This window comes from Lissotriton vulgaris, chromosome 1_1 (genome assembly GCF_964263255.1).
Source record: "Lissotriton vulgaris chromosome 1_1, aLisVul1.2, whole genome shotgun sequence".
Lineage (NCBI taxonomy): Eukaryota > Metazoa > Chordata > Amphibia > Caudata > Salamandridae > Lissotriton > Lissotriton vulgaris.
In genome coordinates this window covers 54403427-54546102 of record NC_141685.1, presented here as the reverse complement: position 1 = coordinate 54546102, position 142676 = coordinate 54403427, and the positions used below count along the sequence as shown (strand labels likewise).

The window sequence follows — 142676 nt, the reverse complement described above, 5'->3', positions numbered from 1 at the left end:
ATACACACACACAAGCGCCCATGCACGCACGCACATACATACATACAGAGACACCCCCCCTGACACATACACACACGCGCGCACACACACACACACACACGTGCACCGAGGCCCCCACCTCCCTCCCTCCCCCCCCCCCCGCCGTCACCGTCGCACGCATACATACACACACGAGCATACACGCACGCACACACACACACAAGTGCACCAAGCCCCCCCCAGCCTTTTTTTGAACTTACCTGGCCAATGTCGGGGACTCTGCTCAGCACGCGGCGCCCAACCTCCAGCTGGCGCGGCCCCGGGGCTCCACACCGCTCACAGGAGCCCCGGGCCGCGAGACGCAACGACTCCGTCTGCCTCCTCTTCCGGTCTGAACGTGGCCCCGCCCCCGTCACAGGCGACCGTGCCTGACTTCCGGGGCGGCCGCGGCGGCATTCCGGGGGCATACTCAATTCTATATTTAAAGTGCCTCCTACTGTGTAATGTGACAGGCGGCCTGAAATTATGTTTTGCGAGACGTTTTTATGATGTAAACTTTTAAAAGATCTCTTTGAAAGAAGAATTTGCAGACTAAACAAAACGACGGCATTGGAGACAAACAGGAAATGTACCCGAATTTTACAAACAAAAGACGAAGTATGGAACGAAATAGTGACAAGGAAATAAAACAGTCTCTCACAAAAGTATGCAGAAAACGGTGAGACCTATTAAATGAGTGCAGAGTGAGTGCAGAGTTGTAATGCAGAGTAGTGAGTAGTGAGTGCAGAGTGGTAATGCAGAGTAGTGAGTGCAGAGTAGTGAGTGCAGAGTAGTGAGTGCTGAGTGCAGAGTAGTGAGTGCAGAGTAGTGAGTGCAGAGTAGTGAGTGCAGAGCAGTGAGTGCAGAGCAGTGAGTGCAGAGTGCAGAGTGCAGAGTAGTGAGTGCAGAGTAGTGAGTGCAGAGTAGTGAGTGCAGAGTAGTGAGTGCAGAGTAGTGAGTGCAGAGTGCAGAGTGCTGAGTGCAGTGTAGTGAGTGCAGTGTAGTGAGTGCAGTGTAGTGAGTGCAGAGTAGTGAGTGCAGAGTAGTGAGTGCAGAGTGCAGTGTAGTGAGTGCAGTGTAGTGAGTGCAGAGTAGTGAGTGCAGAGTAGTGAGTGCAGAGTAGTGAGTGCAGAGTGCAGAGTAGTGAGTGCAGAGTAGTGAGTGCAGAGTAGTGAGTGCAGAGTAGTGAGTGCAGAGTGGTAATGCAGAGTGGTAATGCAGAGTGGTAATGCAGAGTAGTGAGTGCAGAGTGGTAATGCAGAGTAGTGAGTGCAGAGTAGTGAGTGCAGAGTAGTGAGTGCAGAGTAGTGAGTGCAGAGTGGTAATGCAGAGTAGTGAGTAGTGAGTGCAGAGTAGTGAGTGCAGAGTAGTGAGTGCAGAGTAGTGAGTGCAGAGTAGTGAGTGCAGAGTGAGTGCAAAATAGTGAGTGCAGAGTGGTAATGCAGAGTAGTGAGTGCAGAGTGGTAATGCAGAGTAGTGAGTGCAGAGTGGTAATGCAGAGTAGTGAGTGCAGAGAAGTGAGTGCAGAGTAGTGAGTGCAGAGTAGTGAGTGCAGAGTAGTGAGTGCAGAGTAGTGAGTGCAGAGTGCAGAGTAGTGAGTGCTGAGTGCAGAGTAGTGAGTGCTGAGTGCAGAGTAGTGAGTGCAGAGTAGTGAGTGCAGAGTAGTGAGTGCAGAGTAGTGAGTGCAAAGTAGTGAGTGCAGAGTAGTGAGTGCAGAGTGGTAATGCAGAGTGGTAATGCAGAGTAGTGAGTGCAGAGTGGTAATGCAGATTAGTGAGTGCAGAGTAGTGAGTGCAGAGTAGTGAGTGCAGAGTGAGTGCAGAGTGGTAATGCAGAGTAGTGAGTAGTGAGTGCAGAGTAGTGAGTGCAGAGTAGTGAGTGCAGAGTAGTGAGTGCAGAGTAGTGAGTGCAGAGTAGTGAGTGCAGAGTAGTGAGTGCAGAGTAGTGAGTGCAGAGTGGTAATGCAGAGTGGTAATGCAGAGTAGTGAGTGCAGAGTAGTGAGTGCAGAGTAGTGAGTGCAGAGTAGTGAGTGCAGAGTAGTGAGTGCAGAGTGGTAATGCAGAGTAGTGAGTAGTGAGTGCAGAGTAGTGAGTGCAGAGTAGTGAGTGCAGAGTAGTGAGTGCAGAGTAGTGAGTGCAGAGTAGTGAGTGCAGAGTAGTGAGTGCAGAGTAGTGAGTGCAGAGTAGTGAGTGCAGAGTAGTGAGTGCAGAGTGAGTGCAGAGTGGTAATGCAGAGTAGTGAGTGCAGAGTGGTAATGCAGAGTAGTGAGTGCAGAGTGGTAATGCAGAGTAGTGAGTGCAGAGTAGTGAGTGCAGAGTAGTGAGTGCAGAGTAGTGAGTGCAGAGTAGTGAGTGCAGAGTGCAGAGTAGTGAGTGCAGAGTGCAGAGTAGTGAGTGCTGAGTGCAGAGTAGTGAGTGCAGAGTGAGTGCAGAGTGGTAATGCAGAGTAGTGAGTGCAGAGTGGTAATGCAGAGTAGTGAGTGCAGAGTGGTAATGCAGAGTAGTGAGTGCAGAGTGGTAATGCAGAGTAGTGAGTGCAGAGTGGTAATGCAGAGTAGTGAGTGCAGAGAAGTGAGTGCAGAGTAGTGAGTGCAGAGTAGTGAGTGCAGAGTGGTAATGCAGAGTAGTGAGTAGTGAGTGCAGAGTAGTGAGTGCAGAGTAGTGAGTGCAGAGTAGTGAGTGCAGAGTCGTGAGTGCTGAGTGCAGTGTAGTGAGTGCAGAGTAGTAAGTGCAGAGTAGTGAGTGCAGAGTAGTGAGTGCAGAGTGGTAATGCAGAGTAGTGAGTGCAGAGTGGTAATGCAGAGTAGTGAGTGCAGAGTGGTAATGCAGAGAAGTGAGTGCAGAGAAGTGAGTGCAGAGTCGTGAGTGCAGAGTCGTGAGTGCAGAGTCGTGAGTGCAGAGTAGTGAGTGCAGAGTAGTGAGTGCAGAGTAGTGAGTGCAGAGTAGTGAGTGCAGAGTAGTGAGTGCAGAGTGCAGAGTAGTGAGTGCTGAGTGCAGAGTAGTGAGTGCAGAGTGAGTGCAGAGTGGTAATGCAGAGTAGTGAGTGCAGAGTGGTAATGCAGAGTAGTGAGTGCAGAGTGGTAATGCAGAGTAGTGAGTGCAGAGTGGTAATGCAGAGTAGTGAGTGCAGAGTGGTAATGCAGAGTAGTGAGTGCAGAGTAGTGAGTGCAGAGTAGTGAGTGCAGAGTAGTGAGTGCAGAGTAGTGAGTGCAGAGTAGTGAGTGCAGAGTGCAGAGTAGTGAGTGCTGAGTGCAGAGTAGTGAGTGCAGAGTAGTGAGTGCAGAGTAGTGAGTGCAGAGTAGTGAGTGCAGAGTGGTAATGCAGAGTAGTGAGTAGTGAGTGCAGAGTAGTGAGTGCAGAGTAGTGAGTGCAGAGTAGTGTTAGACGGACCGGGAGGGTCGGCCGAGATTACGGGGAGAGGTCTCCAGGGAGAGCCGTCTCCAACGACTGTACAGATAAGCAACTTCCCCCCCACAGACGGACACCACACAAGATTGAAGGTTAACGAGACTTTATATGCAATTCTTAGGTTACGTTGATATAGTACAAGGAGGTCTGGACTCAGGGGTCCCCTCGGTTCTGATCTCTGGATGAGGAAAAGGGTAGCGGGACAGTCTTAGTTACCAATGAGTTCAATAGCTCTCAATCCTCGAGCTTGGCGTGGTTGCTGATCGGGCCGTGGAGGAGCCAAGCAGGTCCCGAGATGGATGAAGGATGGTCGACGGGCCGTGGAGAAGCCAAGCAGATCCCGAGATGGATGAAGGATGGTCGACGGGCCGTGGAGAAGCCAAGCAGGTCCCGATGCAGATGACGGTTACAACGGTCCGCGGCCTCGCCAGCAGATCCGGACGACAGTGAAGGATGAAGGTTACGACGGCTGTGGCAGCGCCAACAGGCAGGACGATGGTGCACAGGACAGAGCTACGGCAGCGCCAGTAGTCCGTCCAGGATGAGTTCTTCTTTCGTCTCTCGACTCCAAGATACAACTGCCTTCCTGCTCTGGAGCTGCCCCAGTTATAGGGCTGGCGTGCTTTGATGTTCGGACCCTCGCACTTGGAGGTCGGAAGGTCCGGGATGAGGGAGTCCAGACACCCAGCAGGGGGGTGGAGCCAGCGCCCGGGGAGGCGATGGGCGAGCGGCACTAGGCGGGGGAGAGCCATCGGCACCTCTTTCTCCCATTGACTTGCCAAGTAGTCCGCTCACCTCCTGGGTGGAGGGTGGTGCCGGAATGTCTGAGGCCGGGCTAGGCCCAGGGTTGAGGTCGATCGGGGGCCAGGTGGCCTCGTGGCGAAGTGTCCAAGATGGCGGCCCGGGCTGGGCGCATGGGCCGGCAGTGAATCGGACCCACGAGGTTGTCATGCTCGAGGGCAAGGGTCCCTGAGGGGACGTAGGACGTGTAATGGGGGTGTGTGGTGCTTGCGTGACTGGGCTCGGGCCTGGTCGAGCCGGGGGAGAGCGGCCCGTCATGTGGCCTGTCCAACATGCGTCCCCCCCAGCTGAAGGCGGGGAGAGTTACCCATCCTCTTGGGGACTCTCTTCGTCGAGGCGGAAAAACCGGGACAGGCCATCCGCGTTGGCGTGGTCGGACCCAGGCCGGTGTTCAACTGTGAAGTCCATCCCTTGCAAGGAGATGGACCAGCGTAGCAATTTTGGGTTCTCCCCCCGCATGTGCATCAACCACTGCAGGGGTCGGTGGTCAGTCTGCACCCGGAAGTGGGTGCCAAAAAGGTAGGGCCGGAGCTTCTTGAGGGCCCATACCACAGCGAAGGCTTCCCTCTCTATGGTGCTCCAGCGTTGTTCCCGTGGTAGGAGTCTCCGGCTGATGAAGGCCACCGGTTGATCAAGGCCTTCGGTGTTCACCTGGGACAGGACCGCCCCAATGCCCTGGTCGGAGGCGTCCGTCTGGACGACGAACTCCCGGCTGTAGTCTGGGGCCTGGAGCACAGGAGCGGAACACATGGCGGCCTTAAGTTGTTCGAAGGCCGCTTGACACTCTGGGGTCCAATTCACCTTCCTGGGCTGATTTTTTGACGTGAGTTCGGTGAGAGGCCCCACGATGGTACCATAGTCCTTCACGAACCTTCGGTAGTAGCCCGTGAGGCCCAGGAAGGCTCGCACCTCAGTTTGAGTGATAGGGGGTTGCCAGTTCTGGATGGCGGCAATTTTCAGTTGTAGAGGGGCCACTAGACCGCTTCCCACCTGGTGTCCGAGGTAGGTCACTGACCCTTGTCCAATTTGACATTTGCTGGCCTTGATCGTGAGGCCAGCTCGCTGAAGGGCTTGCAACACTGCTTGGAGGTGGTGGAGGTGCTCGGTCCAGTGGTGGCTGTATACAGCGATGTCGTCCAGGTAGGCGGCGCTGAACTCTTCGAGCCCCGCCAAGACCTGATTGACGAGCCGTTGGAAAGTCGCTGGGGCATTTTTCATGCCGAAGGGCATGACCGTGAAATGATAGTGGCCATCGGGGGTGGAGAAGGCAGAACGTTCTTGTGCTCGGGGTGTGAGGCCGATCTGCCAATAGCCTGCCGTTAGATCGAAGATGCTGAGGTAGCGGGCAGCGCCCATTCGGTCGACCAGTTCATCTGCCCGGGGGATGGGGTGTGCGTCCGTTCTGGTGACTTCATTCAGGCCCCGGTAGTCGACACAGAACCGGAGTTCGGGTGTGGTTCCGGGGGCGGCTGCTTTGGGGACCAGTACGACCGGGCTGGCCCATGGACTGTCGGAGGGCTCGATGACCCCGAGCGTGAGCATCTTAGTTACTTCCGCCTGGATGCAGGCCCGTACCCGATCAGGTACGCGGTAGGCCCGGTGGCGGACAGGAGGGCTGTCTCCGGTGTCCACATCGTGCACACACCAGGAAGTGACACCTGGGGTGAGGGAGAACAGGCTGGCAAATCGTGATAGGAGGGCTTGGCACTCTTGGCGTTGTTCCTGGGTGAGGGTCTCCGCGAGTCGGACCCCATCCACGGAGCCGTCTTGCTCCTGGGTCCGCAAGAGGTCAGGGAGAGGCTCGGAGTCGTCTTCAACCCCGTTGTCTGTGGCCATCAAGAGGCTAAGTTCTGTTCGTGCAAAGTGGGGTTTCAGTCTGTTGGTGTGGAGGACTCGGAGCGGATTCCGGGCGGACTCCATGTCGATCAGATAGGTGGCAGGACCCTTGCGCTCGATTACCTTGAAGGGTCCCGTCCATTTGTCTTGGAGAGCGCACGGTTCTGTGGGGGACATTACCCAGACCTGTTGCCCCGGCTCGAATTCAATAGATGAGGCGTTCTGGTCATACCATTTCTTCATGTCCTCTTGACTGGCCTCTAGGTTGGCTTTTGCTAGGTCTCTGAACCGCTGGGACTGGTTGCGGAGGGTGAGGAGGTACCGGAAGACATCTGGAGGACTCTTGGCCGGAGGCATCTCCCAGCCTTCTTTGATCAGGCTGAGTGGCCCCCGTACTGGGTGCCCATAGAGCAGCTCGAATGGGCTGAAGCCTAGGGACTTCTGTGGGACCTCCCGGTAGGCGAAGAGGAGGCACGGCAGCAGCACGTCCCACTGGCGACGGAGGGGTTCTTCCAATCCCCCGATCATCCCTTTTAGCGTGCGATTGAACCGCTCAACAAGTCCGTTTCCTTGGGGGTGATAGGGGGTCGTGAAGCGGTAGGTGACCCCACACTGTTGCCAGAGGGACTTCATATATTTGGAGATAAAGTTCGTGCCTCTGTCACTGACGACTTCTCGGGGGAACCCCACACGGGAGAAGATCCCCATCAGGGCCCTGCCGACCACTGGGGCTGTGACGGTTCGGAGAGGAATAGCCTCAGGGTAGCGGGTGGCGTGGTCCACTAGTACTAGGATGAAGCGATGGCCTTGTCTTGTACGTGGGTCTAGGGGTCCCACAATGTCTATTCCGACCCTCTCAAATGGGGTCGTGACCACGGGAAAGGGTTGCAGGGGGGCCTTTAATTTGCGGCCGCTCTTCCCACTGGCTTGGCACGTGGGGCAAGATCGGCAATGCTGGTGCACATCGTTTCTCATTTTCGGCCAGAAGAAGTGGGTCACTAGGCGGCTGTAGGTTTTATCTTGTCCCAGGTGCCCTGCCAGGGGGACATCGTGGGCCAGATTTAGCAGGAAGTCTCTAAAGCGGAGTGGCACCACTAGTACTCGGTTGGCCCCCAGCTCGGCGATTCGTTGCTCGCTGTACAATAGGTCATTGTCCCAGTAGACCCAATGAGTTCCGGAGGTATCCCCTGCGCTTTGGGCGAGCGCTTGTTGTCGGAGTCCCTCAAGGGAGGGACAGGTCTTCTGCTCCTGACGAAATTGTTCTTGTGTGGGCCCCCCTTCTTGAGCCCACTGGTCGAGATTAGCAAGGTCGGAAGGTTGAGCAGGTTCGGGGGGGATGCTCTGGTCGGGGGTCTCGGCGGGGGCGACCGGAGGCGGAGGCGCCGGCCATTCTGGTTCTTCCGGGTGATGGTTGGCACGGGCGGCCATGGACCGGGTGGTGACGCACGCCCAGTCTGGGACGCCCAACATCCCCAAGTGTTCTTTTCGCTCCACGGCTGCCCACGGGGAGCTTTCCAGGTCATTTCCGAGGAGGCAGTCCACGGGGGCGTCGTCTCGGACCGTTACTTTCAACATGCCGGAGACCCCTCCCCACTCAAAGGGGACGCAGGCCATCCGACACAGACTCTCCGAGTTGTCGGCTGATCGCACAGGGCAGAGAATGTTCGGTAGATATTGTTCTGGGGTCACCAGATGACAGCGGACGGCTGTCACACTGGCCCCGGTGTCCCGAAGGGCTTCGGCCCGTTGTCCATTGATGCTCACCCACTGGCTGTACTTCTGGGTGTTAGCGGGTAGGGGGACCCGCGGAACCATGTCTCTTCCCCCTAAGCACGCGAGAGTCATGGCGGCTGGCTCCCACTCTTGATACTCTTGCTCGTCTGTCTCTTGTTCCTCGGAGATCTGTTCTTCCCCTAGTGCCGCGGCGGCCACCTGGCGGGGTCTTGGACTCTGATACTGCGGGCAGCTTGGGTCGTTTGCATAGTGGCCGACTCGTTGGCATCGGTGACATGTAACATTGGCTCTGTATCCCGGTCGCGCCGGGGTGCTGCCCCGGTTGGCCGGGGGGGTGGTGCTGGTAGTGGGGGCGGCCGGAGTGTTGTCTCTTCCTCGTCCTTGGCCCCCTCCTCCTCCTCTGGATCGGTGGTGACCATTGTTGTTCCTGTTCTGCTCGTAGGACCCATTCCGGCCCACTCGGGTGATCTCCCACCGGTCAGCTTCAGCTGCGAGCTGCCGGGGGTCGGTTAACTTGCTGTCGAGGAGGTGTTGGCGTAGTTCAATGAAGCAATTGTTGGACAGATGTTCCCATACCATCAGATTGAACAACTGCTCGTAGGTCGTGACGTTGTTCCCTCTGATCCAGCCTTCGAAGGCTCGGCTGAAGTACGTTACATAGTCCACCCAAGTTGTACCTGGAATGCGTGTGCAGTCTCGGAACCTCTGACGGTACATCTCGGGCGTGAGGCCATAGCGAGTGAGGAGGGCCGCTTTCATATGGTCGTAGGAGGTCATCTGGTGGTCTGGGAGCTGTAACAGAGTATCGCGGCCCTCATTGAGGAATTTGCCCCATAGGCCGGCCCCCCAGTCGGCTCTATCGATCCGGTGCGCAGTCATCGCGATTTCATATGCCTTAAACCATTGCTGGATGTCGTCTTCTCGAAAATATTCTCGGACCACATCCTTGGGGATGTGCACTTTTTTGTCCGTGGTCCCTGGGGTGGACGGTCTGTCGGACACCCCTAACTCTTGATTCTGTTTGCGCAGGTTGATCTCGGCTAGGTTCCGCTCGTGCTCGTACGTTAGTCTTTTTTCCTCGAGCTCCCTTTGCCTCTGTTTCTCTTCTCTTTCTTCTCGGAGGCGAAGGTGCTCTAAGTTTATTTTTTGCTCGGCCAATTTGAGTTCTATGTCCATCTTAAGTCGGGCCATTTCGAGTTCGTGTAGTCGGGCTTTTTCTCTTTCTTGGATCTCGTCTTGCGAGAGACCCGTTCTTTGCTCTTCAGGGGCCGTGTTGGTCTTTTTCGCGGTGCTTTGCTCAGGGGCTTCGACATCCCCGGTCTCTGCCCAAGATTCTAGGGCATGCTTAAAATCGTCCTTGGTACTTAGTCCGGTGGTAGCGATACCTAGTTCGATGCAGAACTGCTTTAGTTCACGATGGCTGTATTCCTCTAGTTTTTCCATTTGGAACTTCTCAGTTGATCCGCTCTCTTTAGTCGACATTGTTGTTCGTTGTGGGGTGAGCTACTCTCTGTACGTTATGCGGTGATTCGGATCGCGCCGCTGGCCACCAATGTTAGACGGACCGGGAGGGTCGGCCGAGATTACGGGGAGAGGTCTCCAGGGAGAGCCGTCTCCAACGACTGTACAGATAAGCAACTTCCCCCCCACAGACGGACACCACACAAGATTGAAGGTTAACGAGACTTTATATGCAATTCTTAGGTTACGTTGATATAGTACAAGGAGGTCTGGACTCAGGGGTCCCCTCGGTTCTGATCTCTGGATGAGGAAAAGGGTAGCGGGACAGTCTTAGTTACCAATGAGTTCAATAGCTCTCAATCCTCGAGCTTGGCGTGGTTGCTGATCGGGCCGTGGAGGAGCCAAGCAGGTCCCGAGATGGATGAAGGATGGTCGACGGGCCGTGGAGAAGCCAAGCAGATCCCGAGATGGATGAAGGATGGTCGACGGGCCGTGGAGAAGCCAAGCAGGTCCCGATGCAGATGACGGTTACAACGGTCCGCGGCCTCGCCAGCAGATCCGGACGACAGTGAAGGATGAAGGTTACGACGGCTGTGGCAGCGCCAACAGGCAGGACGATGGTGCACAGGACAGAGCTACGGCAGCGCCAGTAGTCCGTCCAGGATGAGTTCTTCTTTCGTCTCTCGACTCCAAGATACAACTGCCTTCCTGCTCTGGAGCTGCCCCAGTTATAGGGCTGGCGTGCTTTGATGTTCGGACCCTCGCACTTGGAGGTCGGAAGGTCCGGGATGAGGGAGTCCAGACACCCAGCAGGGGGGTGGAGCCAGCGCCCGGGGAGGCGATGGGCGAGCGGCACTAGGCGGGGGAGAGCCATCGGCACCTCTTTCTCCCATTGACTTGCCAAGTAGTCCGCTCACCTCCTGGGTGGAGGGTGGTGCCGGAATGTCTGAGGCCGGGCTAGGCCCAGGGTTGAGGTCGATCGGGGGCCAGGTGGCCTCGTGGCGAAGTGTCCAAGATGGCGGCCCGGGCTGGGCGCATGGGCCGGCAGTGAATCGGACCCACGAGGTTGTCATGCTCGAGGGCAAGGGTCCCTGAGGGGACGTAGGACGTGTAATGGGGGTGTGTGGTGCTTGCGTGACTGGGCTCGGGCCTGGTCGAGCCGGGGGAGAGCGGCCCGTCATGTGGCCTGTCCAACAAGTAGTGAGTGCAGAGTAGTGAGTGCAAAGTAGTGAGTGCAGAGTAGTGAGTAGTGAGTGCAGAGTAGTGAGTGCAGAGTAGTGAGTAGTGAGTGCAGAGTAGTGAGTGCAGAGTAGTGAGTAGTGAGTGTGCAGAGTAGTGAGTGCAGAGAGAGTGTGCAGAGTAGTGAGTGCAGAGTAGTGAGTGCAGAGTAGTGAGTGCAGAGTAGTGAGTGCAGAGTAGTGAGTGCAGAGTAGTGAGTGCAGAGTAGTGAGTGCAGAGTGCAGAGTAGTGAGTGCAGAGTAGTGAGTGCAGAGTAGTGAGTGCAGAGTAGTGAGTGCAGAGTGGTAATGCAGAGTGGTAATGCAGAGTAGTGAGTGCAGTGGTAATGCAGAGTAGTGAGTGCAGAGTAGTGAGTGCAGAGTAGTGAGTGCAGAGTAGTGAGTGCAGAGTAGTGAGTGCAGAGTGGTAATGCAGAGTAGTGAGTTGTGAGTGCAGAGTAGTGAGTGCAGAGTAGTGAGTGCAGAGTAGTGAGTGCAGAGTAGTGAGCGCAGAGTAGTGAGCGCAGAGTAGTGAGCGCAGAGTAGTGAGTGCTGAGTAGTGAGTGCAGAGTAGTGAGTGCAAAGTAGTGAGTGCAGAGTAGTGAGTGCAGAGTAGTGAGTGCAGTGTAGTGAGTGCAGTGTAGTGAGTGCAGAGTAGTGAGTGCAGAGTAGTGAGTGCAGAGTAGTGAGTGCAGAGTAGTGAGTGCAGAGTAGTGAGTGCAGAGTAGTGAGTGCAGAGTAGTGAGTGCAGAGTGGTAATGCAGAGTGGTAATGCAGAATAGTGAGTGCAGAGTGGTAATGCAGAGTAGTGAGTGCAGAGTAGTGAGTGCAGAGTAGTGAGTGCAGAGTGGTAATGCAGAGTAGTGAGTGCAGAGTAGTGAGTGCAGAGTAGTGAGTGCAGAGTGGTAATGCAGAGTGGTAATGCAGAGTGGTAATGCAGAATAGTGAGTGCAGAGTGGTAATGCAGAGTAGTGAGTGCAGAGTAGTGAGTGCAGAGTAGTGAGTGCAGAGTGGTAATGCAGAGTAGTGAGTAGTGAGTGCAGAGTAGTGAGTGCAGAGTAGTGAGTGCAGAGTAGTGAGTGCAGAGTAGTGAGTGCAGAGTAGTGAGTGCAGAGTAGTGAGTGCAGAGTGCTGAGTGCAGTGTAGTGAGTGCAGTGTAGTGAGTGCAGAGTAGTGAGTGCAGAGTAGTGAGTGCAGAGTGGTAATGCAGAGTGGTAATGCAGAATAGTGAGTGCAGAGTGGTAATGCAGAGTAGTGAGTGCAGAGTAGTGAGTGCAGAGTAGTGAGTGCAGAGTAGTGAGTGCAGAGTATGAGTGCAGAGTAGTGAGTGCAGAGTGGTAATGCAGAGTGGTAATGCAGAGTGGTAATGCAGAATAGTGAGTGCAGAGTGGTAATGCAGAGTAGTGAGTGCAGAGTAGTGAGTGCAGAGTAGTGAGTGCAGAGTGGTAATGCAGAGTAGTGAGTAGTGAGTGCAGAGTAGTGAGTGCAGAGTAGTGAGTGCAGAGTAGTGAGTGCAGAGTAGTGAGTGCAGAGTGCTGAGTGCAGTGTAGTGAGTGCAGTGTAGTGAGTGCAGTGTAGTGAGTGCAGAGTAGTGAGTGCAGAGTAGTGAGTGCAGAGTAGTGAGTGCAGAGTAGTGAGTGCAGAGTAGTGAGTGCAGAGTAGTGAGTGCAGATTGGTAATGCAGAGTAGTGAGTGCAGAGTGGTAATGCAGAGTAGTGAGTGCAGAGTGGCAATGCAGAGTAGTGAGTGCAGAGTGGTAATGCAGAGTAGTGAGTGCAGAGAAGTGAGTGCAGAGAAGTGAGTGCAGAGAAGTGAGTGCAGAGAAGTGAGTGCAGAGTAGTGAGTGCAGAGTAGTGAGTGCAGAGTAGTGAGTGCAGAGTAGTGAGTGCAGAGTAGTGAGTGAAGAGTGCAGAGTAGTGAGTGCTGAGTGCAGAGTAGTGAGTGCAGAGTAGTGAATGCAGAGTAGTGAGTGCAGAGTAGTGAGTGCAGAGTGGTAATGCAGAGTAGTGAGTAGTGAGTGCAGAGTAGTGAGTGCAGAGTAGTGAGTGCAGAGTAGTGAGTGCAGAGTAGTGAGTGCAGAGTAGTGAGTGCAAAGTAGTGAGTAGTGAGTGCAGAGTAGTGAGTAGTGAGTGCAGAGTAGTGAGTGCAGAGTAGTGAGTAGTGAGTGCAGAGTAGTGAGTGCAGAGTAGTGAGTAGTGAGTGTGCAGAGTAGTGAGTGTGCAGAGTAGTGAGTGCAGAGAGAGTGTGCAGAGTTGTGAGTGCAGAGTAGTGAGTGCAGAGTAGTGAGTGCAGAGTAGTGAGTGCAGAGTAGTGAGTGCAGAGTGCAGAGTAGTGAGTGCAGAGTGCAGAGTAGAGAGTGCAGAGTAGAGAGTGCAGAGTAGTGAGTGCAGAGTAGTGAGTGCAGAGTAGTGAGTGCAGAGTAGTGAGTGCAGAGTAGTGAGTGCAGAGTAGTGAGTGCTGAGTGCAGAGTAGTGAGTTCTGAGTGCAGAGTAGTGAGTGCAGAGTAGTGAGTGCAGAGTAGTGAGTGCAGAGTAGTGAGTGCAGGGTGCTGAGTGCAGTGTAGTGAGTGCAGTGTAGTGAGTGCAGTGTAGTGAGTGCAGAGTAGTGAGTGCAGAGTAGTGAGTGCAGAGTGGTAATGCAGAGTGGTAATGCAGAATAGTGAGTGCAGAGTGGTAATGCAGAGTAGTGAGTGCAGAGTAGTGAGTGCAGAGTAGTGAGTGCAGAGTAGTGAGTGCAGAGTGGTAATGCAGAGTGGTAATGCAGAGTGGTAATGCAGAATAGTGAGTGCAGAGTGGTAATGCAGAGTAGTGAGTGCAGAGTAGTGAGTGCAGAGTAGTGAGTGCAGAGTGGTAATGCAGAGTAGTGAGTAGTGAGTGCAGAGTAGTGAGTAGTGAGTGCAGAGTAGTGAGTGCAGAGTAGTGAGTGCAGAGTAGTGAGTGCAGAGTGCTGAGTGCAGTGTAGTGAGTGCAGTGTAGTGAGTGCAGTGTAGTGAGTGCAGTGTAGTGAGTGCAGAGTAGTGAGTGCAGAGTAGTGAGTGCAGAGTAGTGAGTGCAGAGTAGTGAGTGCAGAGTAGTGAGTGCAGAGTAGTGAGTGCAGAGTGGTAATGCAGAGTGGTAATGCAGAGTGGTAATGCAGAATAGTGAGTGCAGAGTGGTAATGCAGAGTAGTGAGTGCAGAGTAGTGAGTGCAGAGTAGTGAGTGCAGAGTAGTGAGTGCAGAGTGGTAATGCAGAGTAGTGAGTGCAGAGTGGCAATGCAGAGTAGTGAGTGCAGAGTGGTAATGCAGAGTAGTGAGTGCAGAGAAGTGAGTGCAGAGAAGTGAGTGCAGAGAAGTGAGTGCAGAGTAGTGAGTGCAGAGTAGTGAGTGCAGAGTAGTGAGTGCAGAGTAGTGAGTGCAGAGTAGTGAGTGAAGAGTGCAGAGTAGTGAGTGCTGAGTGCAGAGTAGTGAGTGCAGAGTAGTGAATGCAGAGTAGTGAGTGCAGAGTGGTAATGCAGACTAGTGAGTAGTGAGTGCAGAGTAGTGAGTGCAGAGTAGTGAGTGCAGAGTAGTGAGTGCAGAGTAGTGAGTGCAGAGTAGTGAGTGCAAAGTAGTGAGTAGTGAGTGCAGAGTAGTGAGTAGTGAGTGCAGAGTAGTGAGTGCAGAGTAGTGAGTAGTGAGTGCAGAGTAGTGAGTGCAGAGTAGTGAGTAGTGAGTGTGCAGAGTAGTGAGTGCAGAGAGAGTGTGCAGAGTAGTGAGTGCAGAGTAGTGAGTGCAGAGTAGTGAGTGCAGAGTAGTGAGTGCAGAGTGCAGAGTAGTGAGTGCAGAGTGCAGAGTAGTGAGTGCAGAGTGCAGAGTAGTGAGTGCAGAGTAGTGAGTGCAGAGTAGTGAGTGCAGAGTAGTGAGTGCAGAGTAGTGAGTGCAGAGTAGTGAGTGCTGAGTGCAGAGTAGTGAGTGCTGAGTGCAGAGTAGTGAGTGCTGAGTGCAGAGTAGTGAGTGCAGAGTAGTGAGTGCAGAGTAGTGAGTGCAGAGTAGTGAGTGCAGAGTAGTGAGTGCAGAGTAGTGAGTGCAGAGTGCTGAGTGCAGTGTAGTGAGTGCAGTGTAGTGAGTGCAGTGTAGTGAGTGCAGAGTAGTGAGTGCAGAGTAGTGAGTGCAGAGTAGTGAGTGCAGAGTAGTGAGTGCAGAGTAGTGAGTAGTGAGTGCTGAGTGCAAAGTAGTGAGTAGTGAGTGCAGAGTAGTGAGTGCAGAGTAGTGAGTAGTGAGTGCAGAGTAGTGAGTGCAGAGTAGTGAGTAGTGAGTGCAGAGTAGTGAGTGCAGAGTAGTGAGTAGTGAGTGTGCAGCGTAGTGAGTGCAGAGAGAGTGTGCAGAGTAGTGAGTGCAGAGAGAGTGTGCAGAGTAGTGAGTGCAGAGTAGTGAGTAGTGAGTGCAGAGTAGTGAGTAGTGAGTGCAGAGTAGTGAGTAGTGAGTGCAGAGTAGTGAGTAGTGAGTGCAGAGTAGTGAGTGCAGAGTAGTGAGTAGTGAGTGCAGACTAGTGAGTAGTGAGTAGTGAGTGTGCAGAGTAGTGAGTGCAGAGAGAGTGTGCAGAGTAGTGAGTGCAGAGTAGTGAGTAGTGAGTGCAGAGTAGTGAGTAGTGAGTGCAGAGTAGTGAGTAGTGAGTGCAGAGTAGTGAGTAGTGAGTGCAGAGTAGTGAGTGCAGAGTAATGAGTAGTGAGTGTGCAGAGTAGTGAGTGCAGAGAGAGTGTGCAGAGTAGTGAGTGCAGAGTAGTGAGTGCAGAGAGAGTGTGCAGAGTAGTGAGTGTAGAGTAGTGAGTAGTGAGTGTAGAGTAGTGAGTAGTGAGTGCAGAGTAGTGAGTAGTGAGTGCAGAGTAGTGAGTAGTGAGTGCAGAGTAGTGAGTGCAGAGTAATGAGTAGTGAGTGTGCAGAGTAGTGAGTGCAGAGAGAGTGTGCAGAGTAGTGAGTGCAGAGTAGTGAGTGCATAGTGAGTGCAGAGTGGTAATGCAGAGTAGTGAGTGCAGAGTGGTAATGCAGAGTAGTGAGTAGTGAGTGTGCAGAGTAGTGAGTACAGAGAGAGTGTGCAGAGTGAGTGTGCAGAGTGAGTGTGCAGAGTAGTGAGTAGTGAGTGTGCAGAGTAGTGAGTGCAGAGAGAGTGTGCAGAGTAGTGAGTGCAGAGTAGTGAGTAGTGAGTGCAGAGTAGTGAGTAGTGAGTGCAGAGTAGTGAGTAGTGAGTGTGCAGAGTAGTGAGTGCAGAGTGGTAATGCAGAGTAGTGAGTAGTGAGTGTGCAGAGTAGTGAGTACAGAGAGAGTGTGCAGAGTGAGTGTGCAGAGTGAGTGTGCAGAGTAGTGAGTAGTGAGTGTGCAGAGTAGTGAGTGCAGAGTGAGTGTGCAGAGCAGTGAGTGCAGAGTGAGTGTGCAGAGCAGTGAGTGCAGAGTGAGTGTGCAGAGCAGTGAGTGCAGAGTAGTGAGTAGTGAGTGTGCAGAGCAGTGAGTGCAGAGAGAGTGTGCAGAGTAGTGAGTGCAGAGAGAGTGTGCAGAGTAGTGAGTGCAGAGTAGTGAGTAGTGAGTGCAGAGTAGTGAGTAGTGAGTGCAGAGTAGTGAGTAGTGAGTGCAGAGTAGTGAGTGCAGAGTAGTGAGTAGTGAGTGCAGAGTAGTGAGTGCAGAGTAATGAGTAGTGAGTGTGCAGAGTAGTGAGTGCAGAGAGAGTGTGCAGAGTAGTGAGTGCAGAGTAGTGAGTGCATAGTGAGTGCAGAGTGGTAATGCAGAGTAGTGAGTGCAGAGTGGTAATGCAGAGTAGTGAGTAGTGAGTGCAGAGTAGTGAGTAGTGAGTGTGCAGAGTAGTGAGTACAGAGAGAGTGTGCAGAGTGAGTGTGCAGAGTAGTGAGTAGTGAGTGTGCAGAGTAGTGAGTGCAGAGAGAGTGTGCAGAGTAGTGAGTGCAGAGTAGTGAGTAGTGAGTGCAGAGTAGTGAGTGCAGAGTAGTGAGTCGTGAGTGCAGAGTAGTGAGTAGTGAGTGTGCAGAGTAGTGAGTGCAGAGTGAGTGTGCAGAGTAGTGAGTGCAGAGTGAGTGTGCAGAGCAGTGAGTGCAGAGTGAGTGTGCAGAGCAGTGAGTGCAGAGTGAGTGTGCAGAGCAGTGAGTGCAGAGTAGTGAGTAGTGAGTGTGCAGAGTAGTGAGTGCAGAGAGAGTGTGCAGAGTAGTGAGTGCAGAGAGAGTGTGCAGAGTAGTGAGTGCAGAGTAGTGAGTAGTGAGTGCAGAGTAGTGAGTAGTGAGTGCAGAGTAGTGAGTAGTGAGTGCAGAGTAGTGAGTAGTGAGTGCAGAGTAGTGAGTGCAGAGTAATGAGTAGTGAGTGTGCAGAGTAGTGAGTGCAGAGAGAGTGTGCAGAGTAGTGAGTGCAGAGTAGTGAGTGCATAGTGAGTGCAGAGTGGTAATGCAGAGTAGTGAGTGCAGAGTGGTAATGCAGAGTAGTGAGTAGTGAGTGCAGAGTAGTGAGTAGTGAGTAGTGAGTGTGCAGAGTAGTGAGTACAGAGAGAGTGTGCAGAGTGAGTGTGCAGAGTAGTGAGTAGTGAGTGTGCAGAGTAGTGAGTGCAGAGAGAGTGTGCAGAGTAGTGAGTGCAGAGTAGTGAGTAGTGAGTGCAGAGTAGTGAGTAGTGAGTGCAGAGTAGTGAGTGCAGAGTAGTGAGTGTGCAGAGTAGTGAGTACAGAGAGAGTGTGCAGAGTGAGTGTGCAGAGTAGTGAGTAGTGAGTGTGCAGAGTAGTGAGTGCAGAGAGAGTGTGCAGAGTAGTGAGTGCAGAGTAGTGAGTAGTGAGTGCAGAGTAGTGAGTAGTGAGTGCAGAGTAGTGAGTAGTGAGTGCAGAGTAGTGAGTAGTGAGTGCAGAGTAGTGAGTAGTGAGTGTGCAGAGTAGTGAGTGCAGAGTGAGTGTGCAGAGTAGTGAGTGCAGAGTGAGTGTGCAGAGCAGTGAGTGCAGAGTGAGTGTGCAGAGCAGTGAGTGCAGAGTGAGTGTGCAGAGCAGTGAGTGCAGAGTGAGTGTGCAGAGCATTGTGTGCTGTTGAGTGCAGAGTGCTGTGTATTGGCAATGTTAATGACAATGCCATTTATTTTTGATTTAAAGAAAAAAAAATGTCATGAGCAATGCCAATAGCTCTACCTTTAATGATGCCGAGACCATTGCATTGCAAATGCTTGTTAATGATGCTTTTGGTCACTTGATTGGATAATGCGTTATAGGTGGTAACGCAAGTTAGTGGTGTCTCTCCGGGTTCATTTGTTTTATCTTCCAGTAGAGCGTCTCTGGGTTGATTTCTCGCTCTCTTCTGACATTTGTTTACAATCTTCGTTGGATAGCCCCGCTGCTTCAATTTTTTTGTGAGGTCCTCTGCTTGGTTCTTATAGTCTGCTAGTTCACTGCAGTTTCTCTGAAGACGGAGGTATTGTCCGTAGGGAAGGTTTTCCCTGAGTGGGCGGGGATGGAAACTCTCATATCTCAAGAGGTTATTTTTTGCTGTGGGCTTAAAGTGGGTTCTTGTTGTCAGATGCTCCTCTTCCCTACTGATCTCAATGTCCAGAAAGACGATTTTGTCCTTGTTATGACAGTGTGTGAACCGTAGGTGTGGGTCACGTGTGTTTATCCATGTTATGAACTCAGCAAGTATTTCTGGTGATCCCTGCCAGATTGCTAGGACATCATCAATATACCTGCGCCAAAACTTAATGTGAGTAGCGTAACGAGTGTTGGCTGATAAGATATTTTTTTTCTCAAAATCATAAACATATATGTCCTGCTACACTGGGGGCAAAAACACTCCCCATGGAAGTGCCTCCTATTTGTAGGAATAATGATCCTTCATACTCGAAGACGTTTCTTTTCAGCGCAAGTGTGGCACATTCTAGTATGAATTTCCTTGGTGCTTTGTGTTCCCACACAGCTTCCTCCAAAGTTGTTTTAAGTACTGTAATGGTGGCATCTTGTGGTATGCTTGTATAGAGACTCTCTATGTCAAAGCTTACAAGGATGGTATCTGTCTCCATTTTGATTTCTTTCAAAAGAACAAGGAGGCTTTTTGTATCTTTCAGGTATGTTGGAGTGCCTTGCACTATTGTTTTCAGGAAGAAATCACAGAACCTGGATAGTGGTTCCAGTAGCGAGCCTATCCCCGAGACTATTGGTCTGCCAGGGGGGGGGGGGATTTTTGCCTTTATGCATTTTGTAGGAAAAAAATGGCCAGCAAGGGATTTTGTTTTTTCTAAGATCTTTACAGCACCGTTAGGACTTGTTATTTAATCACAGTACCTAAGCAAGAATTCAATCCGTGGCTGTTAAATTCAATTACAATAAGCATAGGATGATACCACACTAACATCACGATAGAGCATGAATGATCAATAAAACAAGGAACCAGGGATTATTGTCTGAAAGTTATTATTAAACTTCAAGGCAAAAAATATAAATTTCTGTACAAAAACAATGAATAATCATAAAACACAGGGTGCATACATGGATATATAATAAGGATATTCAAGGCCTTGGTTGCTTTTCCTTGGACATATCCAAATTGAAGTCCAGTGTTAGACGGACCGGGAGGGTCGGCCGAGATTACGGGGAGAGGTCTCCAGGGAGAGCCGTCTCCAACGACTGTACAGATAAGTAACTTCCCCCCCACAGACGGACACCACACAAGGTTGAAGGTTAACGAGACTTTATATGCAATTCTTAGGTTACGATAGTATGATACAAGGAGGTCTGGACTCCGGGGTCCCCTCGGTTCTGATCTCTTTGAGGAAAAGGGTAGCGGGACAGTCTTAATTACCAATGAGGTCGAAATAGCTCACAATCCTCGAGCTCGGCGTTCTTAGATGGTCGGGCCGTGGAGGAGCCAAGCAGGTCCCGAGGTAGATGAAGGGCGACGGTCCGCGGCGGAGCCTGCAGGTCCCGGTGAAAGATGACGGTTACAACGGTCCGCGGCCACGCCAGCAGATCCGGACGACGATGAAGGATGAAGGTTACGACGACTGTGGCAGCGCCAACAGGCAGGACGATGGTGCACAGGACAGAGCTACGGCAGCGCCAGTAGTCCGTCCAGGATGAGTTCCTCTTTACGTCTCTCGACTCCAAGATACAACTGCCTTCCTGCTCTGGAGCTGCCCCAGTTATAGGGCTGACGTGCTTTGATGTCCGGACCCTCGCACTTGGAGGTCGGGGGGTCCGGGATGAGGGAGTCCAGACACCCAGCAGGGGGGTGGAGCCAGCGCCCGGGGAGGCGATGGGCGAGCGGCACTGGGCGGGGGAGAGCCATCGGCACCTCTTTCTCCCATTGACTTGCCAAGTAGCCCGCTCACCTCCTGGGTGGAGGGTGGTGCCGGAATGTCTGAGGCCGGGCTAGGCCCAGGGTTGAGGTCGATCAGGGGCCAGGCGGCCTCGTGGCGAAGTGTCCAAGATGGCGGCCCGGGCTGGGCGCATGGGCCGGCAGTGGATCGGACCCACGAGGTTATCATGTTCGAGGGCAGGGGTCCCTGAGGGGACGTAGGACGTGCAATGGTGGTGTGTGGTGCTTGCGTGACTGGGCTCGGGCCTGGTCGAGCCGGGGGAGAGCGGCCCGTCATGTGGCCTGTCCAACATGCGTCCCCCCCAGCTGAAGGCGGGGAGAGTTACCCATCCTCTTGGGGACTCTCTTCGTCGAGGCGGAAGAACCGGGACAGGCCATCCGCGTTGGCGTGGTCGGACCCAGGCCGGTGTTCGACTGTGAAGTCCATACCTTGCAAGGAGATGGACCAGCGTAGCAATTTTGGGTTCTCCCCCCGCATGTGCATCAACCACTGCAGAGGTCGGTGGTCAGTCTGCACCCGAAAGTGGGTGCCAAAAAGGTAGGGCCGGAGCTTCTTGAGGGCCCATACCACAGCGAAGGCTTCCCTCTCTATGGTGCTCCAGCGTTGTTCCCGTGGTAGGAGTCTCCGGCTGATGAAGGCCACCGGTTGATCAAGGCCTTCGGTGTTCACTTGGGACAGGACCGCCCCAATGCCCTGGTCGGAGGCGTCCGTCTGGACGACGAACTCCCGGCTGTAGTCTGGGGCCTGGAGCACAGGAGCGGAACACATGGCGGCCTTTAATTGTTCGAATGCCGCTTGACACTCTGGGGTCCAGTTCACCTTCTTGGGCTGATTTTTTGACGTGAGTTCGGTGAGGGGCCCCACGATGGTACCATAGTCTTTCACGAACCTTCGGTAGTAGCCCGTGAGGCCCAGGAAGGCTCGCACCTCAGTTTGAGTGATAGGGGGTTGCCAGTTCTGGATGGCGGCAATTTTCAGCTGTAGAGGGGCCACTAGGCCGCTTCCCACCTGGTGTCCGAGGTAGGTCACTGACCCTTGTCCAATTTGGCATTTGCTAGCCTTGATCGTAAGGCCAGCTCGCTGAAGGGCTTGCAGCACTGCCTGGAGGTGGTGGAGGTGCTCGGTCCACTGGTGGCTGTACACAGCGATGTCGTCCAGGTAGGCGGCGCTGAACTCTTCGAGCCCCGCCAGGACCTGATTGACGAGCCGTTGGAAAGTCGCTGGGGCATTCTTCATGCCGAAGGGCATGACCGTAAAATGATAGTGGCCATCGGGGGTGGAGAAGGCAGAACGTTCTTGTGCTCGGGGTGTGAGGCCGATCTGCCAATACCCTGCCGTCAGGTCGAAGATGCTGAGGTAGCGGGCAGCGCCCATTCGGTCGACCAGTTCATCTGCCCGGGGGATGGGGTGTGCGTCCGTTCTGGTGACCTCATTCAGGCCCCGGTAGTCGACACAGAACCGGAGTTCCGGTGTGGTTCCGGGGGCGGCTGCTTTGGGGACCAGTACGACCGGGCTGGCCCATGGACTGTCTGAGGGCTCGATGACCCCGAGCGTGAGCATCTTAGCCACTTCCGCCTGGATGCAGGCCCGTACCCGATCAGGTACGCGGTAGGCCCGGTGGCGGATAGGAGGGCTGTCTCCGGTGTCCACATCGTGCACACACCAGGAAGTGACACCTGGGGTGAGGGAGAACAGACTGGCGAACCGTGATAGGAGGGCTTGGCACTCTTGGCGTTGTTCTCTGGTGAGGGTCTCCGAGAGTCGGACCCCGTCCACGGAGCCGTCTTGCTCCTGGGTCCGCAAGAGGTCAGGGAGAGGCTCGGAGTCGTCTTCAACCCCATTGTCTGTGGCCATCAGTAGGCTGAGTTCTGTTCGTGCAAAGTGGGGCTTCAGTCTGTTGGTGTGGAGGACTCGGAGTGGATTCCGGGAGGACTCCATATCGATCAGATAGGTGGCAGGACCTTTGCGCTCGATTACCTTGAAGGGTCCCGTCCATTTGTCTTGGAGAGCGCACGGCTCTGTGGGGGACATTACCCAGACCTGTTGCCCCGGCTCGAATTCGATGGATGAGGCGTTCTGGTCATACCATTTTTTCATGTCCTCTTGACTGGCCTCTAGGTTGGCTTTTGCTAGGTCTCTGAACCGCCGGGACTGGTTGCGGAGGGTGAGGAGGTACCGGAAGACATCTGGAGGGTTCTTTGCCGGAGGCATCTCCCAGCCTTCTTTGATCAGGCTGAGCGGCCCCCGCACTGGGTGCCCATAGAGCAGTTCGAAGGGGCTGAAGCCTAAGGATTTCTGTGGGACCTCCCGGTAGGCGAAGAGGAGGCACGGCAGCAGCACATCCCACTGGCGACGGAGGGGCTCTTCCAATCCCCCGATCATCCCTTTTAGCGTGCGATTGAACCGCTCAACAAGTCCGTTTCCTTGGGGGTGATAGGGGGTCGTGAAGCGGTAGGTGACCCCACACTGTTGCCAGAGGGACTTCATATATTTAGAAATAAAGTTCGTGCCTCTGTCACTGACGACTTCTCGGGGGAACCCCACCCGGGAGAAGATCCCCATCAGGGCCCGGCCGACCACTGGGGCTGTCACGGTCCGGAGAGGAATAGCCTCAGGGTAGCGGGTGGCGTGGTCCACTAGTACCAGGATGAAGCGATGGCCTTGTCTTGTACGCGGGTCCAGGGGTCCCACAATGTCTATCCCGACCCTCTCAAATGGGGTCGTGACTACTGGAAAGGGTTGCAGGGGGGCCTTTAATTTGCGGCCGCTCTTCCCACTGGCTTGGCACGTGGGGCAAGATCGGCAATGCTGGTGCACATCGTTTCTCATTTTGGGCCAGAAGAAGTGGGTCACTAGGCGGCTGTAGGTTTTATCTTGTCCCAGGTGCCCTGCCAGGGGGACATCGTGGGCCAGATTTAGCAGGAAGTCTCTAAAGCGGAGGGGCACCACTAGTACTCGGTTGGCCCCCAGCTCGGCGATTCGTTGCTCGCTGTATAATAGATCATTGTCCCAGTAGACCCAATGAGTTCCGGAGGTGTCCCCTGCGCTTTGGGCGAGCGCTTGTTGTCGGAGTCCCTCAAGGGAGGGGCAGGTCTTCTGTTCCTGACGAAATTGTTCTTGTGTGGGTCCCCCTTCTTGAGCCCACTGGTCAAGATTAGCGAGGTCGGAAGGTTGAGCAAGTTCGAGGGGGGTGCCATGGTCGGGGGTCTCGGCGGGGGCGACCGGAGGCGGTGGCGCCGGCCATTCTGGTTCTTCCGGGTGATGGTTGGCACGGGCGGCCATGGACCGGGTGGTGACACACGCCCAGTCTGGGACGCCCAACATCCCCAAGTGTTCTTTTCGCTCCACGGCTGCCCACGGGGAGCTTTCCAGATCATTTCCGAGAAGGCAGTCCACGGGGGCGTCGTCTCGGACCGTTACCTTCAACATGCCGGAGACCCCTCCCCATTCAAAGGGGACGCAGGCCATCCGACACAGACTCTCCGAGTTGTCGGCTGATCGCACAGGGCAGAGAATGTTCGGTAGATATTGTTCTGGGGTCACCAGATGGCAGCGGACGGCTGTCACACTGGCCCCGGTGTCTCGAAGGGCTTCGGCCCGTTGTCCATTGATGCTCACCCATTGGCTGTACTTCTGGGTGTTAGCGGGTAGGGGGACCCGCGGGACCATGTCTCTTCCCCCTAAGCACGCGAGAGTCATGGCGGCTGGCTCCCACTCTTGATACTCTTGCTCGTCTGTTTCTTGTTCCTCGGAGATCTGTTCCTCCCCTAGTGCCGCGGCGGCCACATGGCGGGGTTTTGGACTCTGATACTGCGGGCAGCTTGGGTCGTTTGCATAGTGGCCGACTCGTTGGCATCGGTGACATGTAACATTGGCTCTGTACCCCGGTCGCGCCGGGGTGCTGCCCCGGTTGGCCGGGGGGGTGGTGCTGGTAGTGGGGGCGGCCGGAGTGTTGTCTCTTCCTCGTCCTTGGCCCCCTCCTCCTCCTCTGGGTCGGTGGTGACCATTGTTGTTCCTGTTCTGCTCGTAGGACCCATTCCGGCCCACTCTGGTGATTTCCCACCGGTCAGCTTCGGCTGCGAGCTGCCGGGGATCGGTTAACTTGCTGTCGAGGAGATGTTGGCGCAGTTCAATGAAGCAATTGTTGGACAGGTGCTCCCATACCATCAGATTGAACAGCTGCTCGTAGGTCGTGACGTTGTTCCCTCTGATCCAGCCTTCGAAGGCTCGGCTAAAGTACGTTACATAGTCCACCCAAGTTGTACCTGGAATGCGTGTGCAGTCTCGGAACCTCTGGCGGTACATCTCGGGCGTGAGGCCATAGCGGGTGAGGAGGGCCGCTTTCATATGGTCGTAGGAGGTCATCTGGTGGTCTGGGAGCTGTAACAGAGTATCGCGGCCCTCATTGAGGAATTTGCCCCATAAGCCGGCTCCCCAGTCGGCTCTATCGATCCGGTGCGCAGTCATCGCGATTTCATAGGCCTTAAACCATTGCTGGATGTCGTCTTCTCGAAAATATTCTCGGACCACATCCTTGGGGATGTGCACTTTTTTCTCCGTGGTCCCTGGGGTGGACGGTCTGTCGGGCACCCCTAACTCTTTATTTTGTTTGCGCAGGTTGATCTCGGCTAGGTTCCGTTCGTGCTCGTACGTTAGTCTTTTTTCCTCGAGCTCCCTTTGCCTCTGTTTCTCCTCTCTTTCTTCTCGGAGGCGAAGGTGCTCTAAGTTTATTTTTTGCTCGGCCAATTTGAGTTCTATGTCCATCTTGAGTCGGGCCATTTCGAGTTCGTGTAGTCGGGCTTTTTCTCTTTCTTGGATCTCGTCTTGCGAGAGACTGGTTCTTTGGCCCTCAGGGGCCGTGTTGGTATTTTTCGCGGTGCTTTGCTCAGGGGCTTCGACATCCCCGGTCTCTGCCCAAGATTCTAGGGCATGCTTGAAATCATCTTTGGTGCTTAGTCCGGTGGTAGCGATACCTAGTTCGATGCAGAACTGCTTTAGTTCACGATGGCTGTATTCCTCTAGTTTTTCCATTTGAAACTTCTCAGTTGATCCGCTCTCTTTAGTCGACATTGTTGTTCGTTGTGGGGTGAGCTACTCTCTGTACGTTATGCGGTGATTCGGATCGCGCCGCTGGCCACCAATGTTAGACGGACCGGGAGGGTCGGCCGAGATTACGGGGAGAGGTCTCCAGGGAGAGCCGTCTCCAACGACTGTACAGATAAGTAACTTCCCCCCCACAGACGGACACCACACAAGGTTGAAGGTTAACGAGACTTTATATGCAATTCTTAGGTTACGATAGTATGATACAAGGAGGTCTGGACTCCGGGGTCCCCTCGGTTCTGATCTCTTTGAGGAAAAGGGTAGCGGGACAGTCTTAATTACCAATGAGGTCGAAATAGCTCACAATCCTCGAGCTCGGCGTTCTTAGATGGTCGGGCCGTGGAGGAGCCAAGCAGGTCCCGAGGTAGATGAAGGGCGACGGTCCGCGGCGGAGCCTGCAGGTCCCGGTGAAAGATGACGGTTACAACGGTCCGCGGCCACGCCAGCAGATCCGGACGACGATGAAGGATGAAGGTTACGACGACTGTGGCAGCGCCAACAGGCAGGACGATGGTGCACAGGACAGAGCTACGGCAGCGCCAGTAGTCCGTCCAGGATGAGTTCCTCTTTACGTCTCTCGACTCCAAGATACAACTGCCTTCCTGCTCTGGAGCTGCCCCAGTTATAGGGCTGACGTGCTTTGATGTCCGGACCCTCGCACTTGGAGGTCGGGGGGTCCGGGATGAGGGAGTCCAGACACCCAGCAGGGGGGTGGAGCCAGCGCCCGGGGAGGCGATGGGCGAGCGGCACTGGGCGGGGGAGAGCCATCGGCACCTCTTTCTCCCATTGACTTGCCAAGTAGCCCGCTCACCTCCTGGGTGGAGGGTGGTGCCGGAATGTCTGAGGCCGGGCTAGGCCCAGGGTTGAGGTCGATCAGGGGCCAGGCGGCCTCGTGGCGAAGTGTCCAAGATGGCGGCCCGGGCTGGGCGCATGGGCCGGCAGTGGATCGGACCCACGAGGTTATCATGTTCGAGGGCAGGGGTCCCTGAGGGGACGTAGGACGTGCAATGGTGGTGTGTGGTGCTTGCGTGACTGGGCTCGGGCCTGGTCGAGCCGGGGGAGAGCGGCCCGTCATGTGGCCTGTCCAACATCCAGACTGCTGCGTCACAGTAGTTGATTGGTTATAACCCAAAGTCAGAAGAAAATCAAAAGATGACTTTGGGACAAACTAGGCAGAATTGGACTGAACAGGTCGACGTTTCGGTCTTATTGTGGTTATTTTTAAGACCATCATCATCACAATTTAGGCACAGTAGTAGATGGAATCTGACAGATAGTCCACTTTCAATTGAAGATCAGCTGTCACAGAATATGAGTTGGGATTGACAGCTGATCTTCAATTGAAAGTGGACTATCTGTCAGATTCCATCTACTACTGCGCCTAAATTGTGGCAAGAGGGTCATCAATTGTATATACCACTTTGTAGTCCTGATGATGGTCTTAAAAATAACCACAATAAGACCGAAACGTCGACCTGTTCAGTCCAATTCTGCCTAGTTTGTCCCAAAGTCATCTTTTGATTTTCTTCTGACTTTGGGTTATAACCAATCAACTACTGTGACGCAGCAGTCTGGACTTCAATTTGGATATGTCCAAGGAAAAGCAACCAAGGCCTTGAATATCCTTATTATATATCCATGTATGAACCCTGTGTTTTATGATTATTCATTGTTTTTGTACAGAAATTTATATTTTTTGCCTTGAAGTTTAATAATAACTTTCAGACAATAATCCCTGGTTCCTTGTTTTATTGATCATTCATGCTCTATCGTGATGTTAGTGTGGTAACATCCTATGCTTATTGTAATTGAATTTAACAGCCACGGATTGAATTCTTGCTTAGGTACTGTGATTAAATAACAAGTCCTAACGGTGCTGTAAAGATCTTAGAAAAAACAAAATCCCTTGCTGGCCATTTTTTTCCTACAAACCTTGCCCAAGCCCGCAAGGGTATATTGGGTTGCTCACCCTTTTGTATATTTTATGCATTTTGGGCACTATATAGAAGTATGGGATTTTGCCTTCCGTTTTGCTTAGGTAATCAGCTTCCTGTTTCGATATCTTGCCAGCAGCCTCAGCTGTCTCCACGAGTTGTATGATTTCAATTCCCAAATCTCCAGTGGGATCGGATAGGAGAAGTTGGTAGTTCCTGATGTCTCCTAGTAGTCTTCTACATTCAGTATTGTAATTAACCTTGTCCATTATTACAAGGCCTCCGCCCTTGTCCACAGGTTTGATTATGATGGTGCTGTCTGATTTGAGATCCGCTATGGCATTGTTTTCTGCTCTACTATTGTTCTGGTATTGTTTGGTAACTGTCATTGATTCAATCTCGTTGAACACCGCTTGTTCGAAGGTGTTGATTTCGACAGGGATAGTATGAGGCGGTGGTACAAATGTGGACTTAATTCTAAGTCCGGTTTCGTTGGTGATTTCATCGGATTGGTCAGTGTCATATTTTTCAAAAAATGCCTTCAATTTGAGTTTCCTAAAGAAGGATGCCAGTTCGCAGTGTAATTTGAATTTGTCCAGATTTGCTGTGGGCACGAAGCCTAGTCCTTTGTTGAGAACCTTGGTTTCTGTCTCAGGGAGGGTTCTAGACGATAGGTTGGTTACTAGCTCTTCGCATTGCTTGGACCTGCTTTGCTCTGTCCAGCTTTGCTCCTGGTGTAGCTGCCCACTGGCTCTTCCTCCTCCCTTTGGACACTGTTCCCCTGTTTTTTTTGTCCTCTTCCGCGCCTGCTTCTGTTGGGAAAAGGAGGGCGGAATTGGTTCTGTGGGTAAGGATATTGTTGGAATGGTGGTTGCCATTGTGAGAAGTTGGCCTGGTATATAATGCTCACTAATTCTTAGTGATCACTTTGTACCATGCCAAGCAACCCTTATGATGATGGTTGTAATTCAACCTTGTAGACCAGTTATCCTAGTGGTAACGTGGACAAAGCAGTCTTAGGCTAAACTCTGAAAGGCATGTGAAGCCAGCTGTTATACCATACACAACCCCCTTGAATACCAAATGAAAGGGACACCACACAGATATATATTGAAAATATATATTGATTTATTAACTATAAAATCCCCTGGACTCTTTATGAGCACAGAAGCACAAGCGTTAAATCACAAGACAGTTTAAAATACACAAAAGTTGCACAATATGGATGAGCCCTAGGGGCCACCTAAACCATATACTAAGAAAGTGGTATAGGAGATACCAATAGGAAAGGGAACAGGCCTAGGGCCTTGGGAATCGCTGGAGCTATTCGAGACTAGCAGTGACTAAGTCGGGAGAGGCCCACGGGACTCGGGTGCAGTGTTCAAAGTGCACGCACTTTCCAATGCAAAGTCTATGGTGCGTAAAAAGTACAAAGTTAGAAAGTTAGGAACCTTCCGAATGACCTACGGAGCTGAAACTTAAAACACAGGCCCATGGGATGTGTACCAGTGCAGGAGCACCGGCGGAGCTGAGTTACCTCACCCACAGGAAGCGGGGGCACAGGGTCGAAGTAGTGTCGGGTTTCGTCACGCTGGTCGATGGTGCTTGGAGCTGAAGATGCTGCAGGCGGCTCGATGTGAAGAGTTCCAGTGGATCCAAGGGTGGATCTGAAGATGTGAAGACCTGAAAGCAGAGGGGACAGTGTTCAAAGTCACTAGCCAGTGACTACCGTGGAACCAGATTGGAACCAGGCGATGTCGGGTGCAAACAGGCGTTGTCGGGTAGCTTCTTCCTGCAGCCACGTGGATACCCGGGGTCGAGGACGTCCAGGAGTCGGTCACGAGCTGTCCCACGTAGGCTTCTCGCTGTTGGCGGTGTCGGCACCTTGATCGGAGCAAACAGGCCTTGGCAAATGCAAGCCACGCAGAAGTGGAAAGATGCTTAACACTCGGACCAGCAAGGTCAGAGCGGGTGCTCCTTTTTACAGGAGCTTGGGTAGGTCTGGAGCAACCAGACCTGCTGTGTAAATCGTCGGTTTCGTCGCCAAGATGGCCGCTGACCACGTGGCTAGTGGCCGGGATGGCGCGTCGAGTGGCACAATGCAAAAGGGCCCCACGCAGATCGTGGAGATGCTGGAGGGCTGATCTTCGGTGCAAGGGCTGCTCGGTGGTGGGGGTTCTCAGTCCCCAAAGCACAACGTCGAGGATGCCTCAGAAGCTGCGCAGTCAGCTTTTCGAGTGTCTTCCAAGAGGTCCGGTCCCACGTCACTCGGTGCCTCCACGGGTCCCTTCTTTGCAGGGACTGTGTATCGGGCTCTGAGAGGTCTGAGAGTCTGGTTCTTGTCGGGCTCTGGGCTCGGGCTCCGGCGGGAGGCGGCGGCAAAGCAGACGTCGAGTTGCTGGTTGGTACCTGTGTTCACAGGGTGGCCACTCCTAGGCCACAAGGGAGATTCTCTTCAGTCTTCTGTGCAGCAGAATGTCGAAGTCCAGTCTTCTTCTTCGTGTAAAGTTGATTCAGGATGATCTGCTGTGCAATGGCACTGCTCCCACTCTTATTCCAATCTGAGGGGTGGATCACCTACTAGGTCCCTCCTCTGGGAGGAACCAGGAAGGGGGGCGGTTACACCCCCTTTCCTTTGTCCAGTTCCGCGCCAAGCCGGGGTCTGGAAAGTCCCAGGACCGGTTTGGACTGGCCTATGCACGGGGACACCTTGTGTGCCCCGGGCATGTCTGATTCTATTCAGCCCTGTCCTACCCAATACACAAAACCCTGTCTGGGGTGGTGCTCGCACCTCCCAAGGCAGGAAACCCTTTGTCCAGGCCACCATCTGCCGAGTTTCGGTCAGCAGCAGGAGGCAAGACTCGTGTCTGTGGTGGCAGCATCCATTTTGTGATGCTGAGGCTCTGTTTAACTTTAACCGGGGTTAAGGCTACACACATGTCGTGTCCCTCTAGAAGGGTGGAATGCTATCCCCGTCGCCAGAACTGGCGAGGGGATAGTATTCCAATTCGTATGACACCTTACTCGACATGTTTTGATAAAGCCAAACCAAAGATAGCATTTAACCGCGAGGATTATAATGCACTTAAGAGTATATGGTATGGCAATATCCCGGAACAGCTTAGGGAGTGGTTCCCGACAGCTGCAGACAGGCTCAGCTCATGCTAGAGCACCATCTCACATGTAACCATGCACTCTGCCGCCAGGATTGCAGGGGCCTTCCATAGGAATGGCTTACAGGTTAACATGTGTCCAGTTTAAGGTTAGATATAGGGATACTATATCTAAGTAAGAGGTGATTACACCAACTTACCCCAGCTGAGTGATCAGCCAGTTGTGTCAAATCTGGAGGCCAGGCCAGGGGTGGCACAAGACGTGCTGCAGCCCCTGGTAGGCCTTGGATGCACCTATGCCCTGGGTACCTAGGGTACACTGTTACAGGGGCCTATAAGGTGAACCAGTTCCAATTATGTTATGCACCTAGGGTACATGGAGTCCATTTTAAGGAGAGAGCAATCAGCCTGGGGCCCTGAATAGCAGGATCCCAGGCCAACTATGTCAAAAACCAGCTAAACACCAGGCAAAAAGTTTGGGGGTAACCATAGTCAGATATCCACCTTCCTACATAACCCCCCCCCCAAACGAAAGGAGATAAGGCTATCCTTGACCAGGTAAGCCTATATTGCCTAAGTGGCCATATAATGAAGTACCAGCTCTGGCTTGGTAACCCCCTGTTTCATGGTCCACTAAGCAATCCCTCACCCTAAGGGTATCTGAGGGTCTCCACCATAGGGAATCTCTACCTGTGGTGTGTCTTTGCAAAGTCAAAGGCTGGTGTTGGGATGGAGTACTGAAGTGAGTCTCCTCTGTAGGGCTCAGCTTCCTCCAATCACTCTCCACCATGTGTGCCTTTCTTTCTTTGACTGAGTTGCACTGTGCTCTCAGGGTCAACCTCTGGCTACCTAAAGCTGGAGGCTGAGTCCCTCTGTTTGGCTTACTGGAGGGACAGTTCAGGTTTGGGCCCTTAGGGTCCCAGGTTTGGCTGTGCCCAACAATATCCATCTGGGGGAGGTCCCTAACTACTTTCAAGGGGGATCCCTCAGGAGTTTTTAAAGTTTGCACCTCACTAGGGCTACTAGTTTCGGTGCCCCTAATCTGTTGATGGGGGTGCTTTATTTGACAGGGGGCCCTTTGGGTCTCACTGTCCTTCTTGTCCTCTGCAGCCCTGGGCTGAGTAAGGCAAGGTAGAGAGGGGCAGGTTACCTGCTCCAGACTGGGTCCCACCTGAGAAGGGTCCACTGCCCTCAGAGGCTCTGTTAGGCCAGGCCTAACAACCTTTGGGACAGTTCCTTCATCAGGGGTAAGATCAGTTCCCTGAGGAGGCTGATCCTTTCCTAAAGTCTGGTGGGAGGGAGATTTCTCTTCCTCCTCAATGCTCTCTGTTTGGGTGGAGTGATCCATCATTTCAGGCTTCACTACCCATGTATCAGTTTGAGTTTGGGCTGTGGCCATCACAGCCCCACCAACCTTTTCAGGAGGAGACTCAGTTTGGGTATGGGCTTTTACTAGTACAGCCCTGCTACTCTTTCCAGGAGGGAAGTTATCTAAAGATGGGGCTGAGGTTTGCTCAGCCCTCCCAACCTTTTCAGGAAGGACATCTTGAATTGGGGCTGTAGTCATTACAGCCCCACTAACCTGTCCATGGAGATTTACCATTCTAGAATGGGTTTGCTGTTCAACCTCAGCCCAGGCTGAGATTTCCAAATCATTACCCAGTAGGCAATCTACAGGCAAGTTTGCTGACACTGCCACTCTCTTTGGGCCAGTGACACCTCCCCAGCTAAGATTGACTACTGCCATGGGATGATTGGTTTCTATGCCATCAATGTTTGTCACCTGATATCTGGCATCAGGTAAAAGTTGCCTTGAGGGGACTAGACATTCAGCCACCATGGTGATGCTAGCCCCTGTGTCTCTGAAGGCCTCAACTTTCAAGCCATTGATGAGGGGCTCCTGTCTATACTTGCTCAAAGTGTTTGGGCAAGCAGTGAAATTGGCAAACCCCATGCCAGTCTCATAGACAAGAGTATCTGTGTTAGGGGACCTGGATAGGCCAGAGTCCACCTGTCATCCAAAAGTAAACCCACCCAAATTCTTGGGGGTGCTCCCACCACCTGGGGGACCACTGCTAACAGTGACAGGAGGTGTTGGAGCCTTACCTGGATGTATATTCTCTTTATTGCCATTCTTGGGACAACAGCTATCTGTTTTGTAATGCCCAACCTGTTTACAGGTATGACAATAAGGCTTTTTCTGGGTTGTAGAAGTGTCTTGGGACCCACCCCCATTCTTGGAGTTTTGGGGCCCTGGGGAAGTCTTTTCCTTACTTTTATCCCCACCCTTCTCTTGAGGCTTGGTAGTCTCTTTCTTTTGGTCACCACCCTGGTTCTTAGGCCTGATCCTGGTTCTGACCCATTTGTCTGCCCTCCTACCCAATTCTTGTGGGGAGGTCAGATCAGAGTCAACCAGGTGCTGATGTAGAAGCTGATTTTGACAATTACTTAAGATTTGCTCTCTCGTAATTAAATTATACAATCCTGTATAGTCAGTAACCTTACTTCCCAGCAACCAGCCCTCCAGAGCCTTAGTGGCACACTCAACAAATTCAGACCAGTCCTGAGTCTGTGTCTTCTGGGTATCTCTGAACATTAACCTTTACTGTTCAGTGGTTAAGCCTAACCCATCAATCAGAGCACTCTTCAGGACCATGTAGTTTCTAGAATCCCCATCACTAACTGTGAGGAGTCTGTCTCTGCCTCTACCTTCAAAGGAGAGCCACAAGATTGCTGCCCACTGCTCCTGAGGGATCTGCTGTACCATGCAGGCTCTCTCAAGTGCAGTCATCCATTTGTGGATATCATCCCCAGCTTTGTAGGGGGGCACAATCTTACTCAGGTTTCTTGTATCAAAGGACCTGTCTTTATCCTTCTGGATATTGCTGCCACCAGTGGATCCTAATCCACTCTCTCTAGGCTGTCTTGCTCTAGCAAGTTTCTCTTGGGCCAGGGCAATTTCTAACTCTTGTCTCTGGACTCTCAATTCAGCCTCTCTAATTTGAGATTCTCTCAATTTGGCCTCATGTTCCCTTCTCTGAGGGCTAGTCATCTCCCTTCTTGAGTGACCATGAGAGCCTCTAGAGACATGGGAGGTATTGGATTCACCTGAGTGATTCCTCCTCCTCCTATGCCCCTGGTTAAGTCCATTTGGGTGGCTGGGCAAGGTCAGCCTTGCTTCAGTCCCAAACACACTTAAGTTAGCCTGGTTCAGTCTACTGACCAGCACCTGACTATTTCTGTCATCATCTGACTCACTGCTTTCCACCTCCTCCTCTTCCTCTTCCTCTTCCTCCTCATCTACCTGAGGAGCTCCAGTGGTGGAGGCTTCCTCATCTACCAGGATGATAGGACCAGGGGTGTCTACAGTGTCATCCTCTGAAGGATGGCCTCCTTCAGCATTCCCTGTGGGGTTTGCCTTAGAGGGCTTTAGAGTCTCAGACTGGTCTAAGAGCTCTCTTAGGTGGTCTGTAGTAGGGGAAGGCCCTGTCTTCAGACCCCTTAAGACACAAAGCTGTCTTAATTCCTTAAAGGAAAAAATAGCAAATTTGGATGGTGCCCTTGGAGGGTCACTCTCAACAGGAGTAAGTCCACTGGACCCCTCTGCTCCAGACATTGCTCTAGTGTGGGTGGATGTGTTGCAATCTACCTACACTGGTGTTTACCTACTAAACCTATCTAGTAGTTGTAGCTAGGGTGTGCTACTCCCTTTGCTCTACAACAACTAAGTTCAGTAGAACTTAAGTATACTAGTCTTGTTTTTATATGTACCTAGCAGGTACCTGTATGATCTTTCAAATGATAATCTCAAAGATTGTAATGGTAAAACAACAGCAAGCTCAGATCCCAATCCGCTGCTCACCAATGTGAGAAGTTGGCCTGATATATAATGCTCACTAATTCTTAGTGATCACTTTGTATCATGCCAAGCAACCCTTATGATGATGGTTGTAATTCAACCTTGTAGACCAGTTATCCTAGTGGTAACGTGGACAAAGCAGTCTTAGGCTAAACTCTGAAAGGCATGTGAAGCCAGCTGTTATACCATACACAACCCCCTTGAATACCAAATGAAAGGGACACCACACAGATATATATTGAAAATATATATTGATTTATTAACTATAAAATCCCCTGGACTCTTTATGAGCACAGAAGCACAAGCGTTAAATCACAAGACAGTTTAAAATACACAAAAGTTGCACAATATGGATGAGCCCTAGGGGCCACCTAAACCATATACTAAGAAAGTGGTATAAGAGATACCAATAGGAAAGTGAAGAGGCCTAGGGCCTTGGGAATCGCTGGAGCTATTCGAGACTGGCAATGACTAAGTCGGGAAAGGCCCACGGGACTCGGGTGCAGTGTTCAAAGTGCACGCACTTCTCAATACAAAGTCTATGGTGCGTAAAAAGCACAAAGTTAGAAAGTTAGGAACCTTCCGAGTGACCTACGGAGTTGAAACTTAAAACACAGGCCCTTGAGATGTGTACCGATGCAGGAGCACTGGCGGAGCTGAGTTACCTCACCCACAGGAAGCGGGTGCACAGGGTCGAAGTAGTGTCGGGTTTCGTCACGCCGGTCGATGGTGCTTGCAGCTGAAGATGCTGCAGGCGGCTCGATGAGAAGAGTTCCGGTGGATCCAAGGGTGGATCTGAAGATGTGAAGACCTGAAAGCAGAGGGGACAACGTTCAAAGTCACTAGCCAGTGACTACCGTGGAACCAGATTGGAACCAGGCGATGTCGGGTGCAAACAGGCGTTGTTGGGTAGCTTCTTTCTGCAGCCACGTGGATACCCGGGGTCGAGGACGTCCAGGAGTCGGTCACGAGCTGTCCCACGTAGGCTTCTCGCTGTTGGCGGTGTCGGCGACCTGATCGGAGCAAACAGGCCTTGGCAAATGCAAGCCATGCAGAAGTTGAAAGATGCTGTTCACTCGGACCAGCAAGGTCAGAGCGGGTGCTCCTTTTCACAGGAGCTTGGGTAGGTCTGGAGCAACCAGACCTGCTGTGTAAATCTTCAGGTTCGTCGCCAAGATGGCCGCTGACCACGTGGCTAGTGGCCGGGATGGCGCGTCGAGTGGCACAATGCAAAAGGGCCCCACGCAGATCGTGGAGATGCTGGAGGGCTGATCTTCGGTGCAAGGGCTGCTCGGTGGTGGGGGTTCTCAGTCCCCAAAGCACAACGTCGAGGATGGCTCAGAAGCTGCGCAGTCAGCTTTTCGAGTGTCTTCAAAGAGGTCCGGTCCCACGTCACTCGGTGCCTCCACGGGTCCCTTCTTTGCAGGGACTGTGGATCGGGCTCTGAGAGGTCTGGGAGTCTGGTTCTTGTCGGGCTCTGGGCTCGGTCTCCGGCGGGAGGCGGCGGCAAAGCAGACGTCGAGGTGCTGGTTGGTACCTGTGTTCACAGGGTGGCCACTCCTAGGCCACAAGGGAGATTCTCTTCAGTCTTCTGTGCAGCAGAATGTCGAAGTCCAGTCTTCTCCTTGTTTAAAGTTGATTTCAGGATGATCTGCTGTGCAATGGCACTGCTCCCGCTCTTATTCCCAATCTGAGGGGTGGATCACCTACTAGGTCCCTCCTCTGGGAGGAACCAGGAAGGGGGGCGGTTACACCCCCTTTCCTTTGTCCAGCTCCGCGCCAGGACTGGGGCTGGAAGGCCCCAGAACCGGTTTGGACTGGCCTATGCACGGGGACACCTTGTGTGCCCCGGGCATGTCTGATTCTATTCAGCCCTGTCCTACCCAATACACAAAATCCTGTCTGGGGTGGTGCTCGCACCTCCCAAGGCAGGAAACCCTTTGTCCAGGCCACCATCTGCCGAGTTTCGGTCAGCAGCAGGAGGCCAGACTCGTGTCTGTGGTGGCAGCATCCATTTTGTGATGCTGAGGCTCTGTTTAACTTTAACCGGGGTTAAGGCTACACACATGTCGTGTCCCTCTAGAAGGGTGGAATGCTATCCCCGTCGCCAGAATTGGCGAGGGGATAGTATTCCAATTCGTATGACACCTTACTCGACATATTTTGATAAAGCCAAACCAAAGATAGCAAATAACCGCGAGGATTATAATGCACTTAAGAGTATATGGTATGGCAATATCCCAGAACAGCTTAGGGAGTTGTTCCCGACAGCTGCAGACAGGCTCAGCTCATGCTAGAGCACCATCTCACATATTTCCAAGCACTCTGCCTCCAGGATTGATGAGGCCTTCCATAGGAGTGGCTGATAGGAACATATGTGTCCAGTTTAGGGTTAGGCACAGGCATACTGTACCTAAGTAAGAGGTGATTACACCAACTTACCCCAGCTGAGTGATCAGCCAGTTGTGTCAAATATGGAGGCCAGGCCAGGGGGGGCACAATACATGCTGCAGCCCCTGGTAGGCCTTGGCTACACCTATGCCCTGGGTACCTATGGTACACTGTTACAGGGGCCTATAAGGTGAACCAATTCCAATTGTGTTATGCACCTAAGGTACATGGAGTCCATTTTAAGGAGAGAGCAATCAGCCTGGGGCCCTGAATAGCAGGATCCCAGGCCAACTATGTCAAAAACCAGCTAAACACCAGGCAAAAAGTTTGGGGGTAACCATAGTCAGATATCCACCTTCCTACACTCCGGATGTATACACTCCTTTCGAGGACGTTGAAATCCCACTAACTTACAAAGAGCACCTGCTCTGGTTTAATGGCGCCCTAAAACATCAAAATCACATCACCAGGCACGGTCCACTAGGTAGACCAGGAGCCACGTGGCCGGTTCTAGCCAGCTACACACCACATCCCGACATTGAAACAATGTCAAGCGAAGAACTCCGAGTTAAACTAAAAGAATTAACAAAGGCATATAGAGAATTAGTTCAATTGGCAAGGGACGATATAACGTACCTGCAGAAATTGAAGGAGACAGATATAACAGACCAACCATTTGAACTTGCCAGAATCATAGAAAAAAGCCTATGAAGAACTAGGAAGTGATAGTTTGGGTGGGAATCCAATAAAACCCCAACAAACTGAAAATCCTGAAAAAACATTTATTAAAAATAATCTAAACACTCCAAAAAAGAGTTGGGATGGTAATAAACAATCCACTCCCAAAGAAAAACGATTCCAGTCCAGAGGAAGGTCTCCTCAACGGAGAGAAAGATCTCCTGGCCGAGAAGGCAAGTCTCCCCAAAGGGAACCCTCTGAGAAAAGATACAACCTTGGAGATAGGGATAAATTGAGAAAACCTGATAGATATCAAGATATTGATACACGTCCCTCTCGATCTTTTCAGACTTCCTCACAGAAATCGGAAAGAAGAGGACGGTCAGAACACAAAGAAGTCCAAAGACCAGGAACCTTCTCATCAAAGTAAAAAATTACATTATCCAAAGAAGAAGGTAGCCAGTATTAATATTAAACATGCCGAGGATTCTGAGGACACAACTGAAAACGGAGAGTGGGCCCAGACAATGCCAGACAGCGCAGCAGAAGTGACCATAGCTTGCAAGATCCTGATGAATCTTCTGGAGACAGTGGACACGAATGAATACATTCAGGTGGAAACTGCAGACGCGCGAGTTAGCGTGCCCCATAAACTATATGAAATAACATTACGTATAGAGGGAGATAAAACTAGGAAAATAAAAGGTCTCTTTTGGGAGAATCTATCTAAAGGCTATGACATCCTGTTAGCTGAAAAAGACTGGCCACCAGAGTTTGTCAGGGAGTGCCCTCATGGCGAAGAAATGATTATGCCTGCCTTCTCGAATCACATTCCAATTCATAAAAAATACACATTCACACTGCTTTATACGAAAATCATGTAGGATGGGATGAGGACTCTCCTCCCCACAAAAATGCAGTTAAAAAATCAACCCACTGCACAAAGGCAGTACCCAGTTAAACAAGAAGCTAAAAAGCAAGTCAGGGAGATCTTAGATCAACTTGAATATCAAGGGGTGATTGAAACATGCACCGCACAAATGAACAATCCTTTGTTTCCAGTCTCGAAGCCAGACGATTCATATCGTCTAGTTTTGGACTACAGACATTTAAACTCCTGCTGCAAAACTTTTGCAGTACAAAACTCACATAGTGCAGTACTAATGAACAACATCGTGCGCAAAAAATATAAAACGACATTAGATATCTCTAATGGATTCTTCTGTCAAAACATTGCACTTGAAAGCAGGTATTTGACCGCTTTCTCAATAATGGGGTCGCAAAAACAATGTTGACGACTCCCACAGGGATTCAAGAATAGCCCAGGATTATTCTCAGCAGGGGTAACAGAGTTACTACAAATATATGATGATGAGGCATTATCCTATGTCGATGACATCTATCTTACAGACGATGACCTGGAGACTCACTTAAAAAAGAGTGAACACCATAATACTTGGGTTTGCATTAGAGGGTTACAAATTCAACTTTAAAAAGTCAAGAATTGCCCATCTAACAGTCCTATTTTTAGGATATGAATTATCAAGTGAAGGCAAAAGTCTGGCAGACAACTTCCTAGAGAAGTGTGCAGTACTCCAAGCACCAAAAACGCTGAAAAATTTACAATCAATACTAGGTTTCCTGACTTTCGGTAGAACGTACATTCTGAATTATGCAGAGAGGGTTAAACCTCTCTGTGAATTAATAAAACCTGATTTCAAACCAATAAATTGGACTCAGAAACACACAGAAATTTTAAGATCATTACAAACAGACATGTTAGCTAAAACAAAATTGCAAACTCGCGAAAACGTACGCAAACTTGTAATCCGAGTCATCCCAGGAAGATGCGGATTCACATACCTGACCTCTAATGAGGGGGAAACGGTGCCAATAGCTTACAAATCACACTTGTACACACAAGCTGAAATGAAATTCAGTTCAACTGAAAAAATTCTAATAGCGGTTCAAACTGCTGTAGCAAAAGAAAGAACCCTAGCCCAAGGCAAAAGAATATCTGTTTTTACAGCAGAATCAGCCCTTGAGGCATTAACAAGTCCACACAATCTGAATACAGTGGCATTAGATCCAAAATGGATACAATGGGAAAATTCTCTTGCTGCAGAAGATGTGAAATACTATTTTGACCCGAAAATGAAAAAACGAAATGATCTAGAATATCAAGAATATCCTCTGCCAATCAAAATTCTGCCTCTCGAACAATATACCTGTGTAATCTATATGGACAGATTTGCACACCATCACGGTGTAGAGAAAAAATCCTACAATGCAGCGTGCGTGATTGTTAAAGGTCGCTGGCTCTGGTAAATTCAGACCGATGATTACCAAAACTGAATCACTCAGAAACTGTTCAGCTCAGCGAGATGAAATAAGATCTTTAAAGATGGCGCTTGAAAATGCTGATCGCGAATTCCCCACACTGATAGTGTGCGATTCGCATTACTGCGCCAAGTTATACAATAGTGATATGCAGACATTGAGCAAAAACGGTTACAAAGATGACACAGGTGCCACAATAAAGCATAAAACGCTTTGGGAACAAGTAGTTCTTTTGCAGAAAGAACTACAAAAGACTCACGTGATACATACGCTGAGTCTTCAACGTGATGGCGTTCACGTTGTAGGGAATTCATTGGCTAACAGAGCCTCAGCGGCAGCGGTTCAACCGGCTTCCATAGCCACAAAAAAGCGCTCTAAAAAACACATAGATGGAGAAACCATGCTGGCGGTAAAAGTGTCATTAAAAGGCGATTATGCAGCATTACCTCTCAACTATCCACTCAGTAATACATACATAATTGATGCAAACTCCGTTCCTTTTGCTCAAATCCCTGGAGTGGGGGATAGAGTGATTCCTAACACGAACCGGAGAGTTTTCTTGATTGAAGACGCGCACATGGGTTTGGGTCTAAGGCACCAAGAGATCTTGAAATCTCTAATAGAATTACAATCAGAATACTGGTGGCCGGGGATGAGCTTGCAAATTTACAAATTTGCAATGGATTGTACAGACTGCAACAGAGATCGCAGTTGTGAACTGGACCAGACTATTGCCAGGACACCTTTTATTAGAAAGCATCAGGCGATCTATACGCAGAAATCCAGCCGGAGAAATGCGTCCCCATAATTATTAAGACTAGATTCACTTAAAAATGTGGCCCCAGCACTCGGCTGACTCAGAACTGTTATAAAAGATTTGCGAGTCTTTCTCGGCACATACGCAAATGGCATGCTACATTCTGATCAGGGTCCTGCGTTTAGCTCTCGAGCTTACAAAGAGGCCGTGAACAGCATGGGCATTGCATTGCGATACTCTTCTCCCTTCCATCCTGAGGGAAATGCGGTTGTGGAAAGAAAAAACCGTGACATAAAGCAATCTATAACGGCGAGGGTATTAGGTTCGGGTGATGGGTGGGTCAAACATCTAATAAGTGTCCAACGTAGTCTTAATAACATGCCAAGAAATTCTCTAGGAGGTATCAGTCCATATGAACTTTTGTTTGGTGCTAGAATGATTATCCAGGATTTGGATCGTCACACTTCAGTGGTAGAAGAAAAAACCTTTGATATCATAGATCATTTGGCTGTTTTACAGGACTTGAATGAAACAAGAAAGAGTCTAAGTAACATAAAGTTAAGCCAACAACCACTGAAGAACCACCTGTCCCAGCAAGACCTGTCTGGATTCCAAAGATTGGGGATCTGGTCAGAGAAAGAATCGCGGTGAAGAAGGAATTTGGACCTTCATACAGAAAAGCAGTACATGTCTTAGCTGTCAGCGGAACAAGATCAGTAGTACTACCGCCACTTGCTGGTAAAAAGGAAAACAGAATTGTTTCCATCGACCTGGTGAAACCACAAACATTTGCCCGATAATAAATAGCAGGCCCAGTGGACTCCCAACAAATAGCAGAAGACCAAACTTTGCTACAATCCAAGAGGTTCAAACTGAGAGACTAATCACATTTGAAAAACCCGCAGTAAATAAAAAAGGACTATGCAACAAAGCCATGAAACTTGTGCCTCTTGAAACCCAAATTGCTACAATTCATGATGATACACCAATCTACAACGATGTAGCCTCAGACTATACAAATGTAACAAAAGAAAATGCAAAGATCAATGGAAATCCGGAAGCAATCCCACCAATTGACAGAACTGCATCTGGCTACTTTATCAACTTTGATGACTTTTCCGATGATCCAAGTGAACATGGAGACAGGCCAGCAACAAAAACTTTCAAAGAAAAAATAACCGAGCTTTTTCACCAACTAAAAGAAACATATCTGATTTCACCATGGATTGAATTTTGGACTATATTAGGTGTACTTTTCCTCCTGCTTTGGCTCATCATGGTTTTATGCTTGGGTAAATTCATTGATGTAAAATATAGTACAATGGACACAGCAAGAGAGAACATCAACTTGGTCCTAAAGTCTCACAGATCCTCTCACATCGAGAAAAGAGAACTATCATCAGTGAACATCACAGCCAATCCAATACCTGGTGGTAAAGCATGGACAGAACGGACTATGAACTCTATGGCCCGATTGAGCTCTTGAAGTATTCACAACAGTTTAAGGTTTCCTTAAGTGACTTTGTGATACTAAGTTCTTTCTCTGATGATTGGGATTTTGAAAATATTAATAATATGATGTCAGGTTTAGTAATGTCAGCTAAATTCACAGAACAAGATTATTTGCAGGGTTCATAAAATTATTAAGAATTATACTGTTACAATCACTATGGTCATCACTATTTGCATAAATCTGCTCAACCTAGAAATGTTTTTACTTATAATCAATGGGAACATTGTCCAACTTCACCAAAAGGAAGTTCGAAGACATTTAATGGAAAATTTCCATACTTCTCAGGGTTTAACAACAGTGATCTAGAAACGTTTTATTTTAAAATGTTAAATAAGACAGCAATGAAAACAATGTTGACAAATACTAAATTGATTTATTCTGAAAAATGTTATGACAAAATGTCAACATTTGGTTTTGAATTTTGGAAAAACAACATTGAAACAAAAACCATCTGGGGAACAAAAGACTGGCAGGTACAAGGTCTAGAATCATAATTTAGAGCCTGTATGATCCCAGAACAAATAATATTCCTGAATGATACCATTCAACAAACTACTTGTCTTGGTTTAGCTCAGATAAAAGACTTAAATAAACCGTCTATTCTGATGCCCATACCTGATAGCAATAGTACTATGGATGTGGAAATAGACGTATCCCATATTTTTCATCAAAACAGAACAAATCCTGATTGGAAAAAATGGTTGATCTGGCCCACAGACACAAATAACTGTCAAGATAGATTCCTGAACAAAAGACAGGGGTTCAAACTGACTAGGCCAGTCCCAAGATATTCCCAGAGACAACATCCAGGGATAGTTACAACATACAGTGTAGGGAAATTATGCCTTGAGTGGCTACAGAAATCCACGCTGGCTGAAATTAAGCAACACTTGACTTTACTTAAAGAAGGTGCTGACTTGCGAGATTTCATAATGGGACCTCGCAAACAGCGTCAAAAACGTTTCATAGCGGCCGGTATATACGCTGCATACAACGAAGCTTGGAAAGTAATGCAAATTGAAACAGCAGAAAAAATACGAGAAATTGATTGTATAAATTTGGAAAAATCACTTTCTGTAGTGGACTATGGGTTAACGACTCTGTCCTCCAGAATATATTCACTGGACAGCATTGTATCATCTGCCTTTGATATAATAGAGCAAGACTTGCTAATGTTACAACATGGTCAGTCCTAATTGCGTTCTATTGTACAGCTAGGCTGGACGTTGCAAAACCTACGTTCAGGCCACGTGCCATGCCATCTAATCAACATAACGTCATTATTTTCTATCTTTAACCTTACTGATAAACAAATCAGTTTGGCACAAAAAGGAGCAGACTGTTCGATTCTGAGCACTGAAAAACTTGAGAGATTACCATTGACAATGTCAGAGAGACCTGTCATTGAATGGATTATACACGGAACAATTACAATTCCGATAACAACTTTCCAGTTTAAATATTGCCAAGAATATATACCAGCAGGCCAGTATAAAAGGTTGGATAAAGGATACATCAAATCAACCTGGGATTTACCTTACACACACAAATGTTATAGTGAAGGGAAAAAGGAGGTATTCTTTAGTGGTAATAATTGTAAAAAATAACTAAGCGGTACACTTCTGTGTCAAGGTATTAACTTGCATGAGCCTGCGAAGGGTCTTAAAATAACCTTTCATGTCACCTACAAGGCACTCCTGCAACATAGATAGAGCCATTTTTCAGACAGCTATCCAAAGGCAGCTACATTCTAATAAATGACCACAGCTGTTGTGGAATGGTTCAAGGAGAATCCTATCTCGTAACTGTTACTTCCAGGGTCATTTGCTGTATGCAAGTATTGTATCCAAACAGCAATCCAGACATGGAGGCGGCAATATGGCCTTATGTGAATATCTCTTCTATTCGAATTGATACTTTAAGCAGAATGAAGTCTATTCTTTTACAGACTACTGTGCCTTTGACCTCGTCCAAAGAAACATATGATCTGCAAGTTGCAATGACATCGGCAGAGATACATACCCTTTTATCGACAAATTGCCCCGTGCATTTCGTAGAAATGTTAAGTCAAATTTTAAACATGTCTGATACCAGTGGCATCGCACATGTAGCAACAGACCGCCTTCCTCCACAGACCCCATGCGGCTTCCTGGCCCAGATACAAGGTAGATCCAGATAACGGCCACTAACGCGTACCGCCACCTACAATTACACACAAAAGGGACCGCGTGCTTCTAAAGCTCAAGGCTCATTGATCCTGGGCACAACGCATGTAAGAACCAGTATTATGAGTGATTCCGTACCCCGCACTACAGACCTGCAGGAGTCACCCAAGCAGTTCCCTCGAGTCCTTACTGTGCACTGTGCCTTATAGATACAAACGGTGATGTATCCTTCCTAGACTTTACTCAATGTGAGGTTTTGTAATCGGGTTCACTACGCTGTATTGATGCACATAAGGGTGACAACAAGGGGAGGACATTACATTCTCCAAATCTCTACAAAGTGAATCCACTTGCAACATAACTGGCAAGGGAAAGCGCCCCTCACTCTGACTAGGATTGTGGTTGCTGCTTGAACAGGGCTCACACCCCAGTCAACCAAAACCTCAAATTCTAATTATTTCTCATTCGGATTATGTAGCGAATGAGAAGCAACATAACAAAATGTTGAAAGGTCAGGTTAAAAAGACCATTAACCAGTGGCTGGATACAAGGTTGAGTTTACGAGAAAAAACATGGAGGGGGAGGTTACAGAAGCAGCGGGTGATTTTACTTTGATTACTGATGACTTAGACAAAAGGAAAATAAATGCTGATAAGAAATGTACAACAACAAGGATGACAAAAAAAAAGAGATGGGAGAGAAGGAGCGGGGTTAGGAAGAAGAAGACCTTCTAAATGATTTGTTGGTTGAGAGAGACCGCCACTACATAATGAGGCTCGTATGGAAATGCAAACGGTGGAGAAAGGTGCAGGAGAGAGAAATGTAAGGATAGTTGAAGCAGGACTTAGCTCAGTTACCCCAGTTCAGCAAACTAAAGAGATTGATATTTTAAGATTAAAAATTTAATTAGAAGATATTATAAATGTTACGATTGTCTCAGAGATGACAATGTGGTATGATAAGAATTGAAATATTTGTATTTGGAAACATCAAAATGTGCATGTGACGCTTATGAGAAACTTGAGGATTTATAAAAAGAGCATAATGTGAATTCAGCAATATGAAGTGTGACAATCATACCATTAAGAACACATCTGAGAGAACTAATAAATACAATAAGAGATTGGGATGATGTGAAGAAATAAAAAAGAAATGGACAACGAAGGGGAGAAAATCACAAAGGAAAAATATAGAAATAGGGGTTGCTGACGAATGTGGTTCAGAGATGGAAACAGTTGTTTGAAAAACAATTTCCTTTTAGAAGTGCGTGGAGGAGCGTATGTGTATGTGCCGTGGTCCAGAGCTGATCTTTTTACATTCTCAACAAATTTCCACAAGCTTAGAAGGAACCAGAAGAGTGGTGCTCGGAGGTGAAGAAGATTGTAACTGGTTTGAAGGTGCTGTGGATGGGTTTGAATCTGGTCTTTAAAACTATTGTCCGAAGAGATTTCTGTAATGAGTTAAATTTGGTTGTAAACTGGCCAGTTGAAGAGCCACAGAGTGAAGCGCCCCAAAATAACCCAAGATTCTTTGCAAAAGTATAAAGAGTTAATCATTTAATTTAAAGACAAAGGTTTAAGCAAGTCTATTGATCAAAAATAATGAGAGCGGGACAAGTTAGTGCTGATTTACACAATATAGCAAAGTCGAAGACCGGACGAAAGTGGTTTAGTGTCTGCCTTTCTTTTAGCGTTGCATCCAGAAATGTTTTTTCTCAAGGTATTGGTATTACTAACCATGACAATAGAAATACCTAAAATAGTAATAATGTGCAGAATAAGACATGCCCCTTGCCATGCTTGCAGGAACCTGGGAAACTGGAACATGAATCAGATGGCCAGAATGGGATGTCACAGCCAATGGTCCCAGCCCAACTGGCCTCTGTGCTGAGCATGCAGAATCAAAGGCAGATATATTGGAACATGCCTTCAGTCCCGATGGTCCCAGCCCAACTGGCCTCTGTGCCGAGCCTGCAGAATCAAAGGCAGATATATTGGAACATGCCTTCAGTCCCGATGGTCCCAGCCCAACTGGCCTCTGTGCCGAGCATGCAGAATCAAAGGCAGATACATTGGAACATGCCTTCAGTCCCGATGGTCCCAGCCCAACTGGCCTCTGTGCCGAGCATGCAGAATCAAAGGCAGATATATTGGAACATGCCTTCAGTCCCGATAGTCCCAAAGCCCAGTGCAGAATACAATGTCAAATTCTTACCAAATTTAGGATTTCAACAAAATCCTTTAGTGATTAATAAGGATTTTCCACAACTTGCATCTACACTTGGAGTTTCTACTGGACTGAATCAGACACAATGACGGTGCCTGGGACGGGAGAAGGATTACATGCTTGGTGCAGTCCTAGAGGTCACCCAGAGTGGCTCTTTTGTAGAAGAAGTAAATGGGAATCCGGCATCTCTTTTAATCAATAAATGTGCTACCCGTTCCACAGTCAGACTGACGGGAGCCCCCAACCCACCCCTCTTGGGAAAGGAGTCCAAGTTGTAGGCATTTCTAATGAACAACTAATAAGCTGCCAGCAAATGTTCCCGTACAAATTGGGTCAATGATGAATGGCCACAAACTTAAACTGTGATTAAGAGTTGGTTATTATGTTAGGGAATTACCTTGTAAAATGTCTTGTGTAATTTACTATACACCGGATGGTGTTGGTATTCAAACACAATGAGTAGACTCTATATTACATTCGGCGGCTCAAGAGTTAATTTGTTTCCAGGCTTTACATAAGAGTATTTAATTCCAGATTTAAATTCCACGAAAAATCAAGAGGCTTGGGATTTTACAGGAAAGAATTCTGGATTGATTGGAAGTGCAGTTAACAGCCGCAAGCAGGACCACAGTGGTTAATTGTTGAACATTCACAACAATAGCTGTGAAAGGAGGCTGAAGTCGGCCGATGGTTCTCCCTGGGCTCGGCTAAACTGCTTTTCATCATTCAGGTGAGTCGAGAGATGCAGGAGATGAGCAGAACCCCCCCCCCCTCTTCCCTCTGAGACGCCAGTGACACTGCTAGCTTCGGAAGGAGGAAGGGTGGAGGCTCCTGTGTGCCCTGCTGCAGGCTCTATCTTCTACCTTCTCCTGCCCAATCCATATATTTAGGAGAGGCAGAGGAAATAGCAAGGAAGAGGCAGTGTATAAGGACATTGTAATGTTGAGAGCAGCGGGCCTATATGAGGTTTTAGAGGCTGCTGCTACTCCGTTGTCTTCAATGGATCTCAACATTCCGGTGTTCTAAGCTTTGTCTTGGAAAGGATTTATTCCAACTTCTAGTCCTTGGGTCACCATCCTATATGGCTCATAAGACACTGACCCTCCACATCATCCCTTTAGATGATTTATTGATAAAAATGCCAACACATTGATGCCTTGCTGCTTCCATTGCTCAGCATTCAAACTCTGCATCAGCGTGAACTTGAATTGCAGTTTCTCCGAGAGCATTGGTTCTAAGAATCTTAGAGTGTGGTTGACTGATTTATGAAGTGTGGGCAGAATTATGTAAAAGGACATTAACATACCTTTGCAAACCAGATTGTTTTGATTTGCAAGTTTCATGAGCTGTAAATGGAAAGATGGGGGTTATGAAGACGTGGACTGGGTTGTTAGGGTTTGTTCTCTGAAACTGTGGGTGCACTCCATATTCACAGAGACCTTTTCCATTAAGGGATCATGGTTCTTGGTGAACCAAAAAACTATTTATTCATTAACCATAGTTGCTTCACAATGGCCTCCAGAGAACAAGAGATTCTTTTGTTTTGGAAGTTCTGGACGGTTATTTGTAAAATGTGATGAAGTGTGATTGTCGTCTGATGCAAAATTATTTCTTTACTTCCTTTCAAGGTTTTCTGGGATGACCAGGCTGTGCAGCGTGGCTGCCAACCTTGGGGGAACAAAAAATAAAAGAATTGTCAGGTAGGGATTCCTATAACTCTATGTTTCTTTTTCCCCTGTTTCTTCTTTCTCTATTCCCTTTCTTGATCTCTGTTTTTTTGTCTCTTCACTTCAATATTTGGCTCCCTCTGTGCACTATTCTTGTTGTTTTCAAACTTCTAATAATCACCTGATGGAGCCACATTCTTCCTGGTAAATGTTGGGGGTGTAGTGCAGGTCTGGTTCCTTTGTAGGTCAGTTTAGCCCAGCAGTCCCTTAACTATTATCACATTTGTCTCCTCTTCTACACCATGTGATAATGGTTCACCCTGATTAGAGGTGCCACGCTGTTGCGCTGCTACTGAGTTTAGAAAGTGACTGTGATTTTAAAAAAAATTGAATCATTGTGTGCATTCTAATGGGGGAATATCTTTAAAAACTATTTTAATTGCTTACTTTTGTGGGATTACTGCATTCTGTCCAGGCACTCTTCCGCTTTTTTCTTCATTTCGGGGGGGGGGGGAGGAGGTCTTGTGGTGCTCCTTTTCCGGTCCACCACGTCTCGCCAATTGTGCGGAGGGAAATGAGTGTTTCACTCTTGCTGCTCTACTCCACTTCCTGTCCCAGATCGATGTGCAGCGCTCTAGTTGTTCCTGACCTTTCCAGCTATTTAATCTGCATGCCGGGCAGGACATGCAGCGGATAGTGGTTCACCCTGATTAGAGGTGCCATGCTGTTGCGCTGCTACTGCGTTTAGAAAGTGACTGAACGCCAGATCTAAGATTACATTTACCGCAAAATGTAATGATTTTGTCTCCTTCTGTAGGCCTGATTGGGTATTTATCACTGAAACCTGTGCCAGAGAGTGTTCAGGTCCTGTTCTGGCGGAGCCCATCTGTGGTATCTTCCTTCCTGGGGGGGAAGTCTTGCTACACCATTGCACCTTCACCCCTGCAATCACCTTGGAACGCACCGCTAGTGACGTCATTTAGAATGTCACAGCTGTGAAGGTTCCAGGGTGAGCACCGAGACGAGAAGACGAGTTTGAAGAGCGTGCAGTCAGCTGTGGCTGGGGTCGTTGTCTTTTCTACACTGCTTGTGACAATAAACGCCTATTTTATTTCAACTGTGACCGGTGTCCTTCAGATTATTCAGCCCACTACACTGGCGACGAGGACGGGACTACGGGCGAAAATGGAAAGAAAGGCGCGACCCCAACACGCAAATAAGTAAAACACGAGGCTGAACCATCGGCAGGAAAAACTAAGTAGCACCTGGCACTCTCAATACGTATACCAGTTTTGTAAACTCACCGGGAGATGAAACGTTAGTGCTGGTGCCCTGGGACGTCGCTGTCGAGTGTCGGAGGTCCTGACTACCTTTGCTGGGTCCGTGGAGCTGCAGTCTGGCGCGAAGTGCGGAGACAAAATCCAAACGAGTGACCGGTGGTGCACTGTGGGTAAAGACCTGGTCAAAGCCCAGCCATCTCCTGCGTGCCCCGGTGAGTGCCACCGCAGGCCACAGAGGGTTTGTTTCCTTCCAGCGTTGGGTGAAGGAGTAGCGGACGTCAGTGCTCCACTCGTGAGGCAGTACGCAGCGGGAAACTAAATGAGGCAATGGCATTTGGTGAGCGGATGGCCGGAGACCCATCTGGTGAGGCAGCCCTTTGCAGCCGCGAGGTGTGAGGACAGTGACAGTGCGCGCTGATGAGAGTGAAGAGCTGACAGCGGGGACCGACATCTTAGGAGTCGTAAAGGTTCGCAGAGACTGTGTGGATTCTGTGAAACACCTCCAGGACGTCGCGGCAGGGCAGGGTGCCTGGCAAGAGCCTGCGTGGGACTTCGCCCTAGTAGCAAGCGCATTAGAATTGTGGTGCGGTTGTGAGGCAGCTGGAGGCGAATCTAAAAACAGTACACCTCACATTCAGTGAATGTAGCCTGTGGTGGCTGGGGAGGTCGCTTCACTGGTCCCCAGCAAGTCCTGTTGTCTGAGGGGTTCTAGAACTGCGGTAGAGAAGAGGAATACAGAATTATTGTGAGAAAGACCCTTTCAGACAAAGTGTTGAGTATGGGACAGCGCCATCTAGTGGGCCCCAGGAAGAATTTAGTTAAATCTGTCACCTTGTGTAAATAACTGGTTTAAGGAGAAGGAGGATTCAGGGTTACACCCTAGTGTTTTTTTGTTTTGTTTGTATTCTAGCATTGTGATTCCGTACACCGTACCAATACACTACCCAGGTAGAATCCAACCTATAGTAATTGTAGTCGCAAAAGGAGTACCCTGCCAGCCAAGTATAAACCATGCAAAATGTCACGCCCCCCCTTTCTTTTTAAACAGTCCAGGGGAACCCACACTTAAGTGGAGAAAATGGAAGAAGGTCTTCCAGAACTATGCTGTTGTGTGTGGACCAAACTTAGGCCTAGAAAGGAAGGTAACTTTGTTAATGCACTACAGGGAGCGGAAGGGCAGGAAGTGTTAGAACACCTTCCGGAATTAAGTGCTAACAAAGCAAGGGGATTAAATGAATTTGAAATAAGTCTAAAAAAGTTTGACTTACATTACCTTCCCAAACCGAGCACCATCATGGAGCAATGCCATTTTGGCAAAAGAGGGCAAAAAGAGGGGGAAACCATAGAGGAATTTGTCTCAGATTTACGCAAGCTGGCAGCTCCATGCACGTTTGGGGGAGCATGTGGGGAGAGGATCAGGGACCAGTTTGTGTTGACGTGCAGGATTGAGCGGGTTTGAGAAGAGTTGTGGTTAAAAGATGACCCGCCTCTAGGTGAGGTAATCATTGTGGCTAAACAAGTAGAGCACATGATGTAATGTGTTAGTGAATTTAAGCAAGACAGCAAAAGTAAGGTCAAAGTGAGTGAAGTGACAGCGGGAAGTGACTGTGTGTTGGCAGTAAAGGATCAGAAGACAGAGCAGAGGGAGACAAAAGGGGGTTGGAGTTTTAGAGAAAACTGCTACAGGTTTGGTAAGCAAGGGAATATGGCAAGTGACAAAGATTGTCCTGCTTTGAAATCTACATGTAGCAAGTGCGGTAAAAAAGGTCACTTCAGGCAATGCTGCAGGAGCAGTCCTATTTACAGGAGGCAAGGTAAAGAGAAGACCACACAGGTGTGTGATGAAATTGTCCTGCAAGTACAAAGCGAACAGGTTAGCAAGCTCAAAGACACAATATGGGTGGAAGAGACAGGAGTAGAGGCGATGTTTGACTCATGTTCCAAGATAACGATAATAAACGCAAAAGAATTTGAGAAAATGGCTAGAGGGAAGCTTACATTAATGAAAATGGATGTAAGGCCGGGAGGCTACGGGGGACAACCCATCAACATGAAAGGATACTTTTGGGGCACTGTAGGCTACAAGGACAGACTGACAGTCGTAAAGATTTACGTATCCAAAGAGGGTGACAACATACTGGGGTGGCAAGCCGAAAAAGAATTAGGCATATATCTCGACCCTAACAGAACGCAGATATTAGTGCAGGAACTAGGTGAGATGTTGGGGAAGATATAAGAAGACTTTAAAGAAGTGTTCAGTGGGGAACTAGAATGCCTAAAAAACTATTCCCACAGGATAAAATTGAAGGAGAATGCAGCGCCAGTCGTAGCAAGAGTCAGAAACCTTCCCATAGCTATTCAGGAGGCCGTGAGGGAAGAATTGAAGAAACTGTGCAACCTAGGGGACATCGAACTGGTGGAGGCTACAGAATGGCTGGCGCCCATCGTCTCAGCAAGAAAAAAAGATGGATCAGTCCGACTATGCATCGACCTCAGGGCTCTAAACAAAGAGGTCATTGTTGACAAGTTCCCACTCCCAAATATCTTGCAAATGATGAGCATGTTGGCGGGAGCAAAACTATTTTCAACGCTTGACTTGACCTTGGCCTACTTTCAGGTTAAGCTTCATGAAGTCTCGCAAGAACTAACGGTGTTTGTCACACTGATGGGAGCCTACAAATTCAAATGAATGCCGTTCGACCTAGTCTCGGATGCAGCGGTATTTCAGAGAATCATGAGCAGTATCCTTAGGGGCATCCCAGGGGTCTTGTGCTATCAGGACGACGTGCTTATCTTTGGCGTAAACAACAAGCAACATGAGACCAGATTGAGGCAAGTACTGGAGAGATTCAGAGAGCAGGGTCTCACAGTGAAGAAAGAAAAGTGCAGAATTGGCTGTGGAGAGATAGTCTTCTTAGGGCACAAGGTGACAGCAGAGGGAATTCGCCCCAAGGCTGAACTCCAAAACACCATAACCAGCCAATAATCCTCCCAAGATCAAAGAAGAGATAAAATCATTTATGGGACTGCTGGAGTTCTACAGCAAGTTTGTACAGAATTTTGCTGGCAGAACTTATGCTATACGCCTTTTGCCAAAGAAGGGCGTAAGGTTCAGTTGGAGCGAAGAGTCCTAGAAAGAATTTGAAGACGTAAAAAAGCACTAGCTGAAGCTCCAAGCCTCAAATCATTCATACCGAAGAGGAAGACGGTATTGACAACGGACGTGAGCTCAAAAGGCCTGGGAGCAGTTCTCATGCAGGTGGGAGAGCGTGGAGAAGAAACTATAGCTTTCGCGTCAAGATCCCTTCGTAAGGCTGAGGTAAACTACTCGGTGATAGAGAAGGAGGCACTAGCAGTACACTGGGCAATGAACAAATTCCGAGACTTTCTCTGGGAAACCGAGTTCAATCTGAAAACAGACCACAAGCCGTTAGTCGAAATGTTCAACAGGAAAGGGCTTGACGCGATTTCGAGTAGAATCAGGCGCTGGGTCGTAAACCTGCAGGAGTACACCTTCAATGTCGAATATGTGCCAGGAACAAGGAATCTTGCAGCCAACTGTCTCCCACGTCTCAAAGGAGAAACGAAAGAGGAAGTGGATGTAGGCGAGGTAGATGATGACGACAAAGACGAGATGCAAGCTGAAAAAGTGTGTGTAATCACCCAGGGGGCCGTCGGAGAGGAAAGCTGGAAGGAGGCCCTGAGAAGTGATGAGCTTTTGAAGGAGGTGTGTGAAAGGGTCAAAGAAACGTGGAAAGACAAAGACAAACAGAGTGAGACGCTACGTCCGTTCTGGATGGTCAGGATCGAATTGTCAATCAAAGATTAGGGTCTGTTCCGGGGCACAAGATTAATTCCACCTGGAACACTGAGAGAGTGCCTAGTCGATTTGGCCCATGAAGGACACCTGGGGATCACAAAGACTAAACAGAGGATGAGGGCAGACTACTGGTGGCCCAACATGGATAATGAAATCGAGAGGAAAATAAGAGACTGCATACCGTGTTCAACCAGCGACAAAGTGTTGAAGCAGCACACACCTCCCATGCAGTGTAGGCCACCCCCGGTGGGTCCTTGGGTGGAGGTGGCATTGGACATTGTAGGCCCTCTGTCGGGTGAGCTTCGCACCCCTTACATTTTGGTGCTTATGGATCTCTATTCAAGGTGGCCAGAGGTGAAGATGGTGTCTGAGATGACTACTAAGGTGGTCATCGAATTTCTGCAAGAACTATTCCTCAGGGAAGGTCTACATAGCAGCCTGTTGACCGACAATGGAGTGCAACTCTGCTCAAAGGAGATGAAAGAATTCCTCGAGAAAAATGGGATCAAACACAAGCGCTGCACACTGTACCACCCTGAGACCAATGGGATGGTCAAGCGGTTCAACAAAACCCTCAAGGAGAGCATCCAGTTAGCTAGGGCCAGTGGGTTAAATTGGAAGGAGGAGGTAGGGCAACGCTTCGAGTCCGACCGGCTGATCCCCCATCAGACAACTGGTGTCACGCCCTTTGAACTACTCCGGGCGAGAAGACCCAACACGAAGTTAGCACCGGGGTGGATGGAGTGGCACAAAGGGTGGACGGGACACTCCAGAGAGACATTAAGGCAGGACAGGGAACGTAAAGCTATGTTGGACAGGAAGATCAGGTTTGACAAACTACACTCCGTCAAAGAGGCAGGGTTCAAGGTAGGAGATGTGTTTAAAATCAAAGCACCGACAGGCAGGGCAAACTGGTCCAAATTCACTAGGCCCACAAAAATTGTGAAGTTGTTCAAAAATGCTGTTAAAACACAGGAGGGGAAAATTTGGAACCTAGGAAGAGTTGTAAGTTATCATACCTCTCAAGAGGACAAGGACAATAGAGCTGAGAGAGAGGACAATTCCCTGATGAGGGGTGACCTGCCCGAGAGGGGGTGTACTGGGGAATCCTACCCTTTCCTCAAGGCTAGCCACAGGGTGGTTAATCACCCGAAGTACCTGGAGCAATATGTTACCGAGTAGTTTGCAACTATATTCACCTATTTTCTATTGCCTGTTGTATTCTTGCATTGTGTAGAGGAGGGGGAGGTGTGGTATCTTCCTCCCCGGGGGGGAAGTCTTGCCACACCATTGCACCTTGACCCCTGCAATCACCTTGGAACACATCGCTAGTGACGTCATTTAGAATGTCACAGCTGTGAAGGTTCCAGGGTGAGCGCTGAGGCGAGGAGATGAGTTTGAAGAGCGTGCAGTCAGCTGTGGCTGGGGTCGTTGTCTTTTCTACACTGCTTGTGACAATAAACGCCTATTTTATTTCAACTGTGACCGGTGTTCTTCAGGTTATTCAGCCCATTACACCATCCCTTCAGGGTATGCTCTGTCCAGACTTGATAGGGAAGGAAGGATGGGGGGGGCGGAGGGGGGTTGGGACTACTTTATAAAGACACCTTCTCGTGCTTCACTGAGGTCCTCACGTCTTCCTCAGATCCCTATCAGGCCCTATTCTTCTCCTTGAAGATCCTACCCATTGGTAGTTTTGTTCCCCTACCCAGAGGAATGTTTAATCAGAACTTCAGCAATTGAATTGAGCCTTATTTGGCTAGATCCAATGTCACTCTTTTGGGTGATTTTAACTTCCATTTGGATAAAACACTGAGCTCTGGAAACGATGGACTCCTGCGGCCTTACTCAACTGGTGAGGATCCCCTCTCATACGGCAGGACACATTCTGGACGGGATCTTTTCGAATGATCCTAGGATAGAGGTGAATAATCCCATTCCATTTTTTCTGGGATTTGCAGAATCCCACCCAGATCCTAATTTTAAGAACAGGGTAGAGATGAAGAGAAACCTTAGCCACATAAATAAGGAGGGTCTTCTAATTAAGCTTAGCAATTATTTCTGTCTCCCCCACCTGGATGTTAACTCAATTTATGATGATTTTTCTAACTGGATCTTCACGGCTATGGACTCTCTTGCCCCTCTTAAGGAGCATTATGTGGCCAGAAAACGCCCTTCGGCGCCCTGGTTCACCGAAAGGTTGAGAAACCTTAGGCAGGTATGCCGACAGCAGGAAAGAATATGGCGCAGTAAGCGTATCCCAGCCGAAAGGGACCTGCATAAACTCAGATTGAAGAAATATAGGCTAGCTATTAATGAGGAAAAGGTTATCTATTGCTCCAAGATGACAGAATCCATCAAATCCCAGAGGGAACTCCCTCCTAGCCCCCTTGGCCTCTGCCAACACCGAGGTCTCCCAGGAGCTACGTGATAAAAAGGCATGCTTTTTTATGACAAAATCAAGGACATATATTCCTCCCTGGAGATATCCAATGTCGGAAGGTCAAAGGCCGATTGTCCTTCGGATTCTCTGGTAGCTCCTCCAAAGGATTGCCGTTTGAGCACCTTTCCCTCTATACTTCAAGAAGACAAGGAGCGGATGATAAGTGGAGTTAGACTGGCTCCCCTATGGAGCCCTGTCCCCTGAAGATCCTGAAACTAAGAATGGAGGCTATTGTTCCATCTTTGACCATAGTTCTTAATGTCGTTATTACTTCTGGCCAGTATCCCACTGCCTGGAAAACGGCTGTGGTTAAACCTCTCTGAAAGAAGCCTTCTCTGGATCCAGCGGAACTAAAGAACTACAGTTCAATTCCTGTTGCCCGTCCCAGCTAAAATCTTGGAGAAACACCTGAACCTCCATCTTAGCACCTATCTGGAGGATCATCAGTTGCACGATGGCTCGCAACATGGGTTCAGAAGTGAGCACAGTACCGAGACGGCGTTAACCGTTGTTTTTAACAACATTCGACAACAGGTCGACGAAGGTTACACCACCTTACTGACCCTTCTGTACCTAACGGTAGCCTTCGATACTATCTCTCCCCTTAGATTGGCTGGGAGGCTCCGGGAAATAGGGATTGAGGGCTCCGCCCTTAATTTGCTTACATCTTTCCTTACGGAACAGGCTCAAAGAGTTCGATGGGTCAATTCCTTTCTGCTCCTAAACAGCTGTTCTGCGGAGTTCCCCAGGGATCCTCATTGAGCCCCACCCTTTTAACCTTTATGTAGCCCCGCTTGCCAGGGTTGAAAGATCTTTTGGCCTAGAAGTGTTATCCTATGCTGATGACACTCAAATCATGATTATCATCACTGAGAGTGTTGAAGCTTCAGTAGCAAATGTTAAAAGCTGCATGCAGGCGGTAGCTGCATGGATGGCAGAGAACTATCTAAGACTCAATGGGGATAAAACTGAGATTTTATTTTTCGGAGTCAATCAGGAGATTTGGTCCAGGGCCTGGAGGCCAGATACGCTTGGATCTTGCCCTCCCCCTGGCCTCAGTGCCAGAAATCAAGACATCATAGTTGATACCTCCCTCTCCTTGGGTCCCCAAATAAATAGAAGACTCCACCTGCTTCGGAATGATAAGAACCCTCAGAAAGATATGTCAATTTCTCTCCCCCCCCACGCGGAAACAGGCAGTGGTGGTGTTGGACAGGCCACATGAAGGGCTCGCTCCCTCCCCGCACGACAGGGCCCGGGCACCGGCTCTCCAGGTGCTACCCACAGAAGCAACTCGCAAACCGTCCCCTATGGGACCCCTGCTCCCGGACATCTCGGTATTACCGGCCCGGGCCACCATCAGCACCATTGCCTGGCCAGGCCCCGACAGCCCGGCACCACCATCCACCAGGAGGTGAACGGACCACTTGGCAAGTCAATGGGAGGAAGAAGTGTTGATGGCTCTCCCCAGCCAGGTGCCGATCGCCCCCAGCCTCCCCGGGCGCTGGCTCCACCCCCCTGCTGGGTGTCTGGACTCCCTCATCCCGGACCTCCCGACCTCCAAGTGCGAGGGTCCGGACATCAAAGAGCGCCAGACCTATAACTGGGGCAGCTCCAGAGCAGGAAGGCAGTTGTATCCTGGAGTCGAGAGACACCGTGAAGAACTCATCCTTGACGGACTACTGGCGCTGCCGTAGCCCTGCCTTGTGAACTGTCGTCCTGCCGCTGGCGCTGCCGCGGCCCTCTGCAATCTACCATCTTCGTGGGACCTGCTGGCGCTGCCGCGACCCGTTGTAATTACCACCTTCGTCGGGACCTGCTGGCGCTGCTGCGGACCGTTGCCACCTTCGACCACTCCGGGATCTGCTGGCGCTGCCGCAACCCGTCCTCCAAGAACGCCGAGCTCGAGGATTGTGAGCTACCCATCATCTCATCGTAACTACCAGATTGGTAATAAGACTGTCCCGCTACCCCTTTCCCATCCAAGAGACTAGAATCGAGGGGACCCCTGAGTCCAGACCTCCTTGTACCATTCTACCGTACTTCAAGATTACTTATAAAGAAAGTTAAATCTTATCCTTGTGTGGTGCCTATTCTGTGGGGGGGAAGTTACTTGTCTGTACGATCGCTGGAGACGGCTCTCCCCGGAGACCTCTCCCCTTGTCCTCGGCCGACCCTCCAGGTCCCGTCTAACATTGGTGGCCAGCGGTGCGATCCGAACCAACGCGTAATCGTACAGAAAGCAACTCACCCCACGACTAAACCACAATGCCGGCCCAAGAGAGCGGGTCTACAGAGAAATTCCAAATGGACAAGCTGGAGGAGTACAACCATTGAGAGTTAAAACAATTTTGTATAGAACTGGGCATTGCTACCACCGGTCTGAGCACAAAAGATGACTTTAAACACGCCCTAGAATCCTGGGCAGAGGTAAACACCGCTGGTCCCCGGGACCAACTCAGCGAAGCCCCAGAAACTAACCCCGCTCCTTCCGAGGAAAGGAGAGCGGGTCTCTCCCGGGAAGAGATCCAAGAGCGAGAGAAAACCAGACTGCATGAATTAGAGTTGGCACGGCTCAAAATGGATGGAGAACTAAAACTAGCGGAACAAAAATTGAACCTAGAACACTTACGGCTCCGAGAAGAGCGGGAGGAAAAACAAAGACAAAGAGAGCTTGAAGAAAAAAGACTGGCATATGAACACGAGCGCAAACTAGCCAAAATAGAACTACGTAAGCAAGGCAAGGACCTGGGGGTGACCGAGCGACCACGCACCCCAGGAACTTCAGAATCAAAGGTCCACATTCCCAAAGATGTCGTCCGAGAGTTCTACCGAAACAACGACATACAGCAGTGGTTCAAGGCCTATGAGATCGCCATGTCCTCTCACCGGATCGATCGAAGTGACTGGGGAGCCGGTCTATGGCGGAGGTTCGTCAACGAAGGCCGTGATGCCCTGTTACAGCTCCCAGATCACCAAATGACGTCCTATGATCACATGAAGGCCGCCCTCCTCACTCGATATGGGCTGACACCCGAAATGTACCGCCAGAGGTTCCGCGACTGCACCTGAATCCCGGGTACAACTTGGGTGGAATATGTGAACTATTTCAGCCGAGCCCTCGAGGGGTGGATCAAGGGGAGCAACGTAACGACCTACGAGCAGCTTTTCAACCTTGTTGTGTGGGAGCACCTCTCCAATAACTGCTTTATCGAACTCAGGCAGCACCTCCTCGACAGTAAAATGACTGATCCCCGGCAGCTCGCCGCCGAGGCTGACCGATGGGAGAGCACCCGAGTGGGCCGGGGTGGCCCGAACGAGCAGAACAGGAACAACCAAGGCCATCACTGCCCCCGAGGAGGAGGAGGAGGCCAGGGCCGGGGGAAAGACACCGTCCCGGCCGCTCCCGCCACCAGCACCCCGCCCCCGGCCAACAGGGGCAACCCCCCGATGCGCCCGGGGTTCAGAGCCAATGTCACGTGTCACCGATGCCAGCGAGTCGGTCACTACGCCAATGACCCGAACTGTCCACAGAACCAGACTCCGAGGCCCCGACAGGTAGCGGCCGCCGCCCTCGGAGAAGAGCAAATCTCCGAGGACCAGGAAGAGTACGAACACGAGCAACAAGAGTGGGAGCCGGCCGCCATGGTCCTGGCGTGCCTGGGGGGGAGAGACATGGTCCCGGGGGCTCCCCTACCCGCCAACACCAGAAAGTATAGTCAATGGGTGAGCATCAATGGGCGCAAGGCCGAAGCCCTACGTGACACAGGGGCCAGTGTGACGGCCGTCCGCTGTCACCTGGTGACCCCCGAGCAAATAATACCGAACATTCTCTGCCCCGTCCGGACAGCCGACAATTCAGAGAGCATGTGTCGGATGGCCTGCGTCCCCTTCGAGTGGGGAGGAGTATCCGGCATGCTGAAGGTAACGGTCCGCGATGATGCCCCTGTGGACTGTCTCCTGGGGAACGATCTCGAGAGTTCCCCATGGGCCGCCGTAGAAAGAAGAGAACACCTGGGGATGTTGGGCCTTCCGGACTGGGCGTGCGTAACCACCCGGTCCATGGCAGCCCGCCCCATCCCCCGACCAGAAGAACCTGAATGGCCAGCACCTCCTCCCCCGATCGCTCCAGTGGAGGACGCCAACACCGTCGATCCCCCAGAACAAACCCAAGAAGAACTCGTTCAGCCCCAGGATCTCCCAGACCTGGCTCAGTGGCGTCAAGAAGGGGGACCCACACAGGAGCAATTCCGTCAAGAACAGAAGACATGTCCCTCCCTCGAGGGACTACGACAACAAGCCCTCGCCCAGAGCACGGGAGATACCGCCGGGGCCCACTGGATCTATTGGGACAATGATCTATTGTACAGTGAACAGAGAATCGCCGAGTTGGGGGCCAGTCGAGTGTTAGTGGTGCCCCTCCGTTTTAGAGACTTCCTGCTGAACTTGGACCACGATGTCCCCCTGGCCGGACACTTGGGTCAGGACAAAACCTACAACCGCCTGGTGACCCACTTTTACTGGCCCAAAATGAGAAATGACGTGCTCAACCACTGCCGGTCTTGTCCCACTTGTCAGGCCAGCGGGAAGAGCGGCCGCAAACTCAAGGCACCCCTGCAGCCCTTTCCAGTGGTTACCACCCCGTTCGAAAAAGTGGGAATAGACATTGTGGGGCCCCTGGACCCCCGAACAGCACAAGGACATCGTTTTATCCTGGTACTGGTGGACCATGCCACCCGCTATCCCGAGGCCATCCCCCTTCGAACTGTGACCGCACCGGTGGTCGGCCGAGCCTTAATGGGGATCTTCTCCCGAGTGGGCTTCCCCCGGGAAGTCGTCAGCGACAGAGGCACGAACTTCATTTCGAAATACATGAAATCCCTCTGGCAGCAGTGCGGGGTCACCTACCGATTCACAACCCCCTATCACCCACAGGGGAACGTACTGGTTGAGCGGTTCAACCGTACACTCAAGGGAATGATTATGGGGTTAGAAGAGCCCCTCCGCCGCCAGTGGGATGTGCTTCTCCCGTGCCTCCTCTTCGCCTACCGAGAAGTCCCTCAGAAGTCCCTCGGCTTCAGCCCCTTCGAACTCTTGTACGGGCACCCTGTTCGAGGGCCCCTCAGCCTAGTCAAGGAAGGTTGGGAGATGGCCCCCCTGAAAACCCCTCCAGACGTCTACAAGTACCTCCTGACCCTCCGCAATCAGACCAGGCGGTTCCGAGAAATCGCCAAAGCCAATCTTGAAGCCAGTCAGGAGGACATGAAGAAATGGTACGATCAGAACGCCTCCTCCATAGAATTCGTACCTGGCCAGCAAGTATGGGTGATGTCCCCCACCGAACCTTGTGCCCTGCAAGATAAGTGGACGGGGCCCTTCAAGGTGGTCGAGCGCAAGAGCCCCGTCACCTATCTCATCGACATGCAATCTTCCCGGAACCCCCTCCGGGTCCTCCACGCCAACAGACTCAAGCCCCACTTTGTGCGCTCGGAGCTCAGCCTATTGTTGGCTACAGACAGTGGAACAGAAGAAGACCCAGAGCCCCTCCCTGACCTACTGAGGACACGTGAAAAGGATGGTTCGGTAGACGGGGTCCGGCTGTCAGATGCCCTGACCTCAGAGCAGCGCCAAGACTGTTGGGCGCTCCTGCTGCAGTTCGCAGCTCTCTTTTCCCTCACCCCTGGGGTCACCCCCTGGTGCCTACACGACGTGGACACGGGGGACAGTCCCCCCGTCAGACATCGGGCGTACCGCGTGCCAGATCGGGTACGTGCCTGCATCCAAGCCGAAGTCTCCAAGATGCTCACCCTCGGAGTCATCAAACCCTCGGACAGCTCCTGGGCCAGCCCAGTCGTACTGGTCCCCAAAGCTGCTACCCCCGGCATCACCCCTGAGCTCCGATTCTGTGTTGACTATCGGGGTCTGAACGCTGTCACCCAAACCGATGCTCACCCCATTCCCCGAGCAGATGAACTGATCGACCGCATGGGGGCTGCCCGCTACCTCAGCATCTTCGACCTGACAGCGGGGTACTGGCAGATCGGCCTCACCCCCAGGGCCCAAGAACGATCCGCTTTCTCCACCCTAGATGGCCACTACCAATTCAAAGTGATGCCATTCGGCATGAAAAATGCTCCAGCCACTTTCCAGCGTCTGGTGAACCAGGTATTGGCGGGCCTCGAAGACTTCAGCGCCGCCTACCTGGACGATATCGCAGTGTACAGCCTCCACTGGTCAGACCACCTCAACCACCTCCGAGAGGTCCTGCAGGCCCTCCAACAGGCCGGCCTCACAATCAAGGCCAGCAAATGCCAGATTGGCCAGGGGTCCGTGACCTACCTTGGACACCAAGTGGGGAGCGGTCTGGTGGCCCCCCTCCAGCTCAAGATCGCTGCCATCCAGTCCTGGCAACCCCCCATCACCCAAACCGAGGTCCGAGCCTTCTTGGGGCTCACCGGATACTACCGGCGGTTTGTGAAGGACTATGGCAGCATTGTGAGGCCCCTCACGGCACTTACATCCAAGAACCAGCCAAAAAGAGTCAACTGGACTCCTGACTGTCAAGCGGCCTTCGAGAAGCTGAAGGCCGCCATGTGCACCACCCCCGTGCTCCAGGCTCCCGACTACAGCCGAGAGTTCATCGTCCAGACTGATGCCTCCGACCATGGCATTGGGGCCGTCCTCTCCCAACTGAATCCCGAGGGGGTCGACCAACCAGTGGTCTTCATCAGCAGACGCCTACTGGACCGGGAACAGCGCTGGAGCACCATCGAGAGGGAGGCCTTCGCAGTAGTGTGGGCCCTCAAGAAGCGCCGGCCCTACCTCTTCGGTACCCACTTTCGGGTGCAAACAGATCATCGCCCCCTGCAATGGTTAATGCAGATGCGGGGGGAGAATCCCAAGCTGTTGCGATGGTCCGTCTCCCTGCAGGGGATGGACTTCACTGTGGAGCACCGCCCTAGCCAGGATCACGCCAACGCGGATGGCCTGTCACGCTTTTTCCGCCTCGACGAGGAAAGTCCCCAAGACGATGGGTGACTCTCCCCGCCTTCAGCTGTGGGGGACGCATGTTGGACAGGCCACATGAAGGGCTCGCTCCCTCCCCGCACGACAGGGCCCGGGCACCGGCTCTCCAGGTGCTACCCACAGAAGCAACTCGCAAACCGTCCCCTACGGGACCCCTGCTCCCGGACATCTCGGTATTACCGGCCCGGGCCACCATCAGCACCATTGCCCGGTCCGGCCGCCATCTTAGACACTGCACCACGAGGCCGCGTGGCCTCAGCTCGACCCCAATCCTGGGCCTGGCCAGGCCCCGACAGCCCGGCACCACCATCCACCAGGAGGTGAACGGACCACTTGGCAAGTCAATGGGAGGAAGAAGTGTCGATGGCTCTCCCCCCCAGGTGCCGATCGCCCCCAGCCTCCCCGGGCGCTGGCTCCACCCCCCTGCTGGGTGTCTGGACTCCCTCATCCCGGACCTCCCGACCTCCAAGTGCGAGGGTCCGGACATCAAAGAGCGCCAGGCCTATAACTGGGGCAGCTCCAGAGCAGGAAGGCAGTTGTATCCTGGAGTCGAGAGACACCGTGAAGAACTCATCCTTGACAGACTACTGGCGCTGCCGTAGCCCTGCCTTGTGAACTGTCGTCCTGCCGCTGGCGCTGCCGCGGCCCTCTGCAATCTACCATCTTCGTGGGACCTGCTGGCGCTGCCGCGACCCGTTGTAACTACCATCTTCGTTGGGACCTGCTGGCGCTGCCGCGACCCGTTGTAACTACCACCTTCGTCGGGACCTGCTGGCGCTGCCGCAGACCGTTGCCACCTTCGACCACTCCGGGATCTGCTGGCGCTGCCGCAACCCGTCCTCCAAGAACGCCGAGCTCGAGGATTGTGAGCTACCCATCATCTCATCGTAACTACCAGATTGGTAATAAGACTGTCCCGCTACCCCTTTCCCATCCAAGAGACTAGAATCGAGGGGACCCATGAGTCCAGACCTCCTTATACCATTCTACCGTACTTCAAGATTACTTATAAAGAACGTTAAATCTTATCATTGTGTGGTGCCTATTCTGTGGGGGGGAAGTTACTTGTCTGTACGATCGCTGGAGACGGCTCTCCCCGGAGACCTCTCCCCTTGTCCTCGGCCGACCCTCCAGGTCCTGTCTAACAGGTGGCCCTTGTGTTATCCAGATTGGATTACTGAAATGCACTTTATGTAGGGATAAATAAGGGTCTCCTACACCGACTCCATCTTGTGCAGAACGCTGCTGCCAGGCTGGTGATGGGCCTTCTTAAATTCCACTCTGTTGCGGCTTCCATCAAGAGCCTTCCTTGGCTTCCTTTGGGTCGGAGAGTTGAGTTTAAAGCCCTGTGTTAAGTGCACAAGGCCTTTTATAATATGGGATCAGAAGGAATTAAAAAACTGTTTTGGAGATACGGCCCTGGTAAGCAGTTAAGATCTTCCAACAAGAATTCGGTGACTGTGCCTAGATTCAGAAAATCTAGATGGGCTAGATGGGGAGATGGGGGATGGGGGGGTCCTTTTCGCTGGCAGAGGCCAATTTGTTAAACTCTTTTCCTCTTCCAATTTCGATTCTGGAAACTCATTCCTCATTCCGTAAGGCCTTGAAGACCTAGCTCTTTACCAATACGAATCTGTAAGCCCTCTATCTATGGACCCCCCTAATCATGATCCCTATCCGGAGCGCCTTGATGCCCCTGGGCTAAGTTGACAGAATTTGTAGTATGGTCATTTGATGAAAGGATTTGAATGAACACCACGTGGGAATATTTTTGGGCGGGTGTGCAGGATGCTCAGGCCACATGGGTGGGTGGGGGCTGACGAGTGAAGGCGCCGGCAGGTGATCCAATGAAGTCTTTAAGTCACTTTCAATTTTTTCGTCTTTCCCAGGAAGAAGGCGGCAAGTTCTTCGCAGTTAGGCTGCAGATTAGACCCAGAAAGCAGGTTGGGGCTGCATGTTAGATTGCAATTTAACGAGTTCAAACAGTTTTTTAGGCCTATTCCTGGCATTGTTTAGCTATTTCCTAAAGACGTTTGCTTTTAAGCTATGTATGTGTTTGTTGTAAATGATTCTCAGAGATCTCAGGTGCTGGAGGTGTTCGAGCGAGGAGGAGAATCTCCATGACCCTTCACTCAATCTTAGATTGCATCTTTCAGTGTTTAGTCTACCATTGTACCAAGGCTCGGAGTCTTTGGTGGATACTCTTTTTAGTTGGAGGGGTACCATAGAGTCTAGAATGTTTGTCATTGAATTAGTGTAATGATCAGTAAGGTCTGGACATCTGACGTGTCTTCGGGAGGTGGAAGGATATCATTGCTGATATATGTCAGTTCATTCAGGTTTATGTTTCGAGGGTTCCTTTTCCAGGGTCTGTTTTTTTATGTGAACCTTTTTTGAGCAAAGTGATGCAGTGATGGTCTGTCTAATCACATGGAATGATAGATTCGAGTTGAATGGAATTAGCTTTAGAGGTAATTAGATCCAATGTCGCTTCCAGGTTCTGGGTAGGACTTTTGCATATTTGGATCAAGTTTAGATCAGCTAGGAAGGTTTTACAGTGTTTGGAAGATGCTCATCTGAAGTGAAGCTATTAATGCTTTTTTACAGCAGCAAAGTGTGAGACCCTGTACTTGAACTGTCTGACCCTTAAAAACATTCACGTCTGGGACATCTGAAATCCCAGGTCTTTACAGGTATAAGTGCTTGTTTGTGTGAAATGTATTCACTCCTGATGCCTGGAGGCGGCGGTTCCGTCCGCGGCCACCACAGGGCGCTCCTCGCCTGCTTATGAAACCCACTGAGCTGTACATTGCATGAAAAGGAGAAGGGTTTCCTCTTCCGGGTCAGCGGTGGCAGATAAAGCACCTGCAGCGGTGGTGAAATCATTTCCAAGTTCCGGCCTCTCCTGGTGTGTTCAGCCTGCTGCAGAGGAGGAAGGAGCCCTGTCTGGTGGGCAGATACCGCCATCTTCCGACCCCCCAGACCTGCCCCCCCCCCTCAGGCCCCCAGGAGGAGGAGAGAGCCTGGACAGGTTTCTGCTCAGGTAGGAGAGCTGCCAACTCACTTGGCTGCAATTTATTAATCCAAGGATCAGATCAGCCCCCCCCACCCCCCACCCTCCCCTGGCATTCATGGTGACATCAGAAGAGCTCATCTCTTCCTGCTGCTGAGCCTCAGTGGGGGCGGAGGAAGTGAGGCCTGTCCAGGGGAGCAGAGGAGGAGAGGCCTGTCCAGGGGTGCAGAGGAGGAGAGGCCAGTCCAGGGGAGCAGAGGAGGTGAGGCCTGTCCAGGGGTGCAGAGGAGGAGAGGCCTGTCCAGGGGTGCAGAGGAGGAGAGGCCAGTCCAGGGGAGCAGAGGAGGTGAGGCCTGTCCAGGGGTGCAGAGGAGGAGAGGCCTCTCCAGGGGTGCAGAGGAGGAGAGGCCTGTCCAGGGGCAGAGGAGGAGAGGCCTGTCCAGGGGTGCAGAGGAGGAGAGGCCTGTCCAGGGGTGCAGAGGAGGAGAGGCCTGTCCAGGGGTGCAGAGGAGGAGAGGCCTGTCCAGGGGTGCAGAGGAGGCGAGGCCTGTCCAGGGGTGCAGAGGAGTCAGGCCTGTCCAGGGGTGCAGAGGAGCTGAGGCCTGTCCAGGGGGCAGAGGAGGAGAGGCCTGTCCAGGGGCAGAGGAGGAGAGGCCAGTCCAGGGGTGCAGAGGAGGAGAGGCCTGTCCAGGGGTGCAGAGGAGGAGAGGCCAGTCCAGGGGAGCAGAGGAGGTGAGGCCTGTCCAGGGGTGCAGAGGAGGAGAGGCCTCTCCAGGGGTGCAGAGGAGGAGAGGCCTGTCCAGGGGCAGAGGAGGAGAGGCCTGTCCAGGGGTGCAGAGGAGGAGAGGCCTGTCCAGGGGTGCAGAGGAGGAGAGGCCTGTCCAGGGGTGCAGAGGAGGAGAGGCCTGTCCAGGGGTGCAGAGGAGGCGAGGCCTGTCCAGGGGTGCAGAGGAGTCAGGCCTGTCCAGGGGTGCAGAGGAGCTGAGGCCTGTCCAGGGGGCAGAGGAGGAGAGGCCTGTCCAGGGGCAGAGGAGGAGAGGCCAGTCCAGGGGAGCAGAGGAGGTGAGGCCTGTCCAGGGGTGCAGAGGAGGTGAGGCCTGTCCAGGGGGCAGAGGAGGAGAGGCCTGTCCAGGGGTGCAGAGGAGTTGAGGCCTCTCCAGGGGTGCAGAGGAGGTGAGGCCTGTCCAGGGGGCAGAGGAGGAGAGGCCTCTCCAGGGGTGCAGAGGAGGTGAGGTCTGTCCAGGGGGCAGAGGAGGAGAGGCCTCTCCAGGGGTGCAGAGGAGGCGAGACCTGTCCAGGAGTGCAGAGGAGGAGAGGCCAGTCCAGGGGAGCAGAGGAGGTGAGGCCTGTCCAGGGGTGCAGAGGAGGTGAGGCCAGTCCAGGGGTGCAGAGGAGGTGAGGCCTGTCCAGGGTGCAGAGGAGGAGAGGCCTGTCCAGGGGTGCAGAGGAGCTGAGGCCTGTCCAGGGGGCAGAGGAGGAGAGGCCTGTCCAGGGGAGCGTTGGAGGAGAGGCCTGTCCAGGGGGTGCAGAGGAGGAGAGGCCTGTCCAGGGGTGCAGAGGAGGCGCGGCCTGTCCAGGGAGCAGAAGAGGAGAGGCCTGTCCAGGGGTGCAGAGGAGTTGAGGCCTCTCCAGGGGTGCAGAGGAGGCGAGACCTGTCCAGGGGTGCAGAGGAGCTGAGGCCTGTCCAGGGGGCAGAGGAGGAGAGGCCTGTCCAGGGGAGCGTTGGAGGAGAGGCCTGTCCAGGGGGTGCAGAGGAGGAGAGGCCTGTCCAGGGGTGCAGAGGAGGCGCGGCCTGTCCAGGGGTGCAGAGGAGGCGAGGCCTGTCCAGGGGTGCAGAGGAGGCGAGACCTGTCCAGGGGTGCAGAGGAGTTGAGGCCTGTCCAGGGGTGCAGAGGAGGCGAGACCTGTCCAGGGGTGCAGCTGAGGCCTGTCCAGGGGGCAGAGGAGGAGAGGCCTGTCCAGGGGAGCGTTGGAGGAGAGGCCTGTCCAGGGGGTGCAGAGGAGGAGAGGCCTGTCCAGGGGTGCAGAGGAGGAGAGGCCAGTCCAGGGGAGCAGAGGAGGTGAGGCCTGTCCAGGGGTGCAGAGGAGGAGAGGCCTCTCCAGGGGTGCAGAGGAGGAGAGGCCTGTCCAGGGGCAGAGGAGGAGAGGCCTGTCCAGGGGTGCAGAGGAGGAGAGGCCTGTCCAGGGGTGCAGAGGAGGAGAGGCCTGTCCAGGGGTGCAGAGGAGGAGAGGCCTGTCCAGGGGTGCAGAGGAGGCGAGGCCTGTCCAGGGGTGCAGAGGAGTCAGGCCTGTCCAGGGGTGCAGAGGAGCTGAGGCCTGTCCAGGGGGCAGAGGAGGAGAGGCCTGTCCAGGGGCAGAGGAGGAGAGGCCAGTCCAGGGGAGCAGAGGAGGTGAGGCCTGTCCAGGGGTGCAGAGGAGGTGAGGCCTGTCCAGGGGTGCAGAGGAGGAGAGGCCTGTCCAGGGGTGCAGAGGAGGAGAGGCCAGTCCAGGGGAGCAGAGGAGGTGAGGCCTGTCCAGGGGTGCAGAGGAGGAGAGGCCTGTCCAGGGGTGCAGAGGAGGAGAGGCCTGTCCAGGGGTGCAGAGGAGGAGAGGCCAGTCCAGGGGAGCAGAGGAGGTGAGGCCTGTCCAGGGGTGCAGAGGAGGAGAGGCCTCTCCAGGGGTGCAGAGGAGGAGAGGCCTGTCCAGGGGCAGAGGAGGAGAGGCCTGTCCAGGGGTGCAGAGGAGGAGAGGCCTGTCCAGGGGTGCAGAGGAGGAGAGGCCTGTCCAGGGGTGCAGAGGAGGAGAGGCCTGTCCAGGGGTGCAGAGGAGGCGAGGCCTGTCCAGGGGTGCAGAGGAGTCAGGCCTGTCCAGGGGTGCAGAGGAGCTGAGGCCTGTCCAGGGGGCAGAGGAGGAGAGGCCTGTCCAGGGGCAGAGGAGGAGAGGCCAGTCCAGGGGAGCAGAGGAGGTGAGGCCTGTCCAGGGGTGCAGAGGAGGTGAGGCCTGTCCAGGGGGCAGAGGAGGAGAGGCCTGTCCAGGGGTGCAGAGGAGTTGAGGCCTCTCCAGGGGTGCAGAGGAGGTGAGGCCTGTCCAGGGGGCAGAGGAGGAGAGGCCTCTCCAGGGGTGCAGAGGAGGTGAGGTCTGTCCAGGGGGCAGAGGAGGAGAGGCCTCTCCAGGGGTGCAGAGGAGGCGAGACCTGTCCAGGAGTGCAGAGGAGGAGAGGCCAGTCCAGGGGAGCAGAGGAGGTGAGGCCTGTCCAGGGGTGCAGAGGAGGTGAGGCCAGTCCAGGGGTGCAGAGGAGGTGAGGCCTGTCCAGGGTGCAGAGGAGGAGAGGCCTGTCCAGGGGTGCAGAGGAGCTGAGGCCTGTCCAGGGGGCAGAGGAGGAGAGGCCTGTCCAGGGGAGCGTTGGAGGAGAGGCCTGTCCAGGGGGTGCAGAGGAGGAGAGGCCTGTCCAGGGGTGCAGAGGAGGCGCGGCCTGTCCAGGGAGCAGAAGAGGAGAGGCCTGTCCAGGGGTGCAGAGGAGTTGAGGCCTCTCCAGGGGTGCAGAGGAGGCGAGACCTGACCAGGGGTGCAGAGGAGCTGAGGCCTGTCCAGGGGGCAGAGGAGGAGAGGCCTGTCCAGGGGAGCGTTGGAGGAGAGGCCTGTCCAGGGGGTGCAGAGGAGGAGAGGCCTGTCCAGGGGTGCAGAGGAGGCGCGGCCTGTCCAGGGGTGCAGAGGAGGCGAGGCCTGTCCAGGGGTGCAGAGGAGGCGAGACCTGTCCAGGGGTGCAGAGGAGTTGAGGCCTGTCCAGGGGTGCAGAGGAGGCGAGACCTGTCCAGGGGTGCAGAGGAGCTGAGGCCTGTCCAGGGGGCAGAGGAGGAGAGGCCTGTCCAGGGGAGCGTTGGAGGAGAGGCCTGTCCAGGGGGTGCAGAGGAGGAGAGGCCTGTCCAGGGGTGCAGAGGAGGCACGGCCTGTCCAGGGAGCAGAAGAGGAGAGGCCTGTCCAGGGGTGCAGAGGAGTTGAGGCCTCTCCAGGGGTGCAGAGGAGGCGAGACCTGTCCAGGGGTGCAGAGGAGCTGAGGCCTGTCCAGGGGGCAGAGGAGGAGAGGCCTGTCCAGGGGAGCGTTGGAGGAGAGGCCTGTCCAGGGGGTGCAGAGGAGGAGAGGCCTGTCCAGGGGTGCAGAGGAGGCGCGGCCTGTCCAGGGGTGCAGAGGAGGCGAGGCCTGTCCAGGGGTGCAGAGGAGGTGAGACCTGTCCAGGGGTGCAGAAGAGTTGAGGCCTGTCCAGGGGTGCAGAGGAGGCGAGACCTGTCCAGGGGTGCAGAGGAGCTGAGGCCTGTCCAGGGGGCAGAGGAGGAGAGGCCTGTCCAGGGGAGCGTTGGAGGAGAGGCCTGTCCAGGGGGTGCAGAGGAGGAGAGGCCTGTCCAGGGGTGCAGAGGAGGTGCGGCCTGTCCAGGGAGCAGAAGAGGGAGGCCTGTCCAGGGGTGCAGAGGAGGTGAGGCCTGTCCGGGGGGCAGAGAAGGAGAGGCCTGTCCAGGGGGTGCAGAGGAGGTGAGGACTGTCTAGAGGGGTGCAGAGGAGGAGAGGCCTGTCCAGGGGTGCAGAGGAGGTGAGGCCTGTCCATGGGGGCAGAGGAGGAGAGGCCTGTCCAGGGGTGCAGAGGAGGAGAGGCCTGTCCAGGGGAGCAGAGGAGGTGAGGCCTGTCCAGGGTGCAGAGGAGGTGAGGACTGTCTAGAGGGGTGCAGAGGAGGAGAGGCCTGTCCAGGGGTGCAGAGGAGATGAGGCCTGTCCAGGGGAGCAGAGGAGGTGAGGCCTGTCCAGGGTGCAGAGGAGGTGAGGACTGTCCAGGGAGGAAGAGGAGGAGAGGCCTGTCCAGGGGTGCAGAGGAGGTGAGGCCTGTCCAGGGGGCAGAGGAGGAGAGGCCTCTCCAGGGGTGCAGAGGAGGTGAGGTCTGTCCAGGGGGCAGAGGAGGAGAGGCCTCTCCTGGGGTGCAGAGGAGGCGAGACCTGTCCAGGAGTGCAGAGGAGGAGAGGCCAGTCCAGGGGAGCAGAGGAGGTGACGCCTGTCCAGGGGTGCAGAGGAGGAGAGGCCTCTCCAGGGGTGCAGAGGAGGTGAGGCCAGTCCAGGGGTGCAGAGGAGGTGAGGCCTGTCCAGGGTGCAGAGGAGGAGAGGCCTGTCCAGGGGTGCAGAGGAGGTGAGGCCTGTCCAGGGTGCAGAGGAGGAGAGGCCTCTCCAGGGGTGCAGAGGAGGCGAGACCTGTCCAGGGGTGCAGAGGAGTTGAGGCCTCTCCAGGGGTGCAGAGGAGGTGAGGCCTGTCCAGGGGGCAGAGGATGAGAGGCCTCTCCAGGGGTGCAGAGGAGGTGAGGTCTGTCCAGGGGGCAGAGGAGGAGAGGCCTCTCTAGGGGTGCAGAGGAGGCGAGACCTGTCCAGGAGTGCAGAGGAGGAGAGGCCAGTCCAGGGGAGCAGAGGAGGTGAGGCCTGTCCAGGGGTGCAGAGGAGGAGAGGCCTCTCCAGGGGTGCAGAGGAGGCGAGACCTGTCCAGGAGTGCAGAGGAGGAGAGGCCAGTCCAGGGGAGCAGAGGAGGTGAGGCCTGTCCAGGGGTGCAGAGGAGGAGAGGCCTCTCCAGGGGTGCAGAGGAGGTGAGGCCAGTCCAGGGGTGCAGAGGAGGTGAGGCCTGTCCAGGGTGCAGAGGAGGAGAGGCCTGTCCAGGGGTGCAGAGGAGGTGAGGCCAGTCCAGGGGTGCAGAGGAGTTGAGGCCTCTCCAGGGGTGCAGAGGAGGTGAGGCCTGTCCAGGGGGCAGAGGATGAGAGGCCTCTCCAGGGGTGCAGAGGAGGTGAGGTCTGTCCAGGGGGCAGAGGAGGAGAGGCCTCTCTAGGGGTGCAGAGGAGGCGAGACCTGTCCAGGAGTGCAGAGGAGGAGAGGCCAGTCCAGGGGAGCAGAGGAGGTGAGGCCTGTCCAGGGGTGCAGAGGAGGAGAGGCCTCTCCAGGGGTGCAGAGGAGGTGAGGCCAGTCCAGGCGTGCAGAGGAGGTGAGGCCTGTCCAGGGTGCAGAGGAGGAGAGGCCTGTCCAGGGGTGCAGAGGAGCTGAGGCCTGTCCAGGGGGCAGAGGAGGAGAGGCCTGTCCAGGGGAGCGTTGGAGGAGAGGCCTGTCCAGGGGGTGCAGAGGAGGAGAGGCCTGTCCAGGGGTGCAGAGGAGGCGCGGCCTGTCCAGGGAGCAGAAGAGGAGAGGCCTGTCCAGGGGTGCAGAGGAGTTGAGGCCTCTCCAGGGGTGCAGAGGAGGCGAGACCTGTCCAGGGGTGCAGAGGAGCTGAGGCCTGTCCAGGGGGCAGAGGAGGAGAGGCCTGTCCAGGGGAGCGTTGGAGGAGAGGCCTGTCCAGGGGGTGCAGAGGAGGAGAGGCCTGTCCAGGGGTGCAGAGGAGGCGCGGCCTGTCCAGGGGTGCAGAGGAGGCGAGGCCTGTCCAGGGGTGCAGAGGAGGCGAGACCTGTCCAGGGGTGCAGAGGAGTTGAGGCCTGTTCAGGGGTGCAGAGGAGGCGAGACCTGTCCAGGGGTGCAGAGGAGCTGAGGCCTGTCCAGGGGGCAGAGGAGGAGAGGCCTGTCCAGGGGAGCGTTGGAGGAGAGGCCTGTCCAGGGGGTGCAGAGGAGGAGAGGCCTGTCCAGGGGTGCAGAGGAGGCGCGGCCTGTCCAGGGAGCAGAAGAGGAGAGGCCTGTCCAGGGGTGCAGAGGAGTTGAGGCCTCTCCAGGGGTGCAGAGGAGGCGAGACCTGTCCAGGGGTGCAGAGGAGCTGAGGCCTGTCCAGGGGGCAGAGGAGGAGAGGCCTGTCCAGGGGAGCGTTGGAGGAGAGGCCTGTCCAGGGGGTGCAGAGGAGGAGAGGCCTGTCCAGGGGTGCAGAGGAGGCGCGGCCTGTCCAGGGGTGCAGAGGAGGCGAGGCCTGTCCAGGGGTGCAGAGGAGGTGAGACCTGTCCAGGGGTGCAGAGGAGTTGAGGCCTGTCCAGGGGTGCAGAGGAGGCGAGACCTGTCCAGGGGTGCAGAGGAGCTGAGGCCTGTCCAGGGGGCAGAGGAGGAGAGGCCTGTCCAGGGGAGCGTTGGAGGAGAGGCCTGTCCAGGGGGTGCAGAGGAGGAGAGGCCTGTCCAGGGGTGCAGAGGAGGCGCGGCCTGTCCAGGGAGCAGAAGAGGGAGGCCTGTCCAGGGGTGCAGAGGAGGTGAGGCCTGTCCGGGGGGCAGAGAAGGAGAGGCCTGTCCAGGGGTGCAGAGGAGGTGAGGACTGTCTAGAGGGGTGCAGAGGAGGAGAGGCCTGTCCAGGGGTGCAGAGGAGGTGAGGCCTGTCCATGGGGGCAGAGGAGGAGAGGCCTGTCCAGGGGTGCAGAGGAGGAGAGGCCTGTCCAGGGGAGCAGAGGAGGTGAGGCCTGTCCAGGGTGCAGAGGAGGTGAGGACTGTCTAGAGGGGTGCAGAGGAGGAGAGGCCTGTCCAGGGGTGCAGAGGAGATGAGGCCTGTCCAGGGGAGCAGAGGAGGTGAGGCCTGTCCAGGGTGCAGAGGAGGTGAGGACTGTCCAGGGAGGAAGAGGAGGAGAGGCCTGTCCAGGGGTGCAGAGGAGGTGAGGCCTGTCCAGGGGGCAGAGGAGGAGAGGCCTGTCCAGGGGTGTAGAGGAGGTGAGGCCTGTCCGAGGGGTGCAGAGCAGGAGAGGCCTGTCTAGGGGTGCAGAGGAGTTGAGGCCTCTCCAGGGGTGCAGAGGAGCTGAGGCCTGTCCAGGGGGCAGAGGAGGAGAGGCCTCTCCAGGGGTGCAGAGGAGGTGAGGTCTGTCCAGGGGGCAGAGGAGGAGAGGCCTCTCCAGGGGTGCAGAGGAGGCGAGACCTGTCCAGGAGTGCAGAGGAGGAGAGGCCAGTCCAGGGGAGCAGAGGAGGTGAGGCCTGTCCAGGGGTGCAGAGGAGGAGAGGCCTCTCCAGGGGTGCAGAGGAGGTGAGGCCAGTCCAGGGGTGCAGAGGAGGTGAGGCCTGTCCAGGGTGCAGAGGAGGTGAGGACTGTCCAGGGAGGAAGAGGAGGAGAGGCCTGTCCAGGGGTGCAGAGGAGGTGAGGCCTGTCCAGGGGGCAGAGGAGGAGAGGCCTGTCCAGGGGTGTAGAGGAGGTGAGGCCTGTCCGAGGGGTGCAGAGCAGGAGAGGCCTGTCTAGGGGTGCAGAGGAGTTGAGGCCTCTCCAGGGGTGCAGAGGAGCTGAGGCCTGTCCAGGGGGCAGAGGAGGAGAGGCCTCTCCAGGGGTGCAGAGGAGGTGAGGTCTGTCCAGGGGGCAGAGGAGGAGAGGCCTCTCCAGGGGTGCAGAGGAGGCGAGACCTGTCCAGGAGTGCAGAGGAGGAGAGGCCAGTCCAGGGGAGCAGAGGAGGTGAGGCCTGTCCAGGGGTGCAGAGGAGGAGAGGCCTCTCCAGGGGTGCAGAGGAGGTGAGGCCAGTCCAGGGGTGCAGAGGAGGTGAGGCCTGTCCAGGGTGCAGAGGAGGAGAGGCCTGTCCAGGGGTGCAGAGGAGGTGAGGCCTGTCCAGGGTGCAGAGGAGGAGAGGCCTCTCCAGGGGTGCAGAGGAGGCGAGACCTGTCCAGGGGTGCAGAGGAGCTGAGGCCTGTCCAGGGGGCAGAGGAGGAGAGGCCTGTCCAGGGGAGCGTTGGAGGAGAGGCCTGTCCAGGGGGTGCAGAGGAGGAGAGGCCTGTCCAGGGGTGCAGAGGAGGCGCGGCCTGTCCAGGGAGCAGAAGAGGAGAGGCCTGTCCAGGGGTGCAGAGGAGTTGAGGCCTCTCCAGGGGTGCAGAGGAGGCGAGACCTGTCCAGGGGTGCAGAGGAGCTGAGGCCTGTCCAGGGGGCAGAGGAGGAGAGGCCTGTCCAGGGGAGCGTTGGAGGAGAGGCCTGTCCAGGGGGTGCAGAGGAGGAGAGGCCTGTCCAGGGGTGCAGAGGAGGCGCGGCCTGTCCAGGGGTGCAGAGGAGGCGAGGCCTGTCCAGGGGTGCAGAGGAGGCGAGACCTGTCCAGGGGTGCAGAGGAGTTGAGGCCTGTCCAGGGGTGCAGAGGAGGCGAGACCTGTCCAGGGGTGCAGAGGAGCTGAGGCCTGTCCAGGGGGCAGAGGAGGAGAGGCCTGTCCAGGGGAGCGTTGGAGGAGAGGCCTGTCCAGGGGGTGCAGAGGAGGAGAGGCCTGTCCAGGGGTGCAGAGGAGGCGCGGCCTGTCCAGGGAGCAGAAGAGGAGAGGCCTGTCCAGGGGTGCAGAGGAGTTGAGGCCTCTCCAGGGGTGCAGAGGAGGCGAGACCTGTCCAGGAGTGCAGAGGAGCTGAGGCCTGTCCAGGGGGCAGAGGAGGAGAGGCCTGTCCAGGGGAGCGTTGGAGGAGAGGCCTGTCCAGGGGGTGCAGAGGAGGAGAGGCCTGTCCAGAGGTGCAGAGGAGGCGCGGCCTGTCCAGGGGTGCAGAGGAGGCGAGGCCTGTCCAGGGGTGCAGAGGAGGCAAGACCTGTCCAGGGGTGCAGAGGAGTTGAGGCCTGTCCAGGGGTGCAGAGGAGGCGAGACCTGTCCAGGGGTGCAGAGGAGCTGAGGCCTGTCCAGGGGGCAGAGGAGGAGAGGCCTGTCCAGGGGAGCGTTGGAGGAGAGGCCTGTCCAGGGGGTGCAGAGGAGGAGAGGCCTGTCCAGGGGTGCAGAGGAGGCGCGGCCTGTCCAGGGAGCAGAAGAGGAGATGCCTGTCCAGGGGTGCAGAGGAGGTGAGGCCTGTCCGGGGGGCAGAGAAGGAGAGGCCTGTCCAGGGGGTGCAGAGGAGGTGAGGACTGTCTAGAGGGGTGCAGAGGAGGAGAGGCCTGTCCAGGGGTGCAGAGGAGGTGAGGCCTGTCCATGGGGGCAGAGGAGGAGAGGCCTGTCCAGGGGTGCAGAGGAGGAGAGGCCTGTCCAGGGGAGCAGAGGAGGTGAGGCCTGTCCAGGGTGCAGAGGAGGTGAGGACTGTCTAGAGGGGTGCAGAGGAGGAGATGCCTGTCCAGGGGTGCAGCGGAGATGAGGCCTGTCCAGGGGAGCAGAGGAGGTGAGGCCTGTCCAGGGTGCAGAGGAGGTGAGGACTGTCCAGGGAGGAAGAGGAGGAGAGGCCTGTCCAGGGGTGCAGAGGAGGTGAGGCCTGTCCAGGGGGCAGAGGAGGAGAGGCCTGTCCAGGGGTGTAGAGGAGGTGAGGCCTGTCTAGAGGGGTGCAGAGCAGGAGAGGCCTGTCTAGGGGTGCAGAGGAGGAGAGGCCTGTCCAGGGGTGCAGAGGAGGTGAGGCCTGTCTAGAGGGGTGCAGAGTAGGAGAGGCCTGTCTAGGGGTGCAGAGGAGGAGAGGCCGGTCCAGGGGGAGCAAAGGAGGTGAGGCCTGTCCAGGGGTGCAGAGGAGGTGAGGCCTGTCTAGAGGAGTGCAGAGGAGGAGAGGCCTGTCCAGGGGGAGCAGAGGAGGTGAGGCCTGTCCAGGGTTGCAGAGGAGGTGAGGCCTGTCCAGGGGTGCAGAGGAGGAGAGGCCTGTCCAGGAGGTGCAGAGGAGGAAAGGTCTGTTCAGGGGGTTAGAGGAGGTGAAGCCTGTCCAGGGGTGCAGAGGAGGTGAGGCCTGTGTCCAGGGGTGCAGAGGGGGAGAGGCCTGTCTAGAGGTGCAGATGAGGTTAGGCCTGTCCAGGAGTGCAGAGAAGGTGAGGCCTATTCATGGGTGCAAAGGAGATGAGGCCGGTCCAGGTGGGAAGAGGAGGTGAGGCCTGTCCAGGGTGCAGAGGAGGTGAGGACTGTCCAGGGAGGAAGAGGAGGAGAGGCCTGTCCAGGGGTGCAGAGGAGGTGAGGCCTGTCCAGGGGGCAGAGGAGGAGAGGCCTGTCCAGGGGTGTAGAGGAGGTGAGGCCTGTCTAGAGGGGTGCAGAGGAGGAGAGGCCTGTCTAGGGGTGCAGAGGAGGAGAGGCCTGTTCAGGGGTGCAGAGGAGGTGAGGCCTGTCTAGAGGGGTGCAGAGTAGGAGAGGCCGGTCTAGGGGTGCAGAGGAGGAGAGGCCGGTCCAGGGGGAGCAAAGGAGGTGAGGCCTGTCCGAGGGGTGCAGAGGAGGTGAGGCCTGTCCGAGGGGTGCAGAGGAGGTGAGACCTGTCCAGGGGTGCAGAGGAGGCGAGGCGAGGCCTGTCCATGGGTGCAGAGGAGGCGAGACCTGTCCAGGGGTGCAGAGGAGTTGAGGCCTCTCCAGGGGTGCAGAGGAGGTGAGACCTGTCCAGGGGTGCAGAGGAGGCGAGGCGAGGCCTGTCCAGGGGTGCAGAGGAGGTGAGACCTGTCCAGGGGTGCAGAGGAGGCGAGGCGAGGCCTCTCCAGGGGTGCAGAGGAGGTGAGACCTGTCCAGGGGTGCAGAGGAGGCGAGGCGAGGCCTGTCCAGGGGTGCAGAGGTGGCGAGACCTGTCCAGGGGTGCAGAGGAGTTGAGGCCTCTCCAGGGGTGCAGAGGAGGTGAGACCTGTCCAGGGGTGCAGAGGAGGCGAGACCTGTCCAGGGGTGCAGAGGAGTTGAGGCCTCTCCAGGGGTGCAGAGGAGGTGAGACCTGTCCAGGGGTGCAGAGGAGGCGAGGCCTGTCCAGGGGTGCAGAGGAGGCGAGACCTGTCCAGGGGTGCAGAGGAGCTGAGGCCTGTCCAGGGGGCAGAGGAGGAGAGGCCTCTCCAGGGGTGCAGAGGAGGCGAGGCCTGTCCAGGAGTGCAGAGGAGGAGAGGCCTCTCCAGGGGTGCAGAGGAGGTGAGGCCTGTCCAGGGTGCAGAGGAGGAGAGGCCTGTCCAGGGGTGCAGAGGAGGTGAGGCCTCTCCAGGGTGCAGAGGAGGAAAGGCCTCTCCAGGGGTGCAGAGGAGGCGAGACCTGTCCAGGGGTGCAGAGGAGCTGAGGCCTGTCCAGGGGGCAGAGGAGGAGAGGCCTGTTCAGGGGAGCGTTGGAGGAGAGGCCTGTCCAGGGGGTGCAGAGCAGGAGAGGCCTGTCCAGGGGTGCAGAGGAGGCGCGGCCTGTCCAGGGAGCAGAAGAGGAGAGGCCTGTCCAGGGGTGCAGAGGAGTTGAGGCCTCTCCAGGGGTGCAGAGGAGGCGAGACCTGTCCAGGGGTGCAGAGGAGCTGAGGCCTGTCCAGGGGGCAGAGGAGGAGAGGCGTGTCCAGGGGAGTGTTGGAAGAGAGGCCTGTCCAGGGGGTGCAGAGGAGGAGAGGCCTGTCCAGGAGTGCAGAAGAGGCGTGGCCTGTCCAGGGGTGCAGAGGAGGCGAGGCCTGTCCAGAGGTGCAGAGGAGGCGAGACCTGTCCAGGGGTGCAGAGGAGTTGAGGCCTGTCCAGGGGTGCAGAGGAGGCGAGACCTGTCCAGGGGTGCAGAGGAGCTGAGGCCTGTCCAGGGGGCAGAGGAGGAGAGGCCTGTCCAGGGGAGCGTTGGAGGAGAGGCCTGTCCAGGGGGTGCAGAGGAGGAGAGGCCTGTCCAGGGGTGCAGAGGAGGCGCGGCCTGTCCAGGGAGCAGAAGAGGAGAGGCCTGTCCAGGGGTGCAGAGGAGGTGAGGCCTGTCTGGGGGGCAGAGAAGGAGAGGCCTGTCCAGGGGGTGCAGAGGAGGTGAGGACTGTCTAGAGGGGTGCAGAGGAGGAGAGGCCTGTCCAGGGGTGCAGAGGAGGTGAGGCCTGTCCATGGGGGCAGAGGAGGAGAGGCCTGTCCAGGGGTGCAGAGGAGGAGAGGCCTGTCCAGGGGAGCAGAGGAGGTGAGGCCTGTCCAGGGTGCAGAGGAGGTGAGGACTGTCCAGGGAGGAAGAGGAGGTGAGGCCTGTCTGGGGGGCAGAGAAGGAGAGGCCTGTCCAGGGGGTGCAGAGGAGGTGAGGACTGTCTAGAGGGGTGCAGAGGAGGAGAGGCCTGTCCAGGGGTGCAGAGGAGGTGAGGCCTGTCCATGGGGGCAGAGGAGGAGAGGCCTGTCCAGGGGTGCAGAGGAGGAGAGGCCTGTCCAGGGGAGCAGAGGAGGTGAGGCCTGTCCAGGGTGCAGAGGAGGTGAGGACTGTCTAGAGGGGTGCAGCGGAGGAGAGGCCTGTCCAGGGGTGCAGAGGAGATGAGGCCTGTCCAGGGGAGCATAGGAGGTGAGGCCTGTCCAGGGTGCAGAGGAGGTGAGGACTGTCCAGGGAGGAAGAGGAGGAGAGGCCTGTCCAGGGGCACAGAGGAGGTGAGGCCTGTCCAGGGGGCAGAGGAGGAGAGGCCTGTCCAGGGGTGTAGAGGAGGTGAGGCCTGTCTAGAGGGGTGCAGAGCAGGAGAGGCCTGTCTAGGGGTGCAGAGGAGGAGAGGCCTGTCCAGGGGTGCAGAGGAGGTGAGGCCTGTCTAGAGGGGTGCAGAGTAGGAGAGGCCTGTCTAGGGGTGCAGAGGAGGAGAGGCCGGTCCAGGGGGAGCAAAGGAGGTGAGGCCTGTCCAGGGGTGCAGAGGAGGTGAGGCCTGTCTAGAGGAGTGCAGAGGAGGAGAGGCCTGTCCAGGGGGAGCAGAGGAGGTGAGGCCTGTCCAGGGTTGCAGAGGAGGTGAGGCCTGTCCAGGGGTGCAGAGGAGGAGAGGCCTGTCCAGGAGGTGCAGAGGAGGAAAGGTCTGTTCAGGGGGTTAGAGGAGGTGAAGCCTGTCCAGGGGTGCAGAGGAGGTGAGGCCTGTGTCCAGGGGTGCAGAGGGGGAGAGGCCTGTCTAGAGGTGCAGATGAGGTTAGGCCTGTCCAGGAGTGCAGAGGAGGTGAGGCCTATTCATGGGTGCAAAGGAGATGAGGCCGGTCCAGGTGGGAAGAGGAGGTGAGGCCTGTCCAGGGGTGCAGAGGAGGAGAGGCCTCTCCAGGGGTGCAGAGGAGGTGAGGCCAGTCCAGGGGTGCAGAGGAGGCGCGGCCTATTCATGGGTGCAAAGGAGATGAGGCCGGTCCAGGTGGGCAGAGGAGGTGAGGCATGTCCAGGGGTGTAGAGAAAGTGAAGCCTGTCCAGGTGTGAGAGGAGGTGAGGCCTGTCCAGGGTGTAGAGGATGTGAGGCCTGTCAGGGGTGCAGAGGATGTGAGGTGTCCAGGGGTGCAGAGGGGGAGAGGCCTGTCCAGGGGTGCAGAGGCCTGTCCTGTGTTTGGGTGGTTCATAGAAGGTGGGGCCTGTCCAGGAGGGATGCAGTGGAGATGAGGCCTGTTCGTCCAGGCGGGGTGGTCGAGAGTTGAGTTTAAGTTTATTAATTGTTGTCCCAAGAGATTTGTGGAATGAGTGTAAGTTGTTTGTAAACTGACCAATTGAAGAGCCACAGAGTGAAGCGCCTCAAAATATTTTATTATATATTACAAGAGATTAATGCAGATTTGCAGACAATATTGCAAAGTCAAAGACCGGGTAAAAGAGGACGCCTCATTTAGCGTTGCATCCAGAGGTTAGTGCTTAATGTGAGGCGCTGCAGACCAACATTCTGGATGAGACTTTGTTGTAAACAAAGTACTGCAGTGACAATTGTATTACTAAGCAGAAGAAGATCAAAATAAAAATAATGATGGCTCAGGCAACATTTTTTCCAAACGGGTGACGAAAGTGGTTCTCACGGATTGCATTCTTGTTTTGATTCTGGGTTTGTTGCTGGTGTGAATTTGGATATGCACGGCGTTGGTGTGCAGAGTAATGAGGTTCAGTATGTGGAAGGAGGAAATGTTGTTCCTCTGGGTCAGTGCCAGACCGGGAACCCAAACCAGGCCTGACAATTTTGACGGACCAGCTCCATGCCTCTTTTGTTGCTGGGGGGGGCGATATAGCAGCACCACAGCAAAACCAGCCCTGAGTGACCAATATGTTTCCCAGCACTGAACAATCAGCCCCCACTCTTCCAGCCTCCCGGGGAAACACCGGAAGCCGTTACGGCGAGTGCGGCACCGCTTAGGGTATAGTTAATGTTAATGTTAATGTTATAACAATTTATAGTGCGCACAGCGACTCCAGCGAAGGAGCATCCCGGCGCAGAGACACGAAGCAGTCATAACACAACAAAAAAAGTACTAAAACAGGGAAGCTAAAATAGGAAGGTTTTTATGGCTCTACGAAACGACAGCAAGTCCTCTATCAGCCGAATTTCAACTGACGCGGCTCTCACCCTGAAAGAACGGCCGCCCATCCTGCTGAGCCTAAATCTGGGGACAACAGCAAGGGCCTGACCTTGAGATCGAAGATTACGGGTAGGGACATAGAAAGAGATGGAGGTTTTACTAACAGTGGCAATTTAAATTCCTCAAACACTAATAATGTGCTGAATAAGACATGATCCTTGCGATGTTTGCAGGAACCTGGGAAACTGGAACATGAATCAGATGGCCAGAATGGGATGTCACAGTCAATGGTCCCAGCCCAACTGACCTCTGTGCCGAGCATGCAGAATCAACGGCAGATAAATTGGAACATGCCTTCAGTCCAGATAGTCCTACAACCCAATGCAGAATAGAACGCCAAATTCTCAACAGATTCAGAATTTCAACAAAATCCATTAGTGATTAATAAGGATTTTCCACAACTTGCATCTACACTAGGAGTTTCTACGGGACTGAATCAGACACAATGACGGTGCCTGGGACGGGAGAAGGATTGCATGCTTGGTGCTGTCCTAGAGGTCACCCAGAGTGGCCCTTCTGTAGAAGAAGTAAATGGAAATTCAGCATCACTTTTAATCAATAAATGTGCCTCCCGTTCCACAGTCAGATTGACAGGAGCTCCCAACCCACCCCTCTTGGGAAAGGAGTCCAAGTTGTAGGCATTTCTTATAAACAACTAATAAGCTGCCAGCAAATGTTCCCGTACAAATTGGGTCATAAATGAATAGCCACAAACTTAAACTTTGATTAAGATACAGTTATTATGTTAGGGAATAACATTGGAAAATGACTTGTGGCTTTTTGGGGAAGAGTCACAATTAATTATTCATTTTGTGGGTGTGGTTTATTAAATTACATTTTGTTGTGCCATGTTTTCATGAACATTCATTGATTGCTGTCATTTTTACCTCATCGTGAACCATGTCAATAATGTGTTCCCTCTGTCTAAAAACGTAAGAACTTTTCCTTGGTTTTTAACTAAGCAGGTTCTATGCCAGTTTGCTGTTTGATAATATAAAAAAATGTTTTCTTATTTCTTAGCACACATTTGTTGTGGTGGTCTGTCTATTGACTTTACATCGAGAGTTATTTCTGAGTCTGGCTTTTGATATACTTTAGAGGTTACCTTTATGTGATCCTCCTGCAAATATTATGATAATTATTTCTCTGACTGAATAACCATGTTTATGTCTTCAGTAATTAATTGAAATCTTTAATATAACTTTGAAGCTTTTTGTAGCTCCAAAGGCAATGGCCTTTATCAAGGGAGCGATCCTTTAATGGGCAGTATTGCCTGCTATGGCTGACTATAAGGTCATTACACTGTTTGCCCCATGAGGACAGAATGTGTTAATTAATAAAACAACGGTGTCACAGAGACCGAGGGGATTGAAACACCTCCGGTACTCTGAAACCTTTGTTTCAAAGCTGTTGCTGTGAAACTTGAACAGTTAACAGCCGCATGCAGGACCACGGCGGTTAATTGTTGAACATTCACAGCATTAGCTGTTAAAGGAGGCTGAAGTCCGACTCTGGTTCTCCCTGGGCTCGGTTGTTTTGTAAATCCAGGACGGTTATTTGTAAAATGTGATGGAGTGGGATTGTCGCCTGATGCAAAATTGTTTCTTTACTTCCTTTCAAGGTATTCTGGGATGACAGGCAGTGCAGCGTGGCTGCCACCCTTGGGGGAACAAAAAAAATAATTGTCAGGTGAGGATTCCTATAACTCTATGTTTCCGTTTCCCCTGTTTCCTCTTTCTCTATTCCCTTTCTTCATCTCTATTTTTTTTGTCTCTTCCCTTTTGACTCCCTCTGTGCACTATTCTTGTTGTTATCAAACTTCTGATAATCACCTGATGGAGCCACATTCCTCCTGGAACATGTTGGGGGGGGTGCAGTGCAGGCCCAGTTCCTTTTTAGGTCAGTTTTGCCCAGTAGTTCCTTAACTATTATCACATTTGTCTCCTCTACACCACATGATGATGGTTCACCCTGATTAGAGTTGCCACGCTGTTGCGCTGCTACTGCGTTTAGAAAGTGACTGTGATTTTAAAATGTTATTGAATCATTGTGTGCGTTCTAATGGGGCAATATTTTAAAAACTATTTTAGGCACTCTTCTGCTTTTTTTCTTCATCTCGGGGAGGGGGGTGGGGGGCTTGTGGGGGTCTTCGCTCCTTCCCTGGTCCACCACGGCTCGCCAATTGTGTGGAGGAAAGTAAGTGTTTCACTCTTGCTTCTCTTCTCCACTTCCTGACTGAGATCGATGGCCAGCGCTCTAGTTGTTCCTGACTGGCCCAGCTATTTAATCTGAATGCCGGGCCGGACGCGCAGCGAACGCACGCAGCAGGCGCGCCAAAGGCACGCCTGTCTATGCCCGTCTGTGCCAAGTTTAAGCCTTGTGCCAGGGACGCTGTCCTTTTTATTGTAGACCCTGTTAAGCCCCTTGTTTACCCGAGAGGACAGCTCTTGGAGCTTCAAGGAGAGAAGGATAGAAGGATGTGCACTGCAGGTCGATGAACTGTGAGCATTGGCCTATATGAGTGTGTTAACTGTAAGACAGTCATTGCATTTGCGGGAGCTAAGAAAACCCAAGGGAATACGTGTCCCTACCCTTACCCATGAAACAGTTCTTTTCGGGGTATGTCCTGATCTCTGATTGAACATAGGGCAGAATTTAATGATTGTGTCTCCTCCCGTAGGCCTGATTGGGTATTTTTTGCTTAAACCTGGGCCAGAGATTGCTCAGAGCCTGACATGGTGGAGGCCATCCCCTCAGGGTATGTTCTGTCCAGACCTGACCAGATGGAGGCCATCCCCTCAGGGTATGCTCTGTCCGAGCTTGACCTGGTGGAGGCCATCCCCTCAGGGTATGCTCTCTCCAGACTTGACCTGGTGGAGGCCATCCCCTCAGGGTATGCTCTGTCCAGACTTGACCTGGCGGAGGCCATTCACTCAGGGTATGCGCTGTCCAGACTTGACCTGGCAGAGGCTATCCCCTCAGGGTATGCTCTGTCCAGACTTGACCTGGCGGAGGTCATCCCCTCAGGGTATGCTCTCTCCAGACTTGACCTGGCGGAGGCCATCCACTCAGGGTATGCGCTGTCCAGACTTGACCTGGTGGAGGCCATCCCCTCAGGGTATGCTCTGTCCAGACTTGACCTGGTGGAGGGCATTCACTCAGGGTATGCGCTGTCCAGACTTGACCTGGCGGAGGCCATCCCCTCAGGGTATGCTCTCTCCAGACTTGACCTGGTGGATGGAGGCCATCCCCTCCGGGTATGCTCTGTTCAGACTTGACCTGATGGAGGCCATCCCCTCAGGGTATGCTCTGTCCAGACTTGACCTGGCGGAGGTCATCCCCTCAGGGTATGCTCTCTCCAGACTTGACCTGGCAGAGGCCATCCACTCAGGGTATGCGCTGTCCATCTTGACCTGGTGGAGGCCATCCCCTCAGGGTATGCTCTGTCCAGACTTGACCTTGTGGAGGCCATCCCCTCCGGGTATGCTCTGTCCAGACTTGACCTGGTGGAGGCCATCCCCTCCGGGTATGCTCTGTCCAGACTTGACCTGATGGAGGCCATCCCCTCAGGGTATGCTCTGTCCAGACTTGACCTGGCGGAGGCCATCCCCTCGGGTTATGCTCTGTCCAGACTTGACCTGGCGGAGGCCATCCCCTCAGGGTATGCTCTGTCCAGACTTGACCTGATGGAGGCCATCCCCTCAGGGTATGCTCTGTCCAGACTTGACCTGATGGAGGCCATCCCCTCAGGGTATGCTCTGTCCAGACTTGACATGGTGGAGGCCATCCACTCAGGGTATGCGCTGTCCAGACTTGACATGGTGGAGGCCATCCACTCAGGGTATGCGCTGTCCAGACTTGACCTGGTGGAGGCCATCCCCTCAGGGTATGCTCTGTCCAGACTTGACCTGGTGGAGGCCATCCCCTCAGGGTATGCTCTGTCCAGACTTGACCTGGCGGAGGTCATCCCCTCAGGGTATGCGCTGTCCAGACTTGACCTGATGGAGGCCATCCCCTCAGGGTATGCTCTGTCCAGGCTTGACCTGATGGAGGCCATCCCCTCAGGGTATGCTCTGTCCAGACTTGACCTGGTGGAGGCCATCCACTCAGGGTATGCGCTGTCCAGACTTGACCTGATGGAGGCCATCCCCTCAGGGTATGCTCTGTCCAGACTTGACCTGGTGGTAGCCATCCCCTCCGGGTATGCTCTGTCCAGACTTGACCTGGTGGGGGCCATCCCCTCCGGGTATGCTCTGTCCAGACTTGACCTGATGGAGGCCATCCCCTCAGGGTATGCTCTGTCCAGACTTGACCTGGTGGAGGCCATCCCCTCAGGGTATGCACTGTCTTGACTTGACCTGGTGGAGGCCATCCCCTCAAGGTATGCTCTGTCCAGACTGACCTGGTGGAGGCCATCCCCTCAGGGTATGCTCTGTCCAGACTTGACCTGGCGGAGACCACCCCCTCAGGGTATGCTCTGTCCAGGCTTGACCTGGCAGAGGCCATCCCCTCAGGGTATGCTCTGTCCAGACTTGTCCTGATGGAGGCCATCCCCTCAGGGTATGCTCTGTCCAGACTTGACCTGATGGAGGCCATCCCCTCAGGGTATGCACTGTCCAGACATGACCTGGTGGAGGCCATCCCCTCAGGGTATGCTCTGTCCAGGCTTGACATGGTGGAGGCCATCCACTCAGGGTATGCTCTGTCCAGACTTGACCTGATGGAGGCCATCCCCTCAGGGTATGCTCTCTCCAGACTTGACCTGATGGAGGCCATCCCCTCAGGGTATGCACTGTCCAGACATGACCTGGTGGAGGCCATCCCCTCAGGGTATGCTCTGTCCAGGCTTGACATGGTGGAGGCCATCCACTCAGGGTATGCTCTGTCCAGACTTGACCTGATGGAGGCCATCCCCTCAGGGTATGCTCTGTCCAGGCTTGTCCTGATGGAGGCCATCCCCTCAGGGTATGCTCTGTCCAGACTTGACCTGATGGAGGCCATCCCCTCAGGGTATGCACTGTCCAGACATGACCTGGTGGAGGCCATCCCCTCAGGGTATGCTCTGTCCAGGCTTGACATGGTGGAGGCCATCCACTCAGGGTATGCGCTGTCCTGACTTGACCTGGTGGAGGCCATCCCCTCAGGGTATGCACTGTCCAGACGTGACCTGGTGGAGGCCATCCCCTCAGGGTATGCGCTGTCCAGACGTGACCTGGTGGAGGCCATCCCCTCAGGGTATGCTCTGTCCAGGCTTGACATGGTGGAGGCCATCCACTCAGGGTATGCGCTGTCCTGACTTGACCTGGTGGAGGCCATCCCCTCAGGGTATGCACTGTCCAGGCGTGACCTGGTGGAGGCCATCCCCTCAGGGTATGCGCTGTCCAGACGTGACCTGGTGGAGGCCATCCCCTCAGGGTATGCACTGTCCAGACTTGACCTGATGGAGGCCATCCCCTCAGGGTATGCTCTGTCCAGACTTGACCTGATGGAGGCTATCCCCTCAGGGTATGCTCTGTCCAGACTTAACCTGGCGGAGGTCATCCCCTCAGGGTCGTCCGCGGGCAGCTGGAATCTGCTGGATGTCTTCGCAGAGGACGGCTGTTCAGCTCCTTAAGCGTACTGCACCATAATTCGTGCTGTAGCGGCGATAATGGTAATCAGCAGCTTCACCACCACAGGATAGCAGGCTGCAGCGACAGAGTGCTAGATTTACCAACACAGGGTCATGCAGGCAGCTTGCATCAGCAACAGGCAACGAACTCGCATTGCTTAAGGCAACGTTGGTAATATTTATACCTGACAGGTGCCGGGTTTGACGCAAGTTTGCTGGACATAAGACGTCAATTAAAGATGTCACTAGGAAGTGACAGTTATCAGTTGCTCATTAGAGTTCTATTACTAATCAAAACATAGCAAGCGGGGATTTCCAGGTTTGCTGAGGAAGTGGCAGAGAGTCATGCTGGAATGTGGCTCTGTTCGTGTGAGGCCAGAGATGACTTTTCAGAAAATCGCACTTGAACGGTTATGCCAATATAGGGAATAAATGGATTTATAGCCGAATAGGGGCATAAGGTCACAGTATCGATCAGGAACCTAGATAAACACGCAACACCCACTCCACGGGTTAATGTCCATCAAAATTACTAAAACTAAAGCAATTAGATGCATGTGTAACATTGCCCACCCCAAAATACATAAATGCATTCGAATAGGGCGTACTTGTAATACATGGAATTTAGGTACTGTACGTTTTTTAAAGCATAGTAATCATTCAAAAAATTATTGCATATGAAATCAATGAACGATTATGCAAAAAGAATTACACATGAAGTATCTCTGACAGAAGAAAAGGCGAGATAAATCATCACATAAAAATGCTTTGTAATAACATGTGTGCTAGAGGCTGGTGTAGTATTGTTATGTCTCTAGATGTGTTTAGAAATAGAAGTGTGAAGCTTCTGTTCTCTAAGAATATTTTTTACGTTAAGCAAAGAATTGTTCGTGCCAAAAAGGGTCAATATTAGAAAGATTGTCCAATTCAAAGAAAATAGATTTCCAAAGCTCTTGGCAGTTTTTTGTTGATCAAAACTGAAGGCCGAATTCAGAGTTCATGGGAACGCTGTGTGTCGGAAAGCTTCTTAAAAGTTATTGTTTCTCTGTGGGTGAGAACATCGTATCAGACAGGCTCTCAAAGAATTGGTCTACAAATTCAGGTGATAGTTCAACAAAATTAGATAGCGCTGTAACTTGGCAGGTGTGAGAATGATTGCTGTCATCGAAGGCAGGACCAGCAATGCTCACAGAACGTTGTACCTGGATGATGTTGCTTTTGTCACTCGCTCCACTGTTACCACTTGGCTGTAGCACAGGAGTCTCCACGAATGCCGTCATCAGGATTGGTAGCCGCTGGGGACAACACAATGCGTGAGCCGTTATTGGACTGAGCAAAGTATCGACGTCCATTGGTACTGCTGATGGAAGTGAAAGACAGATGTCCAACACGCATTCATCGCCGCAAAGCATACACCGTAGCACAGGTAAAATGCAATTTTGCCATATCGGTCTGAATGAAAGGAACCAGGTCATGTTTAGATCTCTCAGCCTGGCCAATCCGAGGACGTTAGTTATCCTGTCCCTGTAGCGCATTGCTAGGATTGTCTCTTCCATTCCCATGGGAGCTATGTCTGAGCCGAGGCTTGCCATAACGTAGCAGGAGGGTCAAAAATAGAATCCCTGCGACGAGTCCCAAAAATAATGGTATGCCGCCAAAAATGGAGTGCACAAAATTAGGAAAGATTCCCAAAATTGCCTGGAAGGGTGTTAGCAGTCCCGTAAAGACTGTCTTAAATATGCCTGGGATGCTTGTTGCACTAGACATGTTAAGGAGTTGGCTGAACATTTCTACGAAATGCACGGGGCAATTTGTTGATAAAAGGTCATGAACCTCAGTAGCCGTCCTTGCAACTAGAAGATCATACGTCTCTTTAGATGACGTTATAGGCACTGTTGTCTGTAAAAGTACAGATTTCATTTTGCTTAATGTATCAATTCGTATAGAATAGAGATTCAGACGAGGCCAGAGGGGAGTCACTATGTCTGGAGGCCCGCTCGGGAACAATGCTTGCATACAACATTTGACCATGGACGTAACTTGTACTAGATAACTTTTCCCTGGCGTCAGGCCACAACATCTGTGATCCGTTCTAAGAATGTAACTCCCGTTTGCGAGTTGCATAAAGAAGGGCTCTATCTGAGTTGCAGGTGTGACTAGCTGGTGGCATGAAAGGTTGTTTGAATTTCCATCACATGCTCTGTGTAAATTAATACCCTGACACAAAAGTAAACCGCTTAGTGAGTGTTTACAGTTGTCACCACTAAGAAATACATTTTTGTCACTGTCACTATAGCAAGAATGAGTGTATGGTAATTTCCATTCGGATTTTACATATCCTTTACCCAATTGTTCATATTGGCCAGCAGGTATGTACTCAAGGCACTTTTTAAATCGGAAAGTTGTTATCGGAATGGTGATAATTCCGTGTATTATCCATTCAATGACAGGACTCTCTGACATTGTCAATGGTAATCTCTCGAGTTTTTCGATGCTCAGGATTGTATAGTCTGCTCCTTTCTGTGCCAAACTGATCTGTTTATCAGTAAGGTTAAAAATGGAAAATAATGACGTTGTGTTGATTAAACGCCAAGGCACATAGCCTGAACGAAGATTTTGCAGCGTCCAGCCTAATTCTATAATAGAGCGTAATTGAGACTGGCCATGTTGTAACATTAGCAAATCTCTGTCTATCACATCAAAGGCAGAGGATACAATATTGTCCAACGAATATATTCTGGAAGACAGAGTCGTTAACCCATTGTCTACCACAGAAAGTGATTTCTCCAAATTAATATGATCAATTTCTCGTATTTTCTCAGCAGTTTCAATTTGCTTTACTTTCCAAGCCTCGTTGTAAGCAGCATAGATACTGGTCGCTATGAAACGCTTTTGACGCTGTTTGCGTGGTCCAAGAATGAAATCGCGCAAATCAGCACCCTCTTTTAGTAAAGACAAGTGTTGCTTAATTTCAGCCAGTGTGGATGAAGTTAGCCATTCTAGGCAGAGTTTCCCTACACTGTATGTTGTTATAATCCCTGGATGTTGTCTCTGGGAGTATCTAGGGTCTAATCTGGTCATTTTTAACCCCTGTGTTTTATTCAGGAACCTATCTTGACAGCTATTTGTGTCTGTAGGCCAGATTAACCACTTTTTCCAATCAGGATGTGTTCTGTTGAAATGTAAAATTTGTGACACGTCTAACTCAATATCTGTGGTTGTATTCTCAGGTATTGGCTTCGGAATAGACGGTGTTTTAAGGTCTTTGATCTTAGCTAGGCCAAGACAAGATGTTTGGTGTATTGTGTCATTTAAAAATAACATTTGTTCTGGTATCATGCAGGTTCTAAATAGGGCTTCAATGCCTTGCACCTGCCAATCTTTTGTACCCCAAATTGTTTTTGTTTCAATATTATTTTTCCAATAATCAAAACCAAATGTCATCATTTTGTCATAAAATGCTTCTGAATATATCAATTTAGAATTTCTCAGCATCGTTTTCATTCCTGTTTTATCTAACAGTTTGTAATAAAACGTTTCTGCATCACTGGTGTTAAACCCTGAGAAGTATTTGAATTTCTCAAAAAATGCTTTAGAACTGCTTTTAGGTGGTGTAGCACAATGTTCCCATTGATTATACTTAAAAACATTTCTAGGCTGTGCAGATTTATGCAAGTAATGATCCCCATAATGGGTGTAACAGAATAACTGCTCATAACTAGATGAACCTTGTAAATAATCATGATCTGTGAATCTAGCTGACATTACTAAATCAGACATCATGTCATTAATACTGTTAAAGTCCCAATCATCAGAGAATGTACTTGGTGTCACAAAGTCACTTAAGGAAACCTTTAGTTGATGAGGATACTTCAGAATTTCGACCGGACCATATATCTCATAGTCTGTTTTCTCCCATACTACTTCACCAGGTATTGGAATTGCTGTGACATTTACTGTTGACAGTTCTCTTTTCTTCACGTGGGATGATCTGTGTGGTTTCAGGACTAGGTTGATGTTCTGACTTGCTGTGTCCATTCAATTGTAATAAACTTTCCTAAAATTAAAACTAAAATTAGGCATAGTAGGAGTATGAATACCCCTGAGATAATCCAATGCTCAATCAACGGTGAATCCAGATATAGTTCTTTGATTTGTTGAAGGAGTCCTGTTGTATTTTCTTTAAAATACTTTTTTGTTTCTGGCATCACTTCGGGGTCATTTAAATCTTCAGAGAAGTCGTCGAAGTTGATGAAATAACCAGAGGCAGTTCTGTCAATTGATGGGATTGTTCTTTCAATCTGTCTCTCGGTAGCACTTTCTGATGCCACATCATTGTAGACTGGTGTTGTTTCTTGACGAACTGTTTCAATCTGTGTTTCAAGAGGCACGAGTTCCATGGCATTATTGCATAGTCCTTCATTGTGCACTGCAGGCTGATCGAATGTGATTAGTCTTTCAGTTTGAACCTCTTGGATTGTTGCAAGTTTGGGTATTCTGTTGTTTCTTGGGAGTCCACTGGGCCTACTGTTGATTATAGGCCACATGCTTGTGGTTTTACCAGATCGATAGACACGATTCTGTTCTCCTTTTTACCAGCAAGGGGCGGTAGCACAACTGATCTTGTTCCGGTGACTGCTAAGACAGGTACTGTTTTTCTGTAAGAAGGCCCAAATTCCTTCTTAACCGCGATCTTTTCTCTGACTAGATCCCCAATCTTTGGAATCCAGACAGGCCTTGCTGGGGCTGTTGCGGGTGGTGCCTCGTCAGTGGTACTTGGCTGTTGCTTTAACTTTATGTTGCTTAATGATTTTCTTGTTTCATTCAATTCCTGTAAAACAGCCAAACGATCTTTTACATCAAAGTGCGTTGTTTCTTCTTGTACCACTGACATCTGACTATCGAGGCCCTGAACGCGCATTCTAATTCCGAACAATAGTTCGTATGGGCTGAAACCTTTTAGAGAATTTCTTGGCATGTTGTTAAGACTAGTCTGGACACTTATTAAATGTTTGACCCACCCAGCGCCTGAACCTAATACCTTCGCTGTTATAGATTGCTTTATGTCACGGTTTTTTCTTTCTACCACACTGTTCCCTTCCGGGGTATGACGGACAAGAATACCGCAACCCAATTCCCATGCTGGCCATGGCCTCCTTATAGGCTCGAGAGCTGAAAGCAGGACCCTGGTCAGAATGGAACGTGGTAATTGCGTATATGCTGATATTGACTCGCAAATCTTTTATAACCGTTCTAGCGTCAGCCGAGCGCTGGGGGCCTCATTTTTTAAGTGCTTTTCGTCTTTACTGTTAATAGGACGCAGGATGGGGTGTAGGCAGCGTTACGCTCTTTCTGACTGGTAGCCGGTAGCAAGGTTCGCTACTGCGATCCCTATTACAGTTTTCACAGTTGTTTGCATATATTTGGTGTTCTACACTCATTCCCGGCCACCAGAATACTGATTGTAATTCAGTCAGTGATTCCTTGATCTCTCTGTGCTTTAGACCCAAACCCATGTGTGCGTCTGCTATTAAAAATATTCTCCTGTTCATGTTTGGAATTACTCTGTCCCCCACTCCAGGGATTCGAGCAAAAGGAACGAAGTTTGCATCGATTATGTATGCATAATTGAGTGGATAGTTTACGGGTAGTGCTGCACAGTCGCCTTTTACGGTCGTTTTTACTGCCAGCATGGTTTCCCCGTCTATGTATTTATCTGTACGCTTTTTTGTGTCTACGGAAGCCGGTTTAGTTGCTTCCGCTTTGGCTGTATCAGCCAATGAATTCCCTGCAACGTGAACGCCATCACGTCGAAGACTCTGTGCGTGAATCACGTGAGTCTGTTGTAGTTCTTTGTGTAAAAGAGCTACCTTGTTCCAGAGCAATTTATGCTTTATTGTGGCACCTGTGTCATCTTTGTAGTCGTTTTCGATCCAACTCTGCAGTTTGTTATTGTAAGAGTTGACGCAAAAATGAGAATCGCACACGATAAGTGTCGGGAATTCACGTTCTGCATTTTCGAGCGCCATCTTTAAAGATCTGATTTCAGTTCTCTGAACCGAACAGTTTCTTACAGATTCAGTTTTTGTTACTTTCGGTCTGAATTTAGCGCACAGCCAACGACCTTTAATGATTGCACATGCTGCATCGTAGGATTTTCTCTCTATGTTGAAATGCTGTACAAAGCTATCTGTATAGATTATACAGGCGTATTGTGGGAGAGGCAGAATTTCGATTGGCAGAGGATATTCTTCTTCATATTCTAAATCACTCAGTTCTTCAAATTGCGGGGTGAAATAGTATTTCACATCTTCCGCTCCTAGAGAATCTATGCACTGTATCCATTTCGGATCCAGTGACACTGTAGGCAGGTTTACTGGGCTGAATAGCGCCTCGAAGGCGGATTCCGCTGTAAGGATATTAATCCGTTTGCCGTGTGCTAGTTCTCGTTCATTTGCTAATGCGATTTGCACTGCTTTCACAGTTCTTTCTGTGTGACTGAATGTTTTTTCTGCTTGTGTGTACAAGTGAGATTTAATTGAAATAGGTACCTTTTCTCCCTCATTAGAGGTCAGGTACGTGAATCCGCATCTTCCTAGGATGACTCGGATTACAAGATCGATCGTGTTGTCACGTGTATCTAATTTGGTTTTTGCTAACATCTCTGTTTGCAGTGATCTCAAAATTTCTGTGTGTTTTTGAGTCCAATTGATTTGTTTAAAATCAGGTTTGATTAGTTCGTAGAGAGGTTTAACCCTCTCTGCGTAATTTAGTATGTAAGTTCTTCCGAAATTCAGAAAACCTAGTATGGATTGTAAATTCTTCAGCGTTTTTGGAGCTTGGAGTACAGCGCACTTCTCTAAGAAGTTGTCCGCTAGGCTTTTCCCTTCACTTGATAATTCGTACCCTAAAAATAGTACTGTCAGATGGGCAATTCGGGACTTTTTAAAGTTGAATTTGTAACCCTCTGCTGCGAACCCAAGTATAATGGTGTTCACTCTTTTCAAATGAGTATCCAAGTCGTCATCTGTGAGATAAATATCATCTACGTAAGATAATGCTTCATCATCATAGATTTGTAGTAACTCTGTTACCCTAGCTGAGAATAGTCCTGGGCTGTTCTTGAACCCCTGTGGGAGTCGACAGAATTTTTTCTGCGACCCAAATGCAGAGAAAGCGGTCAAATATCTGCTTTCTGGTGCAATGTTTTGACAAAAGAAGCCATTAGAAATGTCTAATGTCGTTTTATATTTTTTCCTAACTATGTTATTCATTAGGGCTGCACTATGCGAGTTTTGTACTGCAAAAGTTTTGCAACATGTATTAAGATGTCTGTAGTCCAAAACTAGACGATATGAATTGTCTGGCTTGGAGACAGGAAACAAAGGATTGTTCATTTGAGAGGTGCATGTTTCAATCACCCCCTGGTACTCAAGTTGATCTAAGATCTCCCTGACTTGTTTTTTAGCTTCTTGCTTTATGGGATACTGCCGTTGGGCAGTTGGTTCACTTTTTAATTGGATTTTGTGAGGAGGTGAATCCTCATCCCATCCTACATGATTTTTATATAATGCAGGTGCCTGGGCTACTGCCCATTTCCTTGCATATGTATATTTTTTGTGAATCGGTATGTGATTCGAGAAGGCTGGCATAATTACTTCTTCGCCACGAGGGCACTCCCTGACAAACTCTGGGGGCCAATCTTTTTCAGCTAACAGAATATCATAGCCTTTTGAGAGCTTATCCCAAAATAGACCCTTAATTTTCCTAGTCTTATCACCCTCTATACGCAATGTTATTTCGTATATTTTATGGGGCTCGCTAAGTCTGGCGTCGGCAGTTTCAACCTGAATGTATTCATTCGTGTCCACTGTCTCCAGATGACTCATCAAGATCTTGCGCGCTATACTGATTTCTGCTGCACTGTCCAACATTGTCAATGCCCACTCCCCGTTTTTCAACTGTGTCCTCAGTACTCTCGGCATGGTTGATTACTCTAATACTGGCTACCTTCTTTTTCTGAAATTGAGATTTCTTATTTTGAGCAGGTTCCTTGTCTTTGGACTTGGTGTGCTCTCCTGGGTCTGACCGTCCTCTTTTTTCCGAATTCTGTGGAAGAGATCGAGAGGGACGTGTATCAATACTTTGATATCTATCAGGTTTTTTCAGATTATCCCTATTTCTAAGGTTATATCTTTTCTCAGAGGGCTCCCGCTGGGGAGACAGGCGTTCTCGAGTCGGAGTTCTTTCCCTCCGTCGAGGAGACCTTCCTCTGGACTGGAAAACTTTTTCCTTGGGAGTGGATTGTTTATTTCCATCCCAGCTCTTTTTAGGAGTGTTTAAATTATTTTTAATAAACAATTTTTCAGGATTTTCGAGCAGTTGGGGCTTAACCGGTTTTCCACCCAAGCTGTCTCTACCTAATTCTTCATAGCATTTTTCTATGATTTTTGCAAGCTCAACAGGATCTTTTATATCTGTTTCCCTCAACTTCTGGCGAATCGCCACAGATGCTGCTTCTCCCTTTACGTTGGCTAATAATATAGCCGTGACCTGCTTGAAATCTTTCAGTAATTTCATGCCTAGATTTAAAGCGGGTTCTGGACCGAATTCATTTTGAATCTGTTTTAGCACTTCTGGTATTACCGCCATAGACGGAACACCGTGTGTTTTTGTGTAAATGGAAGCAAAGACTGTACCCCAAGTGTCGCAGTCCTCCACGTGTGGTGCGATTCCCATAGGAAGGCAGATGGTCAAGATTCTGTGTTTCTCAATAGGGGTAGTATCAGGAAATACTGCCTCTATTTGAGTGATTTTCTGGGCTAACCAGAAAGGAATTTGTTCCCGTTTTACGGGTGTTTTACCAAGACATGACTGTATGTTCTGTGGTGTAATTTTATTTGTGTTCCCCTGATGAGGGGTCAGCTGTGGTACATTAACAGCTGGCTGGACTGTTGCTGTCCGCATTACATATTGGACTAATTGCCTATGTATTTTTATTAATGTGTTTAGCTGTACTAACAGCTCTTCCTTAGACATTTTTGCAATGTCAGGATGTGGTGTGTAGCTGGCTAGAACCGGCCACGTGGCTCCTGGTCTACCTAGTGGACCGAGCCTAGTTATGTGATCATTGTGTTTTAGGGCGCCATTAAACCAGAGCAGGTGCTCTTGAAATTTAAGTGGAATTTCAATCTCCTCGAAAGGAGCGTACTCTTCCGGAGGTTTCTCTATTTTGTAATAGTGAAACTCTTTTGTTATAGCGTTTACCGCTGGAAAGTTTATCCATGAATAGAATACCTCTGTCTGCCGATACTCGTGAGCCTCTATCACGAAAATTACTGTACCACCATGAGGTGTCAGTCCGTTTACTATAAGTTTTGAAGTTATAGATTTTCTTAACTGTGCCGGGATGATTATAGCATCCGAGTCTGTGTATATTCGGGACCTTGCTGAGTCGCATCTACTGCGGCCCCAGTGGTTCCGTTTTCTCCTGGCATTGTAAAAATGCAAGGTTTGCAGAGTAGGTTTCCAAGGAGACAAAGATTAGGTGCACAATATTTTGGAACACTGTATCCTTCAACGTTGAATAAACCAGAGCTTTACATAGGAATCTCTTCCTACTAAGGTCGGGCGGATTTTAACCTTTCACCCACTCCAGACGTCTATTGGAGTATTTACGGGAGAAAGGGGTGTGAAATATGCACGACTGAGTTACTCTACAAGTCTTGCGTTAGTTTATCGCCTTACCAAACGTTAGGGCGCCATGTAGTGTAGTTCCTAGTTTCCCACTAGGCCCTGCGCATTGGAATAACATAAACAGTAGTATCGACGTGGAACTGCGGATATTCCAGGCCTCCACTGACTATGCTAAACTTAATTGGGTTGTGTTACCAACTAGCTCAGAGGTCACTGGAAACTTTCTTCTCTGCATAGGAAGTGATCAGCTTCCCTGGCACAGACAAGAAGGGATTCAGTTTTCCAACAACTGTGCAACATGACAACTTTGCTCCTCAGATCAAGAGTCAATCTCTAGGGTCGTGTGAAACAATAGACATGTATTTCACTCAGTCAGTCTAGTGCAGTTTACTTTCACGAGATGTAGAGAATAGAGAGACGGGCGTTTGTCAATAAAGGGTTAACATTTATTGAACAGTCTTTCTTCTCGTACAAGAGAAATGTATTGCCACAATTGCAATAATTGTTATTATAAAAAGTACGTACAGTAAGATAAGTATTGCGAAATAGAACTGTTAAAGCATTGATATGGTTTCTTAGCCATACAATGGTTTAAAAGTAATAAAACATATATACAGTCATATATACATTAGGCTAACATACTCAACTGGTGCTTCTAACTAAGCCTACCCCAGTGTGCCTGACCTAAGCCTAACACGTGAAAGGGGAGTAAGTAAGTAGCTTTAAGTTAAGTTGGTTTTGCCAAGGTTTGTTTCAAGAATTCTCGTCTAAGGGTTTAGTCAACACCATACCTCTGAATAGAATGATGGAGGATTGGTATCTCCTTCAGGGGTCTCTCTCGATATCCCAGTCACCCGCGAGGGTAAACCGGAAACGCCGGGACTGGATTTCTCTGAACGAGAAAGGCAGCGGCTCTCTTCAGCGCGTCGAGGAAGGAGGGGGGACAGCGTCCGCGGGCAGCTGGAATCTGCTGGATGTCTTCGCAGAGGACGGCTGCTCGGCTCCTCAAGCGTACTGCACCATAGGTCGCGCTTTAGCGGCGATAATGGTATCAGCAGCTTCACCACCACAGGATAGCAGGCTGCAGCGACAGAGTGCTAGAGTTACCAACACGGGGTCGTGCAGGCAGCTGGCTTCAGTAGCTCGTACAACAGGCAACAGGCCATTGCTTAAGGCAACGTTGGTAATATTTATACCTGACAGGTGCCGGGTTTGACGCAAGTTTGCTGGACATAAGACGTCAATTAAAGATGTCACTAGGAAGTGATAGTTATCAGTTGCTCATTAGAGTTCTATTACTAATCAAAACATAGCAAGCGGGGATTTCCAGGTTTGCTGAGTTTTTATCTTGTTGAAGAACTCGGAGTGTTATCTAGGAATATCAGATAGTGACTACTGCTCTGTCATTGCACTAATTGGTCGCAAAGGAAGTGGCAGAGAGTCATGCTGGAATGTGGCTCTGTTCGTGTGAGGCCAGAGATGACTTTTCAGAAAATCGCACTTGAACGGTTATGCCAATATAGGGAATAAATGGATTTATAGCCGAATAGGGGCATAAGGTCACAGTATCGATCAGGAACCCTGAGGGTATGCGCTGTCCAGACTTGACCTGGTGGAGGCCATCCCCTCATGGTATGCGCTGTCCAGACTTGACCTGGCGGAGGCCATCCACTCAGGGTATGCGCTGTCCAGACTTGACCTGGTGGAGGCCATCCACTCAGGGTATGCTCTGTCCAGACTTGACATGGTGGAGGCCATCCACTCAGGGTATGCACTGTCCAGACTTGACCTGGCGGAGGCCATCCCCTCAGGGTATGCTCTATCCAGACTTGACATGGCGGAGGCCATCCCCTCAGGGTATGCTCTGTCCAGACTTGACATGGTGGAGGCCATCCACTCAGGGTATGCTCTGTCCAGACTTGACCTGGCGGAGGTCATCCCCTCAGGGTATGCTCTGTCCAGCGTTGACCTGGCGGAGGTCATCCCCTCAGGGTTTGCTCTGTCCAGACTTGACATGGTCGAGGCCATCCACTCAGGGTATGCGCTGTCCAGTCTTCTAGAAGCTCTCCCTAGTTGAGGGAACTGGGGCTGCGAGCTGCACGTGTAATACTGTGATCTGTGTTGTTATTTGCGATCAGAACTCGGAGCATTGGAGCGTTTTTTACAATATTTTAAAATTGCATCATTTTATCCTGGGGGGCTTTTAGAATAAGGGGAATTTAAATTACAGGCACTCTGACACCCTAACAAACTATCTATCACTTGCCCAGCCGCTTCTCAGCCGATACTCGGCGGCGGTGGGCGCCATATTGAGTGAGGCGGGGACAGCGCTCTAGTCGCGCCGTCCTCCCGCCCTCCTAGATTATTTAATCAGTCTTTTTCCTGCGCTCGGTGCCTCTAGAAGCTCTCCCTAGTTGAGGGAACTGGGGCTGCGAGCTGCACGTGTAATACTGTGATCTGTGTTGTTATTTGCGATCAGAACTCGGAGCATTGGAGCGTTTTTTACAATATTTTAAAATTGCATCATTTTATCCTGGGGGGCTTTTAGAATAAGGGGAATTTAAATTACAGGCACTCTGACACCCTAACAAACTATCTATCACTTGCCCAGCCGCTTCTCAGCCGATACTCGGCGGCGGTGGGCGCCATATTGAGTGAGGCGGGGACAGCGCTCTAGTCGCGCCGTCCTCCCGCCCGCCTAGATTATTTAATCAGTCTTTTTCCTGCGCTCGGTGCCTCTAGAAGCTCTCCCTAGTTGAGGGAACTGGGGCTGCGAGCTGCACGTGTAATACTGTGATCTGTGTTGTTATTTGCGATCAGAACTCGGAGCATTGGAGCGTTTTTTACAATATTTTAAAATTGCATCATTTTATCCTGGGGGGCTTTTAGAATAAGGTGAATTTAAATTACAGGCACTCTGACACCCTAACAAACTATCTATCACTTGCCCAGCCGCTTCTCAGCCGATACTCGGCGGCGGTGGGCGCCATATTGAGTGAGGCGGGGACAGCGCTCTAGTCGCGCCGTCCTCCCGCCCTCCTAGATTATTTAATCAGTCTTTTTCCTGCGCTCGGTGCCTCTAGAAGCTCTCCCTAGTTGAGGGAACTGGGGCTGCGAGCTGCACGTGTAATACTGTGATCTGTGTTGTTATTTGCGATCAGAACTCGGAGCATTGGAGCGTTTTTTACAATATTTTAAAATTGCATCATTTTATCCTGGGGGGCTTTTAGAATAAGGGGAATTTAAATTACAGGCACTCTGACACCCTAACAAACTATCTATCACTTGCCAAGCCGCTTCTCAGCCGATACTCGGCGGCGGTGGGCGCCATATTGAGTGAGGCGGGGACAGCGCTCTAGTCGCGCCGTCCTCCCGCCCTCTTCTCTCCCTTCCCTCTATATCATGTGTCATGTGGCCAAACGGCGCAGCGGGCTGGCGCAGCGGGCGCGCCGGATGCGCGCCGAAGCCGCGCCTAAGCCAAGCCCGTCTGCGCCCGTCCGCGGCCGACCGGGGACAGGGGCCATGACCCCTGCCCAAATTATGAGTAGGATGCCGGACTCTAGCGGGAACCTTACTTATACACGCCGCGATTTGCTGGATCTGGTTGGTACGACGGCCATAAATACATCTGACTGCGCTCACATGGGTCCGATGGACACTTACGGCCCATTTAGCTGTTACAATTGTAGATGGGAAAGCACCCCCACGCTGACTCCCGTGAAACTAAATTTACCTACAGTTCCCCTTAAATGCATCTACACGAACGCAAGATCATTACCCAAACACTCCACCTATATTTGGGATCTTCTTAATGAACATCAACCCGATCTATTGTGCTTATCGGAAACTTGGCTAGATGACCACAATATCCCTGATATAGTCACAGCCCTCCCCCCAGATTATAAGATATTGAATGTTAATAGAGTCGATAAAAAGGGTGGTGGTGTAGCTCTATTGTTCAGAGACCACCTCTCATGCAGGCAAGAGAGTACCGTGCCGGCTGAAAAATATGAAGTCCTGGCATTTACTGTGTCCATGAACACCAATGTACTATTCGGAGGCTTTTTAATCTATAATCCCCCAGGTTGCACTTTAAACTTTAGTACACAACTACTTACACAAATCATGCCTGTCTGTTTGAAGAATAAGAATATCCTCCTTCTTGGAGATTTTAATATACATCTGGACAACAGTAGTAGCTCCCTGACGAATCTACTAGTGGAAGACATGGCTATCCTGCAATTATCTCAGAGAGTCCATCAACCAACTCATATTGCAGGACACACATTAGATTTGATATTCTCTAATATTGAATCTATAGACATCGACCCTTTAATACCACTGTTATGGACTGATCATTACTTGATCACCTTTCGTATCAATCTTCCTATCCCCCAGACCAAAAAACATAGTGTATTTACAGTAAGCACGAGAAATTGGAAATCTTTCACAATTGATAAATTTAGAAATCATTTCTCACACCCCTCTTGCACAAGCACCAATATCCATGAGGAGATAGATCTCCTTCACAAAAATATTAAAAATGCTCTTGAACATTGTTCGACCACCCAATCTCGTCATACACCAGGCAACAAAAAAATCAGAGAGATGGTACGGACCTGAGCTTAAACTTCTAAAAAGAAATTGCACTTCTTTTGAGCATAAATGGAGAATATCCAAAACAGATGAGACCAAAGATAACTTCAGGAAAGCTCAAACACTCTATCACAGAGCAATCAGAAAGGCGAAAAAGGAATACTTCACACGTAGAATATCTGAGAATAAAAATTCCTCAAAAGAACTTTTCAAAATCGTCAAAGAACTATGCAACCCAACCAATCTCTCCCTACATCTTACCCCCTCACAGGAAAACTGTAATAAGCTCAATGACTTTTTCTGTGAAAAAATTGATACCATCTATGCCTCCTTTCCAAATCACCTAACCGAAATCAATGAACATGATGTACCAACCGTTGCACATACCAGCTGCCACGGTTGTGGCCCTTTTTCAGAAGAGGAGGTAGAAAAGGTCATGCTTGAGGTCAAGTCGGGTTCTCCTCTTGACCCTTGCCCACATCACATTTTCTCCCAGTTAACCCCTGTAATATGTCCAGTAGTTACTAGAGTACTCAATCTCTCCCTTAGTTCTGCTGAATTTCCAAATTCATGGAAACAGGCCCTAGTCACCCCTTTAGTAAAGAAGGCTGGAGCAGACGTAAACAATCCGGCCAATTACAGACCAATATCCCAGTTACCTTACTTATCAAAGGTTCTGGAGAAGTTAGTCAACAGAAGTCTTTCCACATTTTTGGAAGCAAATGGTCTGCTGGATGACTCACAGACAGGGTTCCGGACAAACAACAGCACCGAAACTACACTCTTAGCGGTGACAGACAGTATCAGAACCAAGGTTGATCAGGGTAGAACAGTGGCACTGATACTCCTTGATCTATCAGCGGCTTTTGATACCGTACCCCACAATCAACTATTGAACATCCTGGCAGAGAAAGGAATACTGGGCAAAGCATTAGGATGGCTACAATCGTTCCTAGCGGATCGAACCCAATCAGTACGCTTGGGTGACTACACATCCCCTCCACGACTCATAAAATACGGAGTTCCCCAGGGGGCGTCATTGAGCCCAACTTTGTTTAATGTATTCGTCTCCTCCCTGGCAACCATTGGCAAAAAGTGGGGTGTCGAAATGTGCTCCTATGCTGATGACACTCAGCTGATGGTCACCATTGATGGAAATGATGACTCCAAAACTAGATTGACGAACTGTTTGACTGAATTGGCAACTTGGATGCAGGACCACTGTCTTAGACTAAACGCCGACAAATCCGAAATCCTACTGTTCGGCAGAGGTACACAGGCCTGGGACAACAGCTGGGGGCCAAGTGACTTGGGTCTGCCTCCCAATCCCACTGCTAAAGCAAAAAACTTAGGAATAACACTGGATAGGGACTTATCCATGAAATCCCATGTTTCTATAACTTGTGGAAGGAGCTTTGGACTTTTGAAGTTGCTTAGACGAGTCTTCCCCTGGGTGCCAACGGATTGCAGGAAAACATTAGTCCAGTCACTACTGATGAGTAGGCTGGACTACGGTAACTCTCTGTTTGTAGGAATGGCAGATTATCTCTTTTCTAAATTACAGTTGGTTCAGAATGCCGCTGCCAAAGCCATCTGCAATAAAACAAAATATGATTCAGCTAAAAGTTGCATGCGTGAGCTTCATTGGCTCCCAATGCGGCAACGAGCCATTTTTAAGCTGTTGTGTATTTCTCATAAGGTACTCCACTGCTCAGGCCCCACCATCCTACACGACAGGATCAGATTTCATAAACCTTCTAGACACCTACGATCTATGACGTTAGGAAGAGCAGTTATCACCCGAGCTCGTACTGTCAGGATGGGAGAGCGGGCCTTCTCTCACATTGCGGCAACAAAGTGGAACGAGCTACCCCCTAAAATTAGAACAAATGACTGCTTTGTCTCATTTAAGAAACAACTGAAAACATTCCTTTTTCCCAGGCTAGATCAATAATCTTCAATCAGAGCTGATGTAAATTCACTTGCAACTTTCTTCAGCGCCGTGATGTCCTTTCAGGATGAATGTTAGCGCTTTATAAATAAATAAATACAAATACAAATACAAATACTTGACCTGGCGGAGGCCATCCCCTCAGGGTACGCTCTGTCCAGACTTGACATGGTGGAGGCCATCCACTCAGGGTATGCGCTGTCCAGACTTGACCTGGTGGAGGCCATCCCCTCAGGGTATGCTCTGTCCAGACTTGACCTGATGGAGGCCATCCCCTCAGGGTATGCTCTGTCCAGACTTGACCTGTTGGAGGCCATCCACTCAGGGTATGCTCTGTCCAGGCTTGACCTGGTGGAGGCCATCCACTCAGGGTATGCGCTGTCCAGACTTGACCTGGTGGAGGCCATCCCCTCAGGGTATGCTCTGTCCAGACTAGACCTGGCGGAGGCCATCCCCTCAGGGTATGCGCTGTCCAGACTTGACCTGATGGAGGCCATCCCCTCAGGGTATGCTCTGTCCAGACTTGACATGGTGGAGGCCATCCACTCAGGGTATGCGCTGTCCAGACTTGACCTGGTGGAGGCCATCCCCTCAGGGTATGCGCTGTCAAGACTTGACCTGATGGAGGCCATCCCCTCAGGGTATGCTCTGTCCAGACTTGACATGGTGGAGGCCATCCACTCATGGTATGCGCTGTCCAGACTTGACCAGGTGGAGACCATCCCCTCAGGGTATGCACTGTCCAGACTTGACCTGGCGGAGACCATCCCCTCAGGGTATGCGCTGTCCAGACTTGACCTGATAGAGCCCATCCCCTCAGGGTATGCTCTGTCCAGACTTGACCTGATGGAGGGCATCCCCTCAGGGTATGCTCTGTCCAGACTTGACCTGGTGGAGGCCATCCCCTCCGGGTATGCTCTGTCCAGACTTGACCTGATGGAGGCCATCCCCTCAGGGTATGCTCTGTCCAGACTTGACCTGGTGGAGGCCATCCCCTCAGGGTATGCACTGTCCAGACTTGACCTGGTGGAGGCCATCCCCTCAAGGTATGCTCTGTCCAGACTGACCTGGTGGAGGCCATCCCCTCAGGGTATGCTCTGTCCAGACTTGACCTGGCGGAGACCACCCCCTCAGGGTATGCTCTGTCCAGACTTGACCTGGCAGAGGCCATCCCCTCAGGTATGCTCTGTCCAGACTTGTCCTGATGGAGGCCATCCCCTCAGGGTATGCTCTGTCCAGACTTGACCTGATGGAGGCCATCCCCTCAGGGTATGCACTGTCCAGACATGACCTGGTGGAGGCCATCCCCTCAGGGTATGCTCTGTCCAGGCTTGACATGGTGGAGGCCATCCACTCAGGGTATGCGCTGTCCTGACTTGAACTGGTGGAGGCCATCCCCTCAGGGTATGCACTGTCCAGACGTGACATGGTGGAGGCCATCCACTCATGGTATGCGCTGTCCAGACTTGACCAGGCGGAGACCATCCCCTCAGGGTATGCACTGTCCAGACTTGACCTGGCGGAGACCATCCCCTCAGGGTATGCGCTGTCCAGACTTGACCTGATAGAGCCCATCCCCTCAGGGTATGCTCTGTCCAGACTTGACCTGATGGAGGCCATCCCCTCAGGGTATGCTCTGTCCAGACTTGACCTGGTGGAGGCCATCCCCTCCGGGTATGCTCTGTCCAGACTTGACCTGATGGAGGCCATCCCCTCAGGGTATGCTCTGTCCAGACTTGACCTGGTGGAGGCCATCCCCTCAGGGTATGCACTGTCCAGACTTGACCTGGTGGAGGCCATCCCCTCAAGGTATGCTCTGTCCAGACTGACCTGGTGGAGGCCATCCCCTCAGGGTATGCTCTGTCCAGACTTGACCTGGCGGAGACCACCCCCTCAGGGTATGCTCTGTCCAGACTTGACCTGGCAGAGGCCATCCCCTCAGGTATGCTCTGTCCAGACTTGTCCTGATGGAGGCCATCCCCTCAGGGTATGCTCTGTCCAGACTTGACCTGATGGAGGCCATCCCCTCAGGGTATGCACTGTCCAGACATGACCTGGTGGAGGCCATCCCCTCAGGGTATGCTCTGTACAGGCTTGACATGGTGGAGGCCATCCACTCAGGGTATGCGCTGTCCTGACTTGACCTGGTGGAGGCCATCCCCTCAGGGTATGCACTGTCCAGACGTGACCTGGTGGAGGCCATCCCCTCAGGGTATGCTCTGTCCAGACTTGACATGGTGGAGGCCATCCCCTCAGGGTATGCGCTGTCCAGACTTGACCTGGTGGAGGCCATCCCCTCATGGTATGCGCTGTCCAGACTTGACCTGGCGGAGGCCATCCACTCAGGGTATGCGCTGTCCAGACTTGACCTGGTGGAGGCCATCCACTCAGGGTATGCTCTGTCCAGACTTGACATGGTGGAGGCCATCCACTCAGGGTATGCACTGTCCAGACTTGACCTGGCGGAGGCCATCCCCTCAGGGTATGCTCTGTCCAGCGTTGACCTGGCGGAGGTCATCCCCTCAGGGTATGCTCTGTCCAGACTTGACCTGATGTAGGCCATCCCCTCAGGGTATGCTCTCTCCAGACTTGACCTGGTGGAGGCCATCCACTCAGGGTATGCGCTGTCCAGGCTTGACCTGGTGGAGGCCATCCTCTCAGGGTATGCTCTGTCCAAACTTGACCTGGCGGAGGCCATCCCCTCAGGGTATGCTCTGTCCAGACTTGACCTGATGGAGGCCATCCCCTCAGGGTATGCTCTGTCCAGACTTGACCTGGCGGAGGTCATCCCCTCCGGGTATGCTCTGTCCAGACTTGACATGGTCGAGGCCATCCACTCAGGGTATGCGCAGTCCAGACTTGACCTGGCGGAGGCCATCCCCTCAGGGTACGCTCTGTCCAGACTTGACATGGTGGAGGCCATCCACTCAGGGTATGCGCTGTCCAGACTTGACCTGGTGGAGGCCATCCCCTTAGGGTATGCTCTGTCCAGACTTGACCTGATGGAGGACATCCCCTCAGGGTATGCTCTGTCCAGACTTGACATGGTGGAGGCCATCCACTCAGGGTATGCTCTGTCCAGACTTGACCTGGTGGAGACCATCCACTCAGGGTATGCGCTGTCCAGACTTGACCTGGTGGAGGCCATCCCCTCAGGGTATGCTCTGTCCAGACTAGACCTGGCGGAGGCCATCCCCTCAGGGTATGCGCTGTCCAGACTTGACCTGATGGAGGCCATCCCCTCAGGGTATGCTCTGTCCAGACTTGACCTGATGGAGGCCATCCCCTCAGGGTATGCTCTGTCCAGACTTGACATGGTGGAGACCATCCACTCAGGGTATGCGCTGTCCAGACTTGACCTGGTGGAGGCCATCCCCTCAGGGTATGCGCTGTCCAGACTTGACCTGATGGAGACCATCCCCTCAGGGTATGCACTGTCCAGACTTGACCTGACGGAGACCATCCCCTCAGGGTATGCGCTGTCCAGACTTGACCTGATAGAGCCCATCCCCTCAGGGTATGCTCTGTCCAGACTTGACCTGATGGAGGCCATCCCCTCAGGGTATGCTCTGTCCAGACTTGACATGGTGGAGGCCATCCACTCAGGGCATGCGCTGTCCAGACTTGAGCTGATGGAGGCCATCCCCTCAGGGTATGCACTGTCCAGACTTGACCTGATGGAGGCCATCCCCTCAGGGTATGCACTGTCCAGACTTGACCTGATGGAGGCTATCCCCTCAGGGTATGCTCTGTCCAGACTTGACCTGGTGGAGGCCATCCCCTCAGGGTATGCTCTGTCCAGACTTGACCTGGTGGAGGCCATCCCCTCAGGGTATGCTCTGTCCAGACTTGATTGGGGGGGTTGGGAGCACTTTATAAAGACACCTTCTTGTGCTTCACTGAGGCCTTCACCACTCCCTCAGATCCCTATCAGGACCTATATTCCTCCTTGAAGATCCTACCCACTGATAGTTTTGTGGGAGTGGTCAGCTACCGGCCTCCCGGACCCAGAGGAATGTTTCATCAGGACTTCAGCAATCGGATTGAGCCTTATTTGGCTAGATCCACTGTTACTCTTTTGGGTGATTTTATCTTCCATTTGGAGAAAACTGTGCTCTGAAACACAGGTTTTCCTGGAAGCTATGGACTCCTTCGGCCTTTTTCAGCTGGCTAGGAGCCCCTCTCATACGGCGGGACACATTCTGGACGGGATCTTCTCTAACGATCCGAGGATAGAGGTGAATGATCCCATCCCACTCTCTTGGTCTCATCATTACGCCATTCCATTGTTTATGCAAATTGCAGAATCTCATCCTGATCCCAACATTAAGAACAGTGTGGAGATGAAGAGAAACCGTAGCCGCAAAAATAAGGAGGATCTTCGAATTAAGCTTAGCAATTATTTGCTGTCTCCCCCACCTGGATGTTAACTCTATCTATGATGATTTTTCCAGCTGGCTCTTGGCGGCTCTGGACTCTCTTGCCCCTCTTAAGGAGCATTATGTGGCCAGAAAACACCCTTTGGCGCCCTGATTCACCGAAAGGTTGAGAAACCTTAGACAGGTATGCCGACAGCAGGAAAGAATATGGCGCAGTGAGCGTATCCCAGCCGAGAGGAACCTGCATAAACTCCGATAGAAGGAATATAGGCTAGCTATTAATGAGGAAAAGGTTACCTACTGTTCCAAGATGACAGAATCCATCAAATCCCACAGGGAACTCTTCACTGTGATTAATTCCCTCCTAGCCCCCTCGGCCTCTGCCAACACCGAGGTCTCCCGGGAGCTATTTGATAAAAAGGCATGCTTTTTTATGACAAAATCAAGGACATATATTCCTCCCTGGAGATATCCAATGTCGTAGGGTCAAAGGCCGATCGTCATTCGGACTCTCTGGTAGCTCCTCCAAAGGATTGCCGCTTGAGCGTCTTTCCCCCTATACTTCAAGAAGACACGGAGCGGATGTTAAGTGGAGTTAGATCTGACTCCCCCAGGGAGCCCTGTCCCCTGAAGATCCTAAAACTAGGAATGGAGGCTATTGTTCCTCCTTTGACCGTAGTTCTTAATGCCGTTATTACTTCTGGCCAGTATCCCACTGCCTGGAAAACGGCTGTTTTTAAACCTCTCTTAAAGAAGCCCTCTCTGGATCCGGCGGAACTAAAGAACTACAGTTCAATTTCCTGTTGCCCGTCCCAGCTAAAATCTTGGAGAAAAACCTGAACTTCCATCTCAGCACCTATCTGGAGGATCATCAGTTGCTCGATGGCTCGCAACATGGGTTCAGAAGCGAGCACCGTACCGAGACGGCGTTAACCGTTGTTTTGAACAACTTTCGACAACAGGTCGACACAGGTCACACCGCCTTACTGACCCTTCTGGACCTAACGGCAGCCTTCGATTCCATCTCTCACCTTAGATTGGCTGGGAGGCTCCGGGAAACAGGGATTGAGTGCTCCGCCCTTAATTTGCTTACATATTTCCTCACGGAACAGGCTCAAAGAGTTACGATGGGTCAATTCCTTTCTGCTCCTAAACAGCTTTTCTGCGGAGTTCCCCAGGGATCCTCATTGAGTCCCACCCTTTTAACCTTTATGTAGCCCCGCTTGCCAGGGTTGTAGGATCTTTTGGCCTAGAAGTGTTATCCTATGCTGATGACACTCAAATCATGATTACCATCACTGAGAGTCACTTGACCTGGTGGGGGCCATCCCCTCAGGGTATGCTCTGTCAAGACTTAATTGTGGGGAGTTGGGAGCACTTTATAAAGACACCTTCTCGTAATAAATAAAATTAATTAATAAAATGCATGTACTAGAAAAGGAGAACATTGTGAATACTCCATTTTTAGTCAAATCAAATCAAATCATCTTTATTCGGTTTTCCATCATTTTTTGAAAGACCATAAAAGTTCATAAAAACGTGTTAAAAAGTATTTAAAATTCACATTAAATTCTAGTTTCAGAAAAAATTTTAAAACTATTTTTTACCAGTTCTTCTTTTTACACAAAGACAATTCAGTCGACTCTTCAGAGGTTCATTCGGTGCCTGACACAAAGTTTGAGATAGTGTACAATCGATTTTGCCATCAGTTCATTTTCCAAAAACTGTAAAGCCAAATAGGCCGGACGGCATTGATGGATCTTTAGAGCCTTTAGAAGTGGTACTATCCACCGCCTACGTAATGACACATAAAATTTACAAAAAAAGAGAACATGAATGGTGGATTGCACAGACATTGAATCACAAGGGCAAACGGGGAGATTAGGAGACCAGTCATTTTGGTTAGGAAATGAAATCATGCGGTGAAATATATTAAACCTAAAACGGGTCAACAAAAATGTTCCGTAATGACTTAGGTTATACTGTAAATATGGTTGGATAGTGGGGACAAATTGTATTAATAAGCATTGCTGGACAGATGGTTTTCCTATTTCACTCATCAGACGTATTTGAGACAGGTGAGACAAACAAAGTGTTTTTAGTTCTTTTTTAGAGAGGTTTGTTACTGAGAGGGGATCATCAAAAAATCCTGCATGTCCAATGTCCGTGACAAATGTTTTCACGTAGACCAGCCATCTAATCTTTCTCATGTTCTCAGGTTTCATGCAATCTAGGACTATTGTTCTTGTGAGATGGCATAGCTCCGTTGCCCAGATTATTCGCCACAACATAATCGGTTGGATTTTGATAATATCAGAGTCCTAGTCCAAACCAAGTTCAAGGTGGCAGCCATATGTTGTGGTACTGTTTGGGACTGCCAGCAGGAACCTTAGGAAGGAATTTTCAACTTTTTAAAGCTGATCAACGTTTGCCCCTCCCCAGACACCTGCTCCAAAGGTTGCAGTGCTGAGACATTTGGCATTGTATATTTTTATCATCTCGGTCGGGGGTCTTTTACCAAGCTGAACAGCAAAAGCCTTTAGCGCGCCAATGGTTCTTATAAAGGCCAGTCTACGAGAGTTAATAGCTTCCTTCCATTTAAATGCCTCATCGATAATGATTCCTAAATAAGGGTATGTATTAGTGCTTTCGAGAGGTGAATTATCCACGTAGATGTTCTTGGGTTTTTTCCTCTTTATGCCGGCGTGCATCACATATGTCTTTTTTATGTTGACTCTGAGACTCGGGCTGGCCATGAATGTGCAATAGTTATTCAAAACCCGTTGGAGCTGAACTGGGGTTCGGGCTAGAATTACCACGTCGTCGGCGTATGATAGGGCTGGTATCTGCCGACAACCGGCTACTGGAAGATCTTTTGCACCCTCTAACATTGTGGCCTCTAACCCGTTGGTGTACAGCGTAAATAAGAAAGGGGCCAGCACATACCCTTGTCTGACCCCCTTCTCAATTAAAAAACTATCGGTTAGCTGCCCACCAGTCCCAAATCTCACCCTTCCCGTTGCTCCGGTGTATAATTCGCGAAGGAAATCAACTATTGGTGGATCAATACCCATTTGGAGCATTATTGTCCATAATCTTAAGTGTTCAACGCAGTCGAACGCTGCTGTGAGGTCCACATATACCATGTGTAAGGAGGAACTTTTTGCGTCAACGTACTTTCCGGCCAATAAGGTCAGATTTAGAACCTGGTCCACCGTGCTCAGTCCCGTCCTAAACCCATATTGTAGATCCGAAATTGCCCCATAATCAAGCGACCACTCCTGGAGACGATTTAGGAGAATGCGCCCTGCCATTTTTCCAATCGAATCCAGGAGGGAGATGGGACGATAACAAGAGGGGCTGTCCCTATTTCCCTTCTTGAAAATGGGGACCAGTATCGAGGTCGACCAGGAATCAGGCAGACCGATCTCCTTTTCCGCTTTTAGTACGTTGGTGAGTAATGGGGACTAGAGGTCTGGGATGTATTTATAAAGGTCCATAGGAACTGAATCCAGGCCTAGTGCTTTTCCTGGTTTCGCAGTTTTTATGGCCTTCTTCGTTTCATCTAGTGTGAAATGGAGGGCTAGTGGATACTTCACCGACCTGAGCAAATCCGGATGTTCTGAATCTGGGAGTTTGTCCGCACTAAAAACCCCAGAAAAATTTTGCACCCAGTCCCCTGCACTTATCGCCACATCTAGTGAGGGCACCTCAATTTTTTCTGTTAGGAAAGGAGATTTCACTATCTGGCAGAAAGCAGTACTGTCTTTTAGAATGCTGCTTTTCTGTAATTCAGCCCATAGATTTGCTTGTAGCTCCTTTTTTCTTTTTCGGATTGCAAGGGCATAGGCTTTCCTTAATTTTATCACCTCGTCTCTATCTCTTCCTTTTTTGGCGAGCGCCTTCTTTAAGTTGGAATAGGCTTTTGTAAATTCCATACTGAACCATCCCTTTCTGGTGGTCCTATTTTGTGTATGGGACTTGGTTAATTCTTTCCTTATATTATCCACAATGTGAGTGTAATTAGTCAGGATCTCGATTGGGGTTGTAGAGGGATCTAGACACCTACCTATCTCATTTCTACATGTTTTTACTATTCTCGTAATTGCGGCTTCCTGATCTATCTTGCCCCATTTTAATGTGAAGCCATTTAGCCTGTCCAGTGTTAATGAATGCTGATATAGCAAGCTTGGGTGTACCCTATCTCCCCATTCTGTGATTTGGGTTCCTGAAATGTCATACTGATAGGGAAGTGATCGCTGAGTGCGTTGTTATGTACTTTAAAAGTCTTAATGTTTGCTGCTTTATTAGTGGATACTAAAATATAGTCTATTAAAGTTTTGAAGCCTCTGCCATGGAAGGTTGGAGCAAATTCAGTTTCAGGTGTTTTTATCTTGTTGGCGAACACTATGTCTAATCCAGTCATTGTGGTCTGTACATTATTACCCTCTGGGGTATGGGTAAAGTGAGTTAGACAGTTCCCATCTTCATCTGTAATCCCGCAGTGGGGAGTGTCGCTTTTATTGCATAAATGGAGATTAAAATCTCCTCCCCAGATTACTGTGTGGAAATCCTTTGCATGATTCATTTTGTGATTGTGTGTTAGGTGAGAAATTTCATTTAAGGCCTTGGTTAATTCTAATGGAGTCATAGTGAAGTAGTGTGGCTCACTGGTTAGAGGCGGCAGACCCGAGAGCAGAGGACGGCCCGGGACCAGGGTTCGATTCCCGGCGCGGCAGGTTTCTGGACCAGGGTCAGCGGACTCGATAATTCTCGCCTCGGTGCCCACTCTGATCAGCGATCACACTCGGCAACTCTGGGCATTAGCTTGCCTCATCTTCACTAACCGCCGGGGATGCCTGGTCTCACCCTGGAGATACCCATTAAGGGACCATCTCTCAGGGAAGCCAGGAAGGGTTTCGCAGCGGTCGAAGCGCCTTGGGACCCTCCGGGTAAGTAGTGCGCTGTATAAATGCCTATACATTTACATTTACATTTACATGTTATTGTAGAAATTAATAATGGTATAGACCTCTTGTCTGGTTCCACGTATATTAATAATCTGGAAATTCTGGTCTAGAATTACAGGGGTTATTTTGCGACAAGACCAGAGGTTCGAGATATATATTGTTAGACCTCCTTTACTCCTACCTGCGTTGGATCTTATAGCTTGTGAGAAGTATGTTTTGTAACCCAAAAGTTGGATTGGGTCGTTAAGCCAAGTCTCCTGGAGGCAAATTACATTGCTTGAGTCTGCCAGGCAAAGGAAGCTTTTTTCAGAGTGTTTAGTGGCTAAACTCGCCACGTTCCAAAATAATAACCTTATTTCAGAATTGGAGCTTGCTGCGATGGATGTCATACTCTGAGCACTGATTTCTTCCAAGTGACTTGGCTCTGAGACGGAAGCCAGCTTTGGAACACTTTCCCCTATCTCTATGCCACTTTGTGGGGGTGAGAGGAAACCAATGGAGACCTCGAGGTGAGAGACCGGCTCTTGTTCTGGGTCTGCCATGGTTTGATGTTTCATCATCATCTTTGGTCCATTTAGCCGTTTGACTGTTGTGGGGGGGGTCTTTATTAAAACTGATATTTATGGGATATTTGAGTGTTTTTTTTTAGTGGATCTCTGTTGTTTGAGGGACTGATCATCCTTTGTGATGGTGGTCAATCGACCATCTCTAAACAGCTACAGCTGCTGAAGGTTGGTATTCCACCCCAAGGTTCCCTGTATGGTTGTTGTTGTGCCCTCCTACCATTGATGTTCCAGTCGCCCCCATCTATGTTTTCATGCCCCCAATCTCCCTGGGTCCTGCCCCTTTGGTTAAATCCATATCCCCATTCTCCCTGGTTCCAGCCTCTTTGTCCGTGCTCTGGCTGGTTCCAAGACCAATTTGAGGACCAGTTAGGGCCTTCAGAATAGTGGCGTTGTCGGGGATAGAAAAAGGATAGTCGTTTGATGTTTATGCCTCCGCTCTTGCCTGCTGTATCCCAGGAACAGATGTATTCCACTGCCCGGGGATTTTCAAAATTAACTATTACGCAGTTACCCGGGATAGATTTTGGTTGGCATCCTATCCATGAAGCTCTTCTTACTGTGGTGATTCTGGTAACGTGATTGTGCTGATTTGGTCTATTAATATTTAGCCAATGACGTGTTTTGTTTAATAAAGACCAAGTTGGTTCGTCTGTGTCGTTGCTTAGTTCGGGGACCCCTGTTAATATGGCTACAAATGGGGCTGCCTCAGGTGGGAGGTTTACTGGTTTGATCCATCTCTTCTTTATCCGTTCTGCCTGAGTGTTGTGCCTCTGCGGTTGTTCGTGGCGAGGACTATTTGTTAAGGGTGGTCTAGGGGGAGCGTTTGTTGGGGGAGGATTTTGTGGGTCTGGAACTTTCTTAAGAGATTTTTGGGGGTTTTAGTTTTTGAAGTAACTGGTGGGTTGATTGAATTGTTCACAGATTCTCCTCTCCTAATGGTGGGGCTATTTGTTACGGTCGTGATATTATTAGATAATTGTCCTGGCTTAGTATTGCTGTTTGTAGGCTTTGGAATACTAATTATAGGTTTCGATCCTCCCAAATTTGACAACCCTTGATTTCTTGGGTTTGCGGGGTTTTTTGAAATAGCGACTAATACTGCTACTTGTTCTCGATAACTTCCAGGCTTTTTTGAATGGGTTGTAGCTGGTGTTTGATTATATCAGCTATTTCTTTTATCAGACGATGGTTTGGGTCAATTTTTTTGTTTCTTTTGTCTGAGTTCGAGACTGAGTTTCCCTTATGGGCGTTGTTAGGATTGCCTACATTTGTGCTGTCGTCCAGCACAACGACATGAGGGTTAATGCTACTAGTTGCTGCTGTTGTTTCGTTAGATTTATCATTGACCTGACTTTGCTCATTAGTTTTATTAGTCTCTCGACGTTTCTTGGGGTGTGACTTATGATGTGGTTTATCGGGAGTTATGGAGTCTTCAGTGTCTTGATTTGTTTCCTTATGTTTTGGGATTGCTCCCTCCCTTAGCCCCCTTAATTCACTCTGCGTAGGGTCATTCTCCTGTAAAGGTGGACTCGCAAAGATATTGGGCGTTTGTTCGAGGCCCTGGGTCAATTGTGAGTCCAGCTGTGATGATGACATTGACAGGTCAACAGAGTTAGGAATGGCGTGAATGTCCGCACATGTATCCAGGGCGGGTAATTTTTCTGGTTGAACAATTGGTGTTTGTGCTAATGCCAATAGTCCCAATGATGAGCGTCTTGCTTGTTCTGGTTCGTAAGATACTCGTCGATCTAACAGCATTACAGTTTGATCAATGGTTTGGTTAACTTTAGTAATAAATTGGTCTATTGGGCCGGCGGATTTGGCCATATTTTTGAGCGCTTTGCTTCTGGAGCCCCTCGGTGACATTTTATGTTAAATAATGGGAGGGGTTAGTGGTCGGGCAATTTTCAAAAATAGAGACTGGCCAACGCCGAAGATGTGTATTTCCTTTGTTTAAATAGTAACGATGTATGGTGACCTTAGAAAGGAATAAGAGGATTACCTTTGTGCAAGTTGTTAGAGGGCGGCCCCAGCCCCGTCTGTGACGGGATAGGACGGGTCCGCCCTTGGCCCGGGCTTCGCCCGGCGTCCCGCTCGCATCCTGCGGAGCTGAGAATGCGCTGTATTAATAGCGCCGCGGGTGCCTGCTGATGACGTTTGGCGGCTCCTGCCGCTCGGCCCCCTGGGTAGTGCAGTCCTCCACTCGGTGGCCACTGATGGGAATAGCGGCAGCGGGAGGACTGCAACGATGGTAGGATGGGGTCAAGGGCAGTGACGGTAGTGTTTGCAGGCAGTGCTCCGGTCTGGCAAAGGGAAACAGCACAGAGATGCTCGTGAGCCACAGGAAACAAAAGCTTGACAGCAGCTCCGCCGATAATGCGCTGTATTAATTGCGCCACGGGTGCCTGCTGATGACGTTTGGCGGCTCCTGCCGCTCGGCCCCCTGGGTACGGCAGTCCTCCACTCGGCGGCCACTGATGGGAATAGCGGTGGCGGGAGGACTGCAACGATGGTAGGATGGGGTCAAGGGCAGTGACGGTAGTGTTTGCAGGCAGTGCTCCGGTCTGGCAAAGGGAAACAGCACAGAGATGCTCGTGAGCCACAGGAAGCAAAAGCTTGACAGCAGCTCCGCCGATAATGTGCTGTATTAATAGCGCTGCGGGTGCCTGCTGATGATGTTTGGCGGCTCCTGCCGCTCGGCCCCCTGGGTAGTGCAGTCCTCCACTCGGCGGCCACTGATGGGAATAGCGGCGGCGGGAGGACTGCAGCGATGGGGTCAAGGGCAGTGACGGTAGTGTTTGCAGGCAGTGCTCCGGTCTGGCAAAGGGAAACAGCACAGAGATGCTCGTGAGCCACAGGAAACAAAAGCTTGACCATTTTTAGTCATTAAAAAACAAAATAAGAGAATGTTCTTTGGAATCATCGTTATCAAAAGTTTACGATCTGTACATTTTTGCATTTCAGCCTTTTAGGTCCGTTGCCGTACAATATTATGTACATTTAGTAGGTGTCAGCAGCAACTTTTAAAAGCTGCATGCAGGCGGTAGCTGCATGGATTGCAGAGAACTATCTTAGACTCAATGGGGATAAAACTCAGATTTTGCTTTTCGGAGAGAATCAGGAGATTTGGTCCAGGGCCTGGAGGCCAGATACGCTTGGATCTTGCCCTCGCCCTGGCTTCAGTGCCAAAAATCTAGGCATCATGGTTGATACCTCCCTCTCCTTGGGCCCCCAAATAAATAGAAGTCTCCACCTGCTTTGGAAAGATAAGAACTCTCAGAAAGATATGTCAATTTCTCTCCCCCTCCACACGGAAACAGTCAGTGGTGGCCCTTGTGTTGTCCAGATTGCATTACTGCAATGCCCTTTATGTAGGGATCAATAAGGGTCTCCTACACCGACTCCAACTTGTGCAGAATGCTGCTGCCAGGCTGGTGATGGGCCTTCCAAAATTCTACTCTGTTGCAGCTACCATCAAGAGCCTTCCTTGGCTTCGTTTAGGTCAGAGAATTGAGTTTAAAGCCCTGTGTTTGGTGCGCCTTTTATAATATGGGGTCAGAAGGCATTAAAAACAGTTTCAGAGATATGTCCCTGGTAAGCAGTTAAGATCTTCCAGCAAGAATTTGGTGACTGTGCGTAGATTCAGAAAATCTAGATAGGGGGGGAGGTCCTTTTTGCTGGCTGCGGCCAATTTGTTGAAGTCCCTTCCTCTTTCAATTTCGATTCTGGAAACTCATTCCTCATTCCGTAAGGCCTTCAAGACCTGGCGCTTTATCAATACGAATCTGTGAGCCCTCTATCTATGGACACCCCTAATCATGATCCCGATCCGCAGCGCCTTGATGCCCCTGGGCTAAGTTGACAGAATTTGTAGTATGGTTATTTCATCAAAGGATTTGAATGAACACCACGTGTAATATTTTTTGGGGGGGGTGCAGGATGCTCAGGCCACATGGGTGGGTGGGCGCTGACGTGTGAAGGTGTCGGGAGGAGATCCAATGTAGTCTTTCAGTCACTTTCAGTTTTTTTCGTCTTTCCCAGGAAGAAGGCGGCAAGTTCTTCGCAGTTAGGCTGCAGATTTAACCCAGAAAGCAGGTTGGGGCTGCCTGTTAGATTGCAATTTAATGAGTTCAAACAGTTTTTTAGGCCTATTCCTGGCATTGTTTAGCTATTTTCTAAAGATGTTTGCTTTTGAGCTATGTATGTGTTTGTTGTAAATGATTCTTAGAGATCTCACTTGCTGGAGGTGTTCAAGCGAGGAGTAGAATCTTAGATTGCGTCTTTCAGTGTTTAGTCTACCATTGTACCAAGGCTCAGAGTCTTTGGTGGATACTCTTTTTAGTTGGAGGGGTGCCATAGAGTCTAGAATGTTTGTCATTGAATTAGTATAATGATCAGTAAGGTCCTGGACATCTGACATGTCCTCTGGAGGGGGAAGGATGTAATTGCTTATAGATGTTAGTTCATTCAGGTTTATGTTTCGAGAGTTCCTTTTCCAGTGTTTGTTTTTTTATATGAATCTTTTTTGAGGACAGTGATTCAGTGATGAGCAAAGTGATGCAGTGATGGTCTGTCTAATCACATGGAATGATAGATTCAAGTTGAATGGAATTAGATTTAGAGATAATTAGATCCAATGTCGCTTCCAGGTCGTGGGTAGGACTTTTGCATATTTGGATCAAGTTTAGATCAGCTAGGAAGGTTTTTAGGCTAATCACTGATTGGTCATCGGGTCATTCCAGTAGAGGTTGAAGTCACTAAGGAATATTTGGGTGCAGTATACACCGGAGTTGGTTGTGATGATTTCCATAAGTTATTCAATGTATGGGAGGTTTTGTCCTGGAGGGTGGGAAAACGCATGCAGTTTGTATCGAGGTCTATCTGTACTCAGGATATCGATGACTAGATAATCACACAAGATTAGAGTAACATTTTGTGCTTGCTTCATAGAGAGATTATTGCAGTGAGTTCAGGGGTTACCTCCACCAGGTCTGTTTCGTCTATCTAATCTGATGATGTCTTAGCTGGGCGGTACTAGAATGTCGAGCGTTGGTGTGAAGGAGTAATTTAGCCAAGATTCAGTCAGGACTGCCTGTTTAGATGCCGATCCGCAATTCAGTAGCGTACATTTCAGGTGGGGTATGGCGACAGCGGAGGCAGCCTGAGTGATGGGAATTTGCTTGAAGATGGAATTGTTAACTGCTCTGGGATTGGTCCTAGGATCTCAATGAGGATTTGACTGAAAGAGGAGGGAGTAAATATTATTGTCCGATTGAGAATCTTTCATCCTGATGGGTCGGGTGGAAGCGTGGGAGTAGGGAATTGTCTTCCAGGTCAAATGAGTAGACGTCGCGATTGCTGAGATCCCATTGGATGTGCAGGGTGACAACCATCTAACGTGATTGTTATTGGATTGCTAAAGGGAGTGTCTATTCTTACCCATCGGCCTGGTGGGACATCAACAATTGGCGAGCTCAGAGGTGAGGGATATTAGGCTTTAAACCTCAGCCGTAAGTTGATGAATCTCCTGAGATATCTCAGTGAGTTTGAGTCAATAGTAATGTGGGAACAGGAGGTTGTGATGTGGGCCAGGAGGCCAGGTGAGACTGCTCCGGTTTATGGTGTTAGGGAGAAACTGAGTTGGGAGAACCAGGGGAGGGGGGAATAGTCAAGACTGGCTACGTCGTTCCTTACCTTGTCTTGAAGTTGAAGCCTCGTGGAAGATGTAGAAGATTTAGCAGAGACGCAAGGGACCAACTTCCCTGACTACTAACTGAAACCTTACTGAAATACTATTCACAGCAAGACTAAAACTAGAAGTTAGGGAAGAGGGCCGGTACTGGACGTGGACGTTGGGTTGTTGTTTTGTTCTTGCTGTCGACCTGCGAATCAACAAGTACCCAGATATTACTTAAGAGTCTTCCTAAGATCTGTTCTTAACTACCCCTAGGTCTAAAACATTAGTCTTCCCAGCCTAACCCCTCCCACTGATGTTAGTGCAAGTGTCTTGTTTGTCAAACGCCTACCTGCGATCAGTCTTTTGTGATCTTCGTCCAATATTTCTTTGTCTTGTCTTGTTGTGATGGATATTGTGTCAGGTACCTCTGGTAGTCTTGTCTTGGGCTGTCCTTTCCTTGGAAAATACAACCTTTAGGGAATTGTGGAAATAAGCTTCCTGTATTAGATAATACTCCGCTAATTCCTTATTCAAGAACGCCAAACTCCTAGACATTCACTTACAGAATATGTTCTTGTGAGTCTTCTTCCAATTAGGGGTTCTTTGTAGGCTGAAAGGAACTGATGCAAATTGCTAAACATTCCCAAAGGTAACTTTCTTTTACATCACTGACTTTTCAAAATAATAACCAAAAATGAGGTTTTGCACTATTCTCCAAATAAACAGAACACTAAAACAATGATTCTTCCAAGCAATCTATAACACATCAAGATTTAGCATACAGCACGAAACCTAAATATCACACTATTTCTTGTAACACTGTTTTGCTCTTAATCACTATATTGCAAATAAAAGTTCCAAATAATCTTTCGTCTTTTTCTCAGAGAAAGTCTTTTGTCCTGAAAACACTCTTGACCTTTCTTGCGAAGGGCGCCTTGATGAAAGAATCAAAGGTTGTACTTAGCTTTCTTTGCTGTGAACGAAAATGCCTCTGTGAAAGTAGTTTGCCGCTTTTCTAATCGTCTTCTTTGAAGAGCTCAGGCGGGACTCCAAGCGCGATCCTTCCTCGGAGCTGGGCGGAAGGTAAAGCGTCTTCTGGTAGGTTGGGTGCGGTTTAAATAGGGAACCGCACCCAGCCGCACCCTTTCGCGCACAGACAACGTGTGTGCGTGCAACGCTGGGATTTCGAACACAAGGCCCTTACCTGCACAGAGGCTGGAATCCTGCACTCCGGGCTGTACATAGGCAAAGGCTCACTTCTACTATCTTGAACTAGGATCTTTTCATTAATACTGAGATGTAAGAAAAAGCGAGCAATAAAACATAACAACTGAAACAAAAGGAAAATCGTAAGTGAAAGACATAATCCTTAGTTACAATGTGAATGGAAAGTCACGATTTTACAGTACACAATCACACTGACAATCTGCTGCGTGCTGGGTGCACGGGAAAGGGGTGGGTTTTCCTGCAGGGTTTCTACCTCATGACAGGAATAGAGATGGAGTCATGATTGGGGAGTGGGTGTCGGGGGCCTAAAAAACAGATCGATGAGGACATTTGTCATGTTAGGGGGTTCCGAGATAGCAAGTGTCAGGGTTTTTCCAGAAAGGGTGTCACAAATTCATCAGTGCTGACAGCGGGGTCTCAGCACTTTCACCCATTCTTTATAATCTACTCATGGAGCCCCTGGCAAACGCATTGAACTTGGCGAACATTCTATATCACCTGTATGCAGACGATATCTAACTGTATATGAAAATCACCTCACCAGAAGACTTCATCTCCCTCAACACTATTCCAAAGAATACTCAAAGTTGGCTCACTGGCAACCACCTCCTGCTTAACCAAAAAAAAATCGGAATTCCTCCTCATCTCCTCACCCAATCACACACCCAAGATAGAATTATGGTTGAAACATCAAACTTCCTATGACTGTGCTCCGCACATCATTGACTCCGCGAAATCCCTGGGAGTCACCACAGACAAACACCTGAACATGCAGGCGCAAATCACTAATGCCACCAAGGGAGCTAATCACCAGATGAGTATACTAAGGAAACGTAAACCCTTCCTCCCACAGACCGACTTAAAAATAGCAGTAAAAGCCCTAGTGCTACCAAGATTAGACTATGGAAGCACCACTCTATGCGGTCTCCCCAAATACTGGCCGGCCCCGCTGAGGGCATCACTTAACACTGCGGCCAAACTGGTATCAGGAACTAAAAGAAATAACTACATCTCTCCGACCTTGAAAGTTCTGAACTGGCTGCCCTACGAGGCAAGAATACACCTAAAGATAGCTTGCATGACCCATAAAGCCCTGCATAGCAATACCCTCAGTTACTTAGCTCTAAAGCTTGAGCGATCGGGAGGATGCAGACAACTGCCAAGTGCGAGTTCACTACTGAAACCACAATCCTTCCATAAAAAGAAAACTGGTTGCAGAGCATTCTCAGGGATTGCACCGAAGGTTTTAAACTCACTACCTCCAGTGGTACGTGGAATCTCTTCCTTTACCTCCTTCAAAAAAGACGTAAAAATGCTTCTAATGAACAAATTTACATCCTAAGACTTTAATTCTATCTTGACCTCTAGTCACCTATGTGATCCATATATTATTGCCTACATGTTTTATATTCAAGGCGAATACCAAATGTGTGTTTACCACTTCAACCACCTAATGTTTAATAAATGTGTTTTGTGAAACGTTCTGAATCCCTCGTGGATCATTCTTTGTTGAATACTAGTCACCTATGCTATCCATACACTACTATCTACCTCTTTTGTACTGAATGGGGATTACCGAATGTATGTTTACTACCTCAACCATCTACTGTTTAATAACTGTATATTGTACAGCGCTCTGATACCCTCGTGGGTCATGTTCGTACTTTATAATACTTTAGAAAAAAATAAATGAATAAAGTAAATGTTCAGAGGTAAGGGGCAGAGATGAGGCGAAGGTGTTAGTATCGAGTCAGGGTATTTCAGTGGTCGCTGCTCTAGGGGTGTGATGAGGGCTCAGGCTATTATGACGAAAAATGTTGGTTGAAACAAGCTGCAGGGTAATGGTAAATGAATGATGTTGGGTAATCTGATGAAGGTGGATAGGGTGGAGGGGAAGGGGGTGGAGCAATATAATTAGTGGGGAGAGGAGAGGATACAGAACGAGGTACCCCTGGGATGACTAAAGGGCTAGGATGAGCTTGGGTCAGGGAGGAAACATATTCATCACAGAAAGGTTGATGAGTAAGGAAAATGTAATCAAGTAATTCTAGGCATCGTTCAGATGCTTGGATGAGGATAATCCCATTATTATAAAGGGAGATGGTGGCCTCTGCTCGGCAAGCAATAGAGGGAGTTACCGAGAGTCTGAGACCTTGGGGAGTTTTCGTGGATTCAGTGATCTGGAGCAGAGAGCAAAGGGCTTTCCTTCATTGTGCTGGTCTTTTAGTGTAGAAGATAAGGTCATTTATGGTAGCTCCTTTATTCGTGCAGACATAGGGGGTGGAAATAGGGGTTTCTGGGAGAAATTTGAGAAGCCTGGGTTTTCAGTTCTTGAATACGCTTTTAGATAGTTTATGGGGGAATATGATAGTGTAGTTTGGAGTCTAGTGATCTTCGAGAAAGGGAATCCATGGCTAAGGGCTCCAAATTTCCAGAGTGGAAAGAGGGGAGGGACCGGAGTACTACATGCTCACGTGCGGGGAAGCTGAGGGGAGTGGAGGAGAAGGGGGTATGGTCAGATGAAGGAAGGAAGGGATTGAGCAAATCATGGGGTGGCTGGAGCTGGAGGAAAGTTCCATGACTATGTTCTACAAAGACAGCCCATTAAACAGCAGTATCATGACAGAAGACGTCCAGAGAGAAGAAGATACTCTCTCTGTTTTGGGCTTCCCAGCGTTACATGCATGTGATTACTATGTGGCAATTAGCAAATCCTGAAGAGAGGGCCCAGCTGAGAATATAGCAAAGGGAAATTGAAATACATTAGGTCAAACCAGAGTTTGCAATTAGGAAGATATAATCCAGATTAGAGGGATAGTGGGTATAGGATGAACAGTGGCCTAGGATGCACTTAAAAATTCGGTAGACCGAGCCAGTCAGGAAATTATTATTATTATTTTTTATTAAACAACTCCAGATAGTACATGAAAATACACGACAAATCCGTAAGAAAGAACATAATTAGAACATATATAATAATAATTTTAAAAAAAAGAAAGAGAAACAGAGAAAACAAAGAAAACATATAAGCGTGAAGCTAATACCAAAGTCATGTCAATATTTTATTTATTTATGTAGTTTGTAAAGCGCACAGCTACCCCCGAAGGGGTGTCCCGGCGCTAGAACCTGAACCTCCGGGTGAGAAGAAAGGAGCAGAGAGGGAGTCAGCAGGATAAAAATCAGAGTCCAGAAAAGAGCCAAGTTTTGAGTCTGGCCCGGAAGATGTATTCAGAAGGGCAGAATCTAAGATCGATTGGCAGAGCGTTGCACAATTTTGCCGCGATAACACTGAACCCTCTGCCGCCCATTCTAGTGAGTCTAAAACGGGGAGAGATCAGAAGGCGGAGGTCGTTGGATCTCAGGGATCTGATGGAATGGGATATTGAGACACGTTTTTTCAAGTAATTGGGTCCGAGGTCATTGATGGCTCGGTAAGCGAGGGTAAGGATCTTGAACTGGATACGGCTGGCCACCGGTAGCCAGTGAAGTTCCTTACGATAGGCGGAGACTGACTGACCGTAGGGGATATTACCAATTAATCTGGCCGCCGCGTTCTGGACAATCTGAAGCCGGTCTATCAGATATTGAGGGGCACCAGCATAAAGGCTGTTGGCATAGTCCAGGTGAGACGTAATGAGGGCATGGGTAACTGTACGACGGGAGTCCAGAGGGAGATAGGGGAGTATCTTTTTGATCATGCGCAACTTCAGGAAGCAGGCAGAGGTCACTTTATTAACCTGAGTTTTGCATGAGAGGGAGTCGTCAATATCAACTTTTGGATTAGCCAATTTACCAGCCCATAGTACTTCGGTGCGCTCTAGGTCATCCTCTAATTTTTCAAGAAGCATTGCATATATTATACCAATTCTGGTAGTAGTTTTACATATATTTTCTATAAGTGGCACCCTTTCCCATTTAATCCTAGGTAATTTTAAGCTTACTATAGTATTAACTTGAATACATTTAAAATAATCAGCATTAGATATATTGAATTTTCTTTGAAGGTCCGAAAATGTTGCATGCATGTAATCACCTAAAAAGTCCCAGGCTGTGGCAATCCCCAGGCCTTCCCATTTTTTTGCAATGTCATCGTTTGCCTGCATTGGGAGCAATGAGGAGCGCCACAGAGGAGTGTATCGATTAAACTTAGGGATTAACATATATTTAGAGACTTTCGACCAGACTTTCCAAGCGCTAACTATAACTTTAAATTTTACATTTTTAAAATAGCTTGGCTCTAATTGGATGCAGGAGACCATTGACCTTTTTACCTAATGCTAGCTCGAAGATAGAGGGTATTTCTAAGCCCCCTGCATTCACGGTGGATGGAGTGGTATTAATAAGTGGTGTCAGTTGTTGAAGAAAGGCCGCCCAAAAGTACAACAGTATATTAGGGATCGCTAGGCCACCTCTATGTTGTGGGCGGGAAAGATATTTCAAGGATCTCCTAACGTTGCCGTACTGCCAAACAAATTTGGAGATCTGGGATTCGAGAGCCTTAATAAGATTATCCTCAATTATCAAGGGGATGGCCCGAAATAGATAGAGTACCCTAGGAAGTACATTCATTTTTAAGAAATTACCCCTGCCCACAATTGACAGGTGTAAGCTATTAACTCGGGTTACGTCTTTTCTAATGGTATTGATTAGAGGTTCATAATTAACTTTGGAGATACTTTGAACATCAGGACTTATGCATACCCCTAAATATGTTGCTTTTTCAGCTTTTCTAGAATCTGTGTGTTAGAAATGGCGATCTCTGGTTGGCTGAAGCTTGCGCCAAAGTCAGGCAGAGGCCACCACTCTAGTCAGGGCAAGGAAGTCACCACCAAGATAACCCCTGCTCACCCCCTTGGAAGCTTGGCACGAGCAGTCAGGCTTATCCCGGAGTAAGGTGTAAAGCGTTTGCGCGCACACCCAGCAACAACACCCAAGGCCCACCACAAAGGAAACTCCACGCAAGGTTATATATAAAAATAGCCTTTGTTTTATACCAAACACATTAGATACTAAACACACAATTTACACTGTGCCACCTGGCAAGGGCAGAATTTACAGGGGATTATATACACAGGACAGGGCCTCATGGACCACTGTTAGGAATAAGCACTTGGTAGCAGTAGCACTTGGTAGAAATAGCACTTCGCAAGAATAACACTTAGAACATAGAATAATTGTAGCACAAAAAAGCAACTGTAGCACACAACCAGTAACCACTGGTAGAAGGTAAGTACACACTACGCAACCCTAACCACCTTAGGCATATATCACGCAGGGCACCATGAACTCACTAGTATAACTATACTAGGTAAAACAACCTCCTAGGCATAAAAATACATTTAGAGGTATAGGCCAAAAAGCATTACACATGATGCAGAAATCATGTTAGGTAAGTATCACATTTGTGCAGAAATCACAGTAGGCAAATATCACATTTGTGCAAAAATCACTTGAGGCAAAACATGTACCCCACGCAAGAGCACAACACATAAACTGTCCCCAGGCCAACTTGACCTCTCAGGGGCTGAAACGCCCTGTGCCCAGCAAAGTCAGGCCCGGCTGCGCAGGCAGCAAAAGAAGATTGCGCAAGGACTAAACGAAGCAGCTGCCCACTAAGTGCTGGGCAGCTGGGGAAACTGAGCCTGGCACCAGAGTGCCCCCTGGCTCTTCTTCTGGGGCTCTCAAATAAACAATGGGGCCCAAAACAACAAGGGAGCCTTGTGGGCTCGAGATGCACATGGTCCTAAATCATGCTAGAGCCTCGTGGGCTCTGATTAAGTTGCTGCCAACTGGGGGGAGCGGCCCGCTGCCAGCCTGGGCCGCTCTGCCTCCCGAAATGCCCCCAAACTGGTGGAGCCTCTCGGGCTCGAACACCAATGCCCCACGTTGGAGCCTCGGGCTCTGAAACAAAAATGCCCCAGTCGTTGGAGTCCCCCCTCTGGGGACTCGGAAACAAAAGAAATGCCCAGATTCGTTGGAGTCTCGCTCGGGGGACTCGAGATAGCAAAAATGCCCCTCGGAGCCCCTCGTGGACTCTGAAACAGAGGAAGCGCTACACGTAGCTGAGGAGCGACCCGCGGGGACGCCCGCTCTCACCGGCTGGTTGGGAGGCGGCGACTCTTCTCTGCGGCAGTAGGGGAAGCCCTCTCCCCCTTTGCTTCCTCCCGGCTCCTCAAAGCAGCGGCAGGACTCTGCCACAGGCGGGGCTCTCCCCTGGCACGGGACCCCGCGGCCTCACACACTGCTTTCGGTCTTCGCGGAGGCTCTTCAGGGTCGCCGCAGGCAGAGCGGCAGCCCCTCGTAATCCAATTTGCGGCGGTCGTGGCGGACACACGGGGTAGTCTCCCCAGTTAAGAACAGGTCCCTGGCAGGGTGGGCACCCGCCAGGGATATATAAAAAAATAAACTGTAAATGAGCGGGTTGACACCCGCGATCCGGATCGGCAGACAAGGGGGGGGGTGAATCCCCACGCCGGGGAATCCCTCGAGGCAGGGATCACGGCTCCAAACGCAAAAGTGGAAGGTGCACACAATTAGAGTCCAAAGGAAAAAAAGTGTATTGTTTATCTTCTTCTTTATTAGCAGTTTTTTTCAAGTACAGGCACAGCCAACGCGTTTCGTTCCATTAACCTTGTGGAACTTCGTCAGGGCGAATTGGTTCAGTTTTGAGATTGGAATCTATTCAGACCCACCTTGTGGATCACACCATAGCAGATTCTGGGTTTTGGAAGGCATGCAACCTTCGTTTATTTAGAGAAGGTATTGAAAACTGGATACAAATTGGTGCGCCCAGTGGATGTTCTCATGCTATATCTCGCAGTGTTCAGAGTGAAAATGAACTAGATATAAAACTGGTTCAAGGTAGGGTGGACATTCGCAGAGAATCTAATGTTCGCAAAGATAGTTTCCTGTTATTCCCTCTAGTGTCAGGCTCCAATACGGGCATAAACTCAAAAAGAAGAGGTCACCGGTCCGTAGTAAAACTCGGTGTCCGTGGTAATAACCACTGAGCGCCTGCAGTCGGGTGCTCCAATTTCGTGTAACGTCTCGTGGCGGCGTCCCGGATCACGGCTCCAGCGGCGCCAATGCACTGGTTTTAGAAGGGGGAGGCCAGCACTCCCCAGGGATGGAAGACAGGAATCCCCAAAGTCCAGGGCAAAGTTCAGGACAAAGTCCATGGATGCAGGCAAAAAGGGGGGGGGGTAAAGGCTGGGCCCAAGGGCCAGCTTACAGGGCCCTCCAGGCAGGGAGGCAGTCCCCAGTGGCGGTCCTCCTGGAGCCCAGCAGCAGCAGGCCTCCCTCCAGCAAAAAGTTTAGGGGTGAACCTGCCCGAAGGGCCAAGTCCAACACTGTAAAATCGATGTTATCAGTACACAATATGATCGTTTTATCCTTATTGAGGGAGTATCCAGAGTAATAGCCGAATACTTGTGCAATAGCCTCAATTTCTATAATTGATTCAGCCGGATCAGGTGTTAAGACTGCGACGTCATCAGCGTAGGCTAATATTTTTGTTTCATATACTCCGACCACCACTGGTTTAATTATTTGATTTTCTAAAAATCTCAAAATCAGGGGATTAATGTAAAGAGCGAACAAGATCGGGGAGCAGGGGCACCCTTGTCTACTACCTCTTGAAATTTGAATTCGGCATCTAGGAGGATCATTGACATCTGGCCCCCCGTCCCGGACATGACGTCAAATAGTCAGATAGCTCTGCAAGTGTGGTCCGTGGTGCCTTTTCAGGGGATAAAACCATGCTGCCACGGTGAGACCAGATGTTCAACAACCCTCCCGATTAGCCATGATTTTAGCGTATAGTTTTGAGTCGGAATTGATTAGTGAGATTGGGCAATATGATGATGGTACCTCGGTAGGTTTGTCTTTTTTAGGGACAATAATTATGTTTGTATCTGTCCATGACTCGGGCGAAGTGCCATTCCATTGAATACCAAGAAATAGGTAAAGTAGGAGAGGCAATATAAACTCCCCCAGGATTTTGTATAATTCTAGGGGAATTTTGTCTGGCCCTGCGGCTTTACCAGAGGCTAGTTCGGATAGGGCCAATTGTAGCTCTGTAAGAGTAATTTCTTTCTCTAGTTCTTCTTTAGTAATTGTATCTAAACCCCTGCCCGTATTTGTAACAAACTCATTTAAGAATTTTTTTTCGTTTCCTCTCCGTTGACTGAACTATCATTCTGGTAAAGTTTTTTATAGTAATGTTTAAATACCTCAACTATATCTTCTGTTTGTGTATATACGTGATTATCTACTTTAATGGATGAGATCGCATTAAAAGAGATTTTCTGTCTTGTAAGCAAGGCCAGTTGTTTACCTACCCTTTCACCATTTTCATAAACATTTCTTTTGGTGGGCTCTACATATCTCTGCTGATTTCTGGGTCAACCCATTATTTAAGTTCGTTTTTAATAGTAAAATTTGGCACATTGAGTCTTTCCCATCAACCCCTTGAGCTATGTGTTCCTCTGCTATTCTAGCGAGCTCGCCCATCCTTTGGCTGTTCTCAACGTCTCGTTGTTTTTTTATTCTGGCTACATAGCTAACCGTTTCCCCCCTAAGGGCAGCTTTAAAACAGTCCCATACCACACATATAGTTGCACTATAACAGTTGATATAAAAAATCTCGGAGCCCAATTCTTGATGTACTCAATATAGTCCCTATTAACCAAACGTTTCCTTTCAAATGTCCAATTGGAACGTTGTCTAGCAAAGTTGGCTAGGTCAATTGTGAGAGCAAGAGCATTATGATCTGAGACTAACTTGGGATGTTTAGAAACTGTTTGATAAAATCCGTGTTGCAAGTATATAGTCAATTCTGACATATTTATTATGGGGATATGAAAAATATGTATAACCTGGGTCTAGTTGATTTTTAACAGTCCAAATATCAACCAGGTCGTAGTTGTCACTAAGTAAGCTAATAGCGTTAAATTCTTTGGGTTTTTGACCTACATATTTCTGCTTCTTTTGTTTATTAAATGTGGGCCCGAGCGAGATGTTAAAATCGCCGCAAAATATAAGTGATCCTGACCAAGAGGCAACTTTGAGTTCCAGGTTCTCAAAAATAGAGGGATCATCCTGGTTTGACCCGTAAACTGAGCAGAGAGTTAAGCCCAGAGCCAGTTCAATGATAACCCATCTGCCTTGGGAGTCTGCTGCCTTTCGTGTGGACTGACCCATAGAGTTTTTAGCTAATATAGCTACCCCACAGGTGTTTGACGTTTGAATAGTACTTGCTAGCAGATTGTCCCCCTGACTTTTAATAAATCTATTTTGCCCCAGGGCAGCTGGGTTTCTTGGAGACATATTATGCCAAAAGAGTTTTGGTTAATCATTTCACTCACCCGCCCCGCTTATTCTTATCATGAAGTCCAGCCACATTCCAACTGCATATAGTTAGCCTCCCCATAATAATTTGTGTTTAGGTTCCATGGGTGCTCGCATTATTCTAGCGATTTTTATTTTTTTACATGTTACGTTCTCTTTTGTTGTAGCTGTTGTTTGTATCACTAGTAGTTTCCATTTCCATTTTCAAATCTTGAGTTAGTTTTTTTAAGAAGTTTTAGCCCCCTGCCCTTCCTCCACCCTTCCTCCGCCCCCCACCCAATTCACACCCGAAATAAGACAAACATACTCCATAAGATTCTGGTATTGATGGACATGCAACACGTTATCAGAGCCCGACCTATCAACTAATTCCCTTGTACAAATAAAGACACCGATCTAGACAATTGAATCATAGAAATTGAAAGATATATAGGATCTATCCCCCTACCTATCCGAATTGTGAGAAAATTAAACCTATAACAATACTGTATCATTGTCCTCCTTACAATCACGTAATCCAGCACCCCTTTAGGATGCACATCTAAGTGGCTGTGTCTGAGGATAGTAAGTTTATTTTAATCCATCCAGGAATTCCTTTGCTTTGATCTCGGAAAGGAAGAATTTTGTCTGGCCCCCATAGACAACTTTAAGCCATGCAGGATTGTTTAGATAAGCCAGTGCCTTCTTATACTGGAACGGCTTAAATAACTGGTGCAGGCTCCATCTTCTTTCCACGGTTGAGTGGCAGAAGTTGCGGCGTACAAAGTAGGAGATCCCGTTGGAGGTGCGCTTGGCTTCAGGTCTGGCCTTTTCAAAGATTGCCTGCCGGAGCAAAAAATTGCCAAAAAAAACAAGGATAGCTCTGGGGTAAGCCCCAGGTTTCGCCGGCATTTTCAAAGTAAATGGCATACGGTGGGCCTGCTGGATTTCTAAATCCCAATTTCAACTAGATAGTTCAGGCAGAGAGTCACAGAGAAGTTTGATCACGAAAGAGCGGGTGTCCTCCCCTTCTGCGGTTTCTGGTACCCCCAAAATGTGTTAATTGTTCCTGCGATGGCGGTTTTCAAAATCCTCAAGTTTCCACCTAACGTCCGCCAGCTCCGATTCAGGAGACTGATTCTAGCACCAAGACGCTTGAGGGCATTCGTGCACTGTACAAATTTCATTAACATTAACATGAGACTCAACCCGCTCTTGGTTTGCAGTAAGCTCTGATTCGTTCGATAGCATCCTAGATTCCATCTCTGTCACTCGGTCCCCAAAAGAGCTACAAGTTCTTGTTAATTTTTGAACCACCCCTTGTACTTTACGTAGGGCTGCTTGTGCCCATCACCCATCCTGTGAAGTTTCTTCGCAGTGTGCTGCTATTGCTTGCAGCACCGTGTCGAGAGTTGTAGGTGGTGGACCAGTAAGTATTGGTTGGTCTGACTGTGGTGCGTGACCTGCTAGAGAGGAGGGGAGGGTAAATTGATCAGTAGGGGTATAGTCCCAAGCCAGCTCTGCTCCCACATGTGGTTTCTTTCCTCGTTTATTAGCTGTCTTGGACTTAGGCTTAATGGTAAAAGTTTCTACTTTATCTTCACAAATACTGCCAGTTTCGTCAGTTAGGTATGACGTAGAGTTGTCAGACCACCCGGCTTCTAATTCTGTATCATCGGAGAAAGAAAATAAATCGCTAGCTTCTTTCTCTGTTTCTACATGTATTTCAACATTGTCAATCTTTTGTTTGTCAGGAGGGTTGATAGTATCCGACATTACAGAGAAATTTGCCGCCCCAGCCTGAGTTGTTTGAAGAATAGTCTTGCTCACCCCACATCCAGCATCTATTAATCCTGTTTCTCCCCCCTCAATAGTTACTGCTGTGTCAAAGTTTCTAACAATAATATTTTGGGGGCTAGGGTTGCTTACTTCGAGTGTTGCTAGGGTTGCTGTGGCTTCGTGGTGGTCTCCTGAAGCCTCCAGGGTATCGTTCTCAGCGATCCTCCAATTCTTACCCCCGGGTCCATCCGTCAACGTGAGACCATCTACTGCAGCGATCACCTCTGGAGTCTCTGCCTCACTGGTAGACTTTGCCTGGCGCTTCCTCTCGAGATCCGGAAGCAATGCAGGGCCTATGCGCAACAGATCCACAACAGTTGGGCCGGTCGCGTCTTTCCTTGCATCATTCTTCCGGGTCGCAGCTCCTTGCCTTGGCGATTCTACAGCAGCGGACGCTAAGGCAGCCTTCTCCACCTTTCCCGCTATCTCCGCCGCTCCTTCGGGATTGCTGACACCGCGCCGGTCAGCCCGCTCAGCCATGTCCTGCTGGGCAGCCTTGCCGCTCTTGCTCATGCCGCGGCTGACAGTGGAGCCGCAGCTATCATTGGGGCCATCACGGTGTTGTTGCCACAGTTGCTGGTCTCGATGGTCTTCGCAAGGTAGGCGCAGCTTTCGCACTTAGGTTGGGTCTGGGTTTCCGAGAGTGGTCTTAGAACGAGTCTTAGGACGGCCCAGCCGATAACTGTATAGAGAGTGGTTATTTGATTAAAAGCCAGGCTGGGTAGTTTCATGCGGCTCTCGAGCATTCTGCTATCACTGCTCTCACTGATCACTCAAAGCCGTAGTTTGCCTAGTCATCGGGGGTAGTCGGTAGTCTTACAGCATGACATGTCGAGAGCTCTGAAGCTGTGTATGCATTGCGGTCAGTGACAGACCGCCATCTTGCCTCCTCTTCCAGTCTGGAAATCTAAGCAGAATTAGTAAACTACAACATTCTAAGATGGCCGCCACCGTGGAAATACTTAGAAGCTATAGAACATGATAGTCCTTCTTTCATGTCCATAAGAAGGACATGCTAAGTCCTATGTCAATATCTAGATTCCTAGAGTCTTAGAGGCACCACCATTTTAGATTGGGCAGGGTCCTTACATGGGGAGAGGGTCGATACATGATGCAGGACCTACAAGGCCCAGATAGAGTCCCTTTACACCACAAGGGCCCCAAACACAATCAGTGCAGGCTCCTGTAATCAGGCCTTGAGATACCAGCGAGGGCAATCCTCCCAAAAAATTGAGTTACTAGTGAATGAAACCAGGCACCTCCATGAACAATAAGATTTGATGTAGGGCACAACATCCTGATATCCATTTTGCTGTCTTGAGTCTTTCTGAGTCATCTCTTACTTTAAGAGCTGTTCTTGTTTTAACAAAACATTGACCATATGCATCTACCTAAAGCTGTAACTAGTATATGTGTGCTATGCGAGCGCCCTTTTTTGCTAAGTTACTCTATGAACACCTTTGCTGAAATAAATAAGATGTGGCATGTTTAACCCGTTGACCGCAGCGGGAATTCTGCCGCGATGCGGGTGATTTATAACTGGGCATGGTCATGACGGCCCCCGGCCGTCCTCCGCACACGACCATCGTGACGTCAGATGGCCGGAGGTCGTCCGACGCCTGCAAAGGGTTAAAGGAACTTTTATGCAAATATCTCTGTATGGTTGAATGAGTCTTAAATATGTCTTCATAAGTTTCAACAATAGTAATAAATGAGAAACTTTTACAATCAATTAAAAATTGTATATGCACATTCCGGTATTTTCCATTTAAGTAATTTAAATCTCTTTACATCCTACAGAAAACAATCCTTGATTGCACAAAATGTTTAAGAATAATGAAGATAGTACTGTAACTCTGCAAAAGCAAAGTCTGAAACATTGAGTTCCAGTATTCAGGAAAACATAAGTGCTAACAGAGGCAGTCGAACCTGAACATAAACGGACAGATATTGGGAAGTACCGTCACAGGCAATTCGGTGGTTCTACGAGTCTCAGTTGTGCACCTCCGTGCCTCAAGATGAAAAAATGACCTCTAGAAAATTAAAGCAACACTGATCAACCACTTCTTCTGTAAGCATGTCCAATACCAGCTCTGATCATGAGGTGGTTACAGCAGTACTTTGCTTCCTTAAGTGATATCAGACCACTATTCAGTGCTGGGGGTGTATTGTAAACTCTTTCAGGCCATTCCACAGCAACCAGCGAAAAGCACAGTTAACTGAAAGTTAAAAGAAATGGGTTTCTGCTATTTGAAACACAGAGTACTGTCCCAGTGTGCACCGACCAGAAGGAGGATGGATCTTTACCCGCAAGCTTGCCGAACCATTATCCAGTCTAAAGACACAATCACCCACAAAGCAGCCTTACACACGTTATGAGTGTGGCGAGTATTTGGTGACCTTTTCACTTTAGTGTTTAATCGGAAAGCAAGTCATGTTGGCCCTTCCGAAAGCACAATCAAGAGATGTAGAAAGATACATACCCGACTCAAAGACACTAACCAAGAAAGAAAAAGCATACACTTGCAGTGAATGTGGAAGTAGTTTTTCCGAATCATCTAAACTCATGAATCATCAGCGAACACACACAGGGCAAAAGCCATTCAAGTGCAGTGAATGTGGGAAGAGCTTTAAATATTTACCAAGCCTAAAACGGCATAAGCGAACACACAAAGGGGAAAAATCATTCAAGTGCAATGAATGTGGAAAGAGCTTTATATGTTTATCAAACCTAAAACAGCATCAGAGAACACACAATAGAGAAAAACCATATGTTTGCAGTGAATGTCTGAAGCACTTTAATCGATTATCACACCTAAAACGGCATCAGAAAACACACACAGGGGAAAAATCATTCGAGTGCAGTGAATGTGGAAGTAGTTTTAGTGAATCTTCAACATTAAGGGTTCATGAGCGAACACACACTGGAGAAAAACCATACCATTGCAGTAAATGTGGAAGTAGTTTTAGTCAATATTCAACATTAAGGCTTCATCAGCGAACACACACTGGAGAAAAACCATTCCAGTGCAGTGAATGTGTTAAAAGCTTTATAAGTATATCAAACCTAAAACAGCATCAGCGAACACACACTGGAGAAAAAACATTCAAGTGCAGTGAATGTGTGAAGAGCTTTAGTCTATTATCAAACCTAAAACGGCATCAGAAAACGCACACTGGGGAAAAACCATTCAAGTGCAATGAATGTGGGAAGAGCTTTATATGTTTATCAGACCTAAAACGGCACCAGAGAACACACACTGGGAAAAAACCTTTCATGTGCAATGAATGTGGGAAGAGCTTTTGTCAATTATCAAACCTAAAACGGCATCAGGGAGCACACACTGGGGAAAAACCATTCAAGTGCAATGATTGTGTAAAGAGATTTTGTTTCTTATCAGAGCTATATAGACATCAGCGAACACACCTTGAAGAAAAACCATTCAAGTGCAATGACTATGGGAAGACCTTTATATATTTATCAGACCTAAAATGGCATCAGAGAACACACAATGGAGAAAAACCATATGTTTGCAGTGAATGTCTGAAGCACTTTAATCGATTATCACACCTAAAACGGCATCAGAAAACACACACAGGGGAAAAATCATTCAAGTGCAGTGAATGTGGAAGTAGTTTTAGTGAGTCTTCAACATTAAAGATTCATGAGCGAACACACACTGGCGAAAAACCATACCATTGCAGTGAATGTGGAAGTAGTTTTAGTCAATATTCAACATTAAGGCTTCATCAGCGAACACACACTGGAGAAAAACCATTCCAGTGCAGTGAATGTGTGAAAAGCTTTATATGTTTATCAAACCTAAAACAGCATCAGCGAACACACACTGGAGAAAAAACATTCAAGTGCAATGAATGTGTGAAGAGCTTTAGTTTATTATCAAACCTAAAACGGCATCAGAAAACACACACTGGAGAAAAAACATTCAAGTGCAGTGAATGTCTGAAGAGCTTTAGTCTATTATCAAACCTAAAACGGCACCAGAAAACACACACTGGGGAAAAACCATTCAAGTGCAATGCATGTGGGAAGAGCTTTTGTCAATTATCAAACCTAAAACGGCATCAGGGAGCACACACTGGGGAAAAACCATTCAAGTGCATTGAATGTAGAAGTAGTTTTAGTGACTCATCAACATTAAGGATTCATCAGCGAAGACACACAGGAGAAAAACCATATCATGGCAGTGAACGTGAAAAAACTTTTGTCAATCTTCAAACCTAAAAAAACATCAGCGAGCACTCCACCATCACCATCAATGAAGGTGTCTATTCTCTGCTATTGTTTATTTCCCTACAGCTAGGAAAAACATGAAATATCAGGAAACCCATTGGGAGACTAGCACAAAGTGGACTAAAAGTAAAGAAACATTGTTGGTTTTTATTCTGTGAGAAAGTTTTAACTAAAGAAATCTAAGCACACCTGACCATGCTACCTGTAAAATAAACACCATGAACAATGCAAGGGTATTTGCAGCTAATTTTAGAGATTAGTACTAAAACATATAAACCCAACTCACGCAAAACAATTTAACAAGCTCAAAATGAAGATTCTTCAGAGCTGGCTGTGGTTTTTGTCATTTTATGTATCATTAATTGTTCTGTGACATTGGCCAGAGAACTGTGCAGAAAAGCAGAAGTGAAAGCAGGAGAATATGACCTGCAGCTCTCTGGGTTAACTCTTGCAGTGCATGACATTTACCTCTGAAGCTCTGATATAGAACAACTGAGGACACAAAATTCTTCAGCCATGAAAATTATGATTACGTTTTAACTGTGAAACTATGTGACAACAATTGAATTGATTTTACTCTTTTGATCTGTCCTTACGATGTAGCAACTCTTATACAATTATGTTCAAAATTAGACAGTGCAACTATATAGAAATAGGCAATGGATGAATGTGGAAGTATGCCTGTATATTTTCAGTAGGGACCATGCACCAACTAAGTGCTGAATATTGATCATCTCCATCGCAATTGCATTGCAAATGCTTTTTTGATACACTGTTTTTTAAATTGAGTATCTGTCTCCGTGATACATTGTTCTCTAAATTTTTGGAAACAAAAATATAAAATGATATATAAATAATATAAAAAGATAACATTGGTACAAATAAAAATATATTGTAGAAAACTCATTATACTTGGTTGTTCACAATTTGTCTTTTCCTAATTCAAAGGTTCACTTTGTTATTATATTTCCTAACTGTTTTTTTCACACTTGTAGAACAAATGATGATCATAGTCCCAATTTCCGTCTATGAGCCGTACTCGTCAGCACATTACACAACCTCGCATTTCATTAGCGGCCAAAAAAGTTAAAATCTCATAGAAACGTAGCCCTACACCTGGTTAGGAAAAACCCAGGCAACACAAGCTTATTTAACAACTACAAGCAAACACGAAAATCCTTCAAATCATCTATATACAGGGAAAAACATATGGCGTCTGATCAGTTCTGGCTGAAGCTGGTTCACGTAAGCAAGAACTCCAACACAAAGTTATTCTGGTCTCTAGTTAACTTGGGTCCTTTAGGTAGAAGTGGGCATAGTAGCGCAAATATAACCTCAGAAGAATGGACTCAGTTTTTATCTAAACATTTCTGCGACAACTCAAACAGGGACGGTCATTCTAGCCCCCATCAACTAATTTAGAGTTATTACCTTTTGAAGTCAAACGCATTGGTAAGACCTAGCCTAACAACTTAGCTAATCAGCGAAGCGAAGACCCCATGACGGAGACCTTGATGACATCAGAATTGTTAAGAAACAACATTGCCCGTACAATCAGGAAAGCAAGGTCAGAAGGAGCTCCTGGGCCTAACAGTCTTCCTCAAGCTCTGTTTAAATCGGACAAAGATTTGTGGTCAGACCTCTTGGCCTCCGTGTTTTCATACTGTAGGATAAACCATTACATCCCGGAGTCCTGGAATGGCGCTATTATCCACCCAATCTATAAAAGTGGAAAGGGAAATGACCCTAAGAACTTCTGAATGATAGCTCTCCTCGACATCGAATCTAAATACTATGCCAGGATTTTACTGGAAGAGCTGTCGGCCTGGGCCGAATCAACAAAGCGCCTTCCCTTCAACCAGATTGCCTTCGTGGCAAACTCCGGAACAATGAGTAACCTACTTGCATTATCTCTTTTGATGCAGAAAGCGGGAGTCCAAGGTATCCTACTTCACTGCTGCTTTGTGGACTTCAAAGCGGCTTTTGACTGGGTGCAGAAGGCCGTCTGTGGCTAAAAGTTAGAGAGCTGGGGCATACATCTGGCCCTCTTACCCCCTTCAGTGCGGCGTGAGTTTTCGCGCTGTGCTGAAGGTTCTATTAAGTGGGCAGGGCCGTGACAGAGCGGTTCCGTCATTAGCACAGCCCACCCGGCACTCATGATGGAACCGCTCCGTCATGAGCACCGAAGGGTTTAACAGCCATAATTCAACTTCATTCGAAAATCTAGATAAGAATAAAGTTGGGAGATGGGGGTGCCATGTCTCAAGGGAGATTTCGCCAATAGCGGTGGTTCCACTCCTTTTTAACTTGTTTATTTCAGACCTATCTCCTTTACTTACCAATGTCCATTCTTATCCCCCTCAAATAGAGAGACCCCGCATTAGCAGTCTGTTATATACTGACGACATTGTGTTACTGAGCCAAACAAAAGTAGGACTTTAGAGGTTACTTGATCAGCTGCTCCCCTACACAACAATAAAGTCACTTGATCTGAATTTGCCAACAAAATTATTTTCTTTTGGGAAGCGGAAGCAGCAGAGGGGTGGTTGGTCCTTTAATAATAAAAACATTGTAACAGTATATCATTAAAAATATTTTGGAATTTTTTCGGACGCCAGAGGCTCCTTTGTAAAGCAGAAAGAGGCAGTATCCTATCCGCCCTCTTACAGTCAGCATGTGCCGCCTTCCATAAAGAAACAGGGCTAATGTAGCAGTGCATCAGTTTCGTGTTCCTGTTTCCTCATGTATCCCCTAATCCAACATCATGGTTAATGTGGTCTCGTGGAATGTACATGGTCTAGGTCACCCTGTGAAACGTCAAAAGGTATTTCTGAAGTAAAAATTAGCTTTCGTGCCAGAAAGGAGAGCATTCCTGGTAAAGCCCCAGGACTTGACTCCATACCAGGAGACTTGTTCAAGCACGATGTTAAAATTTGGGGACCTTATCTTAACTACTTGTGTAATTATATAGCTACGGGTGCTAGTATGCCTGATACTTGGAGGGGGGAGTAAATTATCTGTATTTTTAAAAAGGGCGACAGGAGTGATCCTGCGAATTATCGCCTGATAAGTTTAATAGACATACAGCAAAAAATGTATGCAAGGCACCTTTTAAATCGGATCAATGAATGGATTGATGAAGGAGACGTCCTTACAAATACCAAGCAGGCTTCAGAGCAAGAGTTAGTACTATAGATCAACTTTTTAGGTTCTGCTGCCTATGCTGGAAATACGTACGTTTGCATAAGGGTCATTTGTATGTGGCATTTGTTGATCTTAGAGCCGCTTTCGACCTCATCCCCAGACACCTGTTGTGGAAAGCGCTTGCCAAACAGGGTTTACCCAAAAATATTTTGGAGCAGGTACAAAGACTCCACCATAACAACTTTGCGAAAGTGAGGTGGGGTCCAGATGGCGAACTCACTAAAGCGATACCAATAAAAGGGGGTTCGCCAAGGCTGTGTCCTTGCCCCAACCCTTTTTTCCCTGTTTGTTAATGATATGCCCACTTTCCTAAGCAAGTGCAAAAATGAATCCCCAAAATTGGGGGGTGAAATTGTGTCTTCCTTACTATTTGCGGATGATACCATCTTGATAGCCCAAACGTCGAGAGGGTTACAATCACTGCTTGATACCTTTCACTCATATTGCCATACAAAGGGTCTCGAGATAAGCACCACCAAAACCAAGTACATGGCAATAAATCCACATAGTTCTTTCAAGGGAAACTTGGTTTTAGAAAATCAAAAGTTGGAACATGTTAAAACTTTTATATATTTGTGTGTATCCTTTGACTCCAAAATGCAGTTGAAATCTCAAATAGAAAAAAGTAAGTTACTTTTAACACAGAATAGTCGCCCCATACTAAAAAGACATAGGGATAGTTGGAATAAAGCTGTGCTTCCGGCACTTGAAGTTTTTCTGGCCAAAGCACAATCGGCAGCCCTATAGGGGGCTGAGCTGTGGGGATCCCTCTGTAGAAAATCCTTTGAGGTCAAAGAGAATGAATTTTATAGAGCACTTTTAAAATTGCCAGTGTATACCCCAACAACACCAATGCTCCTTGATCTAAATATGAAGCGGACAGACCATCATGCCATACTAAGACCGTTAATGTTATGGGTCAGGTTATGGACTATACCGGAGCTGATACAATATAGAGCAGCTCTAGTTGAGTTAAAAGACCTGGATATTTTTAGCCGTATTGCATGGTACGACCATATCAGAGCATGGTTAGTGAGGGTCGGACTAGCCCATTTTTGGACACATCCATCCGCACTAACCTCGTGTTCAAAAAGGATCCTAAAAATCTCCATCTGGGCTTATATGAATGAACGGAGAACTAGTGATTTAACTAATGGCTCTCTAACTAAAGAATTTTACCTGTTTAAAACAGAGCCTTGCTTCGAGCCCTTCTTGAATGAAGTAAATCCTCCCTTAGCAAAAACATTATACCTAAAGCTTAGATATGGATCATTGATGATAAAAAGTCGTACAGCAAAGTGGAGTTCAAACAGCAATGATAAATGTGGTATGTGTAGTGAAGGTATGAAGGAGAATTACGCACACATACTATTTGTTTGTCCCGCATATTTGGCAGCCAGGAAAAAATGGATCAAACCCCTTTGTATGAATATTGATGTATAGAGTTGCAGAAAGAATTTTAATAACTGACACACAACAAGTTATAGTTTTCTGTATGTGTAGGTACCTGCTTGCTGTATATTTTATTAGGAAAAAAGCGGGTGAAAAACTGTAAAAGGTGTAAAATTAATTGGAAATTTCTGTTGATTTTACGGACTTGATTTTATGTACCATTTTAATTATTTATTTATTTTAAATATAGTACGCACTCCCTCCAATAGATTTTATCTATACTGCAACCCACAATGGTCTATGTAAAATGAAAATGTTTTATCTTCTATCTGTACCTTTTATGATATTTATCGAAATAAAGGATATAAAAAAAAAAAGAGGCAGTAAGGGCAAAAGCAGAGTCACGTGAGGTTGCCTCAGCAAAACATTTGAAACAACTACTTGGCCCGAGCCTTACCCCATTGTTAAAGGCAAAGATAACCAACTCCCTATCATATGGGCATGAGATCATGATGGGCGCAGTAAGTACCCCTCTGAACAAATTAACCACCAACATTTTTGAACAAGCATTGCGCCTGCCAAGATCCTCGTCGCCAGCCAAAATCAGACTTGAACTTGGACTATAAGACCATCATGGTATCGAGGTCGGTGCGTTTATCAAGCTTTGCAGTAGACTGTGTAATTCCCAGGAAGGCAGTTGGAGGTTAGACTTTGGGATTAAATATTGATCAGCCAATCTAGCCAAAAACATCGACATTATCTCAACCATTCCTTGCAGCTACTCGGCGTCAAGGAATACTGGGGAAACAATCCATTACAGCCGGCGTTAAAGACTGTTATTAAGAAAAGTGTCCGGCTATGGTCCTTTCATTCAGACAGGGCAAAACTGTCCAGAAGGAAACATGCCTGGGGGGGTATTTCTGACTTCAAACACGGGGTTGAATCATCTTATTTATCATGCACGTTCGTACTTTTTTGGAAGTTAGCATTTATGGCCCTGAGATTAGGAGAATTGCCTTTTTTAGAACATTTACTTAAATGGCGGCACCCAAATGTCAGTACCGAATGTAGAAAATGCGGTTACCACTCTGAAGCAATGGTGCACATAGCATGCGCATGTCCCCCATTGCTCAATGACAGAAGTAACTTACTGCGTGACGCATGGAACAATCTCGGAGCTCGTACATGTCGCCAGGCGATAATAGCCGCCATGAGCTCTGAAAATACAAAGCTGAACATTCGGTTCACCAAATTTGCCACCAGAGTGGACAAATCAGTGGGCAAATAACATAACATATGTATTTGTTAAGCGCACGTTCACCACTACGGGTATCTTGGTGCTGAATAACTGATGTTTGTTGTTACCCAACTCAATGGTACTCATTTTATCGACCTCAGATGGATGAAAGGCTGAGTGGACACGCTGGGATTTGAACCTGTGACCATGAGATCGAACACAGGCCCCTGCAGTAGACGCATAGTCCACTGAGCCACCAGACCCGGCTTATATACGGGGCTGCAAACCTCCCTTTCTCTGGTCGTACCGTTACGCAGCCACACGATGAACTCATGAACTTTTGATCACCCAGTATAGTTGACTTGACCATTTTTTTTACCTAATACTAATTGTTCTTACATACTGCTTGAAAATGTATGTCTAAGTCTCCCTCTCCAGCTTTTTAAAGTAATGCTATGATTGTCTTGTCAACCAAGACTTTTAACATTTTAGGCAATCGGTCATGAGCCGGACATTTTAACTACACCTCACTTTTTAGCAGGATTAATACACCTTTTTAGCACTAATTATGTCTTTTTTAAAAAAAATCCTATTATACATGAATTATGTGATTTTAAAATGGAATGTTTGAAATGTATGTCTAGGGTGGAGGTGTTCAAACTGGGGGCGTGCCCCCTTAGGGTGGGCCTAAGGGGATCCCAGATGGGGCGCCAGGCTCTGGCCCAAAACAAATTATACTGATAACAGTGCTTTATTTTAAGCTAAAATAATGAGCGACAGTGGGCCATCACTAACATGTTTTGTCATTTATATCCTAGCTGGGATGATGTGTCAAAAGGCACAGGACTCCAAATGTTCTTCAAAACCGCCACCCCCGATTCAAATAAACTCACTGTCGGTACTTGTACCCATTATAAGAACATTGGAATGTTGGGAGCTCCATCGAAGACAACCGAGTAGCTCCGGGCTTGTAAAGGCTGGTATTAGTCCGGAGCTATAACTTTCCAATGTTTGTCTTCATGTTTCTCCTTTTTGAATTTAAAGCATTCTACCCTCAGTGGGTGGAATGTTCTAATGGCCTCATAGTCTTTCTGCCTCAGTGTATACCAGTTGTTAAAGACCCTGAACCTGTGTTTTAGGCCCAAGCCCTAGGCCCTCGGCAGCGGGCTATTAAGCTATAGTAAGGCTTGCCTGACAAGAACAGTATGTTGGGCAATCATGCATTTGGTTGCATCTTTAAAACAGACCTTAACTGCAAAGCTTAAATAAGTCTAGACATATTTAAACATTGCCAATTGAATAGAATAATTGAGAAAAATTCTAAGAGGCGCCCTATGATTGCTGGGAGGAAGGGGGGGTGTGATATTAAAAGGTTTTAAGACCACTAGTCTAGGGTGTTCCTCATCGGAGAGTTGTGAGGGGCCTGATGTAACACTGTTGGTTAGTCAAATCTTAAAGTGAAGGGCTCAGAGACTCAAAGCCGATGGATTTCATTGTCGAACCTGTTCATCACCTCTTAATCATCCTCACTGATCGCAATATGTAAGTGACTGGATCAGGCCCCCTCCTACCTTGTCCAGATGCGCTGCCAGCTGGGTATCTTCAGCACAGGTATGTAAATCAGATGAAAGTATTTGAGATGTATTTGAGATGTAAAACATGAAAGTAATAGAAACATGCAAGCTTTACAAAGGAATGGTGAGGGCAAAGCCCTGATCAACACGGTTAGTACTATTTGTTTTTCTTGAATATGTTTATTGCATTTTTTGACAAATCACAACATTACACATATAGAAAAAAAATGATTAATTATGCCGTAGTACAGAAGACGTGTCAGAGGTCGCCGCAGTCATTCATGCACATGAAGGAGTTCAACCGTAAGGATCAACTTAAAAGCAGCTTAGTTAAGATAGCGTGTCTACATCATTAGCTACAGGCATATCCAAGAGAGATTATTGATCTACATAGGTGGTGATAAAGCAAGTGTTGCTTCCCAATTTCACATCAGATATTTGTTCAGTTCGGAGCATAGGCTATGCCATGGCAGTGAATCAAAATAGGTTGTGCACATCAGCAATACAACATATATCCAAAGCTTTGTTACAAAACTAACAAGTGTAAAGAACAATCTGAAAGGTGTGGAAACTAAAGACTGAGCGGTGTCCAACAGCGATTGCGTGTGTATGTGTGTTGCTCTCTGGGCAGGCGGGTGGGAAAAGGCATGTATCATGTTGTATCGACAGTGAGGATCCAGCTACAAGATCTACCAAGTGCGCAGCGGGGGGGGGGAGGAGGGGAAGAAGGGGGGGAAGGGGGAAAAGGGGGAGCTCAGTGGGGAGAGAGGGGGGAGAAAAAGTCTAGCCAGGACCATGCAAAGAGAGGCACTAGCGTTTAAACAATGCCACCCTGCAGGCACACCTGATGGTAGGTCGTCAAGGTGCTATCCCAGTCTGTCGCTATTGGATACTTGCGGAGCCCCGCTGTCTCTTCTCTATGTAGGGCTACACTTTCCGCCCTTGCCCAGTTGTCAAACGAATTATGCCAGTATATCGCCTGGGGGGGGGCGCGTTGTTCTTCTAGCGCTTGGTAATGAGGCACTTTGCAGTTATCAGCCCCAGGTCCCAGAACCTCTCCCGGACCTTTGT

At 50.0% G+C, this 142676-nt stretch overlaps 1 protein-coding gene across 1 annotated transcript; it reads left to right on the top strand.

Annotated features, from left to right (window-relative positions):
* Positions 1 to 81725: 81725 nt before the first annotated feature.
* On the top strand, positions 81726 to 135104 carry LOC147737226 (uncharacterized). Its single transcript, XM_086919859.1, has 2 exons — positions 81726 to 81793; positions 131744 to 135104. The coding sequence occupies exon 2, from the start codon at positions 132378 to 132380 to the stop codon at positions 134187 to 134189; it is 1812 nt and encodes a 603-aa protein (XP_086775985.1). The 5' UTR covers positions 81726 to 81793; positions 131744 to 132377; the 3' UTR covers positions 134190 to 135104.
* Positions 135105 to 142676: the final 7572 nt, after the last annotated feature.

What these genes read in the sequence shown, in the direction of transcription:
- LOC147737226 (XM_086919859.1), top strand. Translation starts at nt 132,378, where the DNA reads ATGTTGGCCCTTCCGAAAGCACAATCAAGAGATGTAGAAAGATACATA.